A 144,179-nucleotide genomic window follows, 5' to 3' on the forward strand; every position below is an offset into this window, starting at 1 on the left:
AAAACTCTATGCTTGATATGAGCCCCCGATCTTCTTTTGTTTTAGAGATATACGGGATAATGTAAAATAATTAGCGTATCATTGAAAGTGTCATATTTTGTAAACTGTTCAAGTTAGATTAACTGAACAAAATTATATTGAACAGCAATAAAATTTACTATAAAACATATATTTTTAACTTGCATCATGCCCTTATACTTCATAGTAAAAAAGTGCAAAAAAGAATTTAGTCGGGTAGTGGCCCGAGCGCAGGATCCCGTTGAAGAGGCCGGTCACTGCCACTATGGATCTTAGTGGCAGTTTGCTTAGCGCTGCGTTCGGGATCTGGTCCGGGCCCGGGGCTTTCCTGGGGTTGCAGCGTCTTAATAGTCGCTGCACTTGGCCGGGAGTGAAGAAGACCGGGTCCTCTTCAGCTGCTGGTGTTGGTGGCTGCTCAAGGAGCCTCTCCAGGTGCTCCTCGACGTGTTGTTGGTGAGCTGGGTCTCCAACGGGGTTCGGTCGAAACTGGTTGGCCAGGTGATCGGAGAAGAGCTGTGCCCTGTCTTCTGCCTTATACCTGGGCTGTCCTTGGGAGTCGGTGAGTGGGCGAACTGAATCTCTCGTCGTGCCTAATTGACGGCAGAGGCGGTGGATGGAGGGGAGATCCCCGTCCAGCGACGAGATGTGGTTTTCCTATCTTTCTGTGTCATGGATGAGCAGTTCTCTCTGGACCTTCCTGATTAGTTCATTGAGCTCTGCCTTGATCGTCGGGCATCTGGTAACTTGCCATCTTCGTCTCGCTTCGTGTTTTCGCTTTATGAGTGCCGTAATCCTTTGTGGCAGGAGTGGACGCCTCCCGCCACTCTGGATGGTGTGCGAGGCCTTGGCGAGCGCGTCTTGGATGCTCCCTTCCAAGGCTTCCAGGTATGTCTCCCAGCAGATTTTCTTCCTAGGTCGGGTGGAGAGCGCCTTGATCGGTGGTCGGACGGCAGGTCTATCAACGTCTCCAGTTCCATGGTTGCAGATATGTCTTTGTGTACCACAAAGTCAATGACGTCTGCGGTCCCGTACCGATCGTCGTAGTGTGTCGGGTCCTCGGGCCCCGAGACGTCAAAGTTGTGGTCCACGGCTGCGTTGTAAATAGCCCTTCCCTCTGAAGATGAAGCTGGTATTACAAGATTTGTCTCTTCAATCTTTGTTAAGGCCAAACGACGTGTTTATTGTTGACCGTGGGTTTCGTGACGTTGCTTCATATTTAACCCAACAAGGATACATTGTTCTTATGCCTGCTTTAAAGGGTAAAAGATCGCAACTACCTACTGATGAAGCTAATCAATCCAGGATCGTGACCAAAATTAGATGGGTAGTTGAGGCAGTGCATGGGATGGGATGGTATCACAAAAGTACCGATTGTTACATCATACTGTCGATAATAAACTGCTTCCTAAAGTAAAAATCTTGTGCAAAGTCGCTGCTTTTTTACACAACATATACGGAAAAAGGTTGGGCACTCATCGTGAACTTGACAATGATATTATTACACACATAGAGATGAGATGAGGCTATGTACATCGAATACTTTGAAGGATGAAGTTGATAAACACCACTGGAACCGTCGCAAAACCACCTTAAAACAAGTCGTCGGTCGGGAACTTGATGATTTTCCAAAACTAACTGAGCGACAACTTATCATATTTTTTACTGGATCTTACCAACTTTCTTTGGCTGTATCGTACTTGGCTGAAATTCTTAATGAGCAGAATGATCTCAATGCGTCATACATCAAAGCATCACCAAATATCGTAAAGTTTCAAGTACAATCGCGTCACAAAAACAGCAAAACATACAAAGTGTATATTGATTATGAGCCAAACAGTACTGATATAAGTGGTATAAGACGGTATTGCTGTGACTGTCCAAATAGAATTAGAACGGTCGGGTCTTGTTCGCATGTAGCAAGCATTATTTACTACTTATCACATGCAAGATATCTATCCAGAATAATATTTTCAGCTGCAGCCCTGACAAACATTTTTTCCGAAAATAGTGTTGAAATAGTAATTGATATGAACACCAATAACGATGATGAGTAAAGGTAACCAACATTTTTCTGATTTACTTTTATTCGTCAATAAGTTTTATTGTTTTTTCTCTCTCTCTGGTAAAACTAAATATCAAGATTAATTAATAATTAATAAAAAAAATAAATAAAAAAAAGTCAGACCCGCGCGTCTCTGTCCGTTGAAAAGACCACGCTCGCAGTGGCCGTTTGTGGTGGATTGGATACTATAACAGTGCCAAACGAAGCCACGGGGTGGATACCACCACGAAGCCCGATCTAGCCAACCCAGTCCGACTCTCGTTCGTGTAGGCACACCACAGATGTCATATATACCATAGATCAAGCAAACGTATCTACTTAGCGTGTCAAATGAACTCAGTGAAATCCACTGAGTTGTCCGTCTTTGATCGCAGCTTGCAGCTTTCGGGCGTCAATTTTTGTAAGTTGAAGTCAACCAAAACATAAAAAATGCCTCGTTACGTGATATTCAATTGCAACAACACAAAAATTATGAACAATCAAGAGCCTGAGACATATTTAAAATTACAGGCAAGAATCAACATCAGTACAAAATTTGACACGCTCGGCCCCTATACAAATATATAAATTTGTTTCTTCTATCTAAATTAAGTTCTGTGAGGCACACACATTATGGGGCGCTAGGTCGGGTAACCTCCACGAGGGTCTGGGACATTCCAATAGCTGTTGATCCTCGCAGATCCATAGTTAAGGGAATGGCCTATGGCTGGTGCGCCCTGGGGGCAACGGTAATTAATCTCCTACGTGGGATTGCTTACCGTTGTTGCCAATAACCCGACACCCGGGTATATCCCGGGGGGGAGGGAAACATTTCTGTCGCGTCCCCGTGATCTCTGAGGCTATACCGGACAGGGCTACCCATACCGGGCAGGCGAAGAGTTAGGGACGTACCAGGAGTAGGGGGGAACGGTTCACCTGCTTTCAACAGAAACCGGGTGGACAGGCCTCGGCCACCGTTCCAACACTCGTTATCCCAATCACAAGGTGTTGTTGACATGTCTAGCAGCCTTGTTTGGGACCGAGGGCCTTGCCTTGGTCGGCCGGGTCAAGAGGAGTTCGGCTGCCCTATGCAGAAATCAAGTATCTGCTTTTTGCCAAATTTTACAGTAGAGCGAAAAAACGATTTTGTTTTATTTTTCCTGATTATATGCTTATTAATTAATTGATAGCCTTTTAAACAGACGAACTTTATTATACTAGATATCATTAATAGTGTACTATAATTTTTTCTTCAAAATGGTTAGCACAATCATTTTAAAATACAAAAACAGCTTTCTGCGTAGAATGCGATAAGAAAATTTTAAAGCTTTTCTACAAGAAAGCAAGTATCTTGAACTGTTTTCATTTAGCTTTGGTAGGCTTCTTATTTTTAACTGTATCTAAAACAAAAACTACAGAACGGATTTTCATGCGGTTTTCACCAATAAATAAAATGATTCTGCGGAAAGGTTTTGGTATATAATTTGTTGAGATCTTGTTTAAATTGGTTGAAATATCTCAATTTTTGCTAATCAAGTCGGACAAAATTCTGCTGGCTGAGAGCTTTAATCGAAAACGCTGCCCAAACTGTTTGAGCTGTATCAAAACAATGTATCGCGAAATTGTGTATCTTTCATAGACATACAAAAAAGTCAGTAATAGCATATATCTATCTTTTAAGGATAAATAACTATAACTATTTTTATGACAGCCCCGTGCGCAGCCGGGGCGGGCCGCTAGTAGATAGGTACCTATATGTATACAATGTATACATTTTAGATAGATGCCTTTAATGTAGTGTATGTCATGCTTGTGTAAATTAGGTTTTAATATAAATGCAATATTGGAGTAATACACGGAAAAGAAGCTCTGGTTGTGTTTGAATGCAAGTTGTTAATCTTAAGAAAGATTATAGGTTTAAGAGGTTTATCTGTCACGAAGAGTTCAAAAATACTCCTGAAACTTAATCAAGTACTTACGTTGTGGGAGACTATTTAAATAATAAAAAAACCTCGAAAGCGATTTCCCGTGGAACGCACAATATTAATTAAGTACAGTAGGTAGGTGCCTAAATACTCGGAAGACAAAAAAATAATGAAAGTTATAGTCTTCCTTAATTATAATATCTAATAGGGAACTTGATTGTAGTTAAAATAAAATATTTTATACCATGCACGAAATAAAGCATAAGAATTATGAGATAAGCCAGGGTAGAAATATATGTATAAAGTTACTGAGTTGACCGTGACGTCACTCAATTCAATGTCATATAAATTCCATTATTAGCAAGTCTTTCAAATTCGTTTTGACAGTTCTTAAAAAGAAGCTGATTTGACTACGAGGCTAGTAGCCTATTTATCAACTAACCAACATGCAATAATTATGTAAACGTGTGTTCGTTATATGTATTTTCGTATTTTGTATAAAAGAAGTTACATATTAAATAAGACAAGTTCCTTGTGCTTTTACTGTTTAGATACATCTGGTTGTTTTTTAATACTAAGACAATTTCTACCCGAAACCCAAATTAATACATGTATTAGTAATTACAAGCTTTTGACATCATAACAAAATGATAGACGCCGAAGTCAAGTAACTTCGCAATGAATATAAATAGTTCTACGCTGAAGTCAAGTAACTTATCAATAAATATCAATATTTCTACGCTGAAGTCAAGTAACTTCGCAATCAATATCAATATTTCAACTCTGAAGTCAAGTAACTTAGCCATCTAATATGAATTGCAAGTATCTTTCGCAAGATACTCGATTTCAAGATAGAAATAGGGTAGATACTTGACTTTAGCGTAGAATACCCCGTTAAAAAAAGATACTTGAATTTTTTAAAGTTCTGTATTTTGAAAAATATACATTATAAAAATTTCAAAAAAATACTAAAAGATGTATTTTGAAAAACTGAATCGAAAGATGTAAAAAACCATTTTTTGGAAAATTTTGAGATACTTGATTTCTGCGTAGGGCAGCCGAGTTAACCTCAATAAAAAATCCACAACCCTCCGTATGGCGGTTCACCGTGCGGGGGTGCTCTTTTTTAAGAGCGGCTGGGGTGTCCATCAGTCGTTAGTGGCCTCACCTGTGACACCGCCCGACCTCACAGTGTTAATAGGGCCACAGTTTTGGGTACTGGTAATCTCTGCCCCTGTGGAGCGTTCGTCTTACCTACTCGTGGGAATTCAAATGGCATCTAAAATTTTCAAAAACAACAACGGCCCTTCTCAGGGCCAACACAAAAACGGCCTTTCTAAAGGCCAAAATGCAAACGGCTCTTCTCAGAGCCAGCCAGAGAGGGACGTAATCGACCTGGCGTCGATGCCTGGAGGCAGCCGTCAAGATGTGACGGAGAGGGATCGGAGCCCTGTTGATGTACGGAGATCGGAGCTTGAGGACCCCGTCGTCGACAACCAGAGTGAATCCGGAGAGCAATCAAGACGATATCATCGGCTCTCTGATGATACAGATTCTGATGAGAATGTTGAGAGGGAACAAGCTAATAAAAAGTCAGCTCGGAAACGAAATATCGTTTTTTCGGATGAAGAAGCATGGCACGTGAACCTGCCAAAAATCAACACTGCACGCAGAGGCGGGAAATGGGGCAAGGCAAAGGCTCGCACAGCAAATGCGAGCGTCGCTAAAGCCAAGTCCCTTGGGGCACAAGTGGGTATTGCCAAAGCAAAACTGTTGCTGCAAAAGATAGAAAGAGGGTCTGCTGATAAAGACAGCAACAAGCATGCCACACGTGTGCAACCTTTGGAACAGGAACAACCGGTGGACCAGATCATGTCAGATGGGGATGGAGCATATGAAATCATGGACCCAGAGGGCCGATTATCCCCATCTGCTGACGGTGATGTGGCGGACGTTGCCCGAAAGGCAGCGAAACTGGTGCTGCATCAGGTCATTAGAAGTGTATGAATATCAAAGGGACGATCCGCGGTCAAATAAATGAGGCTTGCCAGCTAATTGTGAAGGCGATGAACACACTGGACTCGCGTGAGGCTAACGAGGAGCTGAATATCCTCCGAGCATCCAACAAATCGCTAAAGGAGCAATTAGCCCACGCGACTAGCGAGGTAAAGGCGTTAAGAAGGGCCTTCTCCGAGCGGAACAAGGAGGCCCCGTCAGGCGACCTCAGCCTGAAAACACCTAAGGCTGGCAACAGCATGCTGACCACCGTGACGCAGGCTTTGTCCGAGTTCAGAGAGGAACTATCCGCGAGTCTCCATCGCTCGATAGGTAACATGGTGAATGCGCGTATTGACGACCTAAAGAGCAGACTAAAGAGCGCCGATTGCTCGGCCGCCATTAGCGTCGGACCGAAGAAATGCAGATGCGGAAAATGCTGCAGTCTCATCTTCCCCTAGAGACCCAGTCATTGATCTGCCGGATGATCCCGTGAAACTCATTCAAGTTCACACCGAGTATTATTTTTTTATTATTTTACACACGAACTCAACTCTCTTAGCAACATTACTAAGAATTCGTCGTGATATTTTTTTCAGAAAACAGATGACTTTTATCTTGCCGCCAAATCCTTCAGAAGTAACCGAATTAAATGAAACTTCAAAATTAAGCAGCTCTATGACTCTTGTTTATGGTACAATGCCGTCAGTTTTTAGAAACTAATTTTAGATACTTATTTTTAAGGATTTGTGTTTATTTTGTCCATAATGGCATCACCGTCTATTATAGGGTATTTTACATTATAGAACTCAACATCATAGTGTAAATATGGAAAACATGGATTAGTTACAATTGCCGCCCAGTCGAGATTTGTCCCGCTGTATTAAAACTATTAGTAATTTAAAAAAAACTAGTATTAAAAATTTGTAAGTTTTTGTTCACATGCGGTAATTCTAGATATAACAATAATATCACAATTGACGTTTGGTTCAATTTATGTAAACAAATCTACCTACTTAAGTACAAAATAAACATATAATTTCACAGTCAGGTTCAAAGTAATAACGACGTTAATGATTTTGTAGGATTCCAGAAAAAATATGGGAATGATGTACGAGTCGGGTGGGATCCGAATTGGCGAAAGATCGATAGGGGTCCGAGAGGTCTGCTGATTGATTACACTACTGGAGGCCTTCGCAAATAATCACATTTGTCAAAATGCGACGAACAGGTTATTATTGCGGGTACTTATTTGAAAACGCTTTATGAACGCAATAAGTACATTGTGTATACTTTTAGTCATGCCAAATCCTTCTTTACGTTTTATTAAAAGTTTTGAATATCTACCTCCGTTTCTTATTTATTGTTGCAGAATGTTATACCTACTTAGTTATAAGTACTTTCCCTTTTACATTTTGGCGAGAAATTGAAGACGGAAAACTGAAAAAGGCGAGTGGGCCTTCTTCAGTTTTCAGTGATCACGATGCATGTAACTGCGTCAAAATATTGGGAGCTTGTAACTAAACGAATACACCTAACTATAAATGATATTGTGAAAAAACAAACAGTTTAAATTGAAGATTGAATACAAAGTTGTATGTATTCGTGTGACGGTAACCTTTTCCTGTCGGATTTTTTGCAAATGTTGAATGAATTAAAACGTTTACAACAACAGTAATTATGCTTCATCAAAAATCAGCATATTATTATCTATTGATATTACCGCCATCTCTCAGCAAATACTAAATATTAAAAACAATTGACTGGGTGACGATTGTAGACGGCGATAGCGAACGAAGTTATTGAACAGGCGAAGCGATTGTGAAACAAATCCACTAGATGGCGCTGGTCTAACCTGGAGATGGTTCGAAAGTAAACTTTAAAGTGACCATCTTACGATTTAATACCGAACGTTTTGTTGCTTAACTAGGTATAAATAAAAATATCTCTGTTCCTCTCTAATACACGTGCACGACACAGCTGACACCTCTGACGGTAGTTAAACATCAAGCAAGTATGATCGTTCATGCCTAGGGAATACGATAATAAATAAAGGCACTTTACGAGTTATATTTATCAGTGAACTCGACCGCATTACGAAAAATGTTGTCAAAAAGGCTGAAGTACTGAAAAATGTTTTTAGCCTAGGAACCATCCGGTCTTGCTACTACTGGGAAAATAACTTAATTCTATAACAGTACTTTTTATGTCACCAAAAATTAAGTCTGGTAATTTGAAATAGTTTTTTTAGTTAAGCCACCAAAATTTGTGACAAAAAACGTATAATAGAATAAAAATAATATTATTTTAATTCACTAAAAATCAGGCGAAAATGGAATCAGGACTTTTGTTTTAAATTTGACTACTTTAATTTATGACCTTTATAACACATTAAGAAACCACCTATTTTTGTGAATGATACTTCGTAGTAGCAAAAATCGGACTAATTAAATCAGTTATGACACAAGCAATAAAAGGACAAGTGAAGTTATGGTTGTTTTGTATATACATTATGTGTTGAAACACTATGAAAACTGAAACCACCCCAAAAACAAGACGGATGTTCAATATTTTACTAGCTCGGAATAACATTCACGGCAAAAATTACATAAGCAAAAAAATTGGAACAGACTTTTCGTTAGGATCATAATAAAGAAGAATAAAAATTAATCCACCTTTAAATGCTCGCCAAGAAGCGCTAAAACCACATACGTACGTACTGAAATAAGTATTTTCATATTCTTCTTACCTAAAAACTCTCTACCATTGACGATGTAATTTCCTGCATTATTTCAAAAGTGACTCATGTGTTCAACCGCATTTTCATTACATCATGGTATAATAATATATTTCGGCGGTACTACTATCGCTTAAATAGCTCAGGTTGTACTAGCGTAACGTAAAATGACGGACGGTCCTGATGTCGTGGGTTCGATCCCCGGCAGTCGAAATGAACTTTTTTTTGTTTTTATTATTATTTTATTTTTCTTTTACCGCCTTTTTACCCCCTTTATTTAAAATATTGTTTTTTTTTTTGTTGTATATAACATTTTATTTAATTCTGTGAGTAATTTAGGTACAGTCAAGATATTTAATTCCCTAGCCATTTTAAAATGTTATTAGACACATGTAATGCAATAAGGTCGAAAACTGTATTTCAGTATTAGTATTGATTGAAGGTAACCTAAGGTTCAACATCGTTCCTCCCCGCAACCGCAATACTCTGTCTTAGCTAACCATCGCTAGACGTTATGCCCTTGTAATAAGGATTACAAATGTACAGTGACAGTTGTCCGGTATGACTCATAGATTTATATATTATTAAGCTAGATTGAGTTGTTAGGCCAAAAAGTGTGTCCACATGAGAGGGTAAAGTTGGGGCTGGTGTCCCTCTCGCACTTATTGCCACTGTCAAAATTATTTGAATGACGTCATCACTGTCATTATTTGGGGATACCAGTCAATATTCAAAGTTACTACCAAATCTACTAATACCGAATGAAAGGTTTTTTTAATTGCGCAAATCATTGGTTTTTTGGTTTCATAATAATGACTTACCAATTCGCTACAAGGTATTAATATCCTTGCCTCGATATAATACAAAAACATTTAAGAAGTTTATTAAGTTAGTTATCATACAGGTAAAAACACTACTACTATAGTAATCTCTTTAACACTGGTCACACGTGCGAGAGGGACACCAGCCCCAACTTTGACCCTCTCATGTGGATACACTTTTACTATCCTAATAAGAACGTTTTTCTGCACCGGTGATAAAGTTCAATTTATTATAGCAAAAAAAGTGTGAGCTCAGTCCCTATTGAAAGTCCATGGTATGACTCAATGAAAAATTGGCTAAATAGTAATCGGAAAACAAGCAAAAAGGGTAGAATATATTTCTATAAGTTATTTCGTTGGATTACATTACAAAATGAATGTATAATACATTATAATACTCGTTGTAATTGTATAGATTTAAATAATTAATTTTATTAGTTTAAATTAATGACCGTCAAGGAACAAAAACTAATTGAGTCGCTATTAGACCGTTTTCACATTATCCGATCCGATAACGGATGTCGGAAGGATATCAATAGATGAATCCAAGATTCCGCCTGTAATGTATGGGATATCGGTCCGACATCCGATATCGGATCGGATAATGCAAAAACGCACTTAGGTCTACATTTTACACTTTTGAAAACCAAGATTAATTAGAGTCAGTTGTATGGTCGGTATGTAGTGTAAATAAAAAGTCGAAAAGTAGTAGGTTCTTTCTATACTTTTTGCTATGTATTTTATATTTCAATAGGCAGGCTTCTGTACCCATATTACAGTACTTTCAATATGTGCTATCCTATAATTAAATTCGGACACTCGCGTAGACACTTCTAATATTATTTGAATGGCATTACCAACATTAAATCTCCTTTTGAAAATAAATTTTAAAGAATATCCCACTATCAGATCAGAGCCACTGGTATTTAATTTAAAACAAATGCCTATAATAAATAAATCCGATTAACCTTTGGGTTGTCTGCTGTCGAATTTAATTATTTTCATAGAAAATATTTTAATTTGTATCCTTCCAGCTCGAGATTCTTGGAAGCCCTGTAAATTTTTCTTTGTGACAAGATATGACATGTCAGGAAATTTACACATACATACATTTATTGTAATAAACGTAGTACAAGTGACCAAGATAAAGATGATACAGTAGGGTATTTTTAAAGTTTATGTAATGAAGAAGTAAAATTGCGGCCTTTTTTAGGTATTTCTATTTATGGAATAAATTGGAAATATCTAATACCTACATATTATATATTAGTAGCGGCTCCATTCGTTCAATATTCGTTCGCAATTCATTTTGACATTTAAGTCATTTGAGCATATTATGACAAAAGTTATTTTGATAAAGAGTTTTTAGTGTGTCACAGTTCCATTTGCAATTTTGATACTTAGGTCTTTATACACTAAGTTGGTTATGGCATGAACGATTTTTTTCCTAAGCAGATAAGAAGTTAACGTTATTAGCATCAACAAGAATGTTATAAATGCAATTTAGACCCAGATTTTTAAAACATTTAATATCATTGCAGTAGCTTGTACTTATCAACTTATAATATAAATAAAACATAAAAAAAATGAATTAAAAAAGCTGTACCATCTACGACCTACGTATGCGACGACTGAGATTTGAACCCGTGACCTGTGGCTTGTAAGTCTAACGATAATCGCCGGGGCTATACCTGGCCGTGACAAATGGGTCGAAATTAGACTTTGCATAGCTTTCGCGTGTTTGTAACAAGCGTTGCTTCAACGATTCTGAAGAATGGAAGAATACATTTCACAAGATGACGGAAATCTGTCAAATGGTAGGTAATCTGTCAAATGGTAATGGTAGGTAGAAGAGAAAAACGTGAGATAGATGTATGTACTGACAAGTATATACTCTTTTCGACGACTGTCAAATCGCATGCCTAAAATAAATATGTAATTTTTTAAATTACTTTGGACTTTATTATCGGTGGGAAACGTCTGTTTTTAATCTACCTAAAATATTACTTATGTAGAAATAGGCATGTAATGAGGAGGAACACTCAAAGGATACGACAGATGGCGCCACCCTATTAGTCCGTGAGACGTGAGAGCGAGAAGCTGATAATTATGTTTTTTTCTCTCTTTCTCACATATGAATGACAGTAACATGCCTAGACTCTTGCATAGGCGCCGCCTGGCGGGGTAAAATGTCAGTGTGCCTCCTCATTTACGTTAATGTGTAATAGAAGAACAGAATAAAAAGCATGCGACACGGCTCATCACCTACTCTCGGCCCAGCTCCACTGGCGTGGTGGTTTACCATATGGATTCCTAAATGTAAGACACTAAGGTCCAAACCAAACCACCCAAAAAATGTAAATATATTATTAAATAAAGGTCAAACTTATTGGGTGGATTATCATGCTGTTAATATTGTTAAATAGGGACAATTAAAGTCAACCTCGTACTATTATCTGTTCCTAATTTGCCCGGTCAAATATTTAGATTTTTTTATTTCCATATAAATATATTGGTGGTTTTTATATGCTAAATATCTGAAATATTATGTGCTATTCATTTCTGCTTAAAAATATCTGTTGTTATATTTGCTCTAGAGCACGTTAGAAAAAAATCAAAAATTCTATATCATTAAAAAAAGACTTATTTCCCGTCATATATTTAGGTGGCTTCGGGTTGTAAACCTTAAAACTGATTTTTTTTTATATGTGTCCACCATTAAATTACTGTGAGGTATTTTGCTGAAAGAAAACTCTTATTTTTTGGGCGTAGTTTTTTTTAATATCTTCCATTCCAAACTATTGGTGGATTCGAAAATATAGGTTTTTTAAATTGCGATTAAACGCTGTATATGAAAAAAAACTCCTGTTGTAGAATTATTTTCAAAAATATCGCACCGTTCTTAGGCTATTTGTCAATAAGTGGTGTAAGTACAATAAAGTATATATTATTATTATTATTTAATATTAATACTATTAATTAAAGTTTATATTTTCATGTTTTTAAATGCACATGTATCGCAATCGAAAAGTCGAATCGATGTGTTTTTTTACTCGGGTGAAAAAAAAAGAATAACACGATATCATCCCTTGATTAACAATCTACTTTTCATGTGGTTTTATCGTCGTGTTTGTGCTCATAACTTCAAAATTATTTTTTCCTTTTAAAATACGAGATGGTTACAAATATTTTCATAAGCACGGCCGTGCCGTCTCGTGGCTCTGACGGGCGCGAATATTGCTGCAGTAAATATTTTGTGAATTTATTTTTGCCTTCAAAGCAGTGCAATCTAAAAGTGCAATTCGTGAATGTTATAATTACTTTTCTAGAACATTTTTCAAAAGTTTAATTCTGATATTGAATAGGTAGTTGTTAAGTTAAACCGTCGTTTATGAACAGGCTCGTCATTTAACAAACGTGAAAGTTTAAGCAGATTGCTTAGTGCTTTAAAATTAGTTAGTGCGCTCATTTGGGATGTTTGTTTCAGGGCATCTTTTAACTGCACACCGTCATCTTCTATGTCCAAACTGCTGTTAAATAAAAATTATTCTATTCTATTCTATGTCACCAAAATCTCAGTGTGACACAAAACCAAATCAGAGCACTCCCTCTTTTCTCGTCGTATTTTCTAATCTGTCCTGCCTCTAGGGAGCAATTGCAAAATCAGGGGTGCAGGGCGAGAACCCCTCGCCCGCAGTGACGGAGCGCAGGAACGGATGAGCTAGGCAAGTGACAGTGGTTGCAGCAAACCGAAACTGCGGAGTCGAGTTTATAGATCTTGTTTCGTCACACTAGGGTAAAAATATGCTTTTCTGCAACGTCGGAGAAACCCGAATATTATATTCGGGTTTCTCCGACGTTGAATAATATGACCAAAATGCAGCGATATTATGCAGCGGTATTTTTTAAATTTCAGAACAAAGACAGAACCAGTCAGGGACAATTAAGGGAAAAGTTAGGGTATAATGATATTTCACTGATACATGTAAACAGCAAAACATGTTAAAAGTTATTTTTTTAAATTATAAACTGGCCAGTGATTGACCTTAGTCGCACCTGATGGAAAGTGACGACAAGGCCGAAGTTGTAGCTCACTGGTTCAGTAATAGCCTATTCACTGTTGACTTCACTATAGCCAGATTGTATTCGGCCAGAAATACTTGAATGTCAAGAGTTTTACAATTTCAAGGGTATTGCATGAAACATACCTACTGCCACTGGTTTCCACACAGTTAACTTCACTTAACATCAGTGGGATCTCAATTGTTTTCTATAAAAGTTAAGTTTAGTAACTGACCCTATAATGGATGGTGATGCCATTATGGACAAAAAAAAACACAAATCCTTAAAAATAAATATCTACAACTAGTTTCTAAACACTGGAGATATTGCACCATAAATAAGAGCTGTTGTCACAGTTTCGTTTTCTTTCAACCCCTTATTTGCCAGTGGATACAGGCGTGATTGTATGTATGTATGTATGTATGTATGTAAATAAGAGCTGCTTAAGCTTGAAGTTTCATTTAATCCGTCGCAGAAACTTGCACACACTAGCCCTCTTTTTCAAGGTGCTGTTCTACCCTTCCTACCCGCCTTACCTCAAGGAGCGGTACCGGTTTTTGGCGGAAAGCAGTAACCACCGGTTGCGATCTAGTGAGGATCTTTCGCTTACGATCCCTTCCCATGGACACCGATCGTACGACAAACCAGTCACAGTTTACTCTGTGAAGCTATGGAATGCGTTGCAAGCTCCGCTGAAACAGTGTCAGTCAGTAGCATCGCTGAAGGCAATGAATGAAATGGTTTAAAAATTGACACCTCTTTCCTTAGGTATGCGGACGAACAATGCATTACGAGGGTAACGGTACCAATCAGGATCAGTTTAAAAAAAAGTCACTTTCACTGAAACATGTAGAAATTCTACCGCTAAGCGTGTTAAAACTTGAATTTCCTATCCTTCTTTTATACATTGTAAGCGTAGGTACTGAATATACACGTCATGCTCATTTTACCTACATCTCACCTCCTACCTCATTATAGGGCAAATGCAGAAAGTAAAACTCATTCAAGGTTACACCAAGTGTAATATTTATTAATTATCGAATACATGAACTCACCTTTCTTAGGAACTTTACTAAGTATTCATCCTGGTATTTTTTTAAGTAAACTGCTGACTTTTAACTTGCCGCCAAATCCTGCAGAAATTACCGAATTAAGTAGTACTTAGTAGTAGCAAGGACCATTTAATACTAGACTGATATAGCCCATACAAAAAAGCGTACCCCTGAAAAAAGCTTAGTTTTTGCTTTAAAACTAGATGGCGTTGTTTCGTAACCCGGGAGTGGAAAAAAACATATTTTCACACATATGTTTACTTGTTTTTATATTATACTATGAATAACTATCAAAAAACTTTATTTTAATATCAAAATATTGGCTCAAAACATAATTTTTACAAATTATATTTTTTGGTCGGCCTCGACGTAGTTGTGATCGCTTCGCTGGCTAAGTTTGTTCGCATGTTGTCTAACTATTGCCAAATAAAATGACTAGATGACGTTGATGGACTAGGAAAATGTCACATCCGTTTCGTTGTTCATTAATATAATATACTTAGTGATAATAAACCTATATGTTGAGCTCAAATACGTTCAACAAAACGCAATCATTGTGCCAACAGATGTGACATCCAGTGACATCTGACATCCATGTCACATCACAAATGTCATTGTATGATTTATTGAATATTCATAATATATGGATATTAAATATTTTAGAATCGCAGCAGCAATGCGAGTAGAGATACAGAATTAATAACTGTATAAATTAATAATTGTATGACCAATGACCTCATACATAAAATTACCAGTTTAGGTGACAGAAGGCGAATCCAATTTGTAAACATTAAATTTAATGTGCTAAGGAAAAGAATCTTTCCGATTTTCAACGGGACACGGCTGAAGGGGCGAGCTGGTTTCGACTGCGCCCATGCATCTCAATTGTCCAGAAAGTTCATTCGAAGATCATTTTGCTTATAATAATCTGAGTAATCACAGTGAATGGTTTGACAGTATTTCAGCTAACATGTAGAGAGACTTGCTAGCTTCGTCGGTCAGGCTTCGTCTTGGACACAACGCCGATAGTTAGGCCGCCAGGTGTGGCACTTTGGATTACGTTTTTATAATAAATTAATGATAGTTTGTATTGTTTTGGTAATATATTTTCTACTCGTATACTATACTCGTTTGGTACTCGTATAAACCTAAACTGAGATAATAAATGAATAAAAGGAAATAATTAGTGAAACTCTGATATAAGTAATAATTAATGAGACTAAATGCGTTTTCACATTATCCGATCCGATATCGGATGTAGGACTGATACCCCATACATTACAGGCGCTATCTTGGATTTTTTCCATTTAAATCCTTCCGACATCCGATATCGGATCGGATAATGTGAAAACGGACTAAGACAATAGATACCTTGTTAGTGTTATATACCTATGCCTATGTATATCCCACCAAAAACATTCTGTAAAAAATAGCCGTCTCGATGGAGCTGCTTGTTTATCTCTAAAAAGTAATGAAATCTACATAAAGTTCCTTACTGCGATTTCTTTATTATTATAGTTAACTAGCCTTTGCCCGCGGCTTCGCTCGCGTTAAATTCGAAAATCTCTCCACAAATTTCCATCCTCCATTCTAAGGAAGTGGGGGGATATAAAAAGAGACAAAAAGTAGCCTATGTCACTTTCCATCCAGTCAACTATCTCCACTTAAAAGATCACGTCAATACGTCGCTCCGTTTTGCCGTGAAAGATGGACAAACAAACAGACACACACACTTTCCCATTTATAATATTAGTATGGATGTTGTGTGACTTGGCCGTTGAAGTGTAGCGGTGCTGGCGACAGATTGGTGCAATGGTGTCATGGAGCACCTGGTTATAAACTTCTTTATACCCTTGTGTATAAAGAAGTTTATAAGTTTCATATTCGATGGTCCGAGCTAAGGTTCGTAAAGCCATGAAGCCGAGCTGATAATCATTGACGCTAAACGCCGATCGAAACGCAGTCTGAAGTGGGTGATAAACGTACGATACGAGCAGGTATGCGTACTTATGGCTCGACGACCTTTTTCGATTGTGTGTCACCGTAAGTACGCGTAAAAACCGCTGCGCATAGTAGTCGACCATCCAACGCGTACTTGCTCGTACGCCTATCACCCACTTGACGTCGCGCCAACACTTTATGGAAAAAGCGGGTTTTCGACAACTAAGTACCAATAATCTTCAATAATACTCAACTGTTTCGGTCGCACTCGTTCAAATATAGGATAGGATTGGTATGAGCGAGACGGTCAGGAGATTGATTGTCAACATGATATCTATCATAAACACCGTTCGAAATGGCCTCATTAAAATCTAAATTTTAAATATATTGAAAGTAATATTACTAATCAAGTAATCATTGACGTCACGCTCAAAATGAAAGAGATAGAAAATTTGACAGTATGGTACTCTTTTGCATGATTGTCTTAATTCAAAATAAGAACGATGGTTTGCGTTGTAAACAGGGACTGAAACATGACACGGGCCCCTAGCGTCATCTATATACTTTTCACTGTATCACTTGTAATGCCGTTGAACTACCGCGTGCGTATTTAAAAAAAAAACGACATTTTTATTCAAATGACACTCTTAGTGACATCTAGTGACATAGATTTACGGCTGCCAACGGGGTACGGTATTTAGTATGGACTCTGCTGGTCCTTTATAATCGTCCTTGGTAGTAGTAAACAATTTATACAGAACAAATTATATGAAGTACAGTGCCTTTGTACAGTTACGCACAAAGGCGAACATACCTTTAACCCCAGGAACGCCGATATCAAAAATTTTCTACCTTATTAAATGTATTAATTACAGTTTAAATTGCCTGGCGTTCGAGGGTTTAAAGGATCACTTCCAGGTAACCTTAGAACAACTGAGAGGGAAAATAGGAAATAGTAGAAAAATACAGCTGAAGTGCATAGGTATATATACAAAGTACCTATCAATATATCTGTACGCATAATATACATTCCTACTCTGAATATGAATACAATAGTTATAAATACAATAAACATATATCGAAACAATGATAACCGCACACGCACACAGCTTTAATTCTTCTAATTGATTTTCATGTGAAAGCCATAACTTCTTTAATTTTGCCTTCAGCAATGCTACTGACTGTTTGTATTAGTAGGTACCTATTATAAATAACTATAGAATGTCGGGCTATTAGTAGTTATGACTTCACTTCTAGTATATAAAAACTTTATGATTGCATTTTTATCACGAAACTTTGTTAAACTCACTTTCGGCTGACATTATATTTTGCGCTGCTTTATCTGTCCCCCCTTCGAGATGTGCGATTTGGTCTAATGTCTCCGGAAGATTCACTCTGTTTGGAAAAGTAGACGGCTGGTTAACGTCACGACTACGACTTTCCAGCAAACTTTCAAAGAAGGCGTGTTTATTTTTTTAATGCAGGTTTATCCATTGTTCTCTTACTACCTTTGCCTTTTTATTCCAAGACTAAAATAATTATTCTAGGGTCGGATTCAGAGACCTAGAGCCCCTAAAAATCATAGAAATCGATACAAGTTTTCCTTAAAAGAGTAGGTCATATTCCTCGTATTACATCGTAGACGTTTTTGTAGATCTATGTTTTTTTACACAAGGGGGGCAATTTCAGTATAATGTTTTACTTACCCGACATATGTTTCTTTGTTAAACTTTATAGCTGAAATACATTGTAAAGTATTATCCTTTGTATAATATTAAATAATAGGGTTGTTTTAACTAAATAATCTTATCATTATTATTTGCTGCACCATTGGCAATATCTCAATGTATTTATTGAAATATGAATTTCAACAAGAAAAACGAAAAATACAAAAACGCAGGTAGTAAAAAGCTTACGCAGGCAGTAAAAGGCTTCATTCTTATCTACAAGTCAACTTATACCTACGCTCAAGCAACGCCTGCGTATTTGCGCAGTTTCCCAAGTTCATTTAGAATTATTACACATTGTTAAATTGTAAGCTTTAAACTGTACGATACGGTAGCCTAAATATGGAATAACTCCTGCTCTGATTTAAATTTGGGTAGAAAATAAGACTGGGCTATTTTATGATTACTATTAAGGCGAGTTAATTACCAATCAACTTCAATGAGGCCTCCAATAAAAGTAGGGGCGTCAAAGGCATTATACACAATTAAACCAGAAGTTTCTTTTCAAGTTACGCAATTACTACTTTTACGGACAAAGAAAATTCAAGATTAATTTTGCAGCTTTCCTACTAAGCAAATTACGACTTTGTTAGATATAATTTGAGAAAGCTCATGAAATTGTATTTTTTTTTTTCGTTTTTCCTTTCGCACTGTAAATCACTTTGGAAACCGTAATGGTTTTACACTCTAAAAAATGAAGACCAACTAAGAGCAGTTTTCTCTTAGTTGACGTGAAGTTCATCACTACAATTACGATCTTATATAATTCAAATAAAGCTGATTACTAAAAACAACAAGGAAATGTATGATTGAACTAATAACTTAGGTGGTTTGTTATTCCTAACCATTGTACGCCTTGAATCAATTATTAACTTGTTAGGCATAACTATGTAACATAGGTTGATTCAATCCTTAGTTGAACTTACTAAGGTAATTTAGTTCGCATAATTATTTTTCATGGAATTATTGAACAAGATCTTAATCGGCTCAGTTACGTTACAAAAGTAAGAGCAATCAAAATTACCTTATTTGATTTGTCTAAGATCTTATCAGGCTCGTATGGAATCAAGATGCTTGACTACGACTATCAAAATATTGATAGGAGCTACCAAATTTTTTTTAGAGTGTATCTTTCTTTCTTGTTTGAATACTACTTACCTAATACTACCTACCATTTTCCACGTTTTAGCTTGTTGTAAACTTGGTCTTACGATTCTGAATATCTCTACAATTTTAATACAATGAAATTGTTTGAAGAAAAAAATATCTGTTCCAACAGAGTTTAAATGCCGTAGGTAATTAAATAATATATGATGACGGGTAACATAAAAAATATTGAAATTATGTATGATACTTAGGTAGGAATCGAATATAAAATGAACATATTGGTTATTGTCATAACGTTGAACATCAGGTACATTTTGCAATTAAGCGTTGATAGGATGTACATAGACTAACTGAGAACCGAGCAACGGGAATATCTATCAAGGTTAATTGACGTGTCTCAGCCACCTGGCGCTCCGCGTTCACTTTGCTCTATCCATATATCAAAGATAACATCCCACACAACACAACACATTAATGCTCTTGTCCGAATTTGCAGACTTGCCATAAGCAAGTCAACACTTGTCAATCCCCAGTAAATAACGTTTGGCATTTAACAATAATTGAATGTGAGTTTATAGCTAACTTGGTTTTACATCTCTGGGAAATGCTAAAAGTGTTTACGATGTTATACAGCTGTGAATAAGTTGAAAAAAAAAAAATGGTCTTAGCCTTTTCAATATGTCGCCCTTTTGACCTGAAAAATAAACAATAGATAACATAAAGACTGTATCGTTAAGTATGAAGACAACTTTGAGTAGCCGTATTTATTTGCTATTAGATTTTTTTCTTATAACAAGACATGGGCTTAATAAGGCACATAATAAGGTACACATTTTGTCCTAGAAACTCGACGTAAAGCATATGGTTTAGACAGTATTGACTTAATCCTCCCGAGTACAAATTACGATTCCGGACAAATTCTACTAGAAAATTCACAAAGTGCGTGAAAGACGATACGATTGCGAAAAAAAATTGTACGGTGCGAACCTCAACGACACATGATCCACAAAGCAGAATATTTCTGGACATAGTCTAGCCACTGTTATTTAAAAAAAATAAAGTTCAGGATCTGTGTATGGCGGCCATTTAGAGAATGTGGCATGGTGCTAACTCTAACTCCGACTTTGATGTCGAATTTGACTATCATACACTGTTTATTTGATCTGGTTTAGGCACTGTTCAAACACCATGAATGTCAATTAGACTTTGGCCTATGGCTAATTTTTTTATCTGTTTCTCTCATCCTGCTCGCATCAAAAATTTACGGCAATCCGGAACGTTGCTCAAAATTGCGTTTTATTAATTTATATAAATTCACCGCATTTATTCTACAAGTACCCAATTGGAAAACCATGAAGAGGACTCTTAAAGAATATATTTTGGCAGCATATTAACCTTTGTTTGTTGAAATTGTACAAAGAGTCATTGAAATATTCTCAAATTAAGCCAGATAGGGGTTGTCCGAAATTTATTTGCTAGACCTTAATGAAAGTACCATAAAGTCCCTAAAATAAAAAAAATATCAGACCTTCTTATATCAAATAGTGCTTACCAATACCTTCAGGCCCCTATTTCTCCATCTTGACAAATGTCGGCGACATATGTCGGCTGACAATCCGACACATTGTCGACGACATGTGACAATCTCATAGAAAAATTGTGACAGTTGTCCCCGACAAATGTTTCGTGAAACAGAGGTCAACTTTTCCAAGTTGACACTTTTGTCGAAATGTCGCTAATTCTTGACAGGACTTTAGAGAGCGGTCGAGAATTTCTTGACAATTGTCGAGTTTTAGGGATAGTTGCAAAATGGCGTTATATAATTATACCTAGATATTTTTCTGGCACGAACGAAGTGACACTAGTGACTTTTAGTATAAGCTTGCTTGCTTTTAGTATAAATTTGCTTCCTTCCGATATTTAGTCCATAGATAACTTACATTATAATATGTCATTAATTATTAGAATTATGTCGTTAATTATTGCCCTGACTCTTGAGTAGTTTTATGTGCTCTGCCTACCCTGTTTAGGGAATATGGACTTGAATTTATGTGTATATAACATAAAAGGTTAAAAACAAATTTCAAATGTTTGTAAATAAATTGACAATAATAATAAAAAGAACCACATTTTAATAGTTTACATAATTTCTTACATGATTATTCAAGATTTTATGTATAGATATTATCATTGGGGGTAATTAATTACCTTATGTTATGTAAGGCTATTTGTCGATAAACGGATTGTCGATGTTTTTGTTTTGTCGAATACTAACAACGACGTTCGTGCCAGAAAAATATCTAGATATAAATATTATATACTATATATTATACTTTGTGGTTATAGTTCAAATGGATTGGGTAGTATTTTCGATAAAATATTCTAGTCAGCTTAGGTTTTTTCTTGCTTACAATATCGTTTTCAACCAATTCACACAAAAATTAACAAATTATATTAGTACCTAAACCTTCCTCATTCAAATACTTTTGTGATAGATGAAAACCATAAGAAAATGTGTTTAGTCGTTTTTGAGTTAATATCCCTAAGTTTAAAGATATATATTTTGGTGGGGTTTAAAGTATTATTTATTTTATGTTTAGCGTACTCTTTGGTTATTTGATAACATATAAAACGTCCGTGATTAAATTACCTAATGTTATAAATTAAACACGTTCACGTTACAAAAATATACCTATTTAAAAAAGAAAAGATAGTTTATTTATAATTATACCTATAAAACATTACGCGTCTACGTTTAAGAAAGTAAAAATATTTTTTTATTAAAAGTTCCATGAGACTACCCGACGAGTACCCGTTAGCTAATAGATATTTACTATTTTGGCACTTCGGTAGCGACACATTTGCTTTTATATATGGCCGGTATGGATGATTTATTATTTTTGATGGCAAGAAAAAAAAATAGCTAAGATAACCGCTCGCCGCAGACATAACACGACGAATTTGAAATGGATTTTCATGATGCCGAATGTTGCCTATAGCGAATCCATACTAATATTATAAATGGGAAAGTGTGTGTGTATGTTTGTCTGTCCGTCCTTCACAGCAAAACGGAGCGACAAATTGTCTTGATTAAAAAAAAAAACATTTATTTCAGACTCAAGGTCCATAAACGGTTAGTAGAACATTAAAACTCTAAAGAACTAATATTAGTGTTAGTAAGACATTTCCTAATGAAAACTTAAAAAACCGGCCAAGAGCGTGTCGGGCCACGCTCAGTGTAGGGTTCCGTAGTTTTCCGTATTTTTCTCAAAAACTACTGAACCTATCAAGTTCAAAACAATTTTCCTAGAAAGTCTTTATAAAGTTCTACTTTTGTGTTTTTTCATATTTTTTTAAACAGTCATATGGTTCAAAAGTTAGAGGGCCCGGGGACACACTTTTTTTTCCTTTAGGAGCGATTTCCGAAAATATGAATATTATCAAAAAACGATTTTAGTAAACCTTTATTCATTTTTAAATACCTATCCAACAATATATCACACGTTAGGATTGCAATGAAAAAAAAGGTACTCCCCACTTTACGTGTAGGGGGGGTACCCTAATAAAACATTTTTTTCACCTTTTATTTTTGCACTTTGTCGGCGTGATTGATATACATATTGGTACCAAATTTCAGCTTTCTAGTGCTAACGGTCACTGAGATTATCCGCGGACGGACGGACGGACGGACGGACGGACGGACGGACGGACGGACGGACGGACGGACGGACGGACGGACGGATGGACGGGCGGACAGACAGACATGGCGAAACTATAAGGGTTCCTAGTTGACTAAGGAACCCTAAAAACTAAAACAACTCAAACTTAAAACCTACATAGCGACAGCGTGCAGCATTTGCCATCGGTTGAGCATGGGGCCATTTTCACGTGGAGATAGTTGAAGGGATGGAGAGTGACATAGGCTACTTTTTGTCTCTTTCTAACGCGATTCGCTCGCCGCGGGTAAAAGCTAGTATAGGTATAAAGTACCGGGCAATGATAGTACATTAAGTATGACACAAATGTGCTAGTTTGGTCAATGTCAATACACATGAAGTGATATTGTGCGTGCAAGCGAAGCGAGTGCGCATAAGAGAGCCAATGTGTGTAATTTTTATTTATTTAAAACCTGTGTTTAAAACATAATTATGAATATGTGGTTTGTAGATCAACAAATCCTATCTAAGTAAATGACCAATGCACATGTGTTTCATACGTTTTACGAAAAAACAAACAAAATTTACATATTAATTAGATTTTATTGGCTAAAACAGTTAGTAAAAGTCCAAAATGTGACACGTTGTCCGCCCCACCCGGCGCTTGCTCCACGGATATAATGTGAGTGTGACCAATTTTAAATGGAGCCGTATCCATGTTGTTAGCGGCTAGTTTCAATATCAAGTCTATCGGGTTATCATACAATACCCGTAACACAAGTGCGGTAGTGTAATAAAAAGCCACACAGTGTAATTTCTTATGAGCCTAAAAACGGTTCAATAATATCATTGTTATGAGCAAGTGTGTTGAAATAGTACATTTCGATACAAGTGCGATTAATAAGAAATTCTAAAAACGAGTGGCGATAAAAGTGGCGTTACACGTTCATACAAAAAAATCAAAAAATGTGATAAATAACATTATATTTATTATATTATATACCTACCGGTCATAAATTTGATACAACCCGGTACTGTACACGTAACGTCAAGCGTAAAAAAAAATTATGGGTATACAGTCGAGTTTATAAATATGTGCACATTTTTCACCTTATTGCAACGAGTTAAGGTGAAGAAATGTACACATATTATTATTAATAAACTCGACTGCACACATCTTACCCAAAAATATGTCCCATAGCATCTCAGTCCAGTGTGATAAGAGCGTAGTATATGAGACATATTTATGTGACGATTATTTCGATACCTATTTTTGCACTTGACTGTACTATAGCAGCAAGAAGAGCGCGATTACTATATTTGTCTCGCATTAATAATTTGCGCGTATAATTAGAACGACGCGACGCAGGTACATTGCGGTCCTACTTAGTTGACCGGTTTTTTCTGTCTACGGGTTAATTTATCGTGTGACAATTGTAGATTTTGGTGAAACCAAAACAATATGTCAATGTCAATTTTTCTTGACATATGTCGGATTGTCACGATGGAGAAATAGGGGCCTGATCATACTCTCGGAACATAATAATACAAATTTATGCACATGTCAACATTTAGACGAGGTTTGTTTTGTCCTTATACTTAACGATACAGTCCTTATATTATGTTTTAGGAAACTTCAATTAAGGCCAAAATCTAAGGCCAAGTGCGAGTCGGACTCGCCCACCGAGGGTTCCGTACAAACTTTCAATAGTTGAATCATCAAATGTTATTCATATAACTCTACAGACTTGACTAGATCCCTCAAGACTCAATTTCCCACGTACAAGTAATGTTTAATATCATCATCGTCATAATAATTAATAACAACGTCCAAAGAAAAACAAAAAAAATGGACTTCAAAAAATCTTAACACCGCGATGCAGGAAACGAGCGTTCAACGTACAGCGACATCTATCGGCAACTTAAGTAAGCTAAATGTGCGCGAGCTTAAAGTATGGAATATGATTTTATTGGGACAAATATTTATTGCGTGAACCGATTTTTACTATTTTTCCTCTATTTGAAAGCAGGTATTTTCATTGTTATTCTGTAGAAATGACAGGTACAATTAACATCCGCAAGGGTAGTTGATTTGAAAATGTAGATTTGATATGTAGGTTTGATATGTATACGTTGCTCCTGGAAAGGGATGTATGAAAATCTTGGCATAATTAATGGAAGATTTTTTTAAATTGGGATATGTACATTATAGGCCGAAGTTATTTTTCATCAACCCTCCCCACCCTCCCCCCTCTGCGTCACCCCTCTACCCCCCTTAAAGAGCCGAAAATGCGTTTTTTCTCGATTTCTGGAAAAACCGATGAAGATACAGAAAAAGCGCGTAGGAACGAAATAATCCTTAATAAATTTACTAAAACTTTTTCATTAACACTAAAGTGTCTCATTAACACTTTCACGCGATCCGTCACGAAAGTTGCTTCTTTCTGCAATTTTTTTTAATGAATTTCGACGATTTCTTAAGCATTTTGGGAGAAAACTTAATATTCATTAAAACAAATTGCAGCAAGGACCAACTTTCGTGACGGATCACGCGAAAACTATAAGTGCTAGCACTAAAGTGTTGATGAGAGATTTGTAGCAAATTTATTAAGGATTAACTCGTTCCTACACGCTTTTTCTGTATCTTCAACGGTTTTGTAAAAAATTGAGAAAATCCGCATTTTCGGCTCTTTAAGGGAGGGTAGAGGGGTGACGCAGAGGGGGGAGGGGTGGGGAGGGTTTATGAAAAATAACTTCGGTCTATAACGTACATGTACCAATAAAAAAAAATCTTCCATTAATTTTGCCGTAATTTTAGCTAATTTCCCCGTATTAATGTACAATTTGAGCTCTTTGTAACGATAAGCTAATACTTGACCTAGTACCTTGACATTTACAGTTTGCCCAACACGACCGAAGGGAGGGTTTTAAATCGACACGAGTTATGAATTTCCTTTCTGCACGTGTATCGTACGACGTTTTTCAGCTAACTACAGAATTACAGATGGCCTCCGAAGTTTCGACCTGACAAGAATTCAATTCATCTGTACTAATCATATAAACTAACTAATAACATAAACTGTGTAAATAACATTTTCGTATTACATTGTTACATCTGAAACATTACACTGTTAATTAACAAGTAATTCGACTCTACCATTTTAAAATTATTCAAGATAACTAGCCATACAAATTATCTCACATTTTTGCGAGCCTATAATGGTATAAATTATTTATTTTAGTTATGTATCTAACTATATATGAACAGACGTTTCAATATCAAGGCAATCACAAATTGATTCAAGTTCATGAGTTTCTGCCTGGGCAGACGGTATATTGGAAATAATCTCTTTGTACCTACCATTGAAAACTGACTTCGTCAAGTCGTCTTCAAGTCGTCGTGGTCTGGTTTCCAAACATATATGTTTTAACACTTTGTTCACGTCTTTTTTCTTCTCTTTCATATCACTCAGCAGGGGCAGATCTTTGTAGGTTTTATTTAGTAAGTTTGTGTCTAGAATAACCCAATCCTTTCCCAGTACGTGCAGTCGTGCACAGTGCCAACCTGTTTGTATATTTCGTAATATTTATTTTTAGCCAAAATTGTCTGTTTCTTTCTGAGCTGTTTTTCTACCCTGCCGAAGTAAGCTGCTTGAATCGGAATTCGGGTTCAGGAACATCAACAGCTGCATCAATATGTCTCCTCACAATAATTTCGTCAAAGCTGATATAGAATGCTTTCTTCAGAAAATCGTACAAACCAATACCGTTTGGCTTTACATAGTCAATTAGTTGTTTTATAAGGCGATCGAATTCAAGTCAACTTTTCTAAATCGTTTTCTTTCCTCTGTTGTGTCTCGCCTCTTTTTTTTAATGTTATCATAAATTTACGAATGTTTGGTTTTTTCGTATTTTTTTAAGTCTATTATGCCACCCTTCCAAGTGGTTAGTACTTAGTGTCATAATTGGGCGGATTTTTATTTTGTTGTAGCGTTTTGAAAAACTTGTGTTTTTATAAATGTTGTTAGTTTGAATGATAACAATTGTTTTTTCGTGTTCATTAGTCATTCATCTACATAAAATTCAATGAAATTAATTAGTCCATGGGCCAGTGAAGAAGTCGGTATAATTTGGGGGTACTAAGTTTCCTTTTTACAGCAGTTAGATAGGCTTATAAGGATGCTAAAAAACCATGATTGCCATCTCAAAATGGTAGCTAAACAAAATGGCCGCCAATCCAAGATGGCGGATATTCAGTTTTAAAAAATCGACCATAACTCCAGAAGTATTGGTCCGATTTCATTTCTTTTTTTTTTAAACGAAAGCTCTTTTTGTGTACTCAAATAATTGTTATATTCATTGTTTCGATAAATTCAACCATTAGTTGGTAATTAACGAAAAATGTAAAAAAATATTTTTTTTTCTAAGACTTTTTGTCAAAAATCATGTTTCTACAAAATGCCTTGCATATCCTAATAAATATTTAAATGCAGAAAAATAGTGCCATTAATCACCTTTAATTTGATGTATAAAAGATACAGACTTAATTTAAAAAAACACATAGAGGCTTAATTTTAATTCTGTCTTCGTTGAAATTCACCGTTGTGCATACAGTACTAAAAGCTTCAGGTTGAAGTTGTAGATTACTAATGTGCTTTTTTTAGTATATTTCTGCAATTTTACTTACAATTAAGAAAATAACTGAACATGATAGTATCCGAAATCCATTAGCTTTAACAATATAATAAAATATGACATAGGTAAAGTACTGTTTTAGATATTTCATTATTTTTAAAAAATTTCTTTAGTGATGCAGCGCCAACCAACCGAGGTAATACAAAATAAATAAACTAGACATAGTTGAGGTCCTATCTCATCACATTAACCTTTTGACCACCATGGGCGGATATGGCCGTCGCTGGAAATGCTTCCTAAGGACGCCAACCATGGCCATCAGTTTTGTCAATTACATTGGGGACCCATGCGGGCCTTTTTAATGCCTAATTTTGCTCAAATAATCGCGATCCACGTCTGTCTGGTGTCCGGGGCACGACATATTGTTTCAATATTTGGCGTTTAAAAGGTTAAGCCTAACTCTGATCCGTGTTCGAGAAAACTTATATTTAGTTAAAATAATCCTTGCATACAAAAGGTGAAGAACCACAGACCAACCCCTATAGACATCCATTACAAGACAACTCGCGGTCGCCAGCCTTCCTAGTATTTGCACTGATATAAGCGCGGGCGCTCGCCGTGCCCGATCAGTATCGACCAAGTAACAGACCCGAAAGCAGCGCGTGTTTTTCGCACTAAAAAATTGGAATAGGGTATTTTGATGCCTTAAAGATGTCCACCTATAGAAGCGAAACGAGATGATGCTGATGCGGCGACGGGTCAGAGTTATAGAGATCGGATTGCTACTGTAAAATGGGCTTGGGCCGGGCCAGGGCACGTAAGTCGTGATTGAAGGTGGAATATGCGTGTATTGTTTTGGAAGCATAGCTCAGAAACAAGACCTGCTATAAAAGTTCGAAAAATTAGGAGAAAATTAATCTGTTACCTGTGATTGTCTTGAAGGCTTGATATTGGTGATACTGGCTCTACAATCTACATTATCGGTAATAAGTAATATATTTCTGTGCGTAAATTAAGGTTTATTCGGTAGGTACCTATATCACGTTGTTTAAGTAGTCGGATACTTCATAGATTATGCCTTATTAATGCATTATAGTGCATTTCTCAAGACTATTTTTCTTTTAGGGTGTGTTCTTCACACAGAGAACCTCCTATAGAGTAGCAATCTTGTATATTTTGTTCGCGATACGAGTCACCAGTGTTTGGGGTGCGAGGAGCGGGCGGGGAATGTGTTAAGCGCGCTGTGATTGGCCGTTTCAAGGACGGCGGGCAGTCGCGCCAGATGAAAAGGGACAGAAGTATGACTGTCCCTCTACTTACGCGTAAGTGGCCAATGTAAGTTGACCTATGCCGGCTCTGAATAAATTATAGATATGACTTATTTGTGGAATGTAATGCCGTCTGTTTTTAAATTTGAGCTTCTTGTTACCTTTCCACACCATTTCACACATCGTAGAAAGACATACCGAACGTGTTGTGCTCTATATGCAACTTTTAGCCTCTTTATTTAGTACATTGTTAGTGTCCACATCTCGCAAGCTTATGTCACGGTGAGAAGTACCCAGTTACACACTGATCAAACATGTTGGTCTTCAGTGACTGGTATCCTTACCCTTAATACGTCCTTTAGCCTACAAAAGGCATCCAAGTCCTCCGTGTGATCTCCGCCGGCAGGGACGCCGACCCAAGTCTGTATTGTGTTATGGTTCGCCACAACTCGACGTTTTGTGCCTATTTTGCGTGATGTGGGGGATTTAGCTAGTCCTGCCAGCTTATCTCCTCGAGAAATCCTATTAGACCTTTAATGTTGAGTAGGAGAACTTTGGAGAAGTCTCTCGGGGATCTGAGATGTTTTTTCCTGTATGGAGCCACTCTGCTCACTCCATCACCAGGTGACAGGCACCCTCGTCACAGGGGAATGTTCATAGCATCTGTTATGAAAATATGTTTGTTAAATAGTCTACGACCTGTTCTGACATTGGTTACCATTCTCAGGCGGACTTTCCCTAGTTAAAGGAGTGTCTTTGTGAGTTTTCCATTGATGCTAGGCTTGGCTTGTTTGACTGAAGCATTTGATCTGGTTTTGCCAGTGTGCTGTGTGTAGTTTCCTATTCAGCATACCTTGCTGAAGGGCATCGGGAGAATCAGCAGTCGACCCCAGCTGCCTGGCCAGCTCGTAGGCCGCATCATCACCTCGAGATCCACTGTGTCCTTTGGTCCATTGAAGGATGATTTAGTTATTATGACTTACCGCCGTTAGTCGTTTATGGCATTCCTTAACCCAAGCTTTATTTGTTGTTCCGGATAACTTATCCTCTGTTACTTGTTATAAAGGCTGAAATATGGAGCTTTGGATAAGCCTGTCCTTGCCATAACTTTCAATTTGTACATACCTCTATATGTTTAACTACTTTAACCCAACACTCACCGACGGCATACATCATCAGCATCTGAAGGGGAACATTTGAAGATGACAATGTTATCCGCATATCGAAGATAATTGAGGCATACATTTATACATCTATCATCCCTATTGCGGCTTTTATAAATGCCAGCTGTTTAAAAACTTGGCCAGATTGCATAACCCCGGAGTTACTCTCTACTAATTGAGATTCGTCGATACGGGTGCTAACTTTTCTTGATTCAATAGCAGGTTGCATAGAAACATTCGCATTTTGGAACACCTATTATGAAAATTCAACTTACGTGAGTAGGTAATTAAAACGTCTGTTATTAACGTCTTCTAACGTTTTTTGTTCGGTAATGACCAACAATACATGTTAATAATATTTAGCTCTACTTTAAGCGGTGATAAATGTCTCAAAGTTTGTCCATCCGGTATATCACGGCTTCGTTGTTTGGTAATCGGTAAAATATAGGTAAGGAATATCTATTAATGCTGTACTAAAGAACATTTCTAAAGTTTGCCCGAATTCTAGGGGTGCTCTTCACTAACCCGCTCGTCCGTAGGTTTTTTTTTCAAATCTGAGAGTCCTTGAATGCGGAACTATTTTCAATCCGGAATACGATCTAACCCTTATACGCAAGATGATGACGGAGTATTCCGTCTCCCAGGCACAATCGCAACAGAATTGCATTGCGAATTCGCGAATATATGAGCGAAATTAGGCATTACGGAGTCCCAATTTTATTGCATTTGGCGTCTGTATCGTTGGCGTCCTTGGCAAAAATTTCCGGTGACCACCGTGGCCGTCCGTGGCGGTCAAAAGGTTAATGGTTCTATCTTGACAGTCTCGATACATGTTAGTCATATACCTAGTACACTTAAATACTTAATTTTCATCATTGAGGTGTGTTGCACATATGGTATCTAAACAAATTTTATCCTAGTACTATAGAATATCTACAAACTCATGGATACTATCATGTTCTATTAACATAAACTATTATTCTAATTGTACAATTGCTAAAATAAACTAAAAACAGCATATTTGTACTCTACAACATCTTTTAGTACTGTATGCACCCCAACTGCACAACGGTGAATTTCAACAAAGGCAGCTTTAAATATAAGCCTCTATTTGTTTTTGTAAATTAAATCTGTATCTTTTATACATCAAATTAAAGGTGATTAATGGCACTATTTTTCTGCATTTAAATATTTATTAGAATATGCAAGGTATTTTGTAGAAACATGATTTTTGACAGAAAGTCTTAGAAAAAAGATATTTTTTTTACATTTTTCGTTAATTACTAACTAATGGTTGAATTTAGCGAAACAATGAATATAACAAGTATATAAGTAGATAAAAAGAGCTTTCGTTTAAAAAAAATAAAAGTGAAATCAGACCAATACTTCTGGAGTTATGGTCGATTTTTTAAAACTCAATATCCGCCATCTTGGATTGGCAGCCATTTTGTTTAGCTACCATTTTGAGATGGCAATCATGGTTTTTTAACATCCTTATAAGCCTACCTAACTGCTGTAAAAAGGAAACTTAGTACCCCCAAATTATACCGTTTGGCAAAATTGGACCAGCTGGCCCATGGACTAAATAGCATTTTTGTAAGAACTGAGAAAAAAATTAACTTTAGTCGGTATTTCTGGAGCTGGGTGATCCACTGAGTTACAAACTTACTAATGTATAAAAATAACAAAAAAAGACATACATATTGTAGCGTGTCGCTACGATTATTTTCGTATTTTTATTGTCGCTACATCTGTCGTCATTTTATGGAACTACTTCGGTATGTACGTAGCCGGTTCGTATTGTGTGGACTTTTGGCTGCTGTTGGTTCAGTTGACTACCGTTAGATGGCGCTTATATCAAAATAATGTTATTAACTGTTAATTTTTGTACATCAATGCTGGCTGGTAGGAATTTAATATGACTGGCTGGTTAGTATTTACGATGATTTTGAATTTAATTTTTTTGCAAGGATTCTAGATTCGGAGGAACTTTGTTTTTTTGGGGGCAGATCGATCGGGGCTCGGATAGCGTGAGCGTGTATTTCCAAAGCCATTTTTTTCTCTTGAATTCAGAGCTTTTCTCAGTTCAGCTGAATTCTCAGTTGCATATTTTGACACAAATATCCGTGTAGTAAAGTCTTTAAGTTTCTCCCGTGCTGTGTTTTACTTGGCGTGCGTGAAGTGGGGCAACTGGGACCGTCCGACTACTTCGGCAAGGTCGCATTACTGCTCGACCACCCGCGCGCCGTCACCGCCGGCCTGCCACAAGTGCGTCAAGCTAGACCGCCTGCGCGCCGATACCGCACACCGCCGGCCCGTTCAAGTGCGTCAAGCTCTACCGCGCCAGGTTTGAACGCGTGTTGGTGCTGCATGTTGACATCCAGAAGCGTGGCCCACGTTCCAGCCCGTACTCCGCGTGAATCCGGTGCGGTCCGCCTGCGCGCCGATACCGCACACCGCCGGCCCGTTCAAGTGCGTCAAGCTCTACCGCGCCAGGTTTGAACGCGTGTTGGTGCTGCATGCTGACATCCAGAAGCGTGGCCCACGTTCCAGCCCGTACTCCGCGTGAATCTGGTGGTAACGTTCCTGTTATATAAGCTGCTGCCATACGCCGGTTCCACATATATCCGTGCCAACCTTTTTATTTCGTTCCGTCCTATTCTAACCGTTCCTGTTCTACTAGCCGAACTGTACCTTTTTTATTACTAATTTGTGTTTTATTTCTCATAAGTGGTCAAATTGTCCTTTTGTGTATTGTGTAAAATATCTATCTGTTATCCATTATATCCTCTAAATTTTAAATTTGCCAAAAAGGCGCTTTTTGTGGACGGCTCCTAAATTTAGTTGATTTTCACCCATTTCCATTTTTTCATCCACAACCATTAACGCTAAAAACTAAATTGAAAGCCATCTTTTTACTTTATTTCTCTACTCCAGAGTTAAGCTGGTGGACAGATACATTTTAGCAGTGACAATTATTATTTAATTTTTTTTACGAATTTGTGCAAAATTATACGTGTTTTATCAGTGAGCAATGTTTATCAATTATTTCACTATAATATGTGAAATCTTTTATTAATATTAGAAATCTTAACAAAATGAACTTATTTTTTTTTAAAACAGTACAATAAACACAAAAGAACCCTCTAAAAATCACTTTTACATATCCACTGAGTGACATTGTGGTCAAAAAACTTTAAAACTTTTTCGTAAAAACATAAAAATCTGTAGAAAAATTAACTATAAACTCCTATTAAATGTAAAGAAGATGTTAGATTTATATAATATCATACTCACAGATAGGTAAGGCTAACAAAATCTTATAAAAATTTAAATTTACATCTAAGAAATTGCTAGGACAATTTCTCAGTGGAACGTAACATAAAACTAAGGGTGCGATTAACATGGAGCTAATTTAACTACGTCAAACAATTAAGCAAACTGTTTTTACGTGGATGTTTATATCTCAAATAAAAAAGAATTAAATTAACTGAGCCTTTTTCAGAAAAAGTGTACATATTCAGTGTCTTCAAAATATTTACTTTTTGGACTCATTTTACGCCTCACGTATGAAAATTGAGGCCCTTAACACTTTCGAAACCGGGCTCTACGCGGCGCTACGACATTTTCGCTACATACGGGGAAATCCATGTAATCGGCTACGCTTCTACGAGCGGTGTGCCCGACAGTCGGGTTCTTGGTAGCGAAAGTGTTAATTTAGTAATTTGTTTTCTTTGTATATTGCATCACATTCATGAAAATAATTAAACTTCCATATAAAAAAGTGACGATACATTTTTTTTTCATGTATATGATGTGAAAATATAAATGTGTACTTATAACGCGGCTTTTTCGCTCCACTGAGTTACTTTTTAATCCACTGAGAAAGAATATTTCTCAATGGAACGTAACGGTTACGCCTTTGAGAAACAAAATTCTGGTTGTAAATTAAATTATACAAACTCTTCCCATAAACGTTGTATATTATTAAAATAGATAAACTTACTAGTAATATGAACAGGTGGTTCCTTAATAAAATATACAACATACCTTCGAAAACGTAGTCACTATGTGGAACTCAGAAACGGACCTCTAAAACACGCTCGAACAAATCCTTCCTTCACGAGTTGTGGCGTGCGACTGACAACAAATAACCAATATGGCGTACACGCAAGACATTATAATGTTGCCAGAATAAAAAATAACCTACCACTTTAGTAGTAAAATAAGTAAATATTGACGAAATTTCTCCGTAACTCAGTAGGATTTTCCACAGAGCCACTTTTTGTGGTTTATGTTTGAAATGATTTTTTAGTATTCTAAAACTATTTATGATAGATAAAGCGTTATTTAAATTAGAAATTAATGTACAAAGAAACATTTAAGTAAATAAAAACATATTGTTATGATACAAAAATAATATTTTAACGCATATGAAACATAAGTACTTCATGGTAGGACATGGGAAAAACAACACTTTTGTTGACTTCAAACAGAAGTTTTTATTAAAAATATGACTAATATTCATTCAAAACTAATAATTTCTGAAAGACAATTTATTTATTGATGCATAAATATCAAACGCCTGTAAAAAAGTGATATAAAATTTGTGCAATCTTTGTCAGAAGAGGTAGGACATGCCAAATTTGGTACGATACAACAAAAAAAAAATTTGCCCAATTATGTTTCCTCGAAGCATCCAAAAACATTTGGAGAAATCACACTCATCCAATTTTTCCAATATTTCCTTTATTCATTTTACGTCTTAAGTTAGGTTGTTTATATATGAATATAAAAGTAAAATACAAAAACACATACAAAACAATATTATCCTTTCTGCGAAATCGGTGCAGAAAATGAGTAATCAGTCTCCATTTTAACACACAAAAAAATTTTCGCTTATAATTTTTGAGATCTAAATGTCTTTTTGACTATCGAGTAGATGGCGCGCTGTCTACGTAACTTTGACATCTGCCCGCTTTCTTCATTTTTCCGTGATCATGATGCATGTAACTATTGTAACTGCGTCGAAATATCGGAGGCTCGACAAAAATTAAAATAATATTTTATATAATCGTGATCTTTTCAGTCGAGTACCATGTTTAGGCCACGAAGCTTGCTGAGTCCCTCCTAGAGATGGGCGGCGGGAAAATACCCGGGGTAGATATCGGGTATTTACCGGGTATTTACCCAATCTACCCGATATTTTGGTCCTATAAATAGTCTATATTGGTACTGTAGAGCCGATTTGGCGCAATTATGCAGCCATTTAGTGATATAATAGGCCTATAGCAGTATCATCCGTGACGTTTAAGGTCTATAATGGTGATGTAATGATGACTATTGTGCTAATTTGTTGACATAGAGGACACAACGCTAACGCTATTATAGTATCAATGTATGCTATAGTAGCATTTGAGATTCCGTTATACAGGTTATTTTGTTCTATTATAGCAGTTGCCGTCCCTTTTAATGCGAAATTTCTAAAATAATTTAATGTGTGTAATATTTAACAAAAACTGTTCTAAACGAGGAACTTAACGAAAAGTGGCGTGTGAACTTGTGAAGTTTAGTGTCAATTAACATAATTTGGATTTCGTATACTTCCATCATTACTGCAAAAAGGTATGCGATGGAAATTTTACCGTTAAAAGAATATTAGTTTAATGGAGTATTTTAAATGCGCCCTCGATTTATACATGTTTTGAATAAAATAAATAAATATAATTTAATACAATAAAATTATTGGCACCATAGTTTCTACTATGGATCCAAGAAGTAAAACATACGCTTTTATAGTTCGACTATATCACTTATCATACGCATTCACTGCCATAAGCCCGCCATCGTGGATTCAATTAGGGTTGCATGAGAATTTAACTATGATCCAGTTTAACTTATAAGTTCTTTATATAGAAAACAATATTTGTTTTCAATGTTTTACTATAGAAAGATCTTTTAAACAGTATTAATAAATGTTGTTTTCTTTTTAGTATGACAAATCTAAACTACAATTGGTCGCTATGTGTATTTTTAAAGTTAATTTCTAGAAAAACACTGTACGGAACCAGATACCGCATCTTTGGCCTGATTTCATAATTACGATGTATAAACACCATAAAGCAGCCTTTTAAGGTCAAAATTGTCATTTAAAAGTAATCGTTTTCTACTCTTATATATCTGATTTGGTTTATAAAACATATAGTAAACTCAGCTATAACGCTATTGTGTTTTAAAAGAGATACCGAAATCATTATTCAACAGGTCTGTGATATTTAAAGAGTCATTGTGGCGTATACGGCGATGAGATATAAAAGGCATTAGAAAACGACTATAACCTTTTCAAAGCTATAATTATAAACGTATCCTGAAAACTTCATTATAAAAATAGCTCTATAATGGTATTCATATCACTACTATACAGTGTTAAATACTATAGCAGTGTTTTCCAAAGCCACTATATCCCAAAATAGTGGTATAGTTAGGTTTTAAATCTGTTAAAACACAACTACTAAAAATACTATAAGCGGCTTGTTGGTAAACTTAATAGCGCAAATTGATTGCATAACAGTGATTTCTAACACCATTATACAGTAATATTGTTCTATAATAGTCATATTTGATCCTGTTATAGACCAGGCCTATAGCGGCTCTATAAAATGGTGATATAAACGTTTACATCACTTCCTAATAACACCTTTTAGCTGTATAACGCAACAACTATAGCGGCTTGTCGGGAACCTTAGTAGCGCAAATTGATTGCATTGCATAGCAGTGATTCTTAACACTATTACTTATACAATAATATAGACCTATAGTAGTCATATTTGATCCTGTTATAGACCAGGCCTATAGCGGCTCTATAAAATGGTGATATAAACGTTTACATCACTTCCTAATAACACCTTTTAGCGGTACAAGCTTATAGAGCTAAAAGGTGTTACTGGAGGCTTTTATACGACAGGCGGTCACGCCGAAAACCTTTATACGACATCTATAGTAGCTTTTAGCGTCGAAAACCAAAATTATAGCACTAAAATGTTACTTGCTGTTTGTTTGGTAAAGCTTACTACCTAGCCGAAGTCCAGTATCTAGCCGAAGTCACATAGAAGGCATTATTACAGTCCGAATTCAAAGCAAGTGTTAATTAAAATCACACATGGACGTGGCGCTTGTTTAACTAAGTACAAACTAAAGTATAAATATCCTTTACCCGTCAGCGCCCATCTCTAGTCCCTCCGCGCGGAAGAAGTGAAACTTCCTAGGTAACATAACCTCAAAGACATTTTGTCAAGTGACCATCACGTTTTTGCGTTTAGTTACGTCCATCTTTTTTACCGTTTTAAATATTTTACATTGCTATTTGCTCAAATTATTGAAATCAAACATAAACTCATTTTGCACTCGATACGAGTAAATATAAAACACACACATTCCAACCAACCATTCCACCATTCAAAACCATTCTGGGCATTCTGTCTGTTCTGTCACTGAATGAATGAATAAGTGAATGAATGGAATGAGTGAGTCGCGTTGAGACAGTACGGTTCACTTCAAAAAGGTAATTACACGCTATATCTCGGTCAATATGTCTAATAAAAATAACTGTGAGTCATTCAAACTCTTATTTTTAACGGTCAGGACGAGTATCATGCTATACTCGCACCTAAATAAGTATTGTTACGTGGGATATTTATTTACCAAGAAATAGTCCTGATAAGTATTCGCAACTCAAGTATTTTCTATTTTTCTGAAATAAAATGCGAACATTGACGGAGACTCCGATAAGATACTTGTACAATAATTTCCCCAGAGGATGGCATGCTTGAAAATTGAAATTGATTTCAGATTTTTTGGCATTATGTGCGATATTTCTGCTAGTTTTTATGAATGGACAAAAGAACCGAGGAAAAATACAAGAGTAATATAATAGTCATCATAATACTAAGATGAAGTGGAGTTTAGCGCGTGTTGGATTAGGTCGCAAGATATAGTACAGTGTACCTAATGCATGATTGGGTTAAGCAATCTAAAGAAGATTAAAAATCCAAAATACATCATTAGCTAATAGTATTTTTATTGCAACCATGGTATTCATACAGTTTTTATAAATATTGTTATACAATTAGTTTGGGTTATTTTAACATAGGATTGTTTCTTGTAAATTTTGGTTTTGTAAATTGTTCCTTGTCCATTATAGGAGGTACGCAGTTTTTCGGGTCCAGTAATGGACACTCGCAAAATAACGTCATTTCTTTATATCTTTGGAGCAACAAATTAGTATGTTTTATACCTTATCTCATGCTTAATGCAGTAAGTAAAACGCATTCAAGATTACACCGTGCGTTATTTTGTTATTATTTTATACATGAACTCAACTCTCTTAGCAACATTACTAAGAATTCGTCTTGATATATTTTTCAGTAAACTGGTGAATTTTATCTTGTCGCCAAATCCTTCAGAAATAACCAAATTAATTGAAACTTCAAAATGAAACAGCTCTACAACTCTAGTTTATGGTTCATAGCCGTCAGTTTTTAGAAACTTATTTTAGATACTCATTTTTAAGGATTTGTGTTTTTTTGTCCATAATGGCATCACCGTCCATTATGGGGTATTTTACCTTACAGTATCTCATGGACCGTGATGAAGGTATAGCAAGTTTAGTGAATTACATTTCATATTTAATAAGTTACTACTAAATGTTAAATAATAAAATCAATATTTATTTTGTTTCGTATATAGTAATTTAGGTATAGGTGTGTAAGTATACCTATACGGATGGATAAAAAAATCACATAATTTGTCATGGGTAACTGTCCTTAACAGCCTTTTCTACTGTTACACATTTTTTGTCTTACATTCCCCTGTAAGAAAACAAATAAAAGTTAATAATGTAGTCTGACGTTGCCACCGTAATAAAAATGCGACTGGTTTAAATAAGCGGCGAGCTGGGGTCAGTATTTACCGCTCTTATTTCCGCATTCTGCAGAATAGGTACCTACACGTTCTGGTAAAATAGGACATAAAAGAATTATGGACATAGAGACTGATATTTTCAACACCCGCTATAAATTTAAAATATGCAAAACTAGACCTCAAACGCGAGTTCAATTTGTTGCATTTATTTCAGACGTTTGGGCCCAGTTATCAACAATTTGATATTTCTGACCACAAACCAAACATGAAATTCCTCTTCTTAATGTAGTTCTTGTCGATGGAGTACGTAGTAATATTTCTCTATTCTCCGCTTTCCTCTTTAGTTCTTGATACAACATGCCTTACATGACACTGGCCTTCTTCTTGAGCTGGTCAACAAAACTCTTCCTGGGTGTTCCTCGACCTTTTCTTCCTTTTACCTTTCCTTCTAGGATATATTTATGATATGCCCTTCTATGATATAATTATTCAGGGTGTCATTACTTTTGGTGCATTGTCTCATCCGCTACTATTGATACTGACTGTACTAACCGATATCCGGCCACCGTTATTACTACATAATGGTAAATATTATTTGTAACTAGGTATGTTGACTAAAAATACAAAACGTGCCCGTTTAATGAGCAAGAGAATTAGTAAACGAAGTCGAAGTTTTCTCATTTCCCTAAAAAGATTAACACGTTGTACAGGCTACGTGATTTGAATACGAGGCTGCAGGCGTATTTTTAAGTTTGTTACGTCAATACGTGGGTACCATAAATAAAGTTATAATATTCCAAAATATGGAGTTAGAGCCTACTATCACCGTAGCATTACACGCATATAAGTACACCTTTTTATACCTACATATGGTTTACAATTAAGGTGTACTCGGGTAATTCCGAACGTCGAAAACCGTCGGCAAATTACTATGGAATCACGGGTGATTATCATTTGAATTTCGGAATTTTCCGACGGTTTTCGACGTTCGGAATTACCCGAGTACACCTTACATTAAAAAAAAACAGAAAAAGATGCTGTAGCGATTACGATGTTTATAGAATTTAAAATATTAGGTATGAAGAAATGATTTATCTTGGGTTCTTTATCGTAACGGCACAAATTGAGATGTAACGAACACTACACATGAATGTGGTTTTCAACACCTAAAAGGTCCTTATCCTTATGCAATGAGCATATAATAACCACTGAAATCATAGATGAGATATTTCTAAGGACGGGACCTGATCCGACGAATGTTGCCCGGCGGTGCATTGGAGTTATGGTGTTCACACACTGGCAGTTATAAATTTTATATAACACGGTGTGACAGGGATAGCGCGATGGCATTGACAAATGGTTCGTAGGGGTTTATGCGTGAAAATGAGTTAGGTAAAAAATTAAGTATTTTAATTTTATACGTTTTTTCTTCCGATTAGTGTCAATGTGATACCATTAAATGAATTTGACATACCCGATTAATACGATCACGGTACTAAACAAGGCCTAGTACTCCTAGTAGTTTCAGTGATGATGTAGATGTAAAGATTAATTTTAGGCACTCAAATAAATTTTCAAGACCGGATATCTCGAAAATTGTAGGTACTTACACGATATCGTAAATCTTTGATAATAGAAACAAACTTGTAGCTAATCAGCTTTCACTGTTTCGTAATAATCATGTCCTAGCAAGCCCAAACAAAGTTACGACATCAAGAATTTTGTTCATCGCAGTTCCCTCAATCCCTTTTTCATGCTTGGCCTACTTGAAACGCAGGTCTGACTCGAACCTGGCCGGTTTTTTTTTAATTTATGTATAACACACTCGACCATTATTTATGGCGCTTGTCATCTTAGGAATTTGTGATGAGATGATTGCTAGGCAGAACTGAGCGAAAATAAACCTACCCTAACATTAGGTACTTTACTAGTAATCAATTTTAGACAAGCCGGTGGGAATCGGCTTGTATAGATCAGCCGCTGCTGGTACCTATTTAACTTTAACAGTTATCAGAGTAAAAAAATATAATAATATCTGTCCGATTTCTTTGCAATAGCCCAATCTTTATTCCACCCAAATTTAAACCTTAAACCAGCACTATCCATATTTTTTACAATAGCTTCGAATACCTGTTGAAACCGATTAACTGTTGATTCGATTCGAGTTATATACCTGTGAATGGGCTCCAGCAGGCGTTCTATATCCTTTCGGCCGCGTATGTAACCGAGTTTTGTAACCAGGTACCAAATAAGATTTTTGATGAAAGAATTTCTGTTCTTGTTTTGTATTTAAAAAACTAAGTTACCAAAAACGATGTTAAATTCTTATTTTGTAACTTTAAGGGCCTGTTTCAGAATCTCCACGTAAAGTCCTGACTAAAATATCTGGGACTTACTCAGCACATAATAATGCTAAGGTCTAAGTATACGGTCTAAAACTGTAAGCAAAATTATGCCCTTGACTCTACGTACATACCTCCCTAAGGATAACTTTAGTTTATTATGTACTGTGTTTGTGTAGTGCCTTTCAGTTAAGTGAATTCCTATTGTTAGTTTATATTTTTGTGTACATATTGGTAAAACAATAAATAACACAGAAAATTAATTACCTACCAAATTGCTCAATTTCCTTCTATTGTTAATCTATTCGAAAATGTTATGGCTAAAATTAATACACATAATTTCTGTTGTAACTTGCAAATTTATTTATTTAATAAGATAATTTTAAAATTAACTATTAATATAGAGCAGATGATACCGTAACTTGCACTAATTCTAGTACACTTTTGAATATTTGCACTATATCAAAAGCATGCACTTCATTAAAGTAGTCTGTGAGTGCTGAATTGTCCATTACAGCCCTCCAGTCTTCAGAATCCACGTGCTCAAGGCACACCCTTGAATCCGGAGTAAGATATATATTATGTTTACTCAACACCATCGCTTTCTACAGCAATGGTATTGGCATAAGGTGCACCATAGAGCACCCAAAAACACATTTCGTTACGTCACCCAAAACTCTTTTTAAATGACGATCCTCTGAACTGGAACCACCACTGACTTCCATCATAGTTATATGTATATTTACGTGGATTATTAGAAGGCAAGTACGTGTTATAGAATCAAGTTTCTTAATGACAGCTCTGACGTATGAAGTCACTATCTGCAAATACGTTTAACATTTAGCAAACTCTTCTTTGAACTTAAAGTGGCCAGTAATTTACCATTATTGCTTTAGAGTTTGATACCTAAACAAATTATATTTATTTTGCCATTGTCTTACAAAATAGCATAGATGTACCTAGTACGAAGGTCATCACAAAAATAAATTATTTATTTATTATGCTTTAAGCATAATAAAAATAAATTATTATTTTTTCACCACACCAACTGTTAAAGGCTTACTTTGCTATTCAAAAACAGATAGCAAAATTGCATTTTATCCACAAGAGGGCAAAGTAATTTCATACAAATTTTAACTTGATGTCTTAAGCTGGCTGGTAGAATTTACCTATGAATGACGATTTTGAATCATAAATATTGAATAAATTGACAGATTTGATTTAATTTGATGTTTTATAGTTAGTATTTTGTTCATGTTGGTGTGGTGAAAATTTTTGTGTTTCACTCGGTGGCAAAGTTTGTTTAACCTTCGTGCCTTGAAACCCTCGCAACGCTCAAGTTTTCACTTTTTGAACCACTCGCTACGCTCGCGGTTCAATATTGGAAACTTTCGCTGGTTCGGGTATCAATATTGGCACGTGCGGTTAAACAACTACTTTGCCCCCTTGTAAAACAAATAACTATTAATAGTTTAGACGTTACTTAAATAAATGTGTATGGACAAATAATTTGTTATCATGTTTTCTTTGAGTTCCCCAATAGCTTTAACAATTTCTTCTTCAATCTCCGTGTAATTAATGTTTTTTCGACTCTTTTTGAAGCTTGAATTGATATTGCATATCTTTGTTTCCTTTTCCAGTACATCTAAAAGTTTGCCAATATTTGGTTTTTTAGTCCCGATACTTCTATTAAGTTTATTGTGCCATCCTTCTAGATGATTTGTGGTTCTTATTGTTTCCATTTGAGAGCCACATGTCTTTGCAAAATCAAATGCCTTTTGGTTATACCATTGTTTTTTGAAGTATTTATTGAAGCGTTCGATATCATCTCCTTTTGGACTTCTTGACATTACATATTCAAATCCTCTCTGTATATACTCTTCTGGCAAACGGGCCAAACCAACGCACCGAGCAACGTGCCTCTGTTTTACTCTTGTTTTCATTTTCTTGGCTCTACGGAATACACCTCGGTTAAAATGATAGTAACATCCTTTTACGATAATGTTTGGAAAAACTTGTTGGACAGCTATAATTGCCGCTAACTCGTAATCCAAGGTTATTTTTAGTGGATGAAAAAATTTGACAGTCTGCGATTTTATCATAATATATGGTATCTTAGAATTGCATACGTCTTCGTTTTTTTTTAGGTAGCAGACAAAAAAGAATGGTACAATCGTTTTGTTACTTTCGTCAAATCCGTGTATTGTATAAAGTTGCTTAAAACATGATGGGCATGATTTAAACGTGCCATCCGCGAATATATGACTGTAAGATGTCAAATCTTTGATGTCCTTGCCGCAAAACACAATAATTCTTGTATCGTCATCATCTAAGTAATCAGCAAGGATAAAATGTTTGAATTTTTGTGGTACTACAACTTCACAACATTCTGAATAACTGAAACGTAATTTTGGGGCACCCACAATTTTGTTACGGTTATTATATAGACCTGTCTTGATATTTTTAAAACTTGGAATATCATTCATGTGGCAACCCTTATCCTTCAGTTTTTTATTTTTTTATTTTATTGAAAACAAAGATTACAGTTATACAGTTTCTAGTTTTTTCGCCAAACTTACGTTTAACGGCGAAATGAAGCACTCATTTTCAAAGTTAGTACCTTAAATTATATTAAAAGACTTATTCTAGTGTTAATAGATAATAATATCTTATGAATTACTAATGGCACACCACAAACCATATTATTGTATTGTTTTTCTATGGGTTCGAAGTTACAACTTGTAGTTTGTTTTAGTTTATCCATTTTAAACATTTTTATATTAACTATAAAACTCCCGTGAGACTCATACATATTTAAAAATATTTAAAGGCGGGGTGTCGCTACTCTTGAGAAAGGTTCTCGAAATTGAACTGAAACATGTCGAACGCTATATCGACTTAATACGTGAGTAACCCGCTTAAAATATTTTTAAATATATTTTTATATTAAAGGAAAAAATGGAAAAATTTACGCTTCCGGCGGGACTTGAACCCCAAGACGTGTGTACATAAGGAAAGGCATGGAAAGATTTGCGATGTCCGGCGTGGCTTCCGTAGCTCAATTGGTTAAGAGCCTTGCACGGATTGCAAATGATGCGGGTTCAAGTCCCGCCGGAAGCGTAAATTTTTCCATTTTTTCCTTTAATATAAAAATGTTTAGAATGGTTAGCAGACGTTTCTGCTTGTTAAAAATAAATTTATCCATTTTTTCTAAAAATATATTTTTATCCTCATTCCTGCAGCAATCATTATCGTGCCCATTCGTTTTTAATATTTCATTCTCTGTACTTAACTTAACACTCCCTTTACATCCTTTTTTAGTATAGCAGAGCCAGAATGAGTTTCCATCTTTGTATATTTTTCTGCGATGGAATCGCCGTCCATCGTGGAGTAATAGAACACCACCTCTTCTCGTTGATATAAATTTTAGTTTAGGATGCGGGCACATTACAAATGTTGCTAACCACAAATCACTTATGCATTTCAAAATGGAGAATCGTAATAGAAAATTGCACTTTATCAATGACTATCTCAATTGCTGCTCAATTGCATATAATGTCACATTACTTATTTATCAATTACCGTTCAAAGACTGTTATCTTTATGGCCAGTACTAATAACATTCAGAAAAGAGAATCGTTTCTACTTGAAGGTTTGATTACAACTTGGTTACCAACAAGGAATAAAAAATCTGATATCGTAACTGGGAAAACAATTACGAAATAATAATAAAATAATCTTAGTTTGTAACTGGCTACAAGAAAAGAAAAAAAAATCTTATTTTGTACCTGGTTACAAAACTCGGTTGATGAATCACCCGGTTACAAGAAAAGAGAAAATTTTCTTAGTTTGTACCTGGTTACAAAACTCGGTTACATACGCGGCCGAAAGGTTCTATATGACATCAAAGCTCTCCAAACGGCCTCTACGTGCTGTCCCCACGCACGCCTTATAAATCACCGGGCTCGAAAGACCCGATAGTTTTAAACGGAGATACAAATAATATATTTATGATTTTTATAGTTGCCTATAAATATATTGAAATACACGCCTCCGGAGTTTTGAAGTGAATAACAGTAATTTTCAGTGGATTAGTTTAAACACGTAGAGGAGACGTTCTTGACCTCCCGTATTCGGCATCTCTAATCTTATAAACTTTGGTAACCGCTGCGGGCTAGTACGCTATATTAAACATTCCCCGACTATAAATATCTTGTGACAAGCTTCATACAAAATTATTCGTTAAATAGTTTGAGAGAGGAAGTTTCCGAAATACTAGTAGAAGTAGAACGTCTAGGAACAAGCCCATTTTTTTCACAATATTTTACAATATGTATTACCGACCTATAACACCGGGTGTACCAATACATGGATGATTGGCTTTGTATTGAATATAGGGTTAGTTCAACACGGACATTACTAAAATATACCTACAAAGTATGAAACTCCAAAAATGTGCGAATGAATCTAACTATACAATTTAACAATTTAACTATGATTAACTTTCACGACCGCTCGTGCTCTATCCCGCTTAACACTTACAGCAACTGGCCTGCTAAGCCTGGGTCCTGCGTTCGAATCGTGGTAAGGGCGATTTTTATGTTAAGAGCACAGATACTTTTTCGTGTGTCAGGAATTTGTATTGTTATATTTTTTTATGTATGCACACACACACACACACACACACACACACACACACACACACACACACACACACACACACACACACACACACACACACACACACACACACACACACACACACACACACACACACACACACAGACACACAGACACACACACACACACCCGGGGCAGCAACTGTTGTCAGGACACGGCTGCTTTCGTGAATACCTTCATCGTTTCAAGCACGATAACTCGCCTGAGTGCCCCTCTTGTCCAGGATTCATGGAAGATGCTGAGCACGTTTTTTTCAAGTGTCCACGATTTGATAGACATCGTGACAATGTAGACAAAATCCTGAAGCGGAAAATTCAACCAGATTCACTAATAGAAGCAATGTTGTCATCAGAAGCTGCTTGGGACGCAACCAACATTTTCGCCATGGAAGTCCTTATAGAGTTGCGATCCATAGAGAGAATAAGAGCCAAAGAAGTAGAAGAGAACAAAGAAGCACCTTAGCTACGAGAAGGAAGAGCAGCAGCTATATCCTCCCCCCACGAAGTAATGCCTACCGTGGGGGATCAGAGGCCGGAGGTTAGCGGAGGTTTTAGTCGGTATTAAAAATTGGAGTCCGACATACGCAGGCAAACCTGATCATACGTAAACGTATTTCCTTCGCTATAGAAAAAAAAAAAAAAACCACACACACACACACACACACACACACACACACACACACACACACACACAAACACACACACTTCGATAAGAGAATGTTATACCTAAACATCAAAGAACACAAAAATTAAATGATCATTTTCAGCATATTATAAGTAATAAAATAATTGTTACTAAAGCAACTTAGTAAACAGGTATATACAAAAAAACTTACCACCGATACGTTATATGCTCACCGAGTCGGGAAGTTTCTCGTAAAATACGAAATAAAGATATCAACCAACTGACCGGAAAATACGAGCAATTTTATGATTCTGTTTACGGCCAAGAGTACGAGAAAGTTACGTAGTTATATTTGCTTACATATTTTGAGAGTAATCGTATCTAGGCTTAAAATATACAACACATATACATTTAAATGAAAATCTTAATTTTTGTATGTATAAGTACATTTGAATAAGAATACTTCTAGTACGCGAGCGAAGCCACGGGCAAAAGCTAGTCATTTATACAAATTAACCTAAGGATACAATTAAATAAATGTAGAAAAACTAAAAAACTCTAAAATTATAAATTTACATTAGGTATACATACAGGTCTACCGGAACAGGTTTCCTCGCGCAACCTCCTGTGAAAAGGTGCCCATACACTCGACCATTCATAATTAACTGTAGTAGCAAAGAGATTAGGTAGCAATAAGTTCCGAGACTAAAATAGCGTCTTTTGGAAGGACTGGTTGATGATTAATAATATTCAACTGTAGGTAATATAGGTAAGCGTGCTCCACCGTAGACCACATCATCACTTACCATCGGGTGTGATCGTGGTCAGAAAACGTCTACTTAATCATATAAAAAAATATATATCTAGTAATTATCAACACCAATTTAATTTATAGATATTTTACTTCCAAGTGTAGGCACTTAGGCAGTATCAAAATATCTACGTAGGATGTCTAAAGAATTGTCATTTTACAAGATATAAAATAGCTTATACAGGTTCTTCTTTTTTATGTACGTGACCAAGAAATTATTACTTTTTTTATAGAATAGGAGGTAAACGAGCAGACAGGTCGCCTGATTGTAAGCGATCACTGCCGCTATGGACACCCGAAACACCAGAAGTGTTGGAGGTGCGTTGTCGGCCTTTAAGATGGGTGTACGCTCTTTTCTTGAAGGTTTGAAGAATACCGGATTTATTGAAAAAATATGTAATATATGGTATTTATCTCGTAATTTTTTAATTAAAATTCCCATAAAGTTTCAGTCGTTATTTAATTTATTGGGCACCATTGGAATAAAATATGATATGGCTGTCTTGTAGCTTTCGAATAACAACCAAATAAAAAACAAATAATAATCCTATTGTACCAATTGTACCAAATAATAGTAACAAATAATAACCCTAATCAGGGTTGTAAACAGAAAAAAAACGAAAAAGTTTTTTTTTTTCAGAATTATGAAAAAAAAAACATGATAAAAACCTAGTATCATTGTTTTTTTCGTCTAAATATGTTTTTTTTAGATGAACATATAGTACGACAATAACGGTTTTTCGTGATTTGTAATGTTTCAATAACACGTAATTAATTCGATAAACGTTCAGTATAAAAACGTTTATTGGGGAATCCCCGATGCGGCGAGGAGCGTGGAGAGGCAGTGGTGTTGCCAACATTACAGTAAATAGCGATAACTACTAGCTACAGAATTCGTTATCTAATAAAACCATAAATTAAAGTTATTAAATAAAATTAGTTTAGTAGTTAACATAAAGTCTAAAAAAAACATACAAAAGTATTAAATGCTTTGCAAATTTTGATATTTCTTACTTTAGAAAAAAAACATAGGTACTCCAGACAAAAAAAACTGTTTTTTTCAAGCTGGAAAAAAACGTTTTTTTGCAACCCCAATCCTAATCATACGTTCTTGCTATTTTTAACATTGCCGCTTAGAAAAAAGTAATGTTTAAAGGGTTAATTAGTTAAATGCGGTGTTTACAGTACTTAATATTATATTAATTATCTCACATTATTTAGGTACTGTACTTATTATAAAATGAAACTTCAGTCTGTATCCATTTAAATCCGTTTTATTACCTTTGTACTTCCTTAATAGCAAAATTGTATTTTATACAAAACTTAATAAGTTCCTTCTAAGATTATAGCACTAGACAATTACAATCGTTGCGTACTAAGTATAATTATGTTATTGTTATTACTTATTAAAGTCAGTGCGGAAGGAGAATAGTCTTACACTCTTATAGGCTCTATTACATTTCACTGTTCTGTTTCCGCAATACTCTATCAGTGTCAATAAGGTACGTAGTTATAAGGTATATTAATAATAATGCCGCACCAATACGTTGAAAAATTAAAGCAAATATAGAGTCCGTCAGAGTCTCTCAGAGTCTTCGGTCATGTTTATTGGTGTCACAAATTAAAGCAGCTGAGTTTAACAGTGCAGTGAGTCAAAAGCTTAAGTATAAATACTTTAAAATAATTTCGTGGGGTTGGAAGGTCAGATGGCAGTCGCTTTCGTAAAGCTAGTGCCTACGCCAAATCTTGGGATCATGAGCCGTGGCAAATTCTGGGATAGCGCAAGGAGGATGATAACTTTAAAATAATTTCGAATCTTGAACTTGAATTAAGTTTCTATTGAAACTTATTTACCGCACCAACTGGTAAAGGCTCTCTTGATACTTCAAAAAAAAAACTATAAAATTGCAAAGCGCAAAGTAATTTCATACAAATTTCAACTTGATACGCAAAGCTAGCTGGTAGAATTAACGTTTAAATTATGATTATGAATAATAAATGTTAAATAAATTGATGAATTAATCTAATTACTACTTAAGTAATAACAATTAAAAAAAAACCGAATAAACTGGTCCCTGTCGACCCTGTCGTTCCCGTGACAAATTAAATTTCGCTCGCAGTATTTCCGCGTTGGATAACTATGGACAGCTTGATGTTGATGAATTTGATTTAGTTTGATATTTTATAGTAAATATTTTCCTGTGTTGGTGTGGTGAAAATTGTGTTTCACTCACCTACGTGCATTGAAATCCTCGCAACGGTCATGATTCCACGTGCGTTTAAACAACTTTAACCCGTTGTAAAACAAAAAAACTAGGTATTATTAAAAGAATTCCTTGTTGAATACTGTACCATCTTTTCACTTAAGCTTGTGCAGAGCGGCACTATCGACCATCCTGCCGATGTTCCTTCAGCAAGACTATATAGCTGCAATTTCTCAGGATAAGCGTCCGTCTATTCCAGCCGACATTGACAGATGACACTTCGCCATTTTGGATTATTGAAGAAAAGCTGTTTATTGAGGATTTCCGACCTGGATTTGCGTTAATTAAAACGCGTATGTTAACTAGTTTTAAAAAGGCATATAGCCCATCTTATCGTGTTATTTAATCCAAGACGATGATTACTACCATTAGCCCAATTTATTCCTGCTTTTATAAGATCAATTAATTGAACTGTAGGCTGTAGTCAATACTGAAACTGAGGAACTTCTGTTTCGATTTGTACCTTTCACACTTTTTGCACCGTTCACTTAATAAAAGGTTATGTTACAATTACCCCACAATCAACATAACGTCAACATTAATCTCTCCCTTTCTTTAAGAGCTTAATCCCAAAATAGGCTATGAGCTCGGGCTAATATATTTTAATTCAAGTCGTTCACAGTGACATGCTCCTCTTAATTAACTCAGAAGCGGCAACTTTATTGCCTATTCGGGTTATTTTATATGCGAGGAAAATGCGTGACGCGTGACTGTAGACGCTGTTATCGACTAAGATCTAAAATGGAGGCTAAAATATACAAGTTGAATAGGTATTTCAAGAAGTTCTTATATGAAACTTGTGTTAGAAACGCACCCGATCTTAATTGTTTTTAGCCATTGCCCAACGAAACTGTACTTCCAGGTACTAAAAAAAAACCTGAAAACAAACCATTGAAGAAGTGGTTTATCAGGTAACGTTTGGTTCTTGTTAATTTTTTCGTATTCAAAAAGAATTGAATCAAATCGTTATTTCGCTTAATTTTACCAAATAAATATACACACACACACGTGTTATAATCTGATCCGGGTGCGTTATTTGTATTTTTGAGCTTCCGTTTATTGTTTTTTTCCGTTAAATGTGTGGTGTAAGATGGTGAATGTAATATTTAGTATATGGTAGGCATAAAGTAATTATTTAATAGGTACTTCTTACTATACATTTTAAGAAAGATTAACAATAGGAGACTTGAAGGTACCAATGCTCGATACGCTAATGCCCAATAGATGAAATTGACAATGACTTAACCCTTTCGCTGACAGTGCTCCATCTGTCGACGTACTGTCACTAAAAATACATATACGGGTATTTCCTTTCTGCGGCAAAATTTCGGCTGTCGAAATAGTGTCAGCGAATGGGTTAAGATTGTAAGTGGCACGTTGCCTCACAGGTGCACCACGTACTCTGTAAGTCATTGACACCTAGGTACTGAGTCTCCGTCGAGTATTTTTACTTTTAGCTTACTTACCAGTAATTAATTTAAAATCATCAAAATTTATCATTATTAGTAAAAGGTACCAAGTAAGTAGCCAACTATAAATTAATTCTTTACTCTGACTTTAAAAGAAGCGCTGGTAGCCAAGCGGTAAGTACATGCGACTTTCGTTCCGGAGGTCGCGTGTTCGAACCCCGGCTCGCACCAATGAGTTTTTCGGAATTTATGTGCGAAATGCCATTCGATATTTGCCAGTCGCTTTTCGGTGAAGGAAAACATCGTGAGGAAACCGGACTAATTCCAATAATGTCTAGTTACCCTTTGGGTTGGAAGGTCAGATGGCAGTCGCTTTCGTAAAAACTAGTGCCTACGCCAAATCTTAGGATTAATTGTCAAAGCGGACCCCAGGCTCCCATAAGCCGTGGCAGATGCCGGGATAACGCAAGGAGGATGATGATGACTCTGTGACTTTGAAAGGTTCACTAGTTTCACTACTCCCTGGATTTGTCAAATATGACGGCTCCGGGCTGTTTACACTTTTTATTAAGTACCTAAAAGTTCACAGTATGATACATATTTAGAGACGCTTGAACATTAAGCGGGTCTACATTACATATAATATATTATGTATAATGTACTATCAGCTGCAAAAGTGCATGGAGAAATTATGAATGAATTCATTGATAAATTCGCCATGTACTTTTGCAGCTGATAGTACACGATGTAACGTGAGAAAACCGAATAATTTCAACAGCATCAGGTACCTATTCCTCTAAAATGATATAGTGAAAGGTATGAATTTAATATGGAAATTACTCAAATGACAGCTGATAGAGAGGAATGGAACATCTGCTGCGCCGACCCCGATTAATGGGAAAAGGGCAAAAATTTAAACGTCATAGATACTTTTCTAGAACTCGCCTAGCTTCAGAGTTAAGCAATAAAAATAAATAAACAGATAAAATAAATTAAAAAAAATAATACTTTCAATTTGTAGAGGTTGACGATGTTCATAAATATTCCAAATTTCAAAGCGATCGCATAAGTAGTTCTCGAGATATTTAGTAATGTGACAGACAGACGGACAGAGCGGCACCATTAGGGTTCCTTTTGTACTTTTTTGGTACGGTACTAAAACATATTGTTAGTCAGTACAAAAGGTTTAAAAAAATCTGTTAATATTTTCTCAAACACATGTGACATTTTATTTTTCTTTTGGATTGTGCGTGATTACAGTTTTTCGGTTTCCTCATGATACTCCGCGTATCAATGTGTTGACGCTATCAGCTATAAAGAAAACGTTGAAAAACTCCTTCAAATTCAGCAGAACTGATATTTGTAACGACACAAGTTTTTGGAGTTAATGCCATTTTAGTTCAAGATGGCAGTCCTAATTGGCATGAGTTATCATGAAACAAAGCTCTTCCATTGAAGATTATGACTTCAAAATTACAGTTACAAACTTGCATCCTTTGATAACGGAGTTTAGTACTGACTTTAACGATCTTGGTTTAAGGTTTAAGTTGATAGCGGGTAAGTAGACACGAAACGTTTTAAATTAGAAGAACTTTTCTTAGCTTTAATGTTGTTTATATATGCAAATAAGCTTAACTTTATCAAGTAGATATTGTACTTACAGATTAAAAACGCCTAAGGTTTTTAGTTCATAAAACGAAGCAATAAGTTTTCGTTTTATATGTCTATAATTGAAATTAAATATTTCAATAAGGGATGCGACAACTGCAAATAAAAAATACAATTATTGGGACGTAAGAAAAGTATTTAAAAAATTGTTGAATTGTTATTACTTAAGGTAATTATTTAGAGCATACGCAGATTTAAACTACTTACAAAAGTACCCAATGCAAATTCAATCTGCATGTTTTCTAAACCTCTCTCACAATGAAGATATCTAACGAAATGTTTGATAAAATTATCATATACACACGTGAGACGCGGTGTAGCCGTTGATTTTACTATTTTACAGTTTTAAATTCGACTTTATTACAAACAATTTGTAACCACTCACATTATTTGGACTACAATCTCTAACAGCAATATACACAAAGACGTTATCTCTTAAAAGAGAGAGACAGTTAACCTTTTTTAAACAACTTGGTAAGAATACCACAACGGTTTTATGGGTATTTATTTATTGACATACACAATAAGGTGAATTAGGGTAATTCCGAATGACAGAATGTTCGGGTAATTCGAAAGGGGAATCTTGATACATATTATGATGGAAATAATGGTGATTTTTATGCGAATTTCGAAATTAGACGACTTCCGGAATTACCCATGCACCTTACTTATTATTGTCGCGAAAAAGTTTTATGTGTGAATTTCATAAAAAAAGTACGGGAACATATATTTAATGGGTATTAAACAAAACAAGACATCGTTTCATAAATAATCAAATGTAAGTAGGTACAAAAGGTAATAGGTAAACATATTTCTTAGAGTGCCTTAGATATGATAAAATTCACGCACAGGTGACGTCTGGAAATGGCAAATACATAAAATACCTATGAATGTCAAAAGTATTGGGTGTATGTGACCGATTTAACTTAACAATGACATTTTTTATGTAGAAATATTAAAAAAAAACTGAAATAAGAATAAAACAGTTCTCTGAATACAATATTATTCGCCTTTGGACCTCATAAATGCGCAATTAAAAGCTTTTGGGGTTTCAGTTCCTCGCTAACGTCGCGTTTATTAAATAACTTTTATGAAAAAACCATTACGCGACACCAAGGATGATTTATATAGGACTGACAATCTTCATACTAAGAATCGTAGGTACCTCTATTTTTTAATATTATACTACGAGTATCATAACTACACAGATGAATTGCTTTTTTTAAATGTGTATTGTCGTGATATCATGATAATAAAATGTCATTTGTTCTTATAACTTATCTTATAAAAAATAAAAACACGCAAAAATATTTGCGGAAAATATGATTTGTGCCACTTTCAGGCTGCGCAACAGTGCCATCTAGTTTTATCCCTAAAAGACACACATTTCACGGGTACATTGTATGCTGCCGTGTCACGCCTATCTCATTTAAAGTTGTCGGAATTCAATAAAAGCACGTTGTATATAGTATTTGAATGTTTGATCAGATAACTATATACGTATGTAATCTAGATCACATCTAGATCTAGCCTTAATATGATGTTAAATTTATATTTATTACGTTCTTATAAATTACGGCATAAACTTAACAAAGGATTGTACTACTGACCTAAATTGTAGATAAACAATGCACCTTTTTTGTTAGCAGGTCCCTCAGATCTTTTGTTATCTATCCGTACTATTGTTTAGCGAAATATGGGTCAGTGACCTCCTTATTACTACTGGCCTAGTAACCCACATTCAACAATACAATGGGAGGGATAGATAATAAAGAAAGGAGCAATGACTCGTAAGCTGTTGCGTTATCTGTTAAACAAAAGCCTTTGTTTCTATTATTCACGTGGCTAAGTCCCTTTTAAACGGCACGCGCTAAAGTCTCAGTGTAGTTAAAAAACAACTACCGTATAGCAATAAGGTTCAAATTTATGTTTTTTGTATGGGTTTGTCGTAAAAGTCTACCTGGTATATATCGTCCTTGAACGAGACCAATTTTTAAATTTTCTTGACTACAAAAACACTGTTTACTTACACCCATATCATGTTCGATAGGAGCGATAAGAAAAATAGCCTATATTAAGAAATCTGTATCTGCTAGTACGTGTAATAGGTACCTACATACTTTACGATCTTGGAAACCGATACTCTAAATTACATTTAAACGTATAGTAAATTATTGTTATAAAGAAAGAATCATATTTGCAACGATGGAATTCATCACGTCATTTGTTTCATTTCAAATATCTGTCTGACAGTTAATCACTAGTTGATATTACCTTCAAGCTTAATTTAAACCATATCTGCACATATTGTAGTAAACTTATTAAATGGATGTACATAAACTTATGTATGCAACTACTCTATATAATTAGACATTAAACACGACTGTTATCTTATTATGAAACTCGCCTTAAGGTTCGTTTCAAAAGACAGCACTCGTGTTTTAATGCATCTCATTATGCACCAGTCACATAAATATCTATTTAGTAACAGACTTGTTTATTATAATTAGGAATGAAGAGCCCAGAGCCACCAAACCTTCAAATTTTTTTCAACCTTGGGATAATGTAGAGTTACCTAATTAATTTAATAAACATCGATACTAACTCTACATTATCCCAAAGGTCTAGCAACTCTGGGCTAAGTCTATAAGGCACACATTCCCTGAAATTAGCATTTGGACATTTGTGTCGTGGTCATTTATGGACCGTGAAATCTTTACAGTTACAATTTATGATATCCTTCTACTAGTATAATCATTCATAAGAGTTTTGAATGATTCACGGTTATTTTCATTAGACTTATATTGACCGGGATATAGACCGTGATTACCTTTTTGATTTTTGTCGAGCTCCCGATATTTCGACGCAGTTGCATGCATCATGATCACGGAAAACTGACGAAGGCGGGTGGTGGTGCTGTCTATGCAACTTTAACATCCACCCGCCTTCGTCAGATTTCCGTGATCATGATGCATGCAACTGCGTCAAAATATCGGGAGCTCGACAAAAATCAAAAAGGTAATCACGGTCTATATCCCGGTCAATATAAGTCTAATCATTCATGTTTAGTGACAGTAAATCGATATTATAATAAATCTATGTAATAATGCGTCTTATGGCGGCACTATCTTTTTACACTCATTTTCTCTCGTAAATGCGAAATAAGTGATAATAGTTCTTCGGTTGATTTGCTCCCACGAGATCACAGGTTTGTTTTACGTAAAGTATTTATTTCGAAGACGTAGTTTCGAGACGCTCTACTTTTGAATATCCATTTTCTTCACTGTACCAGTACTAGCTTCAGTATCGTTAGATGAACCGGAGTTGGAATGTTCTAGTTTGTTTTTATCAGCTTTATCGTTACTTATTGTGCTTTTTAAACTTCGGTTTAATATCGTCGAAGGCCTTATAAAACTTTTCTGTATCACTTTTACTGCTTTTTCTGGGGGCGCGTGTATGCTCTCACTTCTTTGTTGTAATTTATTTATGCCGTAGTTAGGTTTAATTTGAGCTGTTTTTTCAATACATGAGTCATGCGGCAGTTGTAAATCTGTTATGCACACATAATTTTCTTTTGATTTTGGGACCGTATAAGTATTTACTTTCACTGGAACTATTTCCATTTTTTTCTCATATATTGTTGCAGGGCCCTTAGAATCTAACATATCTTCGGAATTAATAGGCGACTCTACTCCTCCCACTAACTCTTGAATTAGTTTGTCTTCCCCTAAATCATCAGTGAAGTCACATTCCATAATATCGATATCATCGTCAGAACAAATGGAAGAAAATGATGCTAATGAGTAGTCGTTACTTGTGTGAAAATTGTCAGGTAATCTCACTCTTGGTACGTTACTCGACATAGTTGAACTCGGCGAAGCTTGAATAAAATCAGACATCGATATATTGATTGCGTCGTCGGAGGCTATTATCACTTTTGGATATTCTCTGTTCTGAGATGTCACAACGGGTTCTCCGCATTTATAAGCGCTCGGTTTTCGCGTTAATAAATCTTCAATATTTTCATAGTTTATAAAATAATTATTCAACTTCAAATTTCTACCTGCGTCGGATGATTCAAAAGAAGACAACGGTTTTGTATGTTTATACGCAAGACGACGATCCAAAGTTGTTGTTCGTGGAGGTGGTTGTGGAGGAACTTTAAGATGATCTGAATCACTTTCTATATTGTTTTCATGATGGCGAAACGTTTGCAGAGCTGTAGGCTGCAAAGAAAATCTTTTTTGTAGTCGAGGTAAATCAGGCAAAACTTTCGGGAAATTCCTCCTCTTAATTGTCAGCAGGGCTTCTGATGTTGATAAGGGCTCTACTTCTACATTTTCACTTCTAGACGTAACATTAACATCATTTCGGAACGTAACGGGTGGCAGTATGTCATCTAATCCATTATCTGACTTAGTTGTGTTTTTAAATATAACGTCATAATTCATGTCTGTAACTGGATCTGAAGTGGAATGTTTATGAGATATTTTTAGAGGACTCTTATCTTTGTCTATAGATAATGTCACTTCGTTAGTAAATTTAATTTTAGTATCCTTATTTTCATTTTCGGAATGTTTTTGGTCAGTAAACGACTTTCTCAACTCTATAGGTTCTTGTTGAAGTATAGAATTTGTTCGAGCTGTTGGTGTTGCGTCTATGGCTACGGAAACCTTTTTAGAAGCAGAGCTTTCGGTTCCCTTACTTTTCATTGAGTCCGTAGATTTAGCTGTATTTCTAATACTGGATGTAATTGACTTTTTTTGACTAGAAATAGAAGATGATGAACTAAATTTAGATGAAGAGTTTTTGTCGTAAGTTGCATTATGCCTTATAGAACCCTTTCTATCAAAGTCTGCTATAATGTGTAATGTTTTAGAATTTGGTAGTAATTCTTCTGATCTTGTAAATATATTAGGAGCAGCAGATGAATTATTTGGGCTAATTTCAGTATTCGATTTTCTCATAATTTTAGGTGAACATCTATGCATGACTTCATTTGCTATCCAGTCTCTCACTTTAGTGTGTGCATCTAAAGTACTAGTTGAAAGATGTCTCCTGAGTTGAAATCGCTCTCGGAAGCCACCTGAATCATCTGACTTAGGCGTTTTGCACGATTCTTGTTTATTTTTTACTGTATTATTGCTTCTCATTTTACTAAGGCTCATTGACTTTATAACACTACATCCAGTTTTTAACGTTTGAAGAGCATTTTTATCATCTTTTAGATTTTTTTGAGGGATAATATCAACTTCGCCCATATTTGCACGGGTACGACGATTAAGTTGTGTCATGTTTTCTCTTAAATTTATATTCCGCTTTTTAAAAAATAGCACCGTGCAAATTCCGACATTTACGGCTAAAAATAGTATACCCAGTGATACAATAAGAGTAATTGTGGACGTGGACGTTTTTACTTGAACATCGTTTAAGATTTTGGGCTTTAAAGTTGAAGAATAAACAGTATTCTTCTCTATTATTTTCGGTGCTGTTGGTCTAGATAGTGATTTTATTGATTGTATTTCATCGTAAATAGCGTCAGTATTTGGCGAATAGACTGGTGGAGAATAAGGCTTAACTCTACCATACATCGGCGGATTAACACGAGGCGTATCAACGATAGTCGGCGTCCAAATTCTTCTTATAGGATCTGAAAAAGAAAAATTGTATAGTGACAACAACTCACAAAAATATGAGTCAACAAACACTTAGACATATACCCTATGTATCTTTATAATCAAATGAAACTATTTTTTGTGTTATTTTTACCTATTTATGGTAAAAGAAAATACTAGCGCTCGATAGTGCTTAGTTCGATCTTAAATAATTGACAATTAAATGTGACAGAAAAGTGTCATCTACCGTATACATACGAGAATGCCCAAGCTTTGGCGCGTCGTCAACTTTAATATTAGTTACACTACACTACACAGTGTAACGTGAGGTACCTAAAACTGAATACTTTTAAAATGTCATATAACTTTTCCGAAATTCGTGTATGTAATGAAAACACGTTGCTACTGCATTTAAAAGGGTTCTTAATGCTTCAAGTGCAATGAGAACGTTTTCATTTGAAATCGCAACAGAAATTCGTCCTCGTTGTACTTAAATAGCTTTAGCGTAGCTCCAAGCTAAGGCTCTTTTGAGACAGAAAGACATAAATATAAATGGTATTCCAACTTTAATAAGTCAAAGAAGTATATGATTCTAATCGAAATCGAATTTGCAATGTAACATAATAATTATAACACTTCAAGTTCTCGCGTTTTGTACACATTATTTACGGTATATGTTACGTTGGGTGAGAGTAATAATGTTATTTTATCGCGTTCGACCCGTATGTGTCTTTCGATCGTCCCAGAGTAGATAATTCACAAACATAGCCTCTAACATCAAGTCGACAAATATTTTGTTACAGTGAAAATAAGAGCGAAGAGAAGAGAGTACTTAAAAACCAGGGATATTTACGGCAGTCAAAAGTTAAAATTTAATTGAGATAAAAGGTACACCCACTTATCTTCTGTAGCAAACTTTAATACGCGGTGTGCTATTTTGTCCTATTCTATCTTTGACACTCTCTTCTTACAGTACGGTCAGATTTGCAGTTTTTGAAAAAGTCCTACAGGACTTTTTATATCACAACACGGGTTGCCCAAAATTTAATTAAATAGCAATCTTCGAGCTCTTTCTCTAGGGACTCTTGCGATTACAATCTTGAGTTGTCAGGAAAAAAATAATTTAGCTTGGTAGAATAAAACCACGAATATAAAAGTCCGAAATCCGCTACTTCAAATACATACCCATCACCACATTCATAAATTTCATCCAACAAATAAACCTCCCTACTTCGAAGTGTGTTACTAACGTCATAACTCATAATTGAAAGACAAGTGTAGATACTGAAAAAATATTTATACCTTGTGCTTTATTAACCACTTTTGGCTTTTGTGTTGTCGGTATAGGCGTAAATTCGTATAATGGGTCTCGGACAAATTTCGTCATATTATTAGGAAAGGTGTCAATCCAAAACTTAGTATAGCGGGATCTGTAAAAACTGCTTACTAAAGGCGGAATATCTGAAATAAAAACAATTTAAATTAGTCATCTTAATAAACAGTAAGGTTTTGATGTGTGGAGGACCCTATACTTAAATGAAAAATATATATTAATCCGTAGGTATATACATATGTACCTACGGATTAGAAATAGTATTTTTTCTACTCCCGAACTGTTATTCGTCATAAAAGTCTGTTCCCCAAAGCCAGCCCCCGTCGGCTTCCCACTCACGCGCGCTGTCACAAAAAAATTGAAAACGCTTTGTTTGGCTCTGTAACCATGGCAACACATTGTTCGTTACTGCGCGCGTGCGCAGGGAGCCGGCGGGGCATGTCTTTGGAGCAGCTGGCTCGATCGCTGGCAGTGCGAACCTTTGCGCTAAAATACAGGAAACAGTGTGAATTTTACGAAAGATAAGTATTGTAGAAAACTATTAAAAACCATGTGCATGGTCGTAAAAAGAGTATTGTAGGTATGCAACTGGCGTTTAAAAGAGGTCACAAAAGGTGAGAGGCGAGGCGTGGGTAACAATTTGAGGCGAAGCCGAAACTTATTCATAAAAACGTACACCCGTTATAACTGGCCCTTAGAATTTGATTGTTTTCTAGAATAACTTTCGTGAAATTAACATTGTTTCCTGTATTTTGACCCAATAGGTTTTGCACTAAATAACAATCCGTAACGTTATAACAATGCGTGGCCATGGTTACCAAAGCTACACAATACCACAGTATAATAAAGAGTACTATCGTACAGTATGGCCACTCCCGCTCCATGCTGAAAGTGCCACCCACCCCCTCTCGGTTACCTCACAGTTACCGCCTGTCAAAAACGCGAACAGTCGACCTGTCATATTTCACTCATAAAAGCATAGTACGCGTTCACGTACATGAGCTTAGACTGTGTGCTAGGAACGCGCCTCTTTCATATATTTGATCACCAGTGTCCGAGGTGTGACAATACGTTAACTCTTGTAACGTATTTGTTGCCATGGTTACCAAAGCCAAACAATACGGTAACCATGGAAACACATTGTTATAACGTTACTGCGTGGGTGCCGGCGAATTATGTAAGGTTTTAAAGACCTATTGTACTAACCTGTAAATGACGAATAACAGTACGGGATTAGAAAAAAATAATGTTTTTGTAATTTACTTTAATGAATGTTTTCGTTTTTTTATTGTGTATATTAGTCAATTTTACAAACCAGCATTCGAAATATATGTTTGCACTACCTTTCTTTATCTAAGGCAACTGCACTTATATATTATATATGGATAAAGTCGTGAAGTGCAGAATAGCGTAAGTTACACGTATACAAGCTCTCAATTCAATCATTACAAATTACTGTTCAAGACTGTTGAAGCAATTACAAAAACCATGAAATGATTTGTTCCTAAGGGTCTCCCGAAACCTTAGAAATTAGATAACATTGGAAATAAAAAAGACATCGTAAAAACCGGCTATCGTTACTGCTCTCGGATATTGTAATCAAAATGTAAAAGCCTATGAAAAAAATGCAGTTTTGCACAGTTACAGTAATTTAGTATCATTACCTATGATTTCGATCACAGCTTTTCACCAAAACATACGTCATCTAGGATAAAAACCTTCTGTATCACGGTTTTCGTCATTTTAGTCTACCATTGGGACTATTTTGTCGATCTTAGACCGAAAACTCAATTTGTCGTGGGCGACAGTATTATTTAAGTGCTTCAAGCAAAGTAAGTAAACTAAGTATCCAGTCTAAAATAACAACAAATCCCGAGGAATAGATTTATTTTTTCCTTGACTGCTATTATTTTGCACGCTTCTGTATATACCTACGTGCCTGACAACCCTAATTACAATTTTGCGTGACTAAAGATTGCTAGGTGCTGCTTTTGTATACTTTTTCATCAATGTTTCTGCAACTATGACAGAAAATAACGAAGGCGAAAGCAACCCCTCTAATTACGTTATTACGGAAATTTAAGTGTGCCTTACGTTTTCAACCCACTTGTTTCGGCGTTGTTAATGTGCACAAAAGCATAAGCTATTATAGTTATGGCTTTATTAAAGCGCGAGAAGTAAGTACCTACTTAGTGTTATTTCTGCTACTTTTAACGTCACGAGTATGATGCAACCCCTAGTGCGTAGATAAAGGTATGTAGTGGTGTTCGCCTCTATGTAATCTACATATTATTTTATAATCTACATCAACGATTACGTATTAACTGATTGTATGCAGAGAAACGGTATTGAGATCCTTTTTAATTAAATTCAACGTCATTCCATGGATAATTCTGTAGTTTTTGTACGCAGGGAGTTAGTTACATATAGGTAGGTACCTGACATTGCTATTTAGATGCGGCATGAAATAAAATATTGCTCACCTAATCTTAAATACGATTTATGCTCCTCGTTGTACTCGGGCCATTCAACATTATATTGATCCCACTGCCTGCGGTCTAAGGTAAAGTATTCGTTTACACTTTGCGTATTGGGTGTCCTGGAAAATGATACGTATTATAAGTTGACTTGGTTAGTTGTACTGGGTAATTTCTGCAAGTTTAGTCTATAACTATTGTGACCGATGAGTCAAAATCGAAACAACAATTTATATGCATTCAATAAATAATGAATTACAGGTAAGTAGAATATTCTTACACAGGATAAATAAGGCCAAGAAAGTTTCTGTTTTGGGTAATAAACACAGGGCGTCATATAGATACAAACAAGTATAGCAAGTAAATAAGTTGCCATCAGAGTTATCGGAGCGGTCAAGGTGCTCAAAAATATTTGATCAGGCCTTTATAGTAAAGGCGTTAAAGTGCATGTTCAGACATTTTTGACCTCCTTAGTAAGTTGACCCAGGATAAGTTTGCCGATTTTTAATTTGCAACTTTATTTCTACAAGAGTTCAAAACTCAAATGTAATTTGACTTGTACAAGTACGCCAGGACTAAACGAGGTTCAGGTGATTTTACAAATACTATTATAGCTATTCGTTAATCGTTAATTAATAAATAAAATTATCGGTATTCGAACCGACAGGCATTTACTACACCCATTATGTCCGACTGGTCGTCTTAAATTGTGAATACTGAAACTCACCCGATTTTTACGAAGTTAGTCCATAACCTCATTATAGCTTCACTCAGCAGTTTTTCTTTCGGGGTGTATTCAGAATGAAAATGAGTATTTGCACCTCCCAGTGGTGCACCCAATACATAAGGCAATTCTTCTCCATGGACACTTTTATTCAGCTGCAATATGATATAATGTGGTAAGTCATACAACATTTGAGTGAGACAAAGGAGATCGTCGATTTGGTTCAGCGTTCTGGCACAGCTTAGATTTAAGCGTATATAGGTGAAGCACACGCCAGAATAATCCTCATAATTCCCAGATCACAGTAGTGTTTACAGAATTACCTACGAAATAAAACGAGATTACTGATAAAATGTATAATTAAAACGTGAGTCCAGGAAGAAAAACTTCTTAACACATATGCGTATACTGCTCATACTATTTAGTAGAATAAAATAAATGTTATTCAATAAATGCAACATTTTTAAGTTTCAAATACAAAGATTTTTATAAAATATAAAGTAATTATTTGATATTATTTGTAGTTGTTTATTTCCTAAAGAGATAGAATATCATTACTGTAAACTAAGCATATTAACATTTGTTTCAACAGGAATAAAGTTTAATTTAGGGTAGACCACATTGCTTCGAAATACTTGACATTATTGAAAAAAGATGGCTTCGTTTTGTGAGACAAAAGGAGTACAACATTAACCTTCTCTGAAAAGGGTTTGATCTTTATATTTAATTAATAAAAAAATCAAATTCAAGTAGTATCTGTTCTAAAATACATATTTCTGGCATTTTGATAGTCTTATATAATTAATAAAGTCGAGAGAACAAGTAAATAAGAAATGATACTGCGATATATTAGCGGTATCGAAACTTGTATGTCAGCTGTGACCAACACTGGCATGGTCCTATTACAAACGCGTGACGCGTTTGCTAATTCCGGAGATCTTTCTCTTTTTCTATATTAATGTGTAATTAGAGTGACCCCCAAAACTTGTCAATAATGAATAACAAGAGATAACGACTCCATAGACTTCAGTTTAAGTGAATTTCATCAAAGCTTAGTAACTTATTATTAATCTGTGACTCGACAAAGAAGAGGAATCTATGAATTGCTATTCATTGATAGTGTTTTTCTCCACATAAATGGGGATATAAGGTAAAATAGGTAATAAAATTATTTAAGCATTAAGCATCCCTTAAGTCGAACCTACACAACACAAACGTCAAAAATAATTTTCCTTCCTTACCCCTATTATTAAAAGGGTATGACACAAACTTATATATGTACGAGCCCCAATGCAAATGATATCGTCTAGCCACACTTCAACATGCGATATTTATTTCCGAAACTGGTACCCAGATTGACTTTCATGATAAATGGAGTACACGACACACTAACCCCCTTATTCATAAACGTACTCTAAAGTTATCAAGCCGATAAAGTTCGTCTGTCCCTTTCGATCACACCAATACGTCGGAAAGGGACAAACGAACTTTATCGGTTTGATAACTTTCGTGAACGTTTATGAATAAGGGGGTAAGTCTTTAAAGCTAGTTTAATCTAGCGTTGTACAAAGTATCATAATGTTATTTGTTTTAATATAATCGTATCATAAAAATAACATGTCGAAAGCAAATAAATACGCCTAGTTCATATTTGAGGTAAAATAGGACGTCTATTCATATACTAATATTATAAATGGGAAAGTGTGTGTGTCTGTTTGTTGACGCTGACGAATTGACGTGATTTTCTAAGTGGAGATAGTTGAAGGGACGGAGAGTGACATAGGCTACTTTTTGTCTCTTTGTAACGCGAGCGAAGCCGCGGGCAAAAACTAGTTTAAAATAAAAACTATTTTATTAGGGTTTGTAATACAGAATATTTTAAATTGAATGAAGAATATTCCATGTCATCTGATATGATATACAGCTATATAAAAGGACAAATTCTGTATAAAATATCATTAGTCTATAATATTTTTTTACCAGAATAGCAAGAGGTAAGCCGCTGCCTGAATCAGCGGGGAAAGTTATAATTTCCAGTAACAATAGCGGCAAATCTACGTACCAAATATCCAAAGACCTTTCTTTGCCAAGATCTACAGTGCAAACAATCATCCAGCATCAACGAAAACACGGAACAGTCTCCTGTTTAAAGAAATCTGGCCGTCGAAGGATAACTACCAAAGCAGAAAACCGGATTTTGAAGAGGATCATTAAGAAAAATCGTCGTGCAAAAGCAGGAGAACTTACCGTACTATGGCGTGAGTCTAGCAATGCACGGTCGAGAAGTTTCCAAAGTTGCAGAACATTCCTTATGAGAATTTTCAGTAACTTCTGAGAATGTTCTCGAGAACGAGAATTTATCAGAATACTTTAGTAATTTCGTAGTTTATACCATCAATATTCACGATAGCTTAAGTGTAGTCATTATAACATAATTATTTTATTATCTGCACTCCACTTAACTAATAAATGTGTTCGTTATCATTTATCATCCTACCATTGGACTGTAAAATGCGTGTAAATTGAAGTAATTATAGTCATTGTCAATGTTATACAAATAAAGTATTACAACAAACAACTGGTTCCATTGTATATAACATATTTTAGTTTTTAAAATATCAATAACTTAATGTAAAAAAAAAACACATTTCTTTTTGTACACATTATGGTGAGAATTTTTTTTTGTTATATGGAACTTTTTCTGTACTGGCTGATATTTATGACAGACGTTAAAGTAATGATAACTTCAAACCGCTCTTTAATTACTCTATTGTGACATAAGCAATCTTGTAAAATGAAACCCAAGGGAAAAGTTTATGAACATTATTCCACTAAAATTGTAAGAAACAAACATACTTTTAAGTGCAAGTTCTGTAAAAGCATTTACACAAATAGAAACTTACTTACTTTATTTATTTTTACACATAACTTTATTTTTGAAAAATACTCTCGTCTGATCCTGTAGGCCTAGCACATGATTGCCGCGAGATAGATCACACGTCTTCTTCTAAATGTATTAATGACATAAGGACGGATAGTCTATCTCGCCGCGACATATTCTCGCGGTAATCATGTGCTAACCCTGCAGGAATCGTACTGGTACCAATTTAAAAATAATTGACATCCCTTGTACATGTCTAAGACGTGAGTCGTAGGTAAACCACAAGGAAAAGTATGCCCTCCAATACTCATAATTTTTTTCATACTGTACAGTTAGTAGTCCGGTCTGGCGCAGTCGGTAGTGACCCTGCCTGCTAAGCCCCGGTCCTGCGTTCGAATCCCGGGATAAGGGCATTTATTTGTGTGATGGACACAGATATTTGTTCCTGAGTCATGGATGTTTTCTATGTAGTATAAGTATGTATCTATATGTATAAGTATGTACCTATATCGTCGCCTAGCCAAAGACATTTCTAGGATATCATAATTTCTTCGTATACAAAATGTCCAATTGTTAAATTGACCAATTGTACAAAATTACCACAATATCAACTTGACTAGAATACTCATACACCCTGTTTTTATTGAATTCCGTTAACTTTAAGATAAGATTTATTACATAAAATAATTAATTTCTCTAAGAAACTAGCGACCCTTGCGGATATAAAGATAAAAAAAAAGATTGTTGATGTTATTTGTTTTGACATGTGCCGTCAATCACTTGACACTAACTTGAATGTTATTCTTAAGGGTCTCTCACACTAATTTCATTTATTATTTATGAAACTGATGATTATTTTTTTCGAGATAACTAAAAGTGATATACAGGTTCTGCCGTCTCAAGGAGAAAAACCATAACTGACATTTTTTACGAAATTGAGTTATTGACACCCTTGACATCAGGAAGAGAAATGTGATTTTTCTATCTAGTCGCTGTAGCGATATATCTAACCAATCACGATTTAGACAAGCATAACTGCATGCTATTTCGTTAAAACTACCTACCTCATTTTTGGCAAAGAAAAAACATAAGTGTATATTCATAGACAGAAAAGTACTAAGTGATGCTCTTGTGCTATTTTACTCATACCTTACTCCCAAGTCTAACGTTCAATTTGTATAAGAAAGTTTGTATAAGAAAACCCAAAAGTTAATCCAAAAGGTACAAAACGCTTGTGCCCGTTATTGTTTTAACATTCCCCCACGGACATCGGTTTCACCTTACCTGTCCAGTGCAAGGCTGCTTAAGATGGAACAAAGGCAACACCTCCACTTAGCTTCTCTTCTGTTTGGTGTAATTAAACACGGCAAGCCGTCTTATCTGTCAGAGAAGTTAATTTGGCGACAACAAAAGCGAATCGAACGTAGTACAGCTAACCTGAAGCCGCTCATGGCGCCGAAATATAAATGTGCTGCTTTCCGCGGTAGTTTCCGGTTCCAGGCTACCAAATGTTGGAATGACTTACCCCCTCCAATTAGAAATTGCGGTTCTAAATTTGGTTTCAAACAGAAACCGCGTCAAATACTTTTAGGCACTCAATTATAACCTGGACTCGCTGCACAGTAGTTGTCTCATTTTTTAATTTTTTAATTTAGATTTTAAATGGTTGCCCTTATATTTTACATTCATATTACAATAATAGTATCATTGCCCACTTATAATGCTTTATTTATTCTCTTGTTTGCATATATCACTTAATTAAATATTTATGTTTCTTTTTACACGTTTACTATTTGTTTATTTCTTAGTTTAGATTAGTTTAGTTTACTTTATTTAATTAAAATAGTCACTCCCTCAGGCCTTGGCAGAATAACAGCGTTGCGATTCGCCTCGCCGGCGTCTTGCAACAACATGCTGAGTCAAAGCCTTTTCCCTACTGCACACATTGCTGGACACACAAGTGTAATTTTCTGTTTTGTGTGTATATAATTTTTCTTCGAATGTTTTTGTGTATTTGTTTTTACTATCTGTTTCTTTCTTTTTTAATTTCACCATTTTGTCCTGTGTATGTGTGCTGTACTGAATAAATGTCTTTTTCTTTCTTTCTTTCTTTCAATTCAGAAGAAGAAAAACCATATACTGGTGTTTTATTCAATTTCTTTGCAAAAAAGCCATAAATGTACATTATGTGTTTGTTAAGGTTAGTATTACATTAGAATTGTATTTACCTCTCGGAATATAAAAAAAACACAACTTGCACATTATGTCTTTTCTAACTCGTTTGACTCTTTCTTATGCTTTTCCTGCTTAGCGACGATTTAAGATTTCAAAAAAGGGAACTTGTGGTTTATTTCTTTAAAGAGACAGTCATTTATGCTTTATCAGGCTAGTAGGAAGCCCCCTCCGCGCCCCTCAAGTGCAGATTTTGGTCGGATTTTTCGGTGCGCGAGGCTCGATCGATTACTTTCGTCTGGAATAAGTAGCGCGTACGTCGCACGTATTTATTGCTCCTGTCTGCTTCGTATTAGTAGGGATGCTATTGCAAAGCACTTTTTGATTAAGCTCTGAAACTTGGCATAGTTGTTCCTTGGTTGGTTTTAAAATAGAAAAAAATAAAATAAAATAATACATATTATAGGACATTTTTACAAAGATTGATGGAGTCCCACGGTAAGCCCAAGATATATTGTGTTGTGGGCAGGCAACGATATGTATAATATATACACTTATATACATAGAAAACACCCATGACTCAGGAACAAATATCATCACACAAATAAATGCCCTTACCGGGGTTCGAACCCGGGACTGTAGCGTTACGCCGTGGCTTGCGTGGGCAACGGTCGCGCGATGGTCGCGCGACGGCGATGCGACGCATACGAAATTAAACCTTGTCGATATGGAAGTATGAGCGACCGTCGCCCACGCAAGACACGGCGTTATAGTTTTGAGTAAATTCGGACCGGGAGGCATCGAGAGCCTTTCTGCATTTAGAATGGGGAAGGGGGAGTATGGCGCTTTCCGTACTTCCTTTCAAATCATACTTCTCTAAAACTTTACGCAACAGTAGGCCTAGCACATGATGGCCGCGGGAGTATGTCGCCGCGAGATAGACTACCCGTCCTTATGTCATTAATACAGTTAGAAGAAGAGGTGGCATCTATCTCGCGGCGACATACTCCCGCGGCCATCATGTGCTAGGCCTACAGGGCAAGTAATAAAATTATAATTTTCGTAGGTATAATTTAAGGACGAGAAATTCATTTTGGAACAAAAAAATGTACTTTAGATTATGTTGGGTTTCATAACACGCAAAAGCCGTAATAATTCCATTTGTTTAGTATTTATTGTACCTATTCTAAATTTAAAAAAATCACCGCCATAAAAAAAGGGGATAATTTTTTGTCAAATATCTTATCCTTTTTTTATGCGCAACAGCCACATAACACAAAAACAAAAAGCCACATTTACGTAGTTTACAAAAATATATAGTTTGTTACATAATTATATTACCAAACGGATGATAAAAAATAATGAAAATGATGCGGCAGGGCAATTTTGATGTACGGTTCAATTTTTATTATTCAGTGGGGTCAGTGAGGTGTTTTCTTTTAGTTTATATCTGTGGGGTTTATTTTAGATACTCTTTGACCAATGAGGATCTTCTATGCAATTATCCCCTAGAATATAGGTAACCTCCTCTAAAATTCTTTACACTTTGTCCGCTGAGGGCGTAACATTATCTCTTTAACTATCTAACATTCTCTTTTTCTTTGCTACACATACGACAATCTGCCTAGATTAGTTTGACTCCGTAATGCCCTGTAAGTACACCCGTTACAACCTGTACTTGCCTTTGGGTTATTATTTTATTAATAAGTGCAATCGAATTGTGGTTAACTTTAGTTTTGTGTTATAATTCCATGTACGAAGAGATGAGATGAGATTTTTGAGATCTATATCTCAAAAAGTATCTCAAAGTATCATTTAAAAAGGCCTAGTTACCATTCGGGTTGGAAGGTCAGATGGCAGTCGATTTTGAGTATTTATATTTATATGTTTTTTATCAATCCCTATAACGAGATGAACCAAACTTTAACGAAGCAAAAAAACACAAATTACCCAATTGTGCTTTTTCAGCTTGGAGGTCGATCACTGACAGAGCCACAACTGTGCACTTGTGTTTTTATTTCTTAGATATCGCAGTGTAAAACGAATAGGAAAAGCCTAAGTGTGCACATGTGTCTTTTATAATAGTAAATATATTTTTTATTATTTTATGTTACGAGACAGAAAGAGTTTTTTCTAAATAATTAATTTAAATAAATAGATATTCGAATTATTCACAAAGCAAAAAATATGTACCCTATTGCTGCGTTAGTACACAAAAGTTTCAACTTTACCTTTTGAATTTATCCTATTTTAAAAAGAGGGCAAAGTTTTTTGGCTTTTTCTCGAAACTTACTTTTTGTCAGTTATGGTTTTTCTCCTTGAGACGGCAGGGTTGGTTCCTGATAATGCACCTAACGACGTGTCGAATTAAACAGAAAACAAAAACACGGTGTATAGGTAGGTTAGGTTCCTTAGGTATCTTCAAAACTGCACAGAAGAAGCTCTTTAGATACCTGTCGCTTTAAAGTTAAGATTAAACGGAAAAAAATAATAATGAGTACATTTTGAATACGTCATCAATTTAGCCCCAAACTAAGCCAAGCTTGTACATGTACAGTCACCATCATAAAGTAGTGATGATTTCCGTACCTTGTCGCTTCTAATCGTTTGACAATTTCGTACTATTTACTATGGGTGCTAAGCGACGATATACATACTTAAATATATAAATACATAGAAAACATCCATAACTCAGGAACAAATATCTGTGCTCATCAGACAAATAAATGCCCTTGCCGGGATTCGAACCCAGAACCGCGGCTCAGCAGGCAGGGCCACTACCGACTGAGCCAGACTGGTCGTCTGGACATTTTGATACTTTAGACCAGCTGCCACTAAAGGTAAATAAGTGATGATTTCTGTACCTTCCGTCTGCTCTCTGGTTTTCACAAACTGGGAGATATAACATACCTTACCTACCTGTAGCTAACTTAATTGAAAACGTAATAGGTAAAATAAAATAACCTAAAGTATTTATCACATTTTATGACATTATCATAAAAAAAAAAGATTATAAAATACAATACACACTACACACAGATTCCTAATCACTTTGATATTTTTTGAGAACGCCAATAATTTCTTGAAAACATGCTAAACGTTTTACAGGAGTACCGATTTGTTTTAACTCTTGCACAATAAATTCCACCATATGAGGATTTATTTCGTTAGCTGATCTCAGTAGCTTTGTCTTCCATTTTAACTTTGGTAGTATTTGTAGCGACACAGAAATATAAATCAGGAGTACTTGCATCTGAACGCAAAGTGTCTTCTCCCTCCGGCAGCCTTGTGAAATAAACTACTTCTTGTGACAAGTTCATCTGGTTTATCTAGAAACAATTTTGGTCAATCACAGTAGTAATTTATGGAATTGTTACATAACGGGGGTCCCCAAAAGGCCTTGTTTTAAGACCTAATCAACTGTATACAGTTGCATGCTCTACGACAGTCTTATTTAAATAGTAATATGGCCGCAGATCACATAGAAGATGACGTATCCGTCTCCGTAGGCAAGCCCCACGATGTCCGCAGCGAATGTCAAGGCCCCATGACCATCATGATCAGAGCCCCTGGTTGTACCCAAGACTGTGTTATTATTACATTGTATGAAAATCCATTGTACATTGGTCAGCTATTTTATTATTTACGGATAATAATGCGGAGTAGATAATTAAGCACATTACGATACTAGTGTGAAAAAGAGGAAGTTTGGAACGAGTGGCGATAAATTAAAACACGACTAAAGGGACATGAGTTACGAAGTATGGTTAAAGCAAGTATGGTTCTTTTTTCAGCAGCAAAGTTGTCAAGATCTACTTACTTTTCGAACTGTCGTGTTTTTTCTAATTTTTATTAATAACCGTATTATTTATTATTAATGACAACCGATTGTCTAAATACCTCATCATAAAATCACAAAACAAAACGTCAATTTGACATGACCAAAGACAGGCATGAAAAAATAATAGTTTGGTACCTAGTTTAAAAAAGTTAGGACTAAAACTATGAAGTCTGAAAGTCGAAATGTTCCCTGAAGTTAGCAAGAATTTAAGCAACTTATTGGTAACTTATCACTTATTAACAAAATAGCTAACTGTTATAGACAAATAATATATGTGTAATAACATGTAGTTTTATATTATGCCAATTAAAACTTTATTTCAAGTATATTCCCTTGTAAGTGTTCCCTTGTACTTTCAACAATAAGTTTCATGATGCAGGAATGTTCTGCGAACATTCTCGAGAATATTTCCGCTTTTTGGGAATGTTCTGCAATTTCTGCATTACTAGGCGTGACGCGATAAGAAAAATCATTTCAGTCAATACCTGCAAAAGAGTATTGAAAATAATGGGCTACGGTTTTTACACTGCCAAAGAGAAACCATTAAGTACTTACTCAAAAGCAGAAAAGTAATAGGTTGAAATTCGCACAAAAATACAGAAACTGGACTGCCGATCAGTGGCGAAAAATAATATGGAGCGACGAATCCAAATTTGAGGCCACAGTTGGCAACAAACGAAGTAAAGTCATTCGAGAATAATTTTTAAAAAAAAAAACGCTGCCTTTGGGGTTCTGGTGAAAGCTACTTGCGAATGTTGGATTATGTAGAAATGTGCAGATATTTTTTAAAACTTCTTTTAATACTTTAATTATTTGATGGGAACACAAATGAATATACGTATACCGTTAGGTTCGAGGAGTTCGAGGAGAATCCGATTATAAGAAATCGAAGCTTGACAAAATTTTACTTGAAAACTCAATATTCTTAACAAACATAACTAGTTAAATAAATGTCACTGTTCTGAACTTAAATGCATGCTATTCTTATTAAAATACCAAAGTCACTATAAGTGTGCCGTTCAGATCCGACCTGATCTTCATCAGCAGTTCCACTGCACCAAATGTCACTGTTCTGGACGTAAGTGCATGCTGTTCATATAAAAATACCAAAGTCACTATAAGTGTGCCGTTCAGATTTGAGGAGTTCGGTTCTGACCATCATCAGCAGTTCCACTGCACCAAATGTCACTGTTCTAAATGTAAGTGCATGCTGTTCCTATAAAAATACCAAAGTCACTATAAGTGTGCCGTTCAGATTTGAGGAGTTCGGTTCTGACCATCATCAGCAGTTCCACTGCACCAAATGTTCTGGACGTAAGTGCATGCTGTTCTTATAAAAATATCAAAGTCACTATATGTGTGCCATTCAGATTTGAGGAGTTCGGTTCTGACCATCGTCAGCAGTTTCACTGCACCAAATATCAGTGTTCTGGACGTAAGTGCATGCTGTTCTTATAAAAATACCAAAGTCACTATAAACGTGCCGTTCAGATTTGAGGAGTTCCGTTCTGGCCATAATCAGCAGTTCCACTGCACCAAATGTCACTGTTTCGTACGTAAATGCATGGTGTTCCTTAAAAAACACAAAATCACTAAATGTGTGCCTTTCAGATTTGAGGAGTTCCCTCGATTTCTCCAGGATCCCATCATCAGAACTGGGTTCTGAGGAAAATGGGACCAATCTGTATGCATATATTCAATCAAAACAATTTTTTTTCAGAATCGGTCCAGTAACGACGGAGATATCGTGGAACAAACATAAAAAAAAACATACAGACGAATTGAAAACCTTCCTTCCTTGAGAGATTTGAGGCAGCGGTTAAAAAGCAGAAGCATTTCAGAAAGACTGCTAAGCGCAAGGTGAAGTTTCCAGCATCTTTAATGATTTGGAGCTCTATGTCGGCACAGGGTGTAGGATGTCTGCAATTTATAGATGGAACCATCAACGCCGAGAAATATAAAAGCATCTTGGAAGAGAGTTTGCTACCGTCTATAAGGAAGTTAAAATATAGAAATGGATTTACTATACACGTTAAACTTTCGTGAGACATATTCAAATAATTAATTAAAATACGGTTGTACTCACGTTATTATCGCTAGACATGATAATAACGTGAGTACAACCGTATTGTAATTAATTAATGGATTTACTTTTCAACAAGATGGTGCCTCGTGTCATACTGCCAAGACAACGATGGCGTGGCTGAAGCGAAAGAAAATTCCTACCATGTCATGGCCATCCAGCTGTCCAGACTTGTCTCCCATAGAAACTTAGTGGTAGAAAATGAAGAAAAAGTTGCGAAAGGATCCTTCTCGATCCAAAGCTGATCTTAAGGAGAAACTTGTGGGTGTCTGAAATAACCCTTGGAGAGTGTAGACAGTTGGTAGATACAAGGCCGCTCAGGATTAAGGCCGTTTTAGATGCGAAAGATGACGCCACCAAGTGGTAGTCGTTCTGTTCTTCGTCGGTTACGCTGAAGACGAACTTTTTTGCAAGTGTTACATTTAGTGAAATTATGTTTTTTTTCTTTACCAGTGAGGAAAGCTGTTAATTTCAGTTTTGAATAAATAAAATTTGCTTTATAATCTCTCTTGTTTTTATGTTACATGTTCTATTAATCATCTAAATCATCCTGAATATTTAGGCTGAAGTTAGGCTATAACATGTTTTTCATACCAGACGAGGCAGACGATATCATTTGCATTGGGGCTCGTAGTACCATTATATATTATTATATTCAATGTAATTATACTCTGCACAGCATTCTTGTCATAACAAAATATACCAAATAATTGTCTTCCATTTTAGAAAATATTAATTTAACGCCTTTTTGTAATGTAATACTCTACACGGCAGAAAGGAAATCCAAAACGAGTGGCGATAAATTAAAACACGACCGAAAGAACGCGACATGAATTACAAGTTTCCTCTTCGGACACGTATCTTAAAACGTTTTACAGTTTGAAAATACTCTTAGTAATTGATAATCATCATTGCCAGACCGTTTTCGCCGGCCGTAGCTTGAGAAAATAAGGTAAGTTACAAATACTTTCAAACGACTGGTAAAAGTTACGGTCGCCGGAAATGGGCTGGCGATGATGATTATCAATTTATAAAAGTATTTTCTAACACAAACTAACGTAAAAATCAGCCAATCATATTTAAGGATTTTTTTTTAACCATGTAACGGAAAAATTACCGTCGGGTTGAACTATCCAAGTATGCAGTAAATACGACAGACCATAAAAGTCGATGCTGACTCTACAATATTCCATGTTTAATCCTTGGAAGAAAGTAAGGAAAGTAACTATAGCAATTAGCTGTTGGCATTTTTCTTAGTCGATATTTTTTTAAAGGTATAATATAAAGAATACAATAATGGTTTTGATTTATTAAATTTGTTTGTACATCCAGGTAAACATTTCTGAGCATATTGCAATGCAATAAACGTTAACGTATCGTGTACTAACGGCCGAGGAAATTGATATTTTAGCAATTTGCTGTGCAAGTAGATTTAGTTGTTTGCGGTTCAAATGCCATGAGGCCCATGAGCTATCCAATACTCTACATTGGAAATAAACTGCTTAATAATCGATTTCCTCGATTGCTGGCACGTTTTAGGTCTACACTATTACAAATATTAAAACATGTATCTTGCCTATTGCACTGCGCCTAAATGAGTTTTACATCGCCGTATAGATCTGCGACGTCTGAGTTAGGCGTAGGTAGAATCTGTAAATCACTAGTTTCAATTTTCTAAAATTAAATTCGATTTCTATACATGAAAAGTAGCCTTTCAAAATTTCTTCTTATATCTTGTACCTACCTACTTACACTTTATAAACTGCATTCAGCTCTGCTTTGACGAATCAGTCAGTTAGAAGAATTTATATTTAACAGATTCAAAAGATTTTTAACAAGACAATGTAGGTAGGCAAAAGCAAATTTTTATTTTGATCTTTGCCTAATAAAATTAGTGCAGTCCCTCCACGCGGAAGAATTGAAACTTCATAAAGGCAAGGGTATTTCAAAATTCGAGTTGGAAGTCGCATTAGAAGTTTCACTTCAATAACGTTCTAGTTAGAATAAAAAATACCTAGTTTGAGTTTACAACTAAATAACATTTTAAATAAAAGTACTTAAAGGAGAATGGGTTTCGAGTGCGAACGATATGAGAAAAGATCCAGTTTAAACGATCCACGTTTTTGAAATGTGAAAGTTAAAAAAGGTTTTGCAATTTATCAAAGCAATATGTCTCTTTTGTTTGACATTGCAAGAAGTCGGAAACAAAGACAAAAGTTTTACCTACCAATCTCTGTAATATTTAGCCTCGGGTGAAGTTGTGTTAAACGTTAAGGGTGCTTTCAAGGAAAACGTCAAAATAATGTAAAATTGATAGTTTTAGTCGGTGAAATACTGCAGTTTCCGTTATCTAATACATATATTTAATTCAAGTTTCAATTAAAGCATATTATTATCTTGGTTGATTCTTATCAGACGGGATTTCTGAAAAATAACTCACTAAATTAATTATATTTTTTTCTCTGTTGCACGTTTAGGAAAACCCGCGTATTAGGGCTGAATTAGTCGGTCTTATTTGTAAAATTTGGACAATATTGAATACTGAAACTGGTAAACACGATTTGCACTCATAATTTTAGAACTAAACGGGACTTAATCGCGTAAACACTTACATTTATATTTGGCCCGACGTTTCGAACATCACATTATCGGGCCAAATATAAATGTAAGTGTTTACGCGATTAAGTCCCGTTTTGTTCTAAAATTATGAAACTGGTAAATTTATAATACGTTTATTATGTACTACAATTTTCTCAGACTACATTTTTATTATAAGTTTTTGAAAAAGAGTCAACGAGGCTAAGACGAATTAATTTATTTCAGAAATTACCTAAAATTAAGTGACAGATTTTATGAAAATCTACATCACATCGAAGTCATTTTCGTACAAAATTAATCTGCAACGTTTACTAAAATTGCTTTTATGCTTAGTGATTATAAATTTCTATTATATAATTTTGGCAATTTTTTAAAAACGAGCCTTCACCGTCACAATTATTACCACTTCTGGACATTTTCTGATATTTTGTTAGACCACGTAGAAAAAGTCCCATAATATGTTATATATTTGTAAACTACTCGCAAAGCCCTTTAATTTGATACCACACACGGTATTAAGCACTCGGTTACGATTTCACTATTTTTGACATCAAAGCCCTCTTAAATACTTTGTCCCTGTTTGTGCGAGAAAGCATATTGTCGTCGCTGTAACGTGGAATTGGAAGGTTACTGTTCTACAATAATGCTCCTGTGGCAAACAAGTACTCGAACGCAAGATCGTAAGTAGGTACGGTAAACAATAACAGGAAAAGGAAATATCCAGGAGAATTCCGGTCTCTTTAAGCAGTGTACCCTGCCCAGCATGATATACGGTGCCAAGACATAGACGTTCACTAAAGAAGTCTTGGTAGCTTAGTTGGCAGAGCAGAGAAATGTCGTATGAAACATGTGTACGTTGATCATTATTACTCACATCGGCTCTCGAATGCGCTCACTTACGTAGTGCGGTCCAAAAGTTTCCGTCCTAACAAAGAAAGGGCTTACATTTTTTTATATTTACTTTAAAATTTTATTTTTATTTTTTAATATAGTCTTCCTCTGTCACATCGCAATTTTCAAATCTCTTTAAAAACTTCTCCATCACCTAATAAAAATAATAAAGATTTTTGTCCTCAAAATCGGCCTAAACTGCACGGGTCACTTCGTCAACCGAAGATTTTGTTTTCTACTTCAGTCTACCTTCAGTTTTTAGAACAAATAATGCTATTGCTAATATACTTGGGGTCACGTCTCGAATATAAGGTAGGTGCGGAATTTTTTTGAAGACACATTTCGTACCCACCTACTAATATATGTAAATAAAATACTCTATCTAATACCTTTATCTATTTTGGACTATCTCATCCTTTTAAATAGTTAGGTACAGGAACAACTTTAAAAACAAAAGTATGCCCGTTTACCCCGAATTACGTAATGTACCTACCCGTCTGTGTGCGTGTATATTGCACATCAACTACAGTCTTGCTCGTTACGTGGTGCCACCCCCGTAAGACATTTCAGTCAGGTTGTTCCTCTAATTAAAAATATCAATACTCACGGCTGCATAATGTGTGCTAATTGAATTATGCCCGAACACATAGAAGTATGATTGCGAGTTTGCTTTTGAGTGATAATTAGCAAAGCTAACTAGTGGTGACAGGGTTCTGGCGTCGCTGAATAGATTCAGGATTACATCACGGTTCGTCTCCACGCTCCATCTTTGAGGATCTAACTTTGAAGGGGCATACCTGTAATAGATGGATATACAACATATGTAAGTAGCATAATTAACTTGGTGTCTCACGACAAGTTTGTCCATAATTATTGAAAATGATTGTATTTAAGGTCTTTTGGTATATTTAAAACAATATTTTCAATTCAATATTTAGAATATTGGACACTGAATTATTGTAGGCTGACAACACTTTCCAGGAGCACTGGGGTACGTGAGGTCGCTACTCCTCAACAGGTCACCACAAGCTGCCTTGCGTCGAAGTGTTATAATAATTAAGGCTTTATCACACTTGCGAGGCGTCTGGTGACCAGAGGGCTGGTCAATATTTCGCTCTGCGGATCAGCATTGCTATCTAGCAGGGCATTGCGGCCGGCCTTCTGGGCACTTAACCTGCCGACGAGGATTTTAGCTAAATTTTTTGTTTAAGTATAAGTTTTTAGCATAAGTGTTCATTTGTAAGGTTTTAGTATAAGTGTTTTATTGTGTTTTAATATGTTATTGAATGTTTGAATAAATATATAGATTCTAAAAAAAAAATAGCACTTACTGTTTCAATATATATTTTATCGGAACATCATCGGCGCCTTCAAATATTAATTTAATATATTTAGTAATGAATTCGTCACGCTGAGTTTCCAAAATACCATGTTCAAGTTCAATAGCTCCGAAGTCGTGATAGGTTTCATATTCCGTAACTCCGCTTAGAAGTTGATACCTGGAAATGAGTAACATCGGATTATTAATATGAATCTCTTAAATACTGAATGTATAATGAAAGGAAATACTTAAACAAAAAATATTAGCGGTCACTAGCACTACTTCCTTACACGTGGTTTATTGATTACGGGCAAAACTTACTTGCTCAAGAGATTAGGATAAGAAGCCATAATTTTGAAAGGCTTGTCGGGTATGAATGAACCGGCCACGACTGGTCCTAACGGAGTTTCAAATTCTCTCGCCAGAATTTGTATTTTCTTTATTTCTGATAATCTGAAAAAATATTTTAATAACAAATTAGTATGAAAAATTGTTATTTCTTTGAAAGGGGGCAAATAGGTAATTAAACCGCACGTGCCAATACTTGACTTGAGCAAGCGAATTTTTTCAATGTTTAGAATCACCGAGACAAATCACAAAATTTTTCGTCATACCAACACGAGGAAAATATGAACTGTAAAATATGAAACTAAATCTAATTTAAACAATATAAAATAAAGTAAGGTTTCAATTCCCATTCCCTCTAACGGCAAATATTTTGTGAAAAAGATATCCCGAGTCATGGACGTTGTTGTTTTATTTTAACTTAATTATCATAATAATATATTTATGCATTACACATAAAAATGCCTGCGCGAGTACTGATATACCTACAATACAATTATATCAATGAAAAAAATGTCCTAACTTTTTTAATGCGACGAACTGTTCATTTTTGTGTGTACAATTTCAGGTTATTTATCAACAAATACGTGAACTAAAATCAACAAAATTAAAATTAAATCTCAGCTGAAAACATTAAAGTTGTAGATTGGTATGTAATCTAAGTTTGGCTGTACTATTGTTTTCCAATAAAGTAAGAAATGTTTCAGATCACATTTAATCGTCGGCCGCGGGGAGAGAAGTTTTAAAAAACAACCTACCTACGTAGCATTGGTACCTATGCTACATACGTATAAGAGCATTTTCAGAATTTGAGTAGGTACCCCCAATTAGCAAAAGGTGTTAACAATAATTTTTAAGAAAAAAAAAACCGCCTTCCTTTGGGGTAAATAAATACTTTCAAATGTTGGATTATATTATCAATTCGTCTGTATATTTTTTAATGTTTGTTATTCGATATCTCCGTCATTTCTGAACCAATTTTGAAATTTGGATGATTCTGAAGTAGGTACTTACAGATGAAAATGATTATCAGAACGGAAGTCTAACCAGGGGCGGCTCACTCTTCATCAGCAGTTCCACTGCACCAAATGTCACTGTTCTGGATGTAAGTGCATGCTGTTCTTATAAAAATACCAAAGTCACTATAAGTGTGCCGTTCAGATTTGAGGAGTTCCGTTCTGACCATCATCAGGAAATAATCGTCTCATAAATATGTCTCATATACTACGCGGGTTGTATCAAATTTATGACCGGTAGGTATATAATATAATAAATATAATGTTATTTATCACATTTTTTGATTTTTTAGTATGAACGTGTAACGCCACTTTTATCGCCACTCGTTTTTAGAATTTCTTATTAATCGCACTTGTATCGAAATGTACTATTTCAACACACTTGCTCATAACAATGATATTATTGAACCGTTTTTAGGCTCATAAGAAATTACACTGTGTGGCTTTTTATTACACTACCGCACTTGTGTTACGGGTATTGTATGATAACCCGATAGACTTGATATTGAAACTAGCCGCTAACAACATGGATACGGCTCCATTTAAAATTGGTCACACTCACATTATATCCGTGGAGCAAGCGCCGGGTGGGGCGGACAACGTGTCACATTTTGGACTTTTACTAACTGTTTTAGCCAATAAAATCTAATTAATATGTAAATTTTGTTTGTTTTTTCGTAAAACGTATGAAACACATGTGCATTGGTCATTTACTTAGATAGGATTTGTTCATCTACGAACCACATATTCATAATTAATACGTTTTAAACACAGGTTTTAAATAAATAAAAATTACACACATTGGCTCTCTTATGCGCACTCGCTTCGCTTGCACGCACAATATCACTTCATGTGTATTGACATTGACCAAACTAGCACATTTGTGTCATACTTAATGTACTATCATTGCCCGGTACTTTATACCTATACTAGCTTTTACCCGCGGCGAGCGAATCGCGTTAGAAAGAGACAAAAAGTAGCCTATGTCACTCTCCATCCCTTCAACTATCTCCACGTGAAAATGGCCCCATGCTCAACCGATGGCAAATGCTGCACGCTGTCGCTATGTAGGTTTTAAGTTTGAATTGTTTTAGTTTTTAGGGTTCCTTAGTCAACTAGGAACCCTTATAGTTTCGCCATGTCTGTCTGTCCGCCCGTCCGTCCGTCCGTTCGTCCGTCCGCGGATAATCTCAGTGACCGTTAGCACTAGAAAGCTGAAATTTGGTACCAATATGTATATCAATCACGCCGACAAAGTGCAAAAATAAAAGGTGAAAAAAATGTTTTATTAGGGTACCCCCCCTACACGTAAAGTGGGGAGTACCTTTTTTTTTCATTACAATCCTAACGTGTGATATATTGTTGGATAGGTATTTAAAAATGAATAAAGGTGTACTAAAATCGTTTTTTGATAATATTCATATTTTCGGAAATAATCGCTCCTAAAGGAAAAAAAAGTGTGTCTCCGGGCCCTCTAACTTTTGAACCATATGACTGTTTAAAAAAATATGAAAAAACACAAAAGTAGAACTTTATAAAGACTTTCTAGGAAAATTGTTTTGAACTTGATAGGTTCAGTAGTTTTTGAGAAAAATACGGAAAACTACGGAACCCTACACTGAGCGTGGCCCGACACGCTCTTGGCCGGTTTTTTAAGTCTTCATTAGGAAATGTCTTACTAACACTAATATTAGTTCTTTAGAGTTTTAATGTTCTACTAACCGTTTATGGACCTTGAGTCTGAAATAAATGTTTTTTTTTTAAATCAAGACAATTTGTCGCTCCGTTTTGCTGTGAAGGACGGACAGACAAACATACACACACACACTTTCCCATTTATAATATTAGTATGGATTCGCTATAGGTAACATTCGGCATCATGAAAATCCATTTCAAATTCGTCGTGTTATGTCTGCGGCGAGCGGTTATCTTAGCTATTTTTTTTTCTTGCCATCAAAAATAATAAATCATCCATACCGGCCATATATAAAAGCAAATGTGTCGCTACCGAAGTGCCAAAATAGTAAATATCTATTAGCTAACGGGTACTCGTCGGGTAGTCTCATGGAACTTTTAATAAAAAAATATTTTTACTTTCTTAAACGTAGACGCGTAATGTTTTATAGGTATAATTATAAATAAACTATCTTTTCTTTTTTAAATAGTCATATTTTTGTAACGTGAACGTGTTTAATTTATAACATTAGGTAATTTAATCACGGACGTTTTATATGTTATCAAATAACCAAAGAGTACGCTAAACTTAAAATAAATAATACTTTAAACCCCACCAAAATATATATCTTTAAACTTAGGGATATTAACTCAAAAACGACTAAACACATTCTCTTATGGTTTTCATCTATCACAAAAGTATTTGAATGAGGAAGGTTTAGGTACTAATATAATTTGTTAATTTTTGTGTGAATTGGTTGAAAACGATTATTGTAAGCAAGAAAAAACCTAAGCTGACTGGAATATTTTATCGAAAATACTACCCAATCCATTTGAACTATAACCACAAAGTATAATATATAGTATATAATATTTATACCTAGATATTTTTCTGGCACGAACGTCGTTGTTAGTATTCGACAAAACAAAAACATCGACAATCCGTTTATCGACAAATAGCCTTACATAACATAAGGTTATTAATTACCCCCAATGATAATATCTATACATAAAATCTTGAATAATCATGTAACAAATTATGTAAACTTTTAAAATGTGGTTCTTTTTATTATTATTGTCAATTTATTTACAAACATTTGAAATTTGTTTTTAACCTTTTATGTTATATACACATAAATTCAAGTCCATATTCCCTAAACGGGGTAGGCAGAGCACATAAAACTACTCACGAGTCAGGGCAATAATTAACGACATAATTCTAATAATTAATGACATATTATAATGTAAGTTATCTATGGACTAATTATCGGAAGGAAGCAAATTTATACTAAAAGCAAGCAAGCTTATACTAAAAGTCACTAGTGTCACTTCGTTCGTGCCAGAAAAATATCTAGGTATAATTATATAACGCCATTTTGCAACTATCCCTAAAACTCGACAATTGTCAAGAAATTCTCGACCGCTCTCTAAAGTCCTGTCAAGAATTAGCGACATTTCGACAAAAGTGTCAACTTGGAAAAGTTGACCTCTGTTTCACGAAACATTTGTCGGGGACAACTGTCACAATTTTTCTATGAGATTGCATATGTCGCCGACATTTGTCAAGATGGAGAAATAGGGGCCGTAAGTGCATGCTGTTCTTATAAAAATACCAAAGTCACTATAAGTGTGCCGTTCAGATTTGAGGAGCTCCATTCTGACCATCATCAGGAGTTCCACTGCACCAAATGTCACTGTTCCGTACGTAAATGCATGCTGTTCCTTTAAAAACACAAAAATCATTATATGTATGCCTTTCAGATTTGAGGAGTTCCCTCGATTTCTCCAGGATCCCACCACCAGAACTGGGTTCTGAGAAAAATGGGACCAATCTGTATGCATATACATTCAATCAAAAAAAAAATTTCAAAATCGGTCCAGTAACGACGGAGATATCGAGGAACAACCATTATAAAAAATAAAAAAAATAAATACAGACGAATTGAGAACCCCTTCCCTTGAGATTTGGAAGGCGGTTAAAAAATAACTCGCTGTCAGTTTTGTAGCAACAATTCAGCATAAAATCTGTCTAAAATTTACTTTTTTCACATTCTAAATGTAGATTATATCGCTTAAAGCTTATGTAATTAACATAAAAACAATATTTTTATTCAAATTTCTTGCTTAATAATCGTCACAAATATGAATATGAATATGACTACGAATGTATTATTGAAAATGATACAAATTTGAATAATATTTACTTACGGCTTATTCTGCAAACAAGTCATTAATTGTTTGGATGTTGGATTACACCCTAAACTTTGAGCTACTTGCAAGGTGTATTGCGTTGGGTCTTTAGTCAATGCCCTGTCAGATAACGCAGACCCCGACATGAGAATAGCCCGATGAAATAGACCTGGAAATGACATTGGAAACTGAAAAAAAAAAAATACTGGCAAACCGTATAGGTACTATACTACAGCTACCCGCCCCGGCTACGCACGCCTCATCGGATTCACTTGGAACACTTTTAACATCTTATAAGCGTACTTGTGCAGCAGCACCTAATGGGTGTCAATAGTAAGTTCTCTTGTAAGAAATAGAGATCCATTGCTACGCCCCCCCCCCTTACTATATGTTTTAAAAGCTTTTTTAATTGCAATTGATATTATGGACACTTGATAGATTTAATCTGTGATTATAAATATTAATATTTTAAAATGAGATGAGACAGTTATCACGTCGAATAAAGTTTTATGGTTAGCAACGTATTATTATCGTTTGTATATAAAATGTTTGATATCATTATTATACTACCGAGCAATAGTCGCATGACTTATATACCATTCGATATAGGCGACAGCATCAGAAAACTAACGCAAGCAGCTCCAGTCCCGTGCCCCATTAATGTGACGGAGCTGGGATCCCCATTGAGATCTTCAATATTGTCCTTAATCCATTGTAAGGCAGCCAATTGATCAAGTAGACCATTATTATTGTATACATATTCACTCATGCTTGGCTTCAGAAAACCTGAAAATATAAATATAAGTCATAGGTACATAGCGAACCTTTATGTCTCTTATAATCCTGAGTATATTATAAAGATTCGGTCGCATCCCTGTTCTAAAGACGTTGATGCACCGTAAACGTTGTGACGTGACTCATTAAATGTGATCTGATCCCCGTGGAGCTTCAAGAACGTTGACGGTCCATAAAACGTAGTCTTGTTAATCTAAGGAAGTGCGCTAACGGCTTTAAGGCATGATACTCGTACTGTAGTAATAGAAACGGACTAAAACTTTGGAGATGAAAGTATTGGCAACCTGGTTAAGTATAACATTCCTTTGATTAATAGCTTGACTAAATATTGTAAAAGCAATGACTAAATAGAATGTTATTATAAGTACTATATTGTAGTATATACTTAATAATATTCTGTAGTAACTACAGAATATAATTATCTTTCTAAATATAAAACTAATTAAAGGTATTCAGATTAAGTACCTACATGTCACCCAGACTCGAAACATTGTAAAAAAAAATGATATGTACAATTTCAGCTCTTTCTAACGATACCCCACTTGACCTAGTAACTTGACATTTACAGTTGTATAATTATATATGTGAAATGTAATCGAGTAAGGAGAGCCTTGTGAAAAGAGAATAAATAAGAAAATATTTCTTTCGACCACCCACCCTAGTATAAACAGTACTTATCACGGCAAAAGCTATTCATACAATGTAAAATACTGATTGTATGCCCGATTAATCCATTATTCTAACACTGATTTCGCTACAATCTTTACTATTTTTATAAACATTGCATGTAAGACGGGAGTATGAAAATTAAAATGACGCCGAGCCATAAAACACTCTGCGCTAGTGCGCGCATCGTGATTATATTATCTATTCTCGTTAATAATAAAATTATGGCCGTTATTATTATGCAGTCGGTTAATATTTTGTATAACTAAACTCGGCCGAAAACAAAATAGGAAGGTAACGAAAAATAAAACTTACCTAAAATACCCAAACGATAATTTATGGTAATAACCATGATATTTCCGTACGAAGCCAAAATTCTACCGTCGTATGCATTTCCAGTGCTCCATTCAAAGGAATCGCCATGGATGAAAACTAATACAGGAAACTTTTTTGGTTTTTGTTCTACAAGAGAAAACACCTTAAAGTTACTGATATTATAATACATTAAAATACTAGTGTACCTATATTATTAATTATATTTATTAAAATTGATATACATATTTCTTTCTTCTTACTCACTCTGAGAAATATGTATATCAATTTTAATAAATATAATTAATAATATAGGTACACTAGCATTACAATTTATTCAAACACATTCTTTACTTTATACTACCAAAAATCGTGTTTTTTAATGAAAATGAAATATTTATTTCAAGTAGGCATATTACAAGTAAATCGCGTAACCCATATAATAGCATGTGAGGGTATACATATAGCGGGCACAAGTAGGACTTCGGCAAACGATTGCTTTCAGCAAAAATCCTTTGATCAATATGGTGTAAAGGTCAGGTCTAGCCCTCCCCGAAGGTATCGGACAACGTTTCTCGAGTTTTTACGTGCAATTTCAAGCTTTAACCTTAATAGGATAAAGTTTAAAATACATTACATATCAGTGGAATGCAATTACGCTGTCATGATATCTTTTCTTTTTACCCGTAGCTACCTCGATTAAATAAAATGATTAAAGGGATTACTGTGTAAATTATTAAGTCTATGCACAGATGTAAAGATTACAGTGTTATTACATAAAAGCAAGGACGTATGTACAGGGACTGACAATCTCATACAAAAAAGTGAACCCCTGAAATGTCATCATCCTCCTTGCGTTCTCCCGGCATTTGCCACGGCTCATGGGAGCATGGGGTCCGCTTTGACAGCTAATCCCAATATTTGGCATAGGCACTAGTTTTTACGAAAGCGACTTCCAACCTGAACGGTAAACTACTCCTTATTGGAATTAGTCCGGTTTCCTCACGATGTTTTCCTTCACCGAAAAGCGACTAGCAAATATCAAATGACATTTCGCACATAAATTCCGAAAAACTCATTGGTGCGAGCCGCGCGGGGTTCGAACCCGCGACCATGGGCCACTTATAGATAAAACTAGATGGCGTTGTTTCACAGCATGGACGTGGCAAAAATCATATTTTCCCCAAATATTTTTGCGTTTTTAATTTATCAACTTTATTTTAATATGGTGATATCATGTCATATAAATACAAGAAAATTGTTGTAGGCCTCATCAGTGTGAAGTTATGATAGCAAATGGAGGTGCGATGCTTAGTATGAAAATTGTCAATTCTTTATACATTATCCTTGATTAAAGTAATCTTATATGATTATCCTATTCTCCTTATTCATCACAACGTTTTTGTATATAATTTTCAAGAAAAAAACCGCCGCTTTTGGGGTTCTGGTGAAAGGTACATGCGAATGTTGGATTATGTAGAAATGTGTAGGTATTTTTTAAAACTGCTTTTAATGTAAATCTTTGATTATTTGATGGAAACACAAATGAATATACGTATACCGTTAAGGTTTGAGGAGTTTCCTCAATTCCTAAAATGAATCCGATATCCGATTATAAGAAATCGAGCTTGACAAAATTTGACTTGAAAACTCAATAATATATGTATGTACCTATAACAAAGAGAACAAATCTCCTAACAAATAAATGTCACTGTTCTGAACTTAAATGCATGATGTTCTTATAATAAAACTACGAAAGTCACTATAAGTGTGCCGTTCAGATTTGAAGAGCTCCGTTCTGATCATCATCAGAAGTTCCACTGCAGCACTGCACCAAATGTCACTGTTCTGAAAGTAAACGCAAGCTGTTCTTATAAAAATACCAAAGTCATCATAAGCGTGCGTTCAGATTTAAGGAGCTCCGTTCTGATCTTCATCAGCAGTTCCACTGCACCGTGCATGCTGTTCTTATAAAAATACCAAAGTCATTATAAGTGTGCCGTTCAGGTTTGAGGAGTTCCGTTCAGGTGCCGTAGCCGAATGGCATTTCTGCGACGCGAAACGAAAACGAAACGCCGCGAAAGGTCTTCTGGCTCTGTCGCGCCAATACGCAAGAGCGATAGAGATAGATATCTACGAGCGTTTCGTTTCGTGAGCGTTTCGCGAGCGTTTGTGACAGTCGGCTACGCACCCTGACCATCATCAGCAGTTCTATTGCACCAAATGTCACTGTTCCATACGTAAATGCTTGCTGTTCTTATAAAAACAACTGGTTTCTGATAAAAATGGGACCAATGTATGTATATACATACAATAAAAAAAAATTCAAAATCGGTCCAGTAACAACGGAGATATCGTGGAACAAACATATAAAAAAAAACATACAGACGAATTGAGAACCACCTTCCTTGAGATTTGGGGCGGCGGTTAAAAATAGTGTAGTGTTCCATCATGAAAACCTTAATTTATTTAAAAGTACTTGTCATTTCCCAAATTGACATAAAATTCACACCACTGAGACCAGAAAAATTTCGAGTAGATTCTAAAAATACGTTTTTAGGGGTTGAAACATCTTAATTCCCCGTAAGCTGGAAATTGATTTGTTTTTTTACGACACAGTTTAGAAGGAATAGGATGCAAACGACACATTTTAATTGAAAACGCGGCGTACACTGTATAGTTGGAACCCTTAATAATTCAACCGATATTACGACCATTTTTAATGAATAAATTAGGTATACGTATTTTTTTGTCATTTGATGTTTTAATTATTTAGATAGGTAGAGGTGATTGAAATTATTATTACCATCTTGGCTGTCCGGATAACCGTTTTGAACCTTTGTACTATAAACCCAAATACAATAAAGTTAACCCTTAACCAGGCTGTGATCTCATAGCGACCACCTAGAAAAATATTTATTTCTGTCAAGCAGAAGGAATAGAGATGCCACTAAATGTCATTTATGTAATTGTGAGTGTGTTTAGTAAAACGTCCCACTTTGTCGGTTACACTCTAAAAAATTAAGACCAACTAAGAGCAGTTTTCTCTTAGTTGACGTTAAGTTAATTACTACAATTACGATCTTATATAATTCAAATAAAGCTGATTACTAAAAACAACAAGGGAATGTATGATTGAACTAATAACTTAGGTGTTTTGTTATTCCTAACCATTGTACACCTTGAATCAATTATGAACTTGTTAGGCATAACTATGTAACATAGGTTGATTCAATCCTTAGTTGAACTTACTAAGGTAATTTAGTTAACATAATTATTTTTCATGGAATTATTGAACAAGATCTTAATCGATTCAGTTACGTTGCAAAAGTAAGAGCAATCAAAATTACCTTATTCGATTTGTCTAAGATCTTATCAGGCTCGTATGGAATCAAGATGCTTGACTACGACTATCAAAATATTGATAGGAACAACCAAATTTTTTTTAGAGTGTACCATTAAGACAAGATTTACTTGTATCTTAATATGAATAATCTGACAAAGCGGCTTTATAGCAATCGACAGATTTCAGAACGCAACCACAGTATAATAAAGAGTACTATCGCACAGTATGGCCACTCCCGCACCGCGCTGAAAGCGCCGCCCACCCCCTCTCGGTTACCTCACAGTTACCGCCTGTCAACAACGCGAACAGTCGACCTGTCATATTTCACTCATACAAGCATAGTGCGCGTTCCCCTACGCGACCTTAGACTGTGTGCTAGGAACGCGCCTCTTTCATATATTTGATCGCCAGTGTCCGAGGTGTGACGCAACCATACGATAGTACTCTTTATTATACCGTGACGCAACCAAAATTGTTGTGGCAATACAAATTTCTTTGACGCTTTAGTTGCACGCAATACGCAAGAGCGATAGAGATAGATATCTATTGAGCGTTTCGTTTCGTGAGTGTTTGTGCCACGTTTGTGCCATTCGGCTACGTACCCAGGCCTTTTTAAGGTAACCCTTGTTAAGTACATTGTTTTATTATAACAGAATTTACATGGCCACGTCTTGTCATGTGCTCACAATAAGAGGGCGCCTGACGCTAGGAAATTAGCCTAGGAACCATCCGGTCTTGCTACTACTGGGAAAATAACTTAATTCTATAACAGTACTTTTTATGTCACCAAAAATTAAGTCTGGTAATTTGAAATAGTTTTTTTAGTTAAGCCACCAAAATTTGTGACAAAAAACGTATAATAGAATAAAAATAATATTATTTTAATTCACTAAAAATCAGGCGAAAATGGAATCAGGACTTTTGTTTTAAATTTGACTACTTTAATTTATGACCTTTATAACACATTAAGAAACCACCTATTTTTGTGAATGATACTTCGTAGTAGCAAAAATCGGACTAATTAAATCAGTTATGACACAAGCAATAAAAGGACAAGTGAAGTTATGGTTGTTTTGTATATACATTATGTGTTGAAACACTATGAAAACTGAAACCACCCCAAAAACAAGACGGATGTTCAATATTTTACTAGCTCGGAATAACATTCACGGCAAAAATTACATAAGCAAAAAAATTGGAACAGACTTTTCGTTAGGATCATAATAAAGAAGAATAAAAATTAATCCACCTTTAAATGCTCGCCAAGAAGCGCTAAAACCACATACGTACGTACTGAAATAAGTATTTTCATATTCTTCTTACCTAAAAACTCTCTACCATTGACGATGTAATTTCCTGCATTATTTCAAAAGTGACTCATGTGTTCAACCGCATTTTCATTACATCATGGTATAATAATATATTTCGGCGGTACTACTATCGCTTAAATAGCTCAGGTTGTACTAGCGTAACGTAAAATGACGGACGGTCCTGATGTCGTGGGTTCGATCCCCGGCAGTCGAAATGAACTTTTTTTTGTTTTATTATTATTTTATTTTTCTTTTACCGCCTTTTTACCCCCTTTATTTAAAATATTGTTTTTTTTTTGTTGTATATAACATTTTATTTAATTCTGTGAGTAATTTAGGTACAGTCAAGATATTTAATTCCCTAGCCATTTTAAAATGTTATTAGACACATGTAATGCAATAAGGTCGAAAACTGTATTTCAGTATTAGTATTGATTGAAGGTAACCTAAGGTTCAACATCGTTCCTCCCCGCAACCGCAATACTCTGTCTTAGCTAACCATCGCTAGACGTTATGCCCTTGTAATAAGGATTACAAATGTACAGTGACAGTTGTCCGGTATGACTCATAGATTTATATATTATTAAGCTAGATTGAGTTGTTAGGCCAAAAAGTGTGTCCACATGAGAGGGTAAAGTTGGGGCTGGTGTCCCTCTCGCACTTATTGCCACTGTCAAAATTATTTGAATGACGTCATCACTGTCATTATTTGGGGATACCAGTCAATATTCAAAGTTACTACCAAATCTACTAATACCGAATGAAAGGTTTTTTTAATTGCGCAAATCATTGGTTTTTTGGTTTCATAATAATGACTTACCAATTCGCTACAAGGTATTAATATCCTTGCCTCGATATAATACAAAAACATTTAAGAAGTTTATTAAGTTAGTTATCATACAGGTAAAAACACTACTACTATAGTAATCTCTTTAACACTGGTCACACGTGCGAGAGGGACACCAGCCCCAACTTTGACCCTCTCATGTGGATACACTTTTACTATCCTAATAAGAACGTTTTTCTGCACCGGTGATAAAGTTCAATTTATTATAGCAAAAAAAGTGTGAGCTCAGTCCCTATTGAAAGTCCATGGTATGACTCAATGAAAAATTGGCTAAATAGTAATCGGAAAACAAGCAAAAAGGGTAGAATATATTTCTATAAGTTATTTCGTTGGATTACATTACAAAATGAATGTATAATACATTATAATACTCGTTGTAATTGTATAGATTTAAATAATTAATTTTATTAGTTTAAATTAATGACCGTCAAGGAACAAAAACTAATTGAGTCGCTATTAGACCGTTTTCACATTATCCGATCCGATAACGGATGTCGGAAGGATATCAATAGATGAATCCAAGATTCCGCCTGTAATGTATGGGATATCGGTCCGACATCCGATATCGGATCGGATAATGCAAAAACGCACTTAGGTCTACATTTTACACTTTTGAAAACCAAGATTAATTAGAGTCAGTTGTATGGTCGGTATGTAGTGTAAATAAAAAGTCGAAAAGTAGTAGGTTCTTTCTATACTTTTTGCTATGTATTTTATATTTCAATAGGCAGGCTTCTGTACCCATATTACAGTACTTTCAATATGTGCTATCCTATAATTAAATTCGGACACTCGCGTAGACACTTCTAATATTATTTGAATGGCATTACCAACATTAAATCTCCTTTTGAAAATAAATTTTAAAGAATATCCCACTATCAGATCAGAGCCACTGGTATTTAATTTAAAACAAATGCCTATAATAAATAAATCCGATTAACCTTTGGGTTGTCTGCTGTCGAATTTAATTATTTTCATAGAAAATATTTTAATTTGTATCCTTCCAGCTCGAGATTCTTGGAAGCCCTGTAAATTTTTCTTTGTGACAAGATATGACATGTCAGGAAATTTACACATACATACATTTATTGTAATAAACGTAGTACAAGTGACCAAGATAAAGATGATACAGTAGGGTATTTTTAAAGTTTATGTAATGAAGAAGTAAAATTGCGGCCTTTTTTAGGTATTTCTATTTATGGAATAAATTGGAAATATCTAATACCTACATATTATATATTAGTAGCGGCTCCATTCGTTCAATATTCGTTCGCAATTCATTTTGACATTTAAGTCATTTGAGCATATTATGACAAAAGTTATTTTGATAAAGAGTTTTTAGTGTGTCACAGTTCCATTTGCAATTTTGATACTTAGGTCTTTATACACTAAGTTGGTTATGGCATGAACGATTTTTTTCCTAAGCAGATAAGAAGTTAACGTTATTAGCATCAACAAGAATGTTATAAATGCAATTTAGACCCAGATTTTTAAAACATTTAATATCATTGCAGTAGCTTGTACTTATCAACTTATAATATAAATAAAACATAAAAAAAATGAATTAAAAAAGCTGTACCATCTACGACCTACGTATGCGACAACTGAGATTTGAACCCGTGACCTGTGGCTTGTAAGTCTAACGATAATCGCCGGGGCTATACCTGGCCGTGACAAATGGGTCGAAATTAGACTTTGCATAGCTTTCGCGTGTTTGTAACAAGCGTTGCTTCAACGATTCTGAAGAATGGAAGAATACATTCCACAAGATGACGGAAATCTGTCAAATGGTAGGTAATCTGTCAAATGGTAATGGTAGGTAGAAGAGAAAAACGTGAGATAGATGTATGTACTGACAAGTATATACTCTTTTCGACGACTGTCAAATCGCATGCCTAAAATAAATATGTAATTTTTTAAATTACTTTGGACTTTATTATCGGTGGGAAACGTCTGTTTTTAATCTACCTAAAATATTACTTATGTAGAAATAGGCATGTAATGAGGAGGAACACTCAAAGGATACGACAGATGGCGCCACCCTATTAGTCCGTGAGACGTGAGAGCGAGAAGCTGATAATTATGTTTTTTTCTCTCTTTCTCACATATGAATGACAGTAACATGCCTAGACTCTTGCATAGGCGCCGCCTGGCGGGGTAAAATGTCAGTGTGCCTCCTCATTTACGTTAATGTGTAATAGAAGAACAGAATAAAAAGCATGCGACACGGCTCATCACCTACTCTCGGCCCAGCTCCACTGGCGTGGTGGTTTACCATATGGATTCCTAAATGTAAGACACTAAGGTCCAAATCAAACCACCCAAAAAATGTAAATATATTATTAAATAAAGGTCAAACTTATTGGGTGGATTATCATGCTGTTAATATTGTTAAATAGGGACAATTAAAGTCAACCTCGTACTATTATCTGTTCCTAATTTGCCCGGTCAAATATTTAGATTTTTTTATTTCCATATAAATATATTGGTGGTTTTTATATGCTAAATATCTGAAATATTATGTGCTATTCATTTCTGCTTAAAAATATCTGTTGTTATATTTGCTCTAGAGCACGTTAGAAAAAAATCAAAAATTCTATATCATTAAAAAAAGACTTATTTCCCGTCATATATTTAGGTGGCTTCGGGTTGTAAACCTTAAAACTGATTTTTTTTTATATGTGTCCACCATTAAATTACTGTGAGGTATTTTGCTGAAAGAAAACTCTTATTTTTTGGGCGTAGTTTTTTTTAATATCTTCCATTCCAAACTATTGGTGGATTCGAAAATATAGGTTTTTTAAATTGCGATTAAACGCTGTATATGAAAAAAAACTCCTGTTGTAGAATTATTTTCAAAAATATCGCACCGTTCTTAGGCTAAATAAGAAAGGAGCAGAGTGGGTGCGTTTGATGGTAAGATTGGTAAGCAAGCTGTCTCCTAGCCATTAGCGCCAGCAACTCCAGAGGCACTAGATTACCAACATAATAAGCAATATTCGCGCGAATTACTAGGTCAATCTTAATTGATATTTAATATTCAGTAGGTCATGTTACCGAGCCTGACTTGAACAATTCGGTATAATTACTAATAATTACAATACGATTTGAAATTTGTACCTACAAACATACATAGTTGGTGTACCGAGCCAGGCCCCTGAGTTTGCGAATTCCTTTAAGTTAAGGTTTTACATTGTATTACTTGTCTTGGTAAATAGAGCATCCTATTTGTGAAGGATGCTTGAAACCTGCGTTGCAGTTTGTATTTGATATATGATATATCATACTTGAAATAATTTTCGTTTATTTCTACTTAAGCGCGTGGGTCCTAGATACAAGTTATGTATTTTTTAGAACGTGTTTTTTATTATTTACTAATTAAACAGTAACAGAACAATAAAGTTTATAAATTGACCATTTTTAATAGAAATTAATGATACATACCTGATGTGCGTTTCGTTATATTAAATTAAAAAAAAATATTGGGGACACCTTACACAGATCAACTTAGCCCCAAACTAAGCAAAGCTTGTACTGTGGGTGCTAAGCGACGATATACATACTTAAATAAATAAATACATACTTATATACATAGAAAACATCCATGACTCAGGAACTATACAAATAAATGCCCTTACCGGGATTCGAACCCAGGACCGCGGCTTAGCAGGCAGGATCACTACCGACTGAGCCAGACCGGTCGTCGTATGTATTTATCCGGAAGTAACGGAAGGATAATAAAATGGCAGCGTTTTCTGAGGAACATTCTAACTGATTTGTAGCGCCATCTACGATCTGACTCGGCACTGAGCAAATATGTAGTGATGTTCGAGAACTTCGAGAAGAGGTGTTTTAATCACCAATATATAGATGCCGCCAGCATACCGACTGTTAAGAGTTATTGATTTAACTTTTAGCTACTGCAATGACTTCTAGGTTCATTGGAGGCCTTACAAACCTATTTTTAATAGGTGCGAAAATATCATAGATCGTCATTTAACATCTAATATATGTTAATATATCTCAATAGTTAGTATCAGCAAAGAGGATCGAGTATTATAGAGAGTTACTGTCGAAGTAAAATGTGTAATCACAGTGCATAGACTTCCATCTCTTGACAAAGGCTTAGAACTTTTGAACCTCCGTTTTGACATTTTGGCCCATATTCTTAGCTTGATATGTGTTAAAATGTCAAATATTAATATTAGCGCCATCTAGCTGAGCGTACCCCAAAGGCGTAATGCCATTTAGGCCACCATACCTTTTTCTGTATGGTACTTAGGTACGTTTTTCTCTTAGACTTTATCTGTATTAATATGTCTTTGGTATCAGTTTAGCAAGTTTTTTGTCAAAGAAAGATATACTCGTAAAGGCGCCATCTAGTATATTTTGAAGAGATTACCGCACACAAAAGCAGCATTGCAGAATGAACTGTTGTGTAGTACGTTAGTAATATTTAACAAGCTGCACCATAGGTGGCGCTATTGAGTATGTTTTTATGAAAGTGACACAAATCACCCTAAAGATGGCTTAAAACTCAGTTTAAAAACGATCAATACTAAAGACTCAAGCTCGTTGTTGACTTGTATTATAAGTATTATAATTTTAAATGACATGAATCAGTAAGAATGTAGTCCGAATGTATGTATATCGTTATATAAGGTGTTAACAAATGAGTCACGGATATTTTAAGGGACGTTAATTAACATTAAAACAATTAACTTCCACTAGAAATTTAAAAAAACTTTTCATACGTTTCTTTTGTTCTCATTTACGGACGTTTATCACTAGCTGTCATGTCACTCATGTCAATAATTGTATGTATAAAATGTCATTATGGTTTAGCAGAAAAACTGGCCAGTTACAGTTAAGAGAATACTAAAATCTGACATTTTATATGTGTCTAAAATCTGTTCAATGAGTTTTCATTAAACACTAACAGGGTGTTTTAATGTATCAAATTTGTTTCCTAGTTTTCTCCAAAAAAAAACATAACATAACCTATGATATTTCATACATAAAGATACTCCAGGAACGGAGTACTATCAGCCGTAAAAATATCCGTGACTAATTTGTTAACAACTTATATACGTAACTTTTAATTAGGTACTTATTAATTTTATCAACCTCCTTTACTGTGTTATTATTTATTGATTTTTCTTTATAATAGTGCTACTATTACCTATTTATATGTCGGAAATATACCTAATAACATTGATTCCTAAAATAGGTAGTTATAAAAATAACTGTCAGTTAAAATTAGATTTAGTCATCATCCTCCTTGCGTTATCCCGGCATTTGCCACGGCTCATGGGAGCCTGGGGTCCGCTTTGACAACTAATCCCAAGATTTGGCGTAGGCACTAGTTTTTACGAAAGCGACTGCCATCTGACTTTTCAACCCAAAGGGTAAACTAGATCTTATTGGAATTAGTCCGGTTTCCCCACGATTGGCAATATCAAATGACATTTCGCACATAAGTTCCGAAAAACTCATTGGTGCGAGCCGGGGTTCGAACCCGCGACCTCCGGAACGAAAGTCGCACGTACTTGCCGCTAGGCCACCAGCGCTTTAGATTTAGTAAGTACAGTTCTAAAATAGTTTAACACGAAATAAACTTCTTTAATATAAATAAATAACTAAGTATTTGCATTATAATATGTACCTAATCTTGTTTTTTGGCTTCATAATGAGTTCATTCCTTTTCAGTTAGTTAACTACTGATTATCAAAAATATGCAATTCTGTTTTTTGGGTGTGTCTCTGATAGGTACATACATAGGTACATTAAAAGGTTCCTGGATACATACCTGATGTGCGTTTCGCTTTATTGTCAATCAAAAATTATATGCAGAATTTCTACTTTCTATTCTATTTTTTATTTGAACACCGATCTGGCGTAAACTCGCCAGCCGATGGTCCTGGGCCGAATCAAGGTAGGAGGTAGGAAGTATTAATTTCTGTGAAGAACACATACCGGGTGGGTCCTATAACAAAAGCAAAAAAATAAAACTGTAGGCCAACTGTACTGACCAACATTTAAGGTATGGTATCCTTATACTGACCAACATGTATACTGAACAAAGTCTAAAGCTTGACAGACAACGTCAATGACGGCAATAATGGCGTACCTACATTGCAGCTAATATTTATTTTGTATGAAAAATTAAAAAATGCGTTCACGACGCCAAGCTGGTTACCAACCATGGTTACGAATCGGTAATGATTTAGTCTCATTTTGTAACCAGTTACACACGGGATTCTTTTTCCCGTTTTGAAGCCGGTTACCAAACATAGTTACAAATTGGTAATGGCAGGGGCGGCTCACTCCGCGATTCTATCGCCGCGCTACAAGTACATGCTAGCGGCGGCGAGTTCAGGGGTGGCGCGCGTTCTCACGGAACGCACGTTCGCACTTTCTATTGTTACTTTACATCGCGAGTTTTTTTAAGGTTCATATGCGATGTCCGCGTGTGGAATGCCTAATAATGCTTAATTGCTTAATTAAATAGACATCATGAATAAAATAAAATAGGACAATCTGACACAGATCTACTATTGATTAAGTCTAAAGGAAAAGTTCAATAAGGCTTGTCGCAAGTAGAATTTGGCCGTGTGGGATGTTAAGGCTTAATTTAGTTCGCGGCTTCGCGCACATAGCACGAAATGATATAGGTAACAAGGAAAGGTGATATATAAATAAATTTGAACTATTCTTTATATTATAACGTGACCATAATACGTACCGTATGCCGCAACTAACAAAAATCTAAATTTGTAGATAGGTGTTCGTAGTTTCCGTTAGAATAACGAAATATTTTAAAATTATATAATTATTACGATCAAAGATACGGTACCTAGCATAGAATTTTATCACAAATATTATTCATTTTTAGTTAAAAATATTGTGCCAAATTGTACAGGCTGTAATTTTTATAACAAGTAATATGTTAAAAAATAATGGAACCTGAAAATGTAATATTATATTTCGTTAAATTTTATATAGTTTCAGTTTCAGTTTATTTATTCAAGAACAATTTTTACATCGTGTTTGTTTATACACTTTAATCCTTCCATTCTGTATCCAAAACACTCTTCTCTCACGAGACTATTCAGATGGTACGCGACTGAACTTTGTGCTTCGTCCGCCTCGCCTGTGCGCGCTGTGTGTGTAGGGTGAAGTGGTCGACAGTGGTTCGTTTTTTTTTTCAAAGGTCATATCTCCGGAACTATTGTGGAGACTGGTCTGTTCAAGCTTACCTGGGCCACATGTTTTGTTAGATTATTTAACTTTACTTTTGAGCGGATTGCGAGACACTACATTCGGTTCTTGTAAGAATTAAACTTAAGTAAGTAATGTCTTAAGGATGACACTAGAGACCATCACGTTGTCGTTTAATTTAGTTAATTTTAGCTTTTGGACACTTGGTTTATTGGCGGAACAAAATTGTTTCAAAAAGTAACCCTTTACCTCGTGTAGTTAGTTTCCTTTTGCTAGTTATATTTTGTCCTTAAAAGCGGATATAGAAATTGTCAACGTCGGCTCCTTGGCGAGACCAAATGGTTTAATAAGTGCCATGAAAATTTAATAAACACTGAGGAAGTTAGTAAGCCAAATTACAAGTTTCGAAAATGCAGACGAAAAAAACATTGCAACATTTTTTATGGGAAACAAAAGAGAACCATTTAATGCTATTAGTGAAGAAACACATGGTTATTAAGGTTCACTATTATCTGGCAGAAACTTTTTACGCATATATTTGATTCTTGGCAGAAGTCATGTTTGGCAGAAACACCTTACGCAGAATATGCTTTGGCATAAATCATTTCGCAGATTTTTGTAATACCGAATCATCTGTTGTCATAATGTTAATGACCATAATAGTCTTCTAGTCGAACATTTGCTTTTGCAGATAATATTTGTGCATAATATTTAGGTGGCACAAAGTTGCAATTTGCTATTTGATAGCGAGTTGGATGTGTTGGGGATGCAAGATACCTAACACTCCTCCTCGCTTCGCTCGTCGTCGTACCTAACGGTGACTCTGGGGCAGTTTTTCTCTTATGATAGCGTGTAATAATTCTGCTAATGTAATATTATGCTATAAGATTATTATGGTACATACAATTATGCTAAATCAAAGTCGACCAAAGTAATGTTCTGTAAAACAATATTCTGCCAAATGTGTCTTATACATGATAGCCAAGAGTGGCACTGAAGCTTTAGTAGTTTCATGTGCTCTGCCTACCCCTTTATGGGATACAGGCGTGATTGTATGTATGTATGTATGTGTACATGATAGTAATAATGCCAACTAAATTTTCTGCAAAATTACCATTCGACTGAAAGTGTTTCTGTGAAACATGTTATGCGAAGTGTGTTTCGGACTAAAATTATTCTACCAGATGAGGGTAACCCGGTTATTAATCGTTATGACTTGTGATAAATCCTTAGATCAATTATTCCGAATAAGTTTATTTCCTTCAACATTATGGATTTGTACATCTATGGACTTTGATTATTAGGGCTAATAAATTTTATGACTAACATACTTATGACTTTCAAAAATCAGAACTACAATTTCTGACGTTTAATTTTATGACTAGTGATAATATGACTAAGAAAAATTATGACGGAAAACGTTATGGATAGTAAAAATCGGACTTAAAAAATTATGGGAACCAATAGAGACCCGTCAGTGGCGCTTCATTTGAATAGCCTCGTGATAGAGGAGCGTTAGAGAGAGAAGAGTGTTTTGAAGACAGAATCGAAGATTTAAAATGTACATAAGTAATAAACAAAATTGATGATGAATTTTGATGTTCTATTCTTTTTTTCACACAGCCAGCCGGCAGCCCATGTGCAGAAAATATTGCTTGTTATAAAAATTACTGCCTGTATAGTTTGGTTCCCTGTATGATATTTGTAACAAAATTCAACGTTTCTATGGTAGGTCGAATCTTTGATCGTAATAATTATCATATAATTTTAAAATGTCTCGTTATTCAAAATGTAACTTATAGGTACTTGAGTTGTACTGTGCGTCAGGGACCGGACAACCCCTTCCGCGCTACAAGCCTTTCATTGGGAATCCCTAACGTAAGGACGACCCAATCGAGAGACTCTCCCTTTCGAACTGCAAGCCCATTCATTTGACTAGCCCTTACAAAAAACTAAGCAAAACAATAAAGCTAGCCCTGTGCATTGGCTTAGCGCTATCCGATACGGCTTGCAATCCTTTAATAAGGGTTACCCTTATTTTAAGCGCTATTTATAAGGCTTTCCCTTTTGATAAAGCGTAGTCGAGCCTTGCGTAAAAGAGACAGGATTATGAATCTAAGCTATTGTAAGAACAGGAAGGAAAATGCGCTGTTGCCACTCCGCACTATGCGCCCCATTTTTAATTTTGCAACGAAACATGTTTTCGTTGGATAAAAGTAGAACACGGCTAGAAATTATTTTTAATGAACTGGGAGACAAGGGACTGATGGATCGCCTGATGGTAAATGATCATCGTCGCCCATAGATCAGTATGTATGTTCGTACGTATGAATGTATGTAGGTATGTATGTATGAATATAATTATGTAAATATGTATGTATGCATGTAAATATACAGTGTTGGCCGAAAATCAATACAATTAACCATTAACATTACACATTGAAAACTTTAATTGCCAACATAAAAACAAGCCGTTTTCGTCATCCAACTCGCCTTGATGAGTTAATTGGGTGAGCAGTAACCAAGGTAGAGCTGATGCTGAACCCTGGCTTTTCCCAGCTAGGGGAACGCGGGTTTGGAGTAACATAGGCAAGCGCTGTTTTCGTCATCGGACTTGTTTTGATGAGTACTTTAGTGAGCAGTAACCAGGGTAGAGCTGATGCTGAACCCTGGCTATTCCTAGGGGAACTCGGGTTTCGTGCAACATACGCAAACGCTGTTTTCGTCATCGGACTTGTCTTGATGAGTACTTGAGTGAGCAGTAACCAAGGTAGAGCTGATGCTGAACCCTGGCTTTTCCCAGGGGAACGCGGGTTTGGAGTAACATAGGCAAGCGCTGTTTTCTTCACCGGACTTGTCTTGGTGAGTACTTGTGTGAGCAGTAACCAAGGTAGAGCTGATGCTGAACCCTGGCTATTCCTAGGGGAACGCGGGTTTGGAGTAACATAGGCAAGCGCTGTTTTCGTCATCGGACTTGTCTTGATGAGTACTTGAGTGAGCAGTAACCAAGGTAGAGCTGATGCTGAACCCTGGCTATTCCTAAGGGAACTCGGGTTTCGTGCAACATAGGCAAACGCTGTTTTCTTCATCGGACTTGTATTGATGAGTACTTGAGTGAGCAGTAACCAAGGTAGAGCTGATGCTGAACCCTGGCTTTTCCCAGGGGAACGCGGGTTTGGAGTAACATAGGTAAGCGCTGTTTTATTCACCGGACTTGTCTTGGTGAGTACTTGTGTGAGCAGTAACCAAGGTAGAGCTGATGCTGAACCCTGGCTATTCCTAGGGGAACGCGGGTTTGGAGTAACATAGGCAAGCGCTGTTTTCGTCATCGGACTTGTCTTGATTAGTACTTGAGTGAGCAGTAACCAAGGTAGAGCTGATGCTGAACCCTGGCTATTCCTAGGGGAACTCGGGTTTCGTGCAACATACGCAAACGCTGTTTTCGTCATCGGACTTGTCTTGATGAGTACTTGAGTGAGCAGTAACCAAGGTAGAGCTGATGCTGAACCCTGGCTTTTCCCAGGGGAACGCGGGTTTGGAGTAACATAGGCAAGCGCTGTTTTCTTCACCGGACTTGTCTTGGTGAGTACTTGTGTGAGCAGTAACCAAGGTAGAGCTGATGCTGAACCCTGGCTATTCCTAGGGGAACGCGGGTTTGGAGTAACATAGGCAAGCGCTGTTTTCGTCATCGGACTTGTTTTGATGAGTACTTTAGTGAGCAACTACCAGGGTAGAGCTGATGCTGAACCCTGGCTATTCCTAAGGGAACTCGGGTTTCGTGCAACATAGGCAAACACTATTTTCGTCATCGGACTTGTCTTGATGAGTACTTGAGTGAGCAGTAACCAAGGTAGAGCTGATGCTGAACCCTGGCTTTTCCCAGGGGAACGCGGGTTTGGTGTAACATAGGCAAGCGCTGTTTTCGTCATCGGACTTGTTTTGATGAGTACTTTAGTGAGCAACTACCAGGGTAGAGCTGATGCTGAACCCTGGCTATTCCTAGGGGAACTTGGGTTTCGTGCAACATAGGTAAACGCTGTTTTTGTCATCAGACTTGTCTTGATGAGTACTGGTAAAGCTGATATTGAACTCTGGCTGTACCTAGGGGAACTTAGGTTTGGTGCAACATAGACAAACCCGGTTTTCGTTATAGGCCCTGCCTTTATGAGGACTTGGGTGCGCAGTACCCAAGCCAGTGCTGTAGCTGAGACCTGGTGGTACCTAGGGGAACTCAGGTTCGGTGCAATATAAATAAACGCTGTTTTCTGTTCATAGTATATTTCGTGTGAAATATCTGACTCGTCTTTATGACTGGTACTTGGTTGAGTTGAGTAGTTCCATAGAATCTGTCAAACTATTTCTGTTGATTGTTGTGAATTCTATGAAGATCGTTTGAAACAGAAATACTTTTCTGGTGGCAATCAAGCATACAGCCCGGCTGATAGTAAATAGTTACCGCAGTCTATGGACGCTTGGAACTCCAGTATTCTCTTTATTCCCTGTGTTACTATTAGTGAAATCGACTGAACTTAATTTTGATATTGAAATGGATATACATACGTATTTTTTTAGACATAAATAAAGTGTTTTATGTATGGCAAATTAATAAATTTGTTCTAACTACTTGATGTTAATATTCACTTCTGGTAGGATTTTTGTTCAGTTAATATTATTTTTTATGCCTAACTTGACATTGCATGAAATATAAATTTCTATATTATAATGCACCGAAACCAGAGTTGCCCTAGATACCGCCAGGGCTCAGCTACAGCGCTGTCTTGGCTATTGCGCACCCAAGTCCTCATCAAGACAAATCCGATGACGCAAACAGAGTTTGCCTATGTTACACCAAACCCGAGTTCCCCTAGGTACAGCCAGGTTTCAGCATCAGCTCTATCTCGGGTACAGTTCACCCAAATAGTCATTAAGACAAGTCCATTACGAAAACAGCGTTTGCCTGTGTTACACTAAACCCGAGTTCCCCTAGGTGCAGCCAGAGTTCAGCAACAGCTGGACTTTGGGTACTGCTTGCTCGAGTACTCATCAAGACAAGTCCTATGACGAAAACAGCGTTTGCCTGGGTTACACTAAACCCGAGTTCCCCTAAGTGCAGCCAGGGTTCAGCATCAGCTGGATTTCGGGTACTGCTCACTCGAGTATTCATCAAGACAAGTCTGATGATGAAAACAGCGTTTGCCTGTGTTACACTATACCCGAGTTCCCCTAGGTGCAGCCAGGGTTCAGCATCAGCTGGACTTTGGTTATTGCTCACTCGAGTAGTCATCAAGACAAGTCCGATGACGAAAACAGCGTTTGCCTGTATTACACTAAACCCGAGTTCCCCTAGGTGCAGCCAGGGTTCAGCATCAGCTAGACTTCCGGTACTCATCAAGACAAGTCCGATAAAAAAAACCGGCCAAGAGCGTGTCGGGCCACGCTCAGTGTAGGGTTCCGAAGTTTTCCATATTTTTCTCAAAAACTACTGAACCTATCAAGTTCAAAACAATTTTCCTAGAAAGTCTTTACAAAGTTCTACTTTTGTGATTTTTTCATATTTTTTAAACTTGTGGTTCAAAAGTTAGAGGGGGGGACGCACTTTTTTTCCTTTAGGAGCGATTATTTCCGTAAATATTAATATTATCAAAAAGCAATCTTAGTAAACCCTTTATTCATTCTTAAATACCTATCCAACAATATATCACACGTTGGGGTTGGAATGAAAAATATTATCAGCCCCCACTTTACATGTAGAGGGGGGGGGGGTACCCTAATAAAACATTTTTTTCCATGTTTTATTTTTGCACTCTGTTGGCGTGATTGATATACATATTGGGACCAAATTTCAGCTTTCTAGTGCTAACGGTTACTGAAATTATCCGCGGACGGACGGACGGACGGACAGACAGACAGACATGGCGAAACTATAAGGGTTCCTAGTTGACTACGGAACCCTAAAAAGCAGCGTTTGCCTGTGTTACACCTGAGCAAAGCAGGAGCCTATCATAACTATAAGTATTTGGTATTGAAAATTGAACCTTATTTTATCTACAGCCGTTTCCATCAAACAGAAACGCGCAAATATCACACACAGTGCCGCCGTAGGTAACGATCGTATGTTATTTCGTTCGGAGTAATGTGTGCTTTATGAGCGAGGTACAGGATTTAAACTCGCACGATATGCTATAAGGGAAAGCAAATAAAACCCAATATAAGGCTTACCCTTATGGCGTTAGGCTGAGCCGATGATAAGGGTTTTGAAAGGGTATTGGGCTATTTTAGGTAAGCGCTTTCGTTAGGGCTTTAAAAGCAAAATGAAAGGGTATCGCGTCAAAAGGGTAGGGTAAGTTAAGCCTAACGAAATACCCATACAAAACCCCGTATAAGGGATAGCGGGCCGGTCCCTGCTGTGCGTGCTAAATATGCAGTCTGCCTGTATGCAGTCTTTCGCCGGCTCGGCGCTGCGGACTACCTACCTCGCAACTCGCAAGTCGCAACGCAACCCCAAACACAAGGCACATGCATTAGCTTAAGTGAATATTTATAATAGGTACCTATATTTATTGCTACGCGTTCTGTTTTATTGCAAAAAAAAGATACTTTTTATGTGAACCTACAATTAATTTACATCAGGAAAAACATACAAAACAATGAATCTTGCCATAAATATTGTAAACGGGAGATATAAACCTTTATAATGTAGAAACTTATCGGTTTTGAAAAAAAAAAAACCAAAAAAATATTCCTCAGGCCAGAATCGAACCCAGACCATACTAGTACTACACTCAGTCAGTAAGCGGCGTTACAAACCACAGTGCCAAACTCTGCTTATGACTACTGGCCAAAATGCGCTAGTACTTTTCACATTGTACATTGTGAAATAAACAATTTGTTTTAGTACTAAAACAGGAATGCTTAAACAAAAATATATAAATACTCTATAAGTATATCCCTAGAAAGTACCCAAGACTTGAATATATAGTATAACATTTAAATAATTTAATTCGTTTTAATCCATAGGCAACCCTATCTTCTGACGCTGCGGTCGTGCGGTTCGTTTCTTTGTTAGAATTTTGTAGGCATTTAAAAGGCGGCATTTCGTGAACATCAAAGCAGTGGGCCTTCTGTACTTGTACTGTTATATATATTCAATGGTAATGAGATAGTCCCAATTTGAAGCCAGTAACGAATTGGGAGTTTTTCCCGTTTCGAAGTTGGTTACCAATTTTTAGTTACGAAACGGTGCTAGAGGAACAAATGTTGGACAGGTTAAGGAGTATAGGCTACAGTTTAATTTTTTGCTTTTGTTACAGGCCTCAACCTGTATATATATTTGTTCCTGGGTCATTGATGATTCCATATATTTAAGTACCTACCTATTTAATTGTCTATATTTTAAGTATTTTTTATGTATATAGTCGCTTAGAAGGTTGATTTGTCCCCGTCCCTGCAATATGTGTTCATCAAGTTTTCTACTAACACAATATAAATACATAATTTTATGTGAATTTCTTTGTTTTCGTGTTTCTTTACTTGCCCTGAGGAGAACAGTAGCTTAGTTGTAGAAGATATGTTGCACTTGTCTTGCACTACTTATCGTTTTTGTACCTGACGGGGACTATCTTCGGGTGTATCACATTGTGCGCTCGGGGTAGGTATCCGCCGTGCTGTTGACTTCGGCCCCACGCATGCCACACAAAGGTCCAGGTCCCATGGTCCCAAGAAGAACAAGTAATAATAATAATAATAACCCCCCAGAGCAGCTTGTGGCGAGCTGAATGGGAAGTGGCGTCCTTTGGGTTTCATGTCCCCGAGAGTCGGTCAGGCCCCTCCCTCTGGCTTACCTTTACTGGCCGGCTGGAGTGAACACTGAGCAGGGGCCGCAGGGCTCTCACCACTGGTTTGCCTTACGCGGCCGTCCAGAGTGGGGTGCCAGAGCATGCTTGTAGGGTGGAAGTGAAATATGCATAAAAGACGCGAGTAGGCACAGTGAGTGGCTGTTGTGTACAGACTGAGTAGAAAGCGGCACACAGCTCTCCACACCCAGCGTGCGTAGCCGAATGCACAAACACTCAAGATAATATCTCTTTCGTAGCTATTTATGTCTATCGCTCTTGCGCATTGTCGCGACTGAGCCAGACTGCATTTCTGCGGCGTTTGGCGTCGCACGCTATGTTGTGTTCTTGTCGCTCTGTGCGAGCGGTCGTTTTCGGGTATCCATATAGTGAGTTGGCGAGTCACCGCCTGCCTATTTTTTCATGTTTTTAGATTAGATTAGATTAGATTTCTTTATTTCATGATGAAAATTACACTATAAATTTGTTACATGCCAAAGTTATGTTTATCTTCTCATCATGATCGTCAAAAATTACATTATGAATTGAAAATAATAAAATGAACATATGATCAAGGCAGGTGCCATAGACCTTTCCATAGACCGGTCACTAGTACACTAAAACATCTCAACCCAATAGCCCAGTTTAATTTGTGAGGAGTTGAGTGGAAAGTGGCGTCCCTTGCTACCGAGAGTCGGTCCCTCCTTTGCCGGCCCGTTTGGGGTTACCTACTTACTAACATAGAGGAATAAATAAGGAAAGAGTTGTAACTCCATACATCAGTAAATGCGAGTTATTTGTAGTGACATCTAACGTCAATCACGTGTCAAATAGCGTAAATTATCAGTACTGCTACTTGTCAATAGATGTCGCGACGAACAAAAAGTCTAATGCTCAATTTTTAGCTAACATTACAATAGTCTGTTTTCAATTCCTTCTGCTTGTAATATAAGTTGTAAACTGTTTTAATAGTTTTTGGCAGACGAGACACTGTTGACACCTAGTATCAAGAAGTGGCAATTTACCCTATTTTACGCTAGATGTCACTACAAATAACTCGCATTCACTGATGTATGGAGTTACAACTCTTTCCTTACATATTCCCCTATGCTTACTAAGACCAAAAATTACATTGGTAATCCGTTGGTAACCGCAAAGTTTACATAATTTACAAACGTAACTAGGTATTCAGAAACTCATGCTAGTGGTTCTGAAATAACTAACACAGATGATTTGAAAAACTCTACACACAATACACATACGATTTATAAAAAAACTTACGATGTTTTACACATACAATTTTAACATTAAATATACCAAATTTTTAAATATTTTTGGGTAGGTACTTTTAAGCTCTCTTTTACGTTTATGATATAAAATCTATGAATAACGCAAACGGAAATGAGCAAACAGGCGCGCCGGCGCCGACATCCGGTTCTAATCAACGAAACGGCGAAGCGCTTTTTGTCTTTGATGCGTTTCCGCTTCTTTTTAGATACTTTTGTTGAAATCATTAATAATATGATTTTAAACAAAGAAACCCTAATACAACACAATAACCAGCGAGGAAATGTCCTCAATTACATGACACAGTTTATTTTAGATGCCAAAACATTGAGGTGTATTTATACCTATAACTATTAACTACTATAACTCGTCATATCAACTAATGGACTCATTAGACAAATAACTGCACTGATACATTGAGGAAATTAGATTGCTAGTTTTTCCGGCGGCCATTTTTCCGCTACCAGAAACGAAACCACACCACTAACTTCCGTAACTTTTACCAAACGCTTACCGTACCTACTATTTTAGAAAAAATGTAGACAGTAAATAAATGTCAATAAGAATTCTACATTATCATATATGGCTAAATTACAAAATATCTACTTCGATTCTAAGCGTCTTTTCTTGTCAGGTCAAAACTTTGGAGGGTCTCTGTACTGAAAAACGTCGTACGATACACGTCGTGCGAAAATAACATTCGTAACTCGTGTTATCGGTACTTGTTTCGAACTTCCTCTGTTTTGCACTTGTATCGTAATGTATTATTAATTAACTAAATCAGTTCTATACTTAAAAAATCAGTGTTTGTATGAACTTGGGCATTTTTAACTCGTTTGAACAATCTAAGTATAATGTGTTTAAAATTTTACATATTTCTTTATTTTAACATGCCAACTATCAGCAGTTGAAAAAACTTTTTAACAAAAAATAAAACCGCCTTCAAAAAAAAGCGCGTTACAAAACACGTAGAAACTAAAAAGCAAAAAATAATAAACCTTTGAATTCAGATTTCTTATCGTATTGCAATAATCTAAACATCCAAATTATAAACAAATCAATTATTTTTGTAGTCGGTGCCAGACCTGTTCGTCGCCTTGCTATATTGCCTGTTTGGCCCCACCCAACCATACTCAGGCTGGCCCCGACTCCAAAAATAATTGATTTGTTTATAATTTGGATGTTTAGATTATTGCAATACGATAAGAAATCTGAATTCAAAGGTTTATTATTTTTTGCTTTTTAGTTTCTACGTGTTTTGTAACGCGCTTTTTTTTGAAGGCGGTTTTATTTTTTGTTAAAAAGTTTATTTATTTGTTGATTTTTAGTGGTTCCTATTGATATTATATGTATCAATCCGAATATATGTACAGTAGTGAAAGAATTATCCTTTAACTCCTAACCATTGAGGAGTTGACCTTCCATCATCAGCTCAGCCACCTAAAATTATTACCATCAGGCGTAAATACTGGTGTACCTTTGAAAAATACGTTCAAAACATTACATGTGCCTATAACATCTGAAGAGTTCCCTCGATTTCTCCAAGATCCCATCATCAGACCCCGACTTGGTGCCAATGGGACCATCTCGGGGTTATACCCGTTCGATCAAAAAAAAAATTTTGAAAATCGGTCTACAATTCTCGGAGATATCGAGTAACATACATACAAAAAAAAAAAAAAAAAAACATTTAGTCGAATTGAGAACCTCCTCCTTTTTTGAAGTCGGTTAAAAAATAAGTTTATTTTTCTTCATAGAAATTGATTCATTTGACAATATTAGGAACCTCAAATAAGCTGAACACAATACACACTTTTTTCTTTGGGCAGTCGTGTAAAAAGCTAAGGTGCCGTAGCCGAATGGCATTTCTGTGACGCGAAACGAAAACGAAACGCCACGAAAGGTAGTCTGGCTCTGTCGCATCAATGCGCACGAGCGATAGAGAGATATCTACGAGCGTTTCGTTTCGTGAGCGTTTGTGCCATTCGGCTACGCACCCTGGGCTCTTTCTTGCTCTATAGTACCTAGCATCATCACAGTCACTTTTTTGTAATTTAATGGTTCGAACATAAAGTAGGTATACCTAAGTAATTAATAGTAGTAGTATAGGGTACATAAGATATTGTCATATTGTGAACTTACGACAATGATCTTAAGCGTATTGGTGTTTATGTTCTTTCCGATATTTGCTTCAATAAAAAAAACCGGCCAAGTGCGAGTCGGACTCGCGCACCGAGGGTTCCGTACAAACCTGCAAGGTTTACATATATTATGTGATGTAACTAAAAATTTATGGTTTTCGTAATTTTTCCTTTATCTATGCTATAAGACGTTGCTTCGTACCAAATTTCAAGATTCTGAGTTCACGGGAAGCACCCTGTAGGTTTTGATTCCCTTGCAAGTGTCGAAAATTTGCGGCATAAACGGCTGTATCTTTTGATTGCGTTGGCTTAGAAGTTTGATTTTTTCACAGCTTCAAGGGACAGTAGACCTGAGTAATTGATATAAATTTCAGCTTCATACCTTCACGCGTTCCTGAGAAAAAGGGTCTTGACAGACGGACGGACGGACGGACAGACGGACAACAAAGTGATCCTATAAGGGTTCCGTTTTTTCCTTTTGAGGTACGGAACCCTAAAAACATCGTAAAAGCTATGTTTTTGGGTTTTGCCAGGGCTGCAAGCATGCACGTCATCCAATCAATATTATCGGTACGTAAGGTGCTAACTTATTAGTTGCAGATATTTTTACAGCTGATAGTAAGCGGTTTCTGGAGTATGTGTTAAATAGCTGTAAAAATCATTTGAAACAGAGACGGCTACGCTGGTTGGGACTCGTGCACATCAGAATGGAGCCCTCGCGTTTGCCACGTAAAACTCTCCTGAGCGAAATAGCGTCTTCTAATCGATCGGTTGGGCGACCCATGCTTCGTTTTAAGGACAGTGCGAAGCGTGATATGTGGTGAAGGAGTAGTTGCACACAACCAAGCATGGGTTGACCTTCTTCACGCTAGGCGAGAATTAAGACACCAGCGCGCTAACCAACCTTTGTCACTGGACACGGCCACATTCTCCTCCCATTGGGCTCACTAGTAATTTGCGGAAGTGCCGTAATCTAATGGACGCTGCTTAACTCATCACATTATTGATATTAATGGCCATTGAAATGCTCCTCTTAAAAAAAAGTTGTGGTGTGTACATGTGTGCACTTTTCTTGTAAACTTAAAGTTAAGTATTATTATTAAGTTCATTAATTGCATATTTTTACAGGTATATATACTTTTAATATTTCGCTTAAGCAGACAGAAGCAGACTGATCAATTCGCAAATCAGCAATAATCGCCAAATAAATGCAATTTAAAAGTAAATGTTTAACTTTTATTTGCATGCCATTATTATTTATAAATTTCAACTACGAGTATTTTTTTATAACAAATACTACTTGATATTATGAAAATTATTGGAATAAAACAAACACGTTTTGTAAATATTTCGCCCTGAAATGAAATTTTAATGATGGACTAGTTTTATTTGTATAAAATGGGTGCACCTGGACACAAGCGACGGCGTTCACACCCTAAGTGCGCTTTCACATTATCCGATCCGATATCGGATGTCGGACCGATATTCCATACATTACGGGCGCCATCTTGGATTTTTTCAATTGAAATGCTTCCGACATCCGATATCGGATCGGATAATGTGAAAACGGACTTAGGCCTTGATTTTCCTAATATTATAAGATTATAAAAGACTAAACATTTTTTCAGGTAGTTGCTATAACGTATTTTCTGCTGTGATTGAATAAATGATTTATTATTTGTAAGTAGAATACCTACGTATTTCATCAACATACATACTTAAATACCTTTATAGTTTATTAACAAAAGTTTAACTCCAAACACCTGGTTGATAATTTGAACGAAAGTTGGTCTTAAATGTTTATGCCGGTACCTCATTAGTCCAAGCATCACGCATACAGCATGTGAACTATTTTCAACACGTTTAGTCTACTAAAATAGATTCTCTAAATTGAAGGATGGACTTATGTTTACGCGTTAAAATTGGGTTGCGTTTGGAATGCTGATTTAGTATTCGAAGGATAAAATAACATTTACAGCCAATGAAATAATATTATGCGAAGTTAAAGTAATTACAGTTTGTGCCTACATACCTACTAACAAAATCTTATTTGATTTCGGATTTGTACACACTTGAAACTTAGATCACGTAGTTTTATGTATAAAAAGCTGTTAATCTGACTAAATGTATACCGAAATGCATTTTTGGGGAACAGACTATAAGACTTGTCTCAACATCTATAAGGTAGGGTTTTGCACGACCCAAATGACAAATAAAAGTATGGGGGTTATAGAAAAATAAATAAGAGATTGTGTGCCCTAAGACGCGTTAATATTTGAAACATCGCTTTTAGTTGAAGTTCATTGTTCGCACGAATGAGTAACTAATTGAGTGCCTAAAGGCTTGGTTTCCGCCAACGTATGCGGGAAAATCAGAGGGCAATTGCTTTTTAGATACTTACATGCTCTTGTCAGGTTCACGTACAGGTTGACGTACAGACCTGAGTCTTCCCATACTTACTAGCCGTCTCAAAAAGCAGGGATAATGGGAAACAGATGAAACGCTTATAACACTTGAGTTGCAGGCGTCCATAGGTTACGGTGACCGCTTTCCATCAGGCGGACCGTGTGCTTGTTTGCCACCGAAGTAGTATAAAATATAAAAAAAATTACCTCTATAAGGCACATAGATGTTAAGGTACAGACAGTCTTCTGACTCATGGGCTAAAAACGGCTCCAGCCGTTCCATGTAACGCTGCCGACCCAAAGACTGTGGATCATCTTTTTTTTTCGCAGGAAGTGATTGTGGACATACAGGAGCAAATCGTGTTGCCATCTTTACGCCGGACCATGACGGTGCACTAGCTGCAAAATATACATAGATAAAATTAATTCATAGCTTAAAATGCAAAAACAACATTTTTATCATTTTAATTACGGGAAGAAAGTACATAATATATGGTCTTAATCCTTAGGCCTTAGGCCGGTGCAAATGGTTAGGTAATGATGATTATCAATTCCTAGCAGTTTTTTCTAACACATATATAAAAATCAGCTTTGAGAATTTAAAGAAAGTAAGTGTTTAAAAAAAACAATATAGCAAAAAATGGCCGACGGGCTGTTTTAGGTAATATGTAGACATTAATCGTCGATACGAACTCTACATTATCCCAAAGTTACATCCTTGAGAAAATGAGGAAAGTCTGGCGGCACTGGGCTCTTAGTAGTATTCTTAATTTCTTACCAGGTGGCATAAAGCGGAAGTTGCCCACGGGTGGTGCAGCGTAAGGTATACCCAAAAACATTTCAACGCTTTGTAGGTCGTATTGTCGACTTGGTCTTACAATTATCCCTCTGAGTGCACCTTGTCTCAAATCGTATTCTCGGGTCAGTCTTCGCCCTCCGTCTTCATTGAGCATTCGCCGGCTATCATCAAACGTCCTCGCCGCGCTCTCTGGCGCAGATGGAAGCAAAAGGGAGACGAGAACACAAATAAACGTATTGTGATTTATAAGTGGAGTCGCGTGCCGGTTAGAAGCCATCTTGTTTATATGCTTTAGTTTGTACAGTTTGCGAAGTGCTTAAAATAGGTGATTTGTTTTTTATTTGTTTGCGCGTTGATCTCGATAAAAAATTTAGTTACATGTAGTATGATTTTAGTTCAAATTATACACTTATATATTCATACCTATCACAGATAAAAAATCCTAAACAGATACTTATCGCTAGTTACACTTTAGTTCGATATATTCTATGAAATTCTATCACACACACACACACACACACACTCTGTTTAAATCGTTATTAGCTGAAACAATAATCAATTCCCGATAAAATATATTATTGTTTGCGAGCTCGCGGCATGAGCTCAGCACCCGACTGGATCGCGTCCAAACTGTCCCTGCGCGACTCTAATACCAAAATACTACAGAATGCGGTGCAGAGGGGATAACATTTGTGAGATATTTTCATCACCAAAAGAAAATTTCAACTCTGATGGTGCGAAATAAGCGGAAGCACACTTAGGTGCGGTATTTATAATAAATCATTTATTGGAAATTTAGGTTTATTAAGTAGATATTCAATTTCTCGTCTTGTTATATTTCTTGCACCTATTAGCTCTTATTGATCTCTGTTTGGCCCAAAGGTTAGCTGGTAGAGAATGCCTTTTGGTATTAAGTTCGCCTTTTGTACATTTTTTTACTGTGCAATAAAGTTTAAATAAATAAATAAAAATATAAACAAAAAAGGAAGATATTGGGTTGGCACAAAAGTAATGACACACTCTACAAAACTCTATACATTTCCTTTCTTAAGTTAATTGTTTTCGATAATATTCTAGTATGTTGTAGAACATTCTAGGTACTTCTAATGTGAGGGTATATAAAGCCGCCCTCGTGATTGGTTTAGTTAGATTGAAATAAAATGGACGAGCGACAAGTTCGAACACTTTACTTATACGAGTACTTGTTAGGCCACAGTGCGCGGGCTGCGGCTGAAAATATCAACACTGCATTGGGCGCTGGAAGTAGGTACAAGCCATGCCACGGTGTCCAGATGGTTTGACCGTTTTAAATCAGGAGACAGGAGCCTTGAAAGTCAGTCACGCTCAGGGCGACCACCTGCATTCAATGATGACGATTTACGCCGCGAACTACAGTCGAATCCTGATGCTACTACTCGTGAATTAGCGGAAGCACTTAACTGCAGTCACCACGCTGTGGAATACCATCTGCATGACCTTGGGTATCGAAAAGTTTTGGCTCGATGGGTACCGCACATCCTTATCAACGCCAGTCGTGCAGTCCGTGTCGCCATCTGTCAATCACTTTTGCTGCGACCCCGACGTAAAGAGTTTTTGACTGATCTGGTTACGGGAGATGAATCATGGATTTATTATGAGAACTATACACGTCGTGCTTTTTGGCTGCCTTGAGAAGAAACGCCACCAACTCAACCGAAGCTGAGTCAAAAGAACCGCTTAAAAGTTTTGCTTTGTTGTTTCTGGGACTCGCAAGGCATGCTGTTTCTATGAACTATTACACAATGAAACTGTAAACGCTAACAAATATTCAACACAGCTCACCGAACTATCTTCTGCTATCAAGAAAAAACGACGAAGACGAGCCACTGTAATTTTACTACATGATAACGCTCGACCTCATGTCGCATCTACCGTTCGCCAACAGCTGCAGAACTTTGGCAGGGAGACGATACCCCACCCACCTTATTCTCCAGACCTCGCACCATCAGACTTTCATTTGTTTAGAGCCCTGAAACGACATTTGCGGGGTAAACAATTCAATGATTTCTGTAGGCGACGGAACTACCAACCTCCGTGCTGCGCGCGAGCTGGCAGCCGGGCCGGTACGGATGCCGCTGCTAGCGCGCGTCTTTTGTTTTTGTACAGATTTTTTCTAAAAGTTCTGTCATGTCACTGAGCGACAAATGTACTATTTCGCACAACCTTTGTAAATATTTGTGTAAATAGCTAGTTTTTTGTATATATTATTGTGTTTTTCTTATGTGTGATGTGTACATAATTGTATTATATTTTTCGTTTTCATTCACCATCGGCGACCCGACAGCTTACAAGTTGGTCAACTTCGAACCGGATCCATTTTGAACACGCCTGCTATGGTGAATACGCAATGTGCAACGTGTAAATATTGAAAAAGTACAGCACATCAATGTCTACGCAGCAGCCTAAGGTACAGATTTTAAACATGTATTTTGAAGCGAACTGTAGCGGTCAGGCGGAACGACTGCCGTCGTCTCATCGTGTGAGTGACGTTACTTCGCCGCCGCTAGCACCACACAATTCAAAAACAACATCTGTACTAACTAGACGAAGACGTCTACAGTTAGAGGCTGCTAAGGAAAAGGCAAGAATACAACTAGCGCTTATTGACAGGCAGTTAGAGGCGGATTTAGCTGAACTAAATGAAAGGTATAGTTCACGCAAGTCACGCACGCGCGCTAATAGTCCAGGATGTCTCAAGCAACCGGAACGGGAACAAATGGAGGAGCAGTCAGACCACGATACTGGCAACAATACGGTCAGGCTGCGCCTATTGGTGGCTGCCGCCGATTCTCCCGCCGCTTGCGCTGATACTTCGCTCATGACTACGCGCAACGCCCTGCCTACCGCCTCAACACAGGACTACGATCTGCAGTCTACCCACGATTGTCTTTATACGGCTGGGCTGCATGACAAGTCGTCTGCGGCCGATACAATTGGTGCTACTGATACTGAGCGCTCGAGTGCGCTTACCATTGCGATCACCGCCGACGCTACAAAGAACGAGACCCAGTCTGGCCCCGACTGCTTTAATTCGGCCAGACTGCGACTGCTGCGACAATCGTCGGCTACCGTTAGCTCGCCGGCCGACACTGATGGGTCGCACTTGAACAAGACAAACACATCGGGTGCCGATGCCGTCTCTACGGACTTCAACGAGGTACAGTTACGTGACGATTGTGAAAATACGGCGAGACTGTTTCGGCCGCCGGCTGCTGCGCCTGCTGTACTTCGAGTGGACGTCGTGTGTGTGCCCGAGGACTCAGAGTTGCCGCTCATCAACCGCGAGCTCACCGATTACGCTAAGCCGTCTATTCACACGGACAGCGTGCGTGCTAGCGACACCGTTAACACTAGTGAACAATTGTGTGATACTACAGTGTGTGATGTAAACATGTTTAGTGTATATAACATGGTTTCGGGTGTACATAAAAAGACATGTAGTATCAGCGAACTGTTTTTGCTAGTGCCAAATGTACATTGTTTAAATCGTGAGGACAGTTATCTAGTCGAACCGCTAGCACACAAAGTTATTGAGCCCGCGATGTTAATGGGACACAAACGTTGCTTGTTGCCACCTTCAAGAAGCCACTTGACTGCACCTTGTCAACAGTCAGCTGCTCACACGCTACGGAACTGTTATATGCACAGCGTGATGAGCACTGCGCCCGGCCAACAGGACAGGACGCTACTCAAGTATGGTGCACCTGATTACAGTCCACAAAAGAAGCGGGTTCCACCCGATAGACCTTATGATAAGGCTAATATTATGGTTATTCGGGGACCTACATAGCGATTCTTGTTGGCGCTACATCGGCCTAGTGAAAATGCAGCATGGGAGATGGTAACACACACCGTCTGCCGTGATTTCCCACCGTTTTTGAGTGCTGTTCCAGCACTAGGGTGGGGAATGTAGGCGACGGAACTACCAACCTCCGTGCTGCGCGCGAGCTGGCAGCCGGGCCGGTACGGATGCCGCTGCTAGCGCGCGTCTTTTGTTATTGTACAGATTTTAAAAAAAGTTCGGAATTGTCAATGAGCGACAAATGTTCTATTTCGCACAACTTTTGTAAATATTTGTCTGAAGTTTACGCGTTTTCATTCACCATCGGCGACTCGACAGCTTACAATTTCTATGATGTACAGGTGGAGTTGAACAACATTTTCGAGGCATCTAAACTTTGCCGGATCGTTGGCAAGAAGTCATAGATGCTAATGGTGATTACATCATCGACTAAGCTTTTTGTATTGTAATAATAATAAAAAATATAAAACGTAAACCAAGTGTCTCATTACTTTTGTGCCAACCCAATATTTAGCAAATTTTTTACCGTTTCTTATATTTGGGAAAATTATTTTAAAATCACTTCCGGCGAGTTTATTCTCAATATTCTTACCATAAACAAGAATACGGCCCTTCTATTGATAAGCAGTTATCATAGCTTATGAATCCTTGCAACTCCAAAAATGTCACACGCGCGTTGCCAACCACAAGTGCTCTAGGTAAACAACAACATCATCATCATTCGCTTGCCCATAACCCAATTACCTGCAACTCCATACGCCCCTCGGGAAATCATTAGTTTGGAAAATAAATTGGCGCCTTAGATAACAATTTTAAGTAATTAGGTACCTATATGAGTTGTAACTATCATAAGCATTATTGTGATTTTATACATTTATTTTGAAATCTTTGAATGAATGAATGAATGATTTATTTGCATGTGAATATTAGGTTTACATTAATAGGTGTTAGGTGTTTTAATTATAATATAATACCTAAAGTATCATTCAACGTACAACCGGTGTTTTCGTAAACCATTAGAGATTATATTATTTTGGGCTCCGATCGTACGGTTATTTTGGGTTCAAATAGCATAAATTGTGCTTGTGGTAAACATCCGGTTGGCAACAAGCTGAACAACTTTACGACGAACAAGAGCATAATAATGTTGTATGTAGTGAACCTTTTGACATACTTTTGATATGAATACTCGTATAAATATTATTCATTTACCTAAATTTGTTCGAATGATATGTGTGTGATATGAGTCAAATTTACTCATCATGTTTAGGAAAGCGTACAAGTGGAACGTAAATAGATGAGCATGGCACGGCACGAATATCATTTATAAATCGTCAAATTCTCAAATATTTTGAAAACTAATATGGTGTTGGTCAATAGTAATTTTTAAATCAATTACAGTAAACCTATTTATTTAGAGCATCACATCACCATGGCCAGTAGAGCTAATTTTGTCGAAGCTTATTAGAAGCTTGTGGCGCGGTTAATTTGACATTTGATGGCTCTTGACAAGTTTAACAATAGGCAAACATAAATCGCTGTTTCTTGCCAACGCAAGATTCTAATAATAGCGCACAAAAATAAGGCTATTCATCCGCAAAAAACGTATATTTCTATAAGTGCCTTCTCAAAAATTCACACATTCCGTACAAGAAGATACGATTGCGAAAAAAAAAATTGTACGGTGTGAACCCCAAATACACATAATCCACAAATCAGAATATCTGGACATAGTATAGCCACTGTTATTTGTTAAAAATAAAGTTTAGGATCTGTGTATGGCGGTTATTTACAGAAAGTGGCATCGCGCTTACGCTAACTCCAACTTTAATGTCGAATTTATGTATCATACAGTATTTATATCGATCTAGATTAGGGACTGTTCAAACACCATGAATGTCTATTACTAGTAGACTTTGGCCTATGGCAAATTTTTTTATCTGTTTCTCTTATCGTGCTTGCATCAAAAATTTACGGCAATCGTAAACGTTGCTCAAAAATGCGTTTTTGAAATTTTATAAAATCACCGCATTTACTATTCTCCAATTAAGCCAGATAGGGGTTGTCCGAAATTTATTTGCTAGACCTTAATGAAGGCACCATAAGCTCCCTAAAATAAATAAAATATCACTTTCTTATATCAAATAGTGCTTACCAATACCTTCATATCATACTCTTGGAACATAATAATACAAAATAATGCACATGTCAACATTTAGACCAGGTTTTTTGTCCTTATACTTAACGATACAGTCGTTATAAGAACTTCTTCTGTCAATCTCTCTATGGGCTTCGGTCCCAGAGAGTACTCTCTATTGTCATCCACCTTTACCTACAAGGCTATATGCTCCAGGACTGGAAGTGAAAATTTTCCCAAGACGCGAGTTGGCATTTCAGATTTAATATTTTTGTATGAGGTTGTCATTGTCAGTCCCGGTATACATCATCCTTGCTACAAGTCACGTAATAAATTATAATGATACATATTTCATTACATATCTACCTCTCTAAAATTAATGTTTATCTTCTATTAAATACTTTATTTATTCTATACTGGAAGCGGTTCAATACGCAAGTCAGCACTAAATATATAGAAAATCGGTCTGCGATACGAGTACCTATGGACGGAATGAATGCATAAGCATCAGAAAGAGAATTCAAATAAGGCATTAGAATCTTCTGCTGTAGGGTCAACAGCCATTCCTAAAATACTCGTAGTCACGGCTGTGGGACGTAGCTAAAAAGAACAAAAAGTACTGTTAGTCACCGCATCGGGTTTAGACGGCACAGCTGCCGTGCTCTAGAGATATCGATTGTAAAAGGAATAAAAAACGCGGTCTAACGCTTACTACACACCCGAGGCTGTTTTGTTTCAAATATTTTTTTACTGGATTTAGTACTATATTACTATTTTTAATTTCATCGAAACTCCTGTAAGTGTATCAAAATAATATATGTCGTTTTGTATACTTAGTGACAGTGACCCCACACCACTGACCGTTATACAATGAATAGCCATTAGAAAACTTTCCAAATTTTCCGTGACTTGGTCAGGATCTTGAAATTTTAAGGGATATTCAAAGATGTAATTTTAATTTTAAAATACTATTAAATTGATACTATTGAACAAAAACAACAGGCGAGTCTCACAAATAACAAAACGTATCTAATTGTCTACGCTACCCGATACTCTGGCCTCAATTTGTATCCACCTTACATCTGTAATGACCGATAGGGCGGTAAAGCTAACCGTACTGCAGGCTGAATTTAAAAATACCAATTATAGAAGCCAGGGCGTTGAAAACGTCATACCGTTTCGCATACAAACTATGGCGGGGTCCGAGGCGTCCGAGCGCACTTACCGTAGAAAAGGGAATGTTAGGCAAAAACGTGTAGGGTACTAGCACAAACTCGGGATCCGGGGCCTACCGTGGGACACGAAAATCGACATTTTGGGGAGACCTGGGTCTTACAAATTCTGGGCGTCCGACGACACTTTTTACAATAGTCAATAAGTTTTTTCACCACACTAATTGGTAAAGTTAAAAACGAATGACAAAGTTACATTATCTACAAGTGTGTAAAGTAATTTTTATACAAATTTTAACTGATGCCCTAAGCTGGCTGAGTAGTCCGGACCTAGGTATGCCGATTTTGATATCATAAATGTAAAATACATTAATAAATATTATATAGTTTGATGTTTTACAGTGAATACCTATTTTTCTCGTGTTGGTGTGGTAAAAACAATATGTTTCACTCGGTAGTAAATGTTGTTTAACCTTCGTGCCTTGAAACCGTCTCATCGCTCAAGATTCCGCTTTTAGAATCACTCGCTACGCTACACTAGCAGTTGAATATTGGAAACATTAGTGCTAGAGTATAAATAAGGGCACATGCAGTTAAATAACAATTTTGCCTCCTTGTAACATAAATAACGTTATTAAAATAGTAAAAACTAACGCCGCTAACGATTTTTACAATTTTACGATGACATATAGAGATGACAAATGTCACACTCCATAGTAAAAATGTTATTGTTACCCACTTACATTGTGCAATGTGAGGCGGAAGTAAGTAAGTTTAAAGACTCGACTTTGCAATATTATTACGCCCCGAATTACACACATTGGCAACAAAAATAATAAAAAACGATAAAAAATAATTTATGGTAACTATTTGGAACTTCATAAGTCTATTGGGAGAACGGCTTTTCTAAAACTCCAGCTCCGCATGCCTGTAATGATAAATTTACTGTGCGAGTGTGATAAAAACTTACTGACACAATCGGTATATTTATATGATTGTGTGTACTCTGCCTTACACCAAGTAAATTCTTAGAGTGATAATAAATATTTGCACTCCGATTAGAACAGCTGATGCGTCGTAGCCGGGCGCTTTCGTTCCAGGAAAAAGAAAAACCGTTTCCTTTGAAATTTTGTCTAAAACCTGTATTTGTAATTAGTCTTTATTTGTTTTGTATATTCGAAATTAACGAAATATATAAAAAATACTAGCCCCGATGCAGTGGAGTTCGTCTAGTAATACACAAATATTTTGTTGTAATACTCACCCATAAAAGGTGAAATATAATTGATATTTCTTGTATTTAGATTTAGTTATTGTACAATACAGCCATAAATAAACTAGATTAGTATTAGCATTAAACATTAACCCCCTTATTCATCAAGGTGCACTAAAGTTATCAAGCCAATAATAGTTATTTGTTATACAAGGGGGCAAAGTTGTATTTTAACGCCGAGTGTGGAATTGAGAAACGAGCAAGTGAAAGGATTCTATAGTTGAACCACGAGCGAAGCGAGTGGTTCGAGAATAGAATCCTGAACTTGCGAGTTTTTTAACACATTTGCACACGAGTGTAACACAAAACTTTTCCCCTCACTATACACTGAAAGAAATGTTTGCATAACTGTAACCAAATTTTAGGTTACTGCTTACCAAAAAATTGTGACTTGCGAACTACGTGTTACCCATTACCAAACCGTGTTTTGTTATTTGTGTTGAGATATTAACAACTTAACCCTTTATGTTACTATTTTGAATTGTATGTTCTACTTATAACAGTGGTATTAGTCTAGTAATAATTATAATATTTTGTGATTTACAACAAAACTGTTTAGCAACAAGTAACTCGACCAATTTAGCAATTTACAATCAAACTGAATTGTAAAAATACCTTTTCTGGTCTGGCAACTAGTAACAAAACTGTTTAGCTACAAGTTACTTGACCAATTTAGTAATTTATAATCAAACTGAATTGTAAAAATACCTTTCCTGGTCTGGTAACTGGTAACAAAACTGTTTAGCTGCAAGTAGCTCGACCAATTTAGTAATTTATAATCAAACTGAATTGTAAAAAATATCTCCTGGTCTGGTAACTAGTAACAAAACTGTTTAGCTACAAGTAGCTTGACCAATTTAGTAATTTATAATCAAACTTAATTGTAAAAATACCTTTCCTGGTCTGGTAACTAGTAACAAAACTGTTTAGCTACAAGTAGCTTGACCAATTTAGTAGTAAAGTAAAAGGCCAGATCTCGTATTACAATTCAGTTTAGGACTAACATTTATTTGCTATCATGCGACGAATGTAGCTCCGTCCTGAAGCAATTCTGTTTAGTTCCTAAACTAAATCGTAATAAAAGATCAGGTAAGACTACTAAAAGGTATTTTTACAATCCATTTCAATACAATGTGATTCCACTATACTCTGGTTGATTAATTTAAGGGCGGATTCATTGATATCGCGCCTTTTTGTACTAAGTTAATTGCCGGATGGGTAGCTATTTGATCGAACGTTTAACAAAATATAGTGGAATTACCATATACTATTTATGTAATAGTTGACTTAATTTGATAATATTCATATTACGACGGGTTATAACTTGAATTGGTGTTACTTATATTAAAAGCAACAATAGTTAAATTCCATTATTTTCATAAATAATTAACATAAAGCGTCTTGATACGAATATTCAAATTTTAGGTAGGTAGCGTAGTAAAACTCTTCCTTTGAATGGTACAGTTTTATTCCAATAATTGCTGTATTTCTGAAATGTAATAAAATGATGACAGTACAACATTTTTTTTACTACCTATATTTAGGTATAATCCAAAAGTATCAGCTAATTATTTTGACTGAGGATGCTTGGGAAGACAATCCTCAGTCAAAACAATTATAGTTCTATTTCTACCCTTCTTAAGGGAAACTGTTCTGGGTACGTTCTTCCCATCTGTTCCCAATACAGTCATGTACAATTTACAAATGGAGCTGCGGATGTGCTTTGTATACTCCATACATATTTTAGAAACAAATGACGCCAGAATTGAAACAATGTGCTCTATTTATTCCAGAGATATTTTAGAAAGAAATGACGCCCGCCGTCCTGATGGCAGGTCCGCAGGTGCATTTGCTAATGGCTGCCAAGGGTCAAAGTACTGCCCGAGGTTAATATTTACAAGGCATGTATATTTAAGCTTATTTAATTCCATATCAGTCTCTAACCACTCTCTAAATTCGATTGAGCTTAATATAATATATGAAGCACATGTATTTAACTCAGTACTTTGACCCTGAGTAGCAGCTATTAGCTTGAACTGTAAATGTACCTGCGGACCTAACGTCAGGGCGGCGAGCATCATTTCTTTCTAAAGACGCTACAGGAGCGAAATTCTAAAATGGAAAGGGGCCCTCCTTTCAATTTGGGAATTCTAGTTTAATATACTAGTGTTATTAACGCGTAATACTCTGCAGCCGGACTACCTCGCTTTATTGTGCTCAGATCACAATGGTGATGAAATGTACCCCTGATGTAACCTCTTGTACCTAGTCGGAAATTACATGTACCTCTGTAGTTGGACAGAAATATGTGTTTAAAAGGGGTCCGGCTACTCGCGTACTAACGGCGATAACTAAAAATCGAAATCTGTGAAAAGTAATTTATAAGGCCACTTTTAATAGAAATATAATAAATAACTTATTCAAAGATATACTATGAATTTTCTGAGTTGAACTTTACGCTTTTGCCGTAATCTGTTAAACAAAGGCCTTTGTTTGTATTATTCACGGCGGCTAGCTCCCGTTTAAACGGCACGTGCTATAGTCTCAGTGTAGTTAAAACGCAACTATCATGATAGTAATAAGGTTCAAATCCATAAAAAGCCCTTTCGGAGATAACACGTTTTGTCATCTTCAAAACAAGTTACCTGCATACTGCAAACTGTTTAATAAATTTGAACCCTATTGCTATCATGATAGTTGCTTTTTAACTACACTGAGACTTTAGCACGTGCTGTGGAAACGGGAGCTGGCCGCCGTGAATAATAGAAAGAAATGCCTTTGTTTAACAGATTACTGCAAAAGCGAAAAGTTCATCTCAGAAAATTCATACTATAACAGGTACAGTTTTTGATAGTTATTTAAATTATATCTTGAAGTCAGTGACATCAGCGGATACAGACGTGGTCCGGCTGGGGAGTATTACTCCGCAGCCGGACCCCTTTAAACACATATTTCTGTAAAATAATCAATAACGCCATTTTTGGAAATTTTTGATGGGCTCTAGCGTTTTTAAAAATAAGAATATCAAAAAAAAACAAATCTGTCCGACACAGATAAAAATTATAATAATCTGTGTTGAAAAAAATAATTGCTGTATCTTCAAAAACTAGGGAGGAAATAGTCGAGAGCGTTTGTATGGAGAATTGACCCCTCCTGTAGCGTCTTGAGTACATTGTTCTAATTCTGGCTCACATTTGTAGCACTATCTCCTGACGTATACCGCATCTCCATTTACACCCGCTATCCTAAAATAACTTCAGTACTTATCAGTGGTAATACATAAAAAAATCTGTGCTGTCACTACTAACACTACTACATTAATAATGGTAACCAGTTAGTTCACAACAAATATTATCATCATTAACAACGACAACACAGGAGAGAGTAGGTTCACAAAAGTACGTATTAAAAGATTGAACTGGGTAATCATTACATTACATTTCCATTCTCGCCACTATAGACGTACTTAACATTAATATAAAAAAACATTATATTTAATAAGGGGCGGGGGTATTCGTGGTAGCCATCCCAAGTTACAATTATTATTACAAATGCCCTCTTTGTGTAACATATCTTTTACCATTTGAAGCTAAATTAATATGATTTGGAATATAAGATAACAATGAATCCTGGAACACAAATATATTTGATTCAGTTTCTGGAATTTCCACTTCGAAGCAATGCAAGTGAAAATCAAAATCAATTGTTGTTACAAGTACACATTCAAACATGACGCGATCATTGTTATAAATAAAAATATTTTTGATCATCGCAAATGTAAAATCACCTAGATCTCCTACATTTTGAACGAGAATTGCTCCGGGCGTGTAATGTGTGCCTTTAACTTTCACCCACTTTACAGAACTGAGAGAAATATTCTCATTGAAATGTAATTGAAGTATTACTTCTTTGCGTTTTTGTACCGTTATTTGTTTAGACGGACCTACAGAGAAAAGCGCATCTAAAGTCCCTTTTAAAAACATATTATTCAATTGTAATTGATGTTTATTGGCCAGTGTTAATGTTATATTACGACGGTTAAAAGACGCACGTGCAGCAATTTTAGATACCCTATGTTTAGCCTCATACCGCATGCTCCAAAAATTTACTAGTGGTCCAAATTTTAACAACATTGATGGATAGTGAACCATAAAATGAAATTTAGGTTTAAGTTTTTCCCCAGATAATGATATATAAATTTCATTTAGTTCAGAAATCAAAACCTTTAACAGGTCACAAGTACCTTTATCAATCTTATAAGACATTATCAAATCTAGTATTTTCCTCAAAGTAATATATATTATCCAATAACAGTCATCAGTAGGAACAAAATCTCCTATTAGTAGACCGAAATATCGAAGAAAAGTTAACATTTCGGAAGCCGAGAGTCTAATATTGCCCTTCAAAATATGTTCCATAGTCAAAAGACAGGGTTTGCTTCCAGCATCAGGACCATAATCAAAATGATTAATTCTAGAATTTAAAACATGTAATGAGAAATACTTTAAGTCACGGATATATTTTATCAAGAGAAAAGACATAACATATTTAGCTACACCTTCCAGAATATCATGCATGATATCTACACCTACGTTATCAAACAAACTAAAATCATTTACGGTCAACCAAACACACTTTTCTTTCAGGCCTGTGCTAGCAGGGCATTTTTTAGCAATTGTTCGTTGTAGTTTTCAGCATTTCGCAATATTTGTTCATTTTCGAAACATTGTGTTTTCAATTCCTCTTTGGAGACATTACAAATTCGACAAGGGTGATTAGATGAAAATGTTTCATTAAATCCTAGGATGGAATGAATCCCCAGGTTGTCGCCAATTATTAGAGCTAAAGAAAAGTAAAGCTTACCATGAAAACACGGTACATCTATATCAACTCCGAGTTCAGATAAAAAATTTAGTTCTTCTATTAATGGATGAAATATTACATTGTTTCCAAAGGTTGTTCTATCAGATGAATGAAATAAAAGAGCTAGAAAGATATTTGTTAAAGTAGAAGCGCGATATGGAGGAATACAACCAACAGATACATACACAGCTCCTAATTTATGGATACCCGAATGACTACCAAGAACATTCCCGCTTTCGTAATCATCAAAAAATAGGAACAATGGAAATACTAACCTATCCTTGTATTTCGCTTTAACTTTTGCCCAAGAGCTCCCCTGTATAATGTTTCTAATAAGGCTATTGTCTAGTAATAAATTGTTAACGTAATCGAGAGTTTCTGCCATAACATTGTCGAGTGAAAAATATTTTTGCAAAACAAGTCTAAGAGGAATCAATTGCTCTTTACATTCCATTGGTGGCATATGTTACTACACCACGCTTTTTAACACTACACATTGTTTGCCCGATAACTATTTCTTTCGGGGGTATGTAAGTTCCTTCTCCTTTTAAATATTCCAGACGTTTATATTCAGTATCGAGTGACTTAATAGGAGATTGAACAGCAGACAAAACCTTCTGTTTCAAAGACATAATTTTTTTATCTTGTTCTGGGGATGTTGTTACTTCTCTAAAAATATTTTCTAAATTACTGGATAAAGTATCGCATAAGTACATGTTCATTCCATCTACTACATCTTGAACTGCCGTTTTAGGTATTAATGGGTTTGCATACAGCGATGATAAAAACATTGGCAATGTATAATTATTTGAATTGGATGGATGTGGATTTGCAATATTAGAAGGCCGATGTCTTTCTGACGAGCAAGGGATAACAATATTTGATATTTGGTCAGTAGAAGCATTACAAGTATCACTCTGCATATTAATATGATCGCGTGTTATATGTTTCTTATAAGTATTTTTTAAGTGAAAAGTTCGATTACAGCCATCTTCTACACAAGGATATAATGAAAAATTATGTGTTCCATGCATTAAGGAAAAATGTTTAAATAATTCTTTTATACAATCACAAATCTTGAAGCATAAAAAACACTTAGGCATTTTTTCAGGACCTAGGTAATCTAATTATTGGGTACAAAGGTAACAAATCAATTAGTTTAACTCACTCTCCCTGTTGAATATTTAAATCTGTCATAAGTGTGTTCACTGTCGTGTAAATTTTGTCATATTTTGTTTTTATTTGGTAAAGTGCGGTTTGGATAAATTGCCAAACGTTATTAGACTCCGCAGGATATTGTGCGTTAAGAACAAATATTATTTTCCCCTCACTAGCTCGGAAACACGTGTTTTGTCCTTTAATACCAGCGAGTAAAAACGCATTTTATCCACTAGTGGGTAAAGTAATTTGACCTTGAATATAGTCAAATTAACTGCTTTAAAATTGATAAAAGTAGGTGAATCTAGTAATAAAGATGATTTACCACCGGTGGAACTACTGGAAGCAGTGATAAACGCATTTTTTGCGTTGTAGTTTCCTCGCTATAGTGAGGGGAAAAGTTTTGTGTTACACTCGGGTGCAAATGTATTTAACTTCTCGTGTGTTAAAAAACTCGCAAGTTCAGGATTCTATTCTCGAACCACTCGCTTCGCTCATGGTTCAACTATAGAATCCTTTCACTTGCTCGTTTTTCAATTCCACACTCGGCGTTAAAATACAACTTTGCCCCCTTGTATAACAAATAACTATTTAAAACACGCATCAACTGCATTTATGATCGATGTCACTTCGTAACGAACATTATTTACAATTATGTACCTGCCTGATATTTCCTTGATAGAAGGTCCTACAATTACTATAGACGGCTGTAACGTTAATTCCATTTCGCGCAGTTTTTCCGCTCTACGTGCGATGGTGTCTTCTATGTGCGCCGCACATTTCACATGGATGATAAATCCCTCCAACACCTCCTGCTTAGACGGCCGCCAAAGACGTTTTGGCTTGGTTTTATTCTTACTCTTGCCTACGTTCGAAGTAGTCATCAGAAACGGGATCGCCATCAATGCTGCCAGGTCCATGACTTCTTCACGCTGTTCTGAAACATTCAATTTAATATGTAGCCTCCTCAGTCCTCTTGTATACATTGTTGTGCATATTTCGAAATCCATTTTGAACTTTTATTATGTAACAAAAGGTTCTAATTTCAAAAACAAACCAATCGCTTTCTGGACTCAGGAGGATAGGTGTATACATAATATAATATAATATCAATGTTAGTTATCTCTAAAACAAGATTTTTTATTGTTTAGTAAGTTAAAATATTAAATATTATATTTTAAACATAACATTAAATATCAACAATAGAAACATTTCAGATCGAATTTAGAAAAAGATGTGATCAGGAATACGTCTTAAAAATCTACCGGGTATACATATAGGGTGGGTAACGAAAGGCTGTACTCCTTAAACATTACCAACATTTGTTCAGCAACTTTTAAAAACTATGAAGTCTCCAATTTATTTTATTTCATACAATATAAATATTAGCTTCAATCTACTGGAAGCAGTGAAAAATGCGTTTTTTGCGTTGTGTTTTCCTTGCTACAGTGAGGGGAAAAGTTTTGTATTAAACACGGGTGCAAATGTGTTTTACTTCTCGTGTCTTGAAAAACTCGCCAAGTTCAGGATTCGATTTTCGAACCACTCGCTTCGCTCGTGGTTCAACTACACAATCCTTTCACTTGCTCTTTTTCCAATTCTACACTCCGCGTTAAAATACAACTTTGCACCCTTGTATAACAAATAACTATTTATTACCTCTTAGTAAAAACTTTCAATGGTGATAAAAGTCAAAATAAAAGTTAGTTAAGTTAAAAGTTGCTGAACAAATATTGGCCAGTTTAAAAAGTATAATAGGCTACATTTTATTTTTTGCTTTAGTGACAGGGCCCACCCTATACATAATATACATATATATATACTTACAAGACATGCTCGTATAAATAAATAACTAAGCAGTGAGCTCAAGAATGCTTGTGTAGCGGGTACTCAGACACACTCATAAAAATTTTTCCCCTCACTAGCTCGGAAACACGTGTTTTGTCCTTTAATACCAGCGGGTAAAAACGCATTTTATCCACTAGTGGGTAAAGTAATTTGACCTTGAATAAAGTCAAATTAACTGCTTTAAAATTGATAAAAGTAGGTGAATCTAGTAATAAAGATGATTTACCACCTGTGGAACTACTGGAAGCAGTGATAAACGCATTTTTTGCGTTGTAGTTTCCTCGCTATAGTGAGGGGAAAAGTTTTGTGTTACACTCGGGTGCAAATGTATTTTACTTCTCGTGTGTTAAAAAACTCGCAAGTTCAGGATTCTATTCTCGAACCACTCACTTCGCTCGTGGTTCAACTATAGAGTCCTTTCACTTGCTCGTTTTTCAATTCCACACTCGGCGTTAAAATACAACTTTGCCCCCTTGTATAACAAATAACTATTATTTGTTTAACCTTCGTGCCTTGAAACAGTGCCATTACTCAAGATTCCACTTTTCAAACCACTTGCTACACTTGCGGTTCAATATTGGAATCTTTCGCTTGCCCGGGTATCAAGATATTGGCACGTGTGGTTAAACAACAACTTTGCCTCCTTGTAAAACAATTAACTATTAAAATATGATATGATTAATAGGAGTTTCCGAGTTTTATAACTCTACTTACGCAATTCTCTTCCTGTTCTCCATGGACATTTATTTCAGTAGGTGGTTGTTCGTCTGGCTGTGCCTCTAGTGAGCATGATGATTTTTCAATTAAATAAATTGTTTTCACGGCGTCATTTTCATCCTCCTCCGCCTAAAAAGTAAAAATGTGTCTATCAAGGTGTCATGAAATTTAAGAGTTGGGTGATTCTAAGTTAAGAGGTACTTTCGACGGCACTGACAATAAAATATATTTTTTCAAGATAAAACTTCATAATAACATATTTATTTTATAAAACTAAATGTTTTCTACATGGACACTCAAAATTATTACAGAAATTTATGTAAATTAGTCACAATCAGCTCTAATGTAGGAAAAATGTCTCTCCCCTGACCTGTCCCCCAACCGAATAGGTAAAAAACAAAAAAAAAGTCCGCGCCGTCACTCCATACAACGTATTACCTCTTAACTTAGAATCACCCAGTTACAGCAGTGGCGTGCCTAGGGTTTTGAAATAAGGCAATCCGGAAGATACGTTTTCGCAATATCTAACTAATCTTCAGTTTTCGGACTCACAGCCCTACAAAATGTTCTCTTATGCGCCTCACTTTTCTGAGAAATACACAAGTCAGGCATTGGTTTTGGCGCGGAAATAATGTCTCGTTTTTGGGCAAAATTTAATGACTTTACCTTGCCTTCGTCGATTAATATGTACACATTTATCACTCTTACAGTACGCATTTATCACCGTCACAAGGAACAACTTCATATATTGTCGATTGGTTTTTTAAACGAATTAAGCACTTAGTAATAAGGAAACGATGAAGAGGACATTCACTTCAGTTCAGTTTTTAAAATTGAATGGCTTCAGTCCATTGGGACTATTTCGCCAGTGTTCAGGTGATATGAGCTAATGACAAGATTAAACGAACTTACCTGAAGTTAAGTTTTTGTACGGATAGTACGACAGTGTACGGTGAAATAGCGCTTGTAAATTGATAGCTAGATTTTACAAGAGCACGTGGACTACCGGCCGTTGACGACAAAAAAGAGGCTAAACGCGTTTCGAGATTAATTCTTCATCAGCTTCTCACTACAACATTAGTTTACTGCATAATAAGCTATCGATATTACACTTTAAACAATATTAATGAGTAAAACAAAAATAAATTAACACAACACGAAACCGCTAAGATGGCGTGCCAACCGGAAGTCAGCACATTCACTTTTTCATTTATATTACAATACTCTTTGATTCACTTAACGCAAATAAACGACTAAATAATACACTTGAAGTTGTTCCTCTAACGCGCCTCACTTCATACCAAAAGCCCGGCTTAATATCGTTCAACAAATATATTGGTATTATTGGTTGCTAGGCAGAATGTAGGCAAAACGCTCAAAGAGCAGGATGAAAGAGTAAGCCCCGTTGCAAGCCAGAGTGCGAGCGAACAAGACTTCAAGTCTCGTTCCTTCCGCGCTGCACTAGCGCCACGGCAAAAAATTGCAACATGCTGTGGTCTGTACTGTACCGTGCGGTCGGTCGCCATGCGCTTCACTTAAGGTTATGGAGAATTTGGCGCGCGGTTTTAAAAATGTTAGGGCAAGCCCGGCTTTTGGGCTGTACCGCCACTGAGTTACAGTTAATTAAGTAATGTATACATTAATCTATTTCCGTTTATAATTTGTATATACAGGGCGTCCCACGGCGATGTAACATGGTACCTTAAATACCATAGATAGCATATTTTGCTGAAAGAAGACTTCATTGTATTTTTAAAACTTAGTAAAATTGCATTCATATTTTTGCATGCATTCAAAAATTGCATGGAAAAAAATTACCGCGTCGTCGGAGGAAAGTAAAAAGTAAAAAAAAATATAAGTCCTCAGTCCTCACAGTAAAAATAAAAAAAATTGAATGCAATTTTACTAAGTTTTAAAAATAAAATTAAGTCTTCTTTCAGCAAAGTATGCTATCTATGATATTTAAGGTACTACTTTCCCTCCATGTGGCATCGCTGTGGGACGCCCTGTAGAGTACTGTAATTACTTAAAAAAAAAAAAAGTGTATTGTAGGTATCCCGTGTAGTGCCAGGGAGAGTCGGTGTCGAAGGTGGCGCTAGTGAGCACCTATTCAGATCTCCTCAGCGTTAATTAGTGATTATAAATTAATTCAAGTATTTAAATATGAAAAAACGTGTTAATTGAGTAAACTGAGTGATACTTCTATTATAAACAATGGATGAACCGTGAATATTAGTGAAATAATTACTCTATTTTTAAATCACGGCAGCGAACGGACAAAGTGACATCTAAGTGCTGAATCTTGTGAGACTGATTTCCTTTGTTATAGTGAATTAATGGTGTATTTCATTGACCTACATAATCGCCAGGACTATACTAATCGTGTCTTATCCTATAAAAACTATTTATTTTAAAAATCAATTCAATATCCCGTCGATCGAACATTGTACAAGAGTGAGTGAAACAATAATAAACACAGCGCAGCAACTGAGCGAGATAACCAGTTATCTGTGACTACGTATGATTCTAAGCTCCGCCCACGAACATAAAAACGTTGCCGTAAAAATAGGCCCACGCAACTATTCAACTAATTATTGAATGCAAATATTTGTCTCTAAATAAATAAAGATGAATTGCTTTGGGTGTAACGATCCTATTGTCAAATCGGAGATAGTAAGATGTGTTGCGTGTAGCTATACTTATCATTATGGGTGTTTAGGCATGACAATATCCTATTTCACGGAAAACAAAACAGAACTCGAGCGTAGATGGATCTGCTCGTCATGCTCAAATATAACGAAACGACAAAGAAATGATAACACCATATGATGCAACGCCGGCACAAGATATATCAATGAACGACCTTAGTCAGGACGACTCAAGGCACGCTATACTTAGCTATAGCTTGGCCCAGCCGCCTATGATACCGCAATCCAACGTAAACACTATAACGCTCGAACAAATTAGCGTTCTACTCGATACGAAATTAAGTAAGCATAACGAAACCATTTTAAATGACATGAAATGCTTAATACACTCAGAAATACGAGCGGCAGTGGACAAGGTCACCCATGATTTCGGTCTAAGGAATAATCTACTTGAAAATCAACAGCAAACCTTATCAAAACAATTAGAAGACACCAATAGACTCGTGAAGGTGCTACAAAACGAACATAACACGATAAAAATGCAGTTACACGAACTTCAAGCTCGATTCAATACGAATTCAGTTCCTTCATTAAATCAAAAAGAAAAAAAGTTTGTTTTATATGGACTCGATGAGTATCATAGAGAGACCGAAGAAGACCTTTATCCTCGAATAAGTGCTATGTTTCAAACATTATTAGGTATCAATATTAATCCCTACATAGAAACGGCAAAACGAATCGGCAACAAAGGGGCGCGCCGCCCGCTTGTTGTTGAACTAATTAGTTACCGCATGAAAAAATATGTCCTTGAAAACGCATCTTGCTTTTATAAAACTGGCTATGCGGTCTCCGAACTATTGGATAGCACTGCTCTAAAACATAGGAATCATATGAGAGAATGTCTACGAAACGCACGTAAAAATGGAAATTATGCAGTTATACGTAATAATCGATTATACATAAACGGCAAAGAATGTGTGATTGACTTCCAACAAATCATGCAACCCCCGATACATCCACCAGAACAACCCCCGCAGCATGACCTGCCTCGGCAGGCCGAGCAGCCCGCGATGACCCAGCCTCAGCCGTCCGAGCAGCCCCAGCAGTCAGGGAGCACTGGGCCTTCGCCGTACCCCCCACCACAGCAATCAGCCCGCGTCCAGCAGGCAAATCAGCTGTCACAAGCCATTGGACCACAACTGACAGACCCTTCATATCAAAACCAGGACAACTATGCGAGTCAACCTACGTTGGTAAACACTAAGGAAAGAATAGACTTATCGTTTTTTCGTACCTAAATCTGATATTTTCGTAGCCAAAAATGATGAGATAATATATCAAAACGCAGACACAGTACCAAATACTTCATTACGGGAAGAAAGAATAAAACAAAGTAATTTAAATGTATTTCATCAAAATATCTGTGGTATTAATAATAAGCGACAAGAACTTGAACTGTACATAAACGATATGGAAAGAACTCTACACTATATATGTTTAACTGAGCATTTTCTAAGCAGCACTGCGGTGCCTTCTTTTTCCTTGTCGAATTATTTCTTAGCTACTTCTAATGCCAGAATAAATAAAAAAAGAGGGGGCACGTTGATATTAGCTTCGAATGGTAGAAAGTGTGAAGAATTGCCTATGTGTAAGAACTTATACGCGATGGAATACTTTGAAATATGTGGGGTTAAAGATTGTCTTACTAATACTTGTATCATTTGTCTATATCGAAATCCCACGGATAACCAATTGGGTGAATTTATGCAAAAACTAGAACTACTGTTAGAGTACTATGCAAATAAAAAATGTATTATCTGTGGTGATTTTAACATTAATCTTCTCGTAGCAGACAAAAAAAGGGATGAATTTTTAACGTTATTGAAATGTTATGGATTTAGTTTAATGTTTGATCTACCTACATTTAGGAGGAATGGCTCAGAATCTAGCATTGACAACATAATAACAAATCTTGCAGATGATAACATTATTTGCTATAAAATTGATCATAATAATTTAGCTGATGGGCATGCAGGGATTTTCGGTAATTTTTACTTCGAACATGAAAACAAAAAAGAACCTCCAGAGTACATTTTTACAGAACGTAGAATCTTTAACAAAACTAATAATGATACATTCAGAAAATTGCTAATATCAGTAAATTGGTATGACCTAGGAGTAAATAAATTCTTAGACAAATTTAAAGGAGTTTTCCAAGAAAGTTTCAAAAAAAAGAGAAGAAAAATATTACTCAAAAAGCGGGAAACACTAAACTGGGTTACTCAGGGGATCAAGATATCAAGTAAAATGAAAAGATTTCTAAACTCTGTTAGTAGATCTGATTGTGACAGTAGTATATTAAGTTATAGAAATAAATACATAACGCTCTATAGAAAAATCATGAGACATGCTAAAAGACTTGCAGTTCAAGCAGAGATAGACAGATCCCATGATTCTGTGAAATGTATTTGGAATCTAGTGAATAAATGTAGAAATAAAACAAAGAAGAATAATCAAAAGTCAATGCAATTAGTGGTAGATAATAAAGTAATCTGTGATTCTAGAGAAGTAGCATGTATTTTTTCGAGCAAGTTTGATCACGGAAAGAACATCGGTGAAGTTGACTTTGGTAATGCACTTGAAATGGTAGAGAGTAATGTAGATACAAGTTACAAGGATATGAAGTGGTGGACCGTAACCCCTACAGAAATCGTAAGCCTTGTTTCATCCATGAAAAATAAAAAATCTTGCGGTCATGATGAAATGCCAATCACAATTTACAAGGACAATATCGATTTACTAGCGGGCCCATTAGCATACTTCTTTAATAAATGTTATGAACTTGGTAGCTTCCCCGATCAACTTAAAGTAGCAAAAATACTCCCGGTATATAAAAAAAATGCTAAGAATGATCCAAAAAACTACCGTCCGATTTCTTTATTGCCGGTTATGTCGAAATTGTTCGAAAAAGTGATCAAAAAAAGGCTCAGTGCACACCTAAATGTACACAATGTAATAAATCCTAGACAATTCGGATATCAAAGAAATATTGGTACAAGAGATGCAATAGACACTTTACTTAGTGACGTAGTACAGTGCCTCAACAATGGAATGAAAGTAGCGGGTCTCTTCTTAGATTTAAGTTCCGCTTTCGATACGGTGGACCATACAATTCTTCTAAGAAAGTTAGAATACTACGGGGTAAGAGAAAAAATCTTCAAATACTTAGAAATTATTTACAGGGCAGGAAACAGTATGTAGAAATCAGAGACTTAGACGAAGGACAAGACAAAGTATTCAAGTCAAAAATCACCACAATTTCTAGAGGGGTCCCACAAGGATCTATTCTAGGTCCTATTCTCTTCATTATATTTATTAATGACGTCATAAAGTACGTACAAAACTCCCTAAATAATTCAAACGTGGTAATCTTTGCTGATGACACTAATGCCATTATCAGTGCTACAAACGAAGTTGAACTTAAAAGTAATGTTAAAAGAGCTCTCCTGATTTTCCATAAGTGGTTCAGAGATAATCATTTGAAATTAAATACGGAAAAAACAAGTATAGTACAGTTTAATAGTGATCGAAAAAATAAAGAGACCCTAGAACTAGACTTTGATGATGACACTCTACGATTCGTTGAGGTTGTCAGGTTTCTAGGGGTGGAAATTGATTCTTATCTTAACTGGAAACAGGAGTTAAATCAAATTGAAAACACTATTAGTTCTGCCTGCTTTGCTCTAAGGAATTTAAGAGATGTGATTGGAATAGACCATTTAAAAACTGTATATTACGCCCTGGTTGAGTCAAAACTGAGGTATAGCATTAAATTCTGGGGGGCAACGTATAGCTACAATATAAAAAGAGCTTTCATAATTCAAAAACGGGCCATAAGAATCATGAATCGTATACCTCAGTGGACTTCATGTAAAGAATTCTTTACTAGGTTAGAAATTCTAACAGCACCATGCCTTTATATTATGATATTATGCACGAATTTAGTAAAATCTCTGGCAAGTAGCGAGACCGTGGAGGCTCGGGCGATAAGACTGGCAACAAGGACAAAAAATTTAAGCCGCCCCTTTACACCAAAACTCAAAGTCACCGAATTCTGTGCCCGCTACCAGGCTGTTAAAGTTTTCAATAAACTACCCACAGAACTCAAAGCTATCACAAATCCATTGTTATTTAAAAGTAAATTGAGGTCATTTCTGCTTGAAAAACGATTTTATTCAGTTGAGGAGTTCTTCCAGTATAATAATGAACCAATTTAATTTGACATGTATTTATTATGACTATTATTATGACTTATTAGCATTATGGAATATCGTAGTTAATTGTTGTTTTTTAGTTAAGTATTGTTTTTTTGGATGGACATGTGATTAAATATTTCTAGTTTTTTTTTCTGTTATATTTGACATTGGTTAGTTTATATGCATTTTTTTTTACTTGCTATTTTATTGCTAATTGTATTATGTTATGGTAAGTCTATATTTATTTTCTGACATGTCCACTCATTGATTAGTTTTTACTTACATCATAAGCATGTTCTTAGCTCGTAAGTTTTTCTAACACAATTTATATTAAATTTAAAAGTGGAAAATGTCTGCCTTGGGTGAGACTTGAACTCACGGCCTCTGGATCGATACTCCAGCGCTCTGCCAATTGAGCCACCAAGACTTCAACCAAGCCAGCGAAATTTTCGACTACTAAGGTCAATGGGACCCGTAGCGACATCTACCGTAAGAGTGTTAAACTTCTTAAACGGCAACCGGAGTTCCAAGTCATATTGGATATTCACCAGTTACGATGCGCTAACCATGCTATGGATCCAGAGGCCGTGAGTTCAAGTCTCACCCAAGGCAGACATTTTCCACTTTTAAATTTATTCTAAGCCTAACGGCATCGATTGCAGACGTTTCTGCTAATCAGAAGTTAACAATTTATATTGTTCAAGAAATAAAGAAATGAATGAAATGAAAATTTCACCATCCCCTTTCCTCCCGTGGGTGTCTTAAAAGTAGACTGTGGGATATGGGTTTCATTGAGATGTGGGTGATGGACTGGCAACCTGTCACTGTATCATAATTTAGTTTTCTTTCACCCCGGAATTGCCAAGAGTGGCACTGAAACTTATAATTTCATGTCCTCTGCCTACCCCGTTTGGGAATACAGACGTGAGTTTATTGTAGAAATATTTAAGTAGAGGGAATAAATGTGAGTGTGTTAAGCAAAACGTCCCACTTTGTCAGTTACTATTAAGGCGAGATTTACTTGTATCTTTATATGAATAAACTGACAAAGCGGCTTTATGGCAATTGACATAGTGGGACATTTTCCCATGCACATTCACAAATCATTTAGAAAAGTATGTAATAAAAATAATATTTTGGTTTTACAATTAAGGGCCTCAATTTTGAAAACAGGCTGCAAGCTAGGTAACTATATACACGAACTTAAAAAAATATTACAACTCTAGTCTACTGTAGTAACAAATAGGTGGATCTGACCTGAGCCACAAAATCACCAAAGGGGGAACGACCACTGCCACTGCCAAAAACTGTACTGATCCTGCACTGCCTGATGAGAAATTGTATGTATAGGTACATACTTACTTTTTTGGAGAATGCATCCGTAATTATGTCTTTTAAGATGGCTATTTGTGTAATTAATTTTGCTCTGTGTCCTATTACAGGAACCAGTTCTTTAAGGTCTTCTCCTGATAACAACTGCAAGGTGTCAATATCGATACTGTGCTCTGAAATTAAAACATACACATGTCAGCATACCAACGTTCACTGGTGAAGGATCCGCATTTTCAGATCACATTGGTAGTTATGGGTTACAATTGTTATTCGTTGAAATTGTTGGAAAATTCTATTGTACCTATATATTATAGGTACATAACTACCAGTGATTTGAAAACGCGGGGCCGCGGGCACGGAAAGGAACCTAGTGATAGACCACTCGTTTACTATTCTGTTACTATTTGGAACCATCCACACTCATGAGACGCATGTTTTGCGGCGCGCAACGGACGTCTCCCGTCTCCGCCACGCTGCCTGAATGTAATTCAAAAAACATCTCCTCAGTACATTTTGTATAGGAAGGACGTAAGACGCGCCCCCAGGAGGCGCGGCGGCGTCGCGGCACGCGCCACGTGCGTCTCATGAGGTGGATGGTCCCTTAGGTGGATATCTACTTACGCTACATGTAATTAATTAATGTTATTTAATGATGTTGTTACTTACCTTTAAATTTATCTATGTACATAGGGAGACCCCACGACTTTAGATACTCCTCCATCGTTGTGGTACTAACATTGGCACACGAAGCATCACGCTCGGAGGTTCCGGCTAACTCCGCCGCCGCCGCCTCCTCAAATTCACTCATATTGTGCACCCGCCCTTGCCTCCAAGGTTTTCTCACAAAGAGCATGAATTTAAGAATACGTTTATTAATAACAACCGGATTACCGGACTGACAAACTTGCGACGCCTGCCGAGATGAGAAAGGAAACACAAACAGGAATGAACAGGTTTGCTTCGGTCCGTTTCACGTTATAAACAATCGCTCGTGCTACAGATAACAAAAGTTTTGTACCTGTTTTACTAAACATTACGTACTTTATAACTATAGTTTTCATAAATTCGTACATTTGATTAAGTAAGTAACAAAGAAGTAAAATCACTTATTTGTTACAAAACTATTTATTACTAATAAATAAAGTAGTAAATTGAAGACAACATAATTGTTTGTCTAATATTTGAATGAAATTGTTACCTGGTAGTTAGGTAAGGTAAAATTATTAGTATGCTATTAGATTTGGTTAAAATCAATCAAACACTTTAACAGTCTGCAAACATATACAGTTTGTTGGAGCAACAATACATAGTTTGGTAAAACGTAGTCTAACGTACTGATAATAATTAAGGATACATTTAAGTTAATTATAAACAGACAGTTCTGTTGCAGCAGCTCTACTACTTCGTTTAAGTTGATTAAGTTAATAACAGCCTAATATTAAATTACTGCACATCAAATACAAAATAACATGACTAGTATTGTATTACACCACAAAATTAGTTATGTAAATTTTACTAAAATTTGTTTCGCTATAACTTGAGTTCAATTATTTCTGAAATAACTTAATTAGTTCAGTTAATTATTTCTTTCAGTGTAGCGAGGAAACTACAACGCAAAAAATGCGTTTATCACTGCTTCCAGTAGTTCCAAAGGTGGTAAATCATCTTTATTACTAGATTCACCTACTTTTATCAATTTTAAAGCAGTTAATTTGACTTTATTCAAGGTCAAATTACTTTACCCACTAGTGGATAAAATGCGTTTTTACCCGCTGGTATTAAAGGACAAAACACGTGTTTCCGAGCTAGTGAGGGGAAAAGTTCGTTTGTCCCTTTCGATCACACCAATACGTCGTAAAGGGATAAACATACTTTATCGGCTTGATAACTTTAGTGAACGTTTATCAATAATTTTTTTTATATATCTTAAGACGATACAGGAGGGGTGAATTCTCCATACAAACGCTATCTCGACAATTTCCTCACTTGTTTTTGAAGATAGAGCAATGACTTTGTCAACAAAGATTTTTATATCTAACACGATTTGCACTCATAATTTTAGAACAAAACGGGACTTAATCGCGTAAACACTTACATTTATATATAAATGCTTATATATAATTGCTGTATTGTATTCACTGCAGAACGACATCACTCTCCACTGCATTTGCGATTGGTAATGCCAAAATCCATATTGCTCACCGGAGTTTTTAAGTTAATTTGGCAGAACTGCATTCGGCAGTGCTTTCGCGCTGCAATACTAATAATTATTCGTACAAAATTGGTAATACTGGTACAATCTCTATTTAAAGCCACATACAAGGTTTAAGAATTTCACCTTCTCCTTTCCTATCATGAAAGTCGTCTGTGGGATTTGGGGTCAATTGTGGTGTGGGCGGATATGCTAGCGATCTCTGTCACCGAAATATCCGAATAGTTTAAGTTATAGTTAAGTTTAAGAGTGTTAATGATACTTGATCAGGTTCATGTGTTTTTCTATAGTTAGTTTCCCTAAATGCTTTAGTCAAAGTCATTTTAATAAAAAGTGGACAAAATGTGACTTTAGTTAGGTACATTTAGACATACCTAAACTGCCTTAGTTTATAAATAAGATATCTTAAGAGACTTTTGAACAAAATACTACTTAACAACCGTATATTGCGCTGACAGTTAACAAAAAAGACCTTTGTTCGTTTGTCCGTCACTTCCATAAAGAAAGGCACTGTTGATGAGGGTCTAGGTACAACATAGCCGGGCTCGAGCAGATTACCAGTGATTTTTAGTCATCGTACCGAGTCCTGAAGGAGAGCCAAACTTCAGATGGATCTGTTCACTGGCACTAAGAGTAATACAAAACAATACAATACTCTTTATTGCACACCTCACATAGTTTACAAGTAATACACAAGAAACAAAACAAATAAAGTAAGTAAATTCAAATATTTATCCTATTTACGTATGTATTAATGATAATATATCGCGATTGGCGATATGTTTCGTCGAGTCATATGGAGACTCATCATCAGGCATAAGTGCTCACTGCGGCTAGACTCCGTGCACCATAACTCCGTTATAAGTACCTAATAAGTAAGTAAAACCTTTGCATTAATGTCTTTGTTCCTTTACTTTAACGCCACCATAATGCCATAAAATTAAACCTTGTTACCGATCACTAATAAGTAACTTATGAAAACTATTACTATTATATGTACTTGCAAAAACTATGGTTTTACCTATTGAAGTTTTTATACAAGTATATTGTATCTAATGTTGTCAGAGCGGACCCCAGGCTCCCATGAGCCGTGGCAAATGCCGGGATAACGCAAGGAGGATGATATTGTATCTAATCACAATCAGTTAATGTAAATTATGCGATTGCTTAGATATCCCTAATTAGTATCTAGGGGCCGATTTTTGAATCTCGGACATTCGATTTCGTGAAATTCGTTCAATAATATCTCCACTACTAGCGATTTAAATTCTACTAACAGAATCGAAAACGAGTGGTTATTACCACTAGTTTTAAAATAACTGGCGGTTCCTTTTTCAAAAATAGCATTACGTCGTTTTCCACAGACATTCGAATGGCGAATACGTGCGTTCGAAATTCAAAAATCAATCCCCTATTTGTAAAATCAATTAAATACGTTGTATGTACTCGTATTTATTTCAAGATCAACATATTTTAGTTATTCCTACAGGACTTTGAACTTTGTCAAGAGATATCGCCTACCTCGTAGATACAACAGACTAACGATGTGTCGACGTAGAAACATGACCACCGAGATCCAAATTACATATTGATGGCATGCTAGGAGCGAAGTTCAGCTCGGTTGGATGCTTTCTAGTTATAGAACCTTCCAACAATTAAGGAGCTACTGTGTAAACAGTGCGGTGTTTTTTGGCCTGGTTCAAAAAATGCGTAGGTATATTACGACGCGACTGACCTGTTTGTGCCAAAACATTACTAAAATTAAATCAGTATCATATCGGAGGTATTGATTGAATAGGGCCGTCTGTAAAAACACCTTGCTGACATTACTCGTACATATAACCGTTTTATTAAAATGTGTATGAACTTAATTAATTATACATCTAGCACTAGCACGAAACGACTGTTACACTGTTGTTAATAAAATCTAGACTAAACTTACACCGTTTTATAATCGATATATTCTTATATAGTAATATTCTTATAATTGATATAGTAATACCACCGGAAGACCGGGCAAAGTGGAGAAGGCTGAGCAGGAAAGCGGACCCTGGCGCTAGGCCGGGAAAATGCTAGGTTGAAGAAGAAGAAGATATAGTAATACCACTAATAACAATCAGCTTATCAGTGATACAGCAAAAGTAGGTACCTACCTGTATAATTTACTGAATGACAAAGAAAAAATACCACAATCTTTGAAAAATAAGCATTACAAAACAGATCGTTATGGTGAGCGTCAGGACCCCTGGACCACTACAGATATTTGATGTTTAGTACATACTAAAATTTAGTACCTATTTGATACTATTTGGTACCTGAGTACATATATTTGGTACCTCCACTGATATCGAAAAATCGAGCGTATAAAGTGGCCAGACATTCTGACGTCAGGATGTCTGGACCATTTTTGGTTTACATAGTTCTAGACAACACTACTAATTGATATCTTAGCCAATATTTAATACCTATTTGGTACCTGTCAATATATTTTTTTCAAATTTTTTTGGCGTACCAGAAAAAGTTAAGACGGAATTTAAAGTTGTGAGCCCAGCCGTGGCGTTGAAGTATGTAGCGCCTGTCAAAAGTATAGAGGCAAATCCGCCTGCCCTCCTGCGCGCGTCAACTTAAATAGGAATTTAGTTTTAGGCACTCGCACATCATCTCTACTGACTAGTTGCATTAATATAGTCGAAATATAAAAGTAATTAGTGTAATTACACTAGTTTTCCATTTTCCTCCTGAGAGAACTAAACACGTGGCAACAGTTGGGCAAATTCTAGGGGGGGAAATAGCATAAACTGTTAATTAACAGCGTCATTGGTAATATTGGTATATAGGATGTATTTTGATGATGTGGATCAGTCTATGGTCCACGAGCTCCGTTATAGGGGTTTATCATATAAATAAACCACTGCTTTCGGTAACATTTGTTTTTTGGATCGATTAGTGTCAATTATGAATAAAGAATAAATACAAACATCAAATCAATCATCTACTATCAGTACCTACAACCACAATGCCGCCAAATCTGCCATACAGCTCTACAGCTGCTGAACAGTCGCAAAAATGACCGGCTGTCAGGGGCAAACTGATTTACAAATTTCTCCGCCTGGAGATGTCTCCTGGAAACCCCTATAACGGAGCTCGTGGACCATAGACTGGTCCACATCATCAAAATACATCCTATATACCAATATTACCAATGACGCTGTTAATTAACAGTTTATGCTATTTCCCCCCCTAGAATTTGCCCAACTGTTGCCACGTGTTTAGGTCTCTCAGGAGAAAAATGGAAAACTAGTGTAATTACACTAATTACTTTTATATTTCGACTATATTAATGCAACTAGTCAGTAGAGATGATGTGCGAGTGCCTAAAACTAAATTCCTATTTAAGTTGACGCGCGCAGGAGGGCAGGCGGATTTGCCTCTATACTTTTGACAGGCGCTACATACTTAGACGCCACGGCTGGGCTCACAACTTTAAATTCCGTCATAACTTTTTTCTGGTACGCCAAAAAATTTGAAAAAAATATATTGACAGGTACCAAATAGGTATTAAATATTGACTAAGATATCAATTAGTAGTGTTGTTTAGAACTATGTAAACCAAAAATGGTCCAGACATCCTGACGTCAGAATGACTGGCCACTTTATTCGCTCGATTTTTCGATATCAGTGGAGGTACCAAATATATGTACTCAGGTACCAAATAGTATCAAATAGGTACTAAAT

At 36.1% G+C, this 144,179-nt stretch overlaps 3 protein-coding genes across 3 annotated transcripts; all 3 read right to left on the reverse strand.

The window, feature by feature from the left end:
- Positions 1-55,829: 55,829 nt before the first annotated feature.
- On the reverse strand, positions 55,830-113,575 carry LOC125241499. The gene is made up of 12 exons (XM_048150016.1): positions 112,967-113,575; positions 112,396-112,587; positions 85,803-85,949; positions 84,624-84,812; positions 84,045-84,195; positions 79,123-79,254; positions 78,812-78,979; positions 78,088-78,277; positions 63,018-63,169; positions 62,297-62,412; positions 59,783-59,941; positions 55,830-58,515 (listed from the first exon to the last, which is right to left on the reverse strand). Exons 1-12 carry the CDS (start codon positions 113,262-113,264, stop codon positions 56,123-56,125), a joined length of 4,287 nt encoding a protein of 1,428 aa, XP_048005973.1. The 5' UTR covers positions 113,265-113,575; the 3' UTR covers positions 55,830-56,122.
- Positions 113,576-126,738: 13,163 nt separating this feature from the next.
- On the reverse strand, positions 126,739-128,366 carry LOC125241746. Its single transcript, XM_048150361.1, has 2 exons — positions 128,023-128,366; positions 126,739-127,594 (listed from the first exon to the last, which is right to left on the reverse strand). Exons 1-2 carry the CDS (start codon positions 128,349-128,351, stop codon positions 127,438-127,440), a joined length of 486 nt encoding a protein of 161 aa, XP_048006318.1. The 5' UTR covers positions 128,352-128,366; the 3' UTR covers positions 126,739-127,437.
- Positions 128,367-129,957: 1,591 nt separating this feature from the next.
- Positions 129,958-139,040, reverse strand: LOC125240442. The gene is made up of 3 exons (XM_048148335.1): positions 138,899-139,040; positions 138,263-138,405; positions 129,958-130,125 (listed from the first exon to the last, which is right to left on the reverse strand). The coding sequence occupies exons 1-3, from the start codon at positions 139,038-139,040 to the stop codon at positions 129,958-129,960; spliced, it is 453 nt and encodes a 150-aa protein (XP_048004292.1).
- Positions 139,041-144,179: the final 5,139 nt, after the last annotated feature.

The sequence above is a fragment of the Leguminivora glycinivorella genome, chromosome Z, assembly GCF_023078275.1.
Source record: "Leguminivora glycinivorella isolate SPB_JAAS2020 chromosome Z, LegGlyc_1.1, whole genome shotgun sequence".
Classification (NCBI taxonomy): domain Eukaryota; kingdom Metazoa; phylum Arthropoda; class Insecta; order Lepidoptera; family Tortricidae; genus Leguminivora; species Leguminivora glycinivorella.

Coding starts and splice junctions, on each gene's coding strand:
- LOC125241499 (XM_048150016.1), bottom strand. CDS start 113,264: ATGGCTTCTAACCGGCACGCGACTCCACTTATAAATCACAATACGTTT. Junction 84,813..85,802: donor TTATCGTTTGGGTATTTTAG/GTAAGTTTTATT, acceptor TTATATTTTCAG/GTTTTCTGAAGCCAAGCATG. Junction 78,980..79,122: donor TATCCTAATCTCTTGAGCAA/GTAAGTTTTGCC, acceptor ACTCATTTCCAG/GTATCAACTTCTAAGCGGAG.
- LOC125241746 (XM_048150361.1), bottom strand. CDS start 128,351: ATGGACCTGGCAGCATTGATGGCGATCCCGTTTCTGATGACTACTTCG. Junction 127,595..128,022: donor GCAGTTGATGCGTGTTTTAA/ATAGTTATTTGT, acceptor TAGTGAGGGGAA/AATAATATTTGTTCTTAACG.
- LOC125240442 (XM_048148335.1), bottom strand. CDS start 139,040: ATGAGTGAATTTGAGGAGGCGGCGGCGGCGGAGTTAGCCGGAACCTCC. Junction 138,406..138,898: donor GTACATAGATAAATTTAAAG/GTAAGTAACAAC, acceptor TTTTAATTTCAG/AGCACAGTATCGATATTGAC. Junction 130,126..138,262: donor CGGATGCATTCTCCAAAAAA/GTAAGTATGTAC, acceptor TTTACTTTTTAG/GCGGAGGAGGATGAAAATGA.